The sequence below is a fragment of the Bos javanicus genome, chromosome 28, assembly GCF_032452875.1.
Source record: "Bos javanicus breed banteng chromosome 28, ARS-OSU_banteng_1.0, whole genome shotgun sequence".
In the NCBI taxonomy this organism is placed as follows: domain Eukaryota; kingdom Metazoa; phylum Chordata; class Mammalia; order Artiodactyla; family Bovidae; genus Bos; species Bos javanicus.
Window position 1 is genome coordinate 44,208,330 of NC_083895.1, and position 111,804 is coordinate 44,320,133.

Below are 111,804 nucleotides of genomic sequence, written 5' to 3' on the forward strand. Positions count from 1 at the left end.
ACCTCTCTTAGCAACACTTCTGCTTTGCAGGGGGGCTCAAAATCCTGCCACCTGAAGAAAATGACTCTTAACTCTATAGGGATGCCAGAAGCTCCTTCTTGCTAGCCAATAACACTACAAAAAGCCTTTCTAAATTTAGCTGGAAATGTGTAGAACTTTTGGCAGAAGTTGGGAATTCATAGGGGACTCCATACTAAAAGGTCATTTTCTGAATGCAAGCCAATCTAATATGAATTCCAGGTTTACATCTGAGGGGCAAGGCGGGGGGGGCCATGAAGGTGGTGATGGAGATGAAGGCTGAAATGGATGTAGAGACAGAGATGGAGATGGAGGTGGGGATGAAGACAGCAATAGAGATGGAGATGGAGATGCAAGGGCGATGTGTCCTCCCTAAAACTGTCAAGGAAGAGGGACCAGTAGTGAATGGCTCTCTTCTCTCTACCCCGGGACCTAAGATGAATTTTCTGCAGTACAAATGGCAAACTTCACTGGGCTGGAGGAAATGTAGGTGAAAGGATTTGTAAATGAGGCACAGAATCCTTGTTGAGACACCTGATGAAAAGTCTTCTTCCAGAATATGTGAAGTGAAGTTGCTCAGTCGTGTCTGACTCTTTGTGACCCCATGGACTGTAGCCTACCAGGCTCCTCGGTCCATGGGATTTTCCAGGCAAGAGTACTGGAGTGGGTTGCCATTTCCTTCTCCAGGGGATCTTCCCGACCCAGGGATCGAATCAGGGTCTCCCGCACTGCAGGCAGACGCTTTACCTTCTGAGCCACCAGGGAAGCTTCCTAAATATATATTTATTTAAAACAACAGTAAGGATTTTGTTTATTGTTACAGGACTTCAATGATATATTCTTTCCCTCCCACTCAATTCCCTTTTTTTCCCTCCAGAGGATAAATATTGAATACCTTCAAAGCTGGATGTGGATGGCAAGAGGGCAGTTTAGCACAGGTATGTCTAAGCTGTGGCAGGCAGGGGTAGAACTTTATCAAAGAGCCAATAATGAAACAATTCCTCAGCTCTTCTTTTACTGAGTCAGCTCTCAATAGGTTTACAAGAAACTACAGCCAGTTAACAAGGAAGAATGCCATGAGAAGGAAGAAGGAGGCCCAGAGCCATGTCTGGGTTACGGAAAGGATTTTGAATTTGCAGAATATCACAGATGATAACATTCGATCACAAAGAGTGAAATGCCTTCTGAAATCACATACATGCACATATACGAATATAAACATGCAGGATGTCTTTTTCTAGATGTAGATAAGTGGAAGCTGACAGTGGAAGGCTGAGGCTTAAACAGAAGCTCTTCCTGTGGAAAGAGAGGCTGTTAATAGCATTATAGAACTAGGTATGAAAACTGGGAGCTCTGTTCTGCAATACTCACTTCACAACTGCTCTGATTATTTTGTCTTTTGCTACCTCCAGGTGTTCAATCTTATCTGGTGGGGAGTAGGAGGTACCTGTCAATACTTCCGCCTGCCTGTCCAGTCTTATATCCTCCACCCTTTCCTTCACCCCGCTTTCCCAGGAAACTTAGACTCATGCTTTTTCCCTCTGTTCCACCTTTCCCTCCTAACAGTCTCCCTACCAGATGTAAATATGCTTGTGTCTTCCTTCACTTCCTGACTCATCATTACCCACCATTTTCATTTTCAATCTCCCATTCATTCCTTAGCCCACTTCAAACTACTTCTGGATCTAAGTACTCCAGGATTTTAAGCTTCCTCTTATACTTGATATTACTGATCACTCCTTCCTGAATCCTTCTCCCCTGGTTTTCCTTCTTCCTCTTGGCAGCTCTTTCTCAGGCTCATCTTTTTTGTATTAATTCAGTGCTGAAGTTCCTCAAGCCTGGCTCCAAGCCATGTTTTCTTCTCATTCAGTACCTTTTCTCACTCAGGCCTTGGCTAACTGATCCACCCCCAAGGCTTTAAGTCATCACTGTCTATCAATGATTCTTCTCTTATCCACCTGATCCCAGCTCTGAATACCACCTTCCAACCTGGCATCTCTTTGGGGCAGATCAAAACCTTCAAACTATTTGCTCTCACAATCTTTCCATGCAACCCCTGTTCTCTTCCAAGATTCCCATCTCAGTGAACCAGTACACACATCCCATCTTTGGCCACATGCAAAAAAACTTAACGACTTTTCCATAATAACTCCGTTTCCTTCACTGCCCACCTAAATCCATCACCAAGTTCCGTGTATTGGATCTCCCAGAGGGTCCTTTGACTGTTTCCATGACCACCACCCTAGAGCAAACCTCCACCATCTGCCATCTAGACTACTTCTGTGTCTACCTGGCCTCTTTTCAACAAGTAATCTTTTCAAGATGCCATTCTGACCATGCCACACACTTTGCTACAGCGTGCCAGGTGCTTCCCATTGCACTTGGGATGAAGACAAGCTTTTCAGCCTGTGTAGTATGGCTGTACTAGGCTTGGTTCCTTTATAATCTTTCAAACATCGTCTCATAGCTTCCTCTTCCTTGCTTTTCCAGCAGCACTGGTCTTTTCCTCGATTTATCAAACTCACCCTGCTCCCTGTCATCACATGACTCTTGCACACTAAATTACCTCTGTCTGGAACAAATATTTTTAGCCTGGTTGAATCTGTTCTCAGTTCAAGAGGCAGTTCCTCAAGGAAGACTTTCCTGGCTTTATTAATTTCATCAACTGGTTCCATAATAATATGTATCCATATCGTTTTGTATTATAATGCAGTGATCATTTTGCATTTGCTTACTGTTATTATTTCTATATTATAATGATTAAGTCTGTAAGCTCCATCCTATTTCCAGTGTTAGCAAAGTACTTGGCACAGAATGGGCATGCAATAAATATTTATTTGAGAAATAAAGCAAGGAAGGAAATAAAGAAGCCTGAGAGAGAGGGAGGAATTAGGAAGAGAATGAACAAATGAATTTATGTTTCATTTCAGAATCACTGGAAACAGGCCAGCCCAACATGACATGGAAGACTACCTGAATTCACTCCTTTATTCAATAAATATGTATTATTCATTACTAAAGTAATATACTTTTTTCTGATTATGAACACAATTTGGAAACCACGGGGAAATACTTAAAATATAAAAGAAAACCAATTCATAGTCCAATGATGAACTACTGTTAAAATCAATTCAGTTCAGTCACTCAGTCATGTCCGACTCTGTGATCCCATGGACTGCAGCATGCCAGGGTTCCCTGTCTATCACCAACTCCTGGAGCTTGCTCAAACTCATGTCCATCATGTTGGTGATGCCATCCAACCATTTCATCCTCTGTCATCCCCTTCTTCTCCTGCCTTCAATCTTTCCCAGCATCAGGGTCTTTTCAAATGAGTCAGTTCTTTGTATCAGGTGGCCAAAATATTGGAATTTCAGCTTCAGCACCAGTCCTTCCAGTGAATATTCAGGACTGATTTATTTTAGGATTGACTGGTTGGATCTCCTTGCAGTCCAAGGGACTCTCAAGAGTCTTCTCCAGGACCACAGTTCAAAAGCATCAAATCTTTGGCGCTCTGCTTTCTTTATGGTCCAACTCTCACATCCATACATGACTACTGGAAAAAACTATAGCTTTGACTAGACAGACTTTTGTCTGTAAAGTAATGTCTCTGCTTTTCAGTATGCTGTCTAGGTTGTTAAAATAATTTGCCACGTTTCTTTTTTTTTTTTCTGTGTACGTGTAGTATATAAGTAGGATCATTCTATCTATGTATAATAGATTTGCTTATTTCTCTTAATGAAGTATGATGAACATTTTCCTGTGTCGTTAAGAATCCCTCGAACACATGGTATTTAAACTTCTAAAATGTATTCTATTGCAAACATGTATGTAATTTAGACATCTTTCCACTTGCCGGATATTTAAGGGCTTGCCAATTTGTCGCTTCTCTAACTAACATATACATGCCTTGTGGGGCCCAGAGACAAATAGGATAATGCAGTGACTTCTGTAGGAAGTGGACTTAGGGAAAACAGGAGGCAGGTTTTTCCAAGTGGCTTAAGAGAATATTTGCTTGAGGGTTGCTGAGCCCGAAGCAGGTGTCCTCAGAGTGGAATGTATTGTCAGTCATGGTAAAGAGCTTTTTGTCTCTCAGGTGTGAGCCCTAGCCATAGTGCCAGATTCCCGGGCGGGTCTGGCTTAAGGCACCTGACCTTCAAACTCTGGGGCAAGGAGCCCCAGAGGCCTTGGCTAGGACTAGCGGACCGCCCCCACACAGCTGCGGGGCACTCAGGCCACACGCCGCCACGCGCCAGGAGCAAATCTCCGCCCCGTTCAGCATTCCGCCACACCCCTCACTGGAGACTCTCACACGCTCTTCTCGTAGCTCCGCCTCCAGGCGACCTCCGCAAGCCCGCCCACCCCCCTGCAGTAGCCCCGCCCCCGGATTGCGGACTCCGCCCCCGCAATCCGGGCCCCCGGGCTGCCCCGCCCCATGGGCCGCTCGCGAAGCGCGGAGGCGGGGTCCTGCGCGGTGACGTGAGCGGGCGTGCGCGGTGACGGCCCGCGTCCCTGTTACTCAGCGGAGCGGCGGAGGCCGGACGACGCGGCCCGGATCGCGGAGCCGCGAGCAGCGCTGGGTAACGGCTGCGGAGACCGCCGAGACGGCGCCGGTTCCCGCCGCCGGGCTTTCCTGTCGCCATTCGCTGCGCTGCCGGGTGAGTGCGGCAAGTGCCTCAGGGCCAGGGCGGCCGGCGGCCCCGCCGTGTTTATGTTATTGTGCCGCCGCCACCGCCTTTGCTCAGCCGTGACCCCCTCCCTGGAATGAGGACGGGAGCGCGCGGCGGGCGGGGGGCGCGCGGCCGGCGGGGGCGGCGCGGGAACAATAGCGGCCGAGGAGGCGGGGGCCGGCCGGGGGGCGTGGGGCTGCGGGACCCAGGCGCGTCCCGGCCGCCCCTCGGCCCCAGCTCCGCCCGTCGGTCCTCGCGCGCCCTCCTCGCGCGGGTCCAGCGCCCACGTCGGGAGAGGAAAATGGAGCGGGAGGTGGGTGGCAAGTTCTAAAACACTTCGGCGAAGGTCTGGACGAAGGCGCCTAGTCGGCCCGCTGCTCCCCGGCTACCTCTCCCGGCGGCAGGGACCCGCAAAGAGCGCTCCGGTGGCCGGGTCGCGACGCCTGCCCGGCGCCCACGGGGACAGTGTTTTGTGTCTCGGTGGTTTCTTTGTGCTGATGTTCTGAGCGAACGCAGGCAGCGGTGCCGAAAGAGGCTGGAGTGGCCTTCAGCTCCCGGATTCGAGGAAGCGCTGGGGCTCGAGGCTTGGGCAGGAGGTGTCCGTCCAGCTCAGCGCGAGCTTCAGTGGTCAGCGCGCCTTTCTCTTGAGGGTCACTCCGTGGCGACCTTTTGACTTTTTCACCCCAGCCTCCCTTCTCTTTGTCTTGCACTTGTGTTCCCTGTCCTTCGAGGGGAGCCAAGTCTGCTTTGAAGTACTGTGATGAGCACTTTTCGTTTTAATTTCTGAAAGTTTCCCATCATATGTTTACTGTGAACTAACGTAGTAACGTGTTGACTACACGGTGTCAGACAATGTGCAGTGGTTACTATTTTTGCCCCTGAAACTCACTGATCTTTCTAGTAGAATTCTGGTGTGTCAGTCCATTGTGTTTTAAGAAAAGCATCTAGCGAGTACCTCCTTGGTAATGAGAACATCTGTTTGTTTCATTCATTCATTCAGGAACTGTTCAGTATTGTACCCAGATGGAGTTTGAGGGCAGAGAGAAATACCCTCTGATGGAAGAAAATACTTACACTGAACTATAACAGATGTACCTTTAAATTAGACGATTGTATAAGTAATGTGTGTTAAAGAAGGTATAGTTATGCTTTGGGTTATTTTACTATTTTTAGTAGTATATCTGGAATTTCTAGTGTAACATTTTACTTATTAAGAAGTAGGGTTATATTTGGTCTAAACGTACAACAGCTTTTATATATTTCCTTGCAGTCATTTGTAATATTTACTTCTGAATCCCTTGCTGTGGGTTAAGCCTAGGAGGTCAGATGTGTGAGTGAACATGTTTAGTGTGTACCTGATGTAACAAGCAATCAAAACGTGACTTCCTTGAGGACAGGCCTGTCTTGCATCTGTGTCTCTAACACCTAGCTTGGAATATAGTAAGTGTTCGATGAAAATCAGATTGATGAAAAGCTCTTTAGAGCTGATAACATCAAGCCTTAACAAAAACATTTTAATGTTCTCTGTATAGTTTTGGAAGCCTAAAGCAAATTCACTTCCAGATGGCTAAATGATCAATTCATATATATATTATCTGTCATGAAAATAGGGGCTTTTGAATCACTTCAGTATTAATTTTTTTCCTATCACTTCTAACTCATTGACTATCTTAAAATTAAACCTTGTCTAAAATATTTTTTTAAATATGTGAGTGTGTCTGTGTGTGATAAGTGCACACAGACACACACACAGTGATATTTCAACAGGGTCTATATTGATTGTGAATATTACCTTTTGTGAATATTACTTGAAAAGTTTCTGAATACTCTTTTAGGCAGAAAAGTTAAAATAAACAAATTGCATAAAAATTTTTGTTAGAAATGTTTAATTCTAAATTCTTCATTGTACTAATACTATTGGTGAGGCATATGGGCCTAAAACTGAAAATAATAATAATTTGTCCACATTACATCTCTTTTCCACTTAGTATATTTTAGCATTTGCTTTGGATATAAAAGAATTTGAGGTGAACTTATTCTCTGATTTAGAGAACAAATAAATAAAATGATACTTTATTAACATAAAGGATGAAAATCTTGAGATACTAAGCTTTATTGCTTTACCTAGTTAATATGTCAGATTTCAGTGAGGGTTACTGATACGGATCCCCACAGTCATGCTATACATGCTATACTTGTCAAATCAGAGTTTTTTGCTTGGTTTTCTAAATTCTGTTGGCTTTAAAAAATAACTTTTTCAAGACAGCCCATACTCAATAGCAGTTACTCCTTATTCCACTCTACATTATCTTTAAAGGAAGAGAGAGCACTGATTCTGGTAATAAGTATATTCCATTAATGAATTTGAAAAGGGCTCCCTTTAATTGTACTGGAAGAGCAAAAAACTATATCCTTTATATCCCAGGAGAAAGGTCGCTTGGAAGGAAATTAGTTTAAGAGTAAATTCTATCAAAATTAATGAAGTTAGAATCTTAGCTGTTTGCCCAGTGCCTAATATTATGGAAATAACCTTGTGATGATTCTCAATGCTTAGTGAAACAACTTGAAGTAATTTATTAAGTGACTAGTCCCAAATTATCCTAGTTGCAATTAAAAGCTTGTTGAATAGAAGCCTGATTCTTAATGTCTTGACTTTGTCAGTGAGTTGAGTTTTGACATATTTGAGTCATCCAGATAATTGAGCTGCTTTGTTGCACGTGTGTAAAGTAATGTCTGATATTAAGATGCCAGCTCTCTAGAGATCTCTGCTCAAGTCAGTAGTATGGATAGTAGTCTTACTGATTCATGTAGTTCAAGGAAGTCATTATAGGCACATAGCTTTAGATAGAAGTCATTTGCCTATTTCTGTGAGCTATGATGCTAATTGTCTTAGTCATGGGTTCTTTACATCAATATTTAGTAGCTTTGTCTTCTTGCTCTAATGCAGATTAACTTGAACTTTGATTTCACAAATGAGTTCTGAGTCAACAAACTTTGCTGCTGAAAAGGTGACAGGAGCTTATTAAAGTAAGCTGCCCTTACTTCTGTCCATTAGGGCAATAGTAGAAATAGACATTTCCAGGAATCAGATCTAGATGACAGAACTTCTCAGTTCTTTGTTGTCAACAGGCCCTAGAGCTGTAGACAAGTGGCTTATCTTTTTGGTTAGAACTGTAAACTGAGGCTGTTGAAGCTTTTTTTTTTTTTTAAATAGAAAGGTTATTCCCCAGATAGTTGGTTCTTTAGAAAACCTTCTGGGACAAGAGAGTCTTTCTTGGGTGATACCAAAATCCTGTGTCAAGAACAACAATGAAACTTAGACTTTGTAATGTACAGAAGCAGAGAAAATTATTGAAACAATATTTTCTGTACTATCTATACTTACATATCAACTATAAAGCCTTACTGGGAGCCAGGAGTTCTTTTGTCCTCGTACTGTCATGTCCAGCTCTGTGCGACCCTATGAAGTGTAGCCCGCCAGGCTCCTCTGTCCGTGGAATTTTCCAGGCAAGAATACTGGAGTGGGTTGCCATTTCCTACTCCAGGGAATCTTCCCAACCCAGGGATCGAACCGGTGTCTGCTTTGGCAGGCAGATTCTTTATCACTGCACACCTGGAAAGCCCCAGGAATTCTTCGGTTGGTATATGTTATTCATTCCGTAGCACCGAGCTTACTAATGAGATTTTGTGCTTTCAGATACTTAGTGGAAAATGTAAAAAAGAAGAGTTTATTAGCCTCAAGAAGCTTATGATCATGAATAGAACTTAAGGCATATCTAAACAGTGAATTTATGTTCTCTTAAAAGATGATGAGGCTTCTCCCAAACGAACACATCTGGGAAGGCCAAATTTTATTGAAATCTAGTTTTTAAAATTATATGTGAGTGTGTATATGTATAAGGCCTTTTAGAGTATTTATTAACTGCCATTCTTTTTCAGGGTGGTGGGTTGTATAACAAATGCAGCACAAATATTGATATATGTCTCCATTCCATATACCTTTGTAGTGCATTGGATTTGGTTAAAATGTAATCATTTTTTAACAATGTTAAGGTGTTCAGACTTAGTTGTGGTTGCTAGCATGAACATTAGAGTCAGCCCTGAGTTCCAGTCCATACTCCAGATCTAACTAGCTATATGGTATAGGCTAGTTCAGTTTATGTAACAGTTCTGGATATGTAGCATTCAGTAAAGTTCAGTTCAGTCGCTCAGTCGTGTCCGACTCTTTGCGACCCCATGAACCGCAGCACACCAGGCCTCCCTGTCCATCACTAACTCCAGGAGTTCACCCAAACCCATGTCCATCGAGTCAGTGATGCCATCCAGCCATCTCATCCTCTGTCGTCCCCTTCTCCTCCTGCCCCCAATCCCTCCCAGCATCAGAGTCTTTTCCAATGAGTCAACTCTTTGCATGAGGTGGCCAAAGTACTGGAGTTTCAGCTTTAGCATCAGTCCTTCCAAAGAAATCCCAGGGCTGATCTCCTTTAGAATAGACTGGTTGGATCTCCTTGCAGTCCAAGGGACTCTCAAGAGTCTTCTCCCACACCACAGTTCAAAAGCATCAATTCTTTGGCGCTCAGCTTTCTTCACAGTCCAGCTCTCACATCCATACATGACCACAGGAAAAACCATAGCCTTGACTAGACGGACCTTTGTTGACAAAGTAATGTCCCTGCGTTTTAATATGCTGTCTAGGTTGGTCATAACTTTCCTTCCAAGAAGTAAGCGTCTTAGGTTTCATGGTTGCAATCACCATCTGCAGTGATTTTGGAGCCTAAAAAAATAGTCAGCCACTGTTTCCACTGTTTCCCCATCTTTTTGCTATGAAGTGATGGGACCAGATGCCATGATCTTAGTTTTCTGAATGTTGAGCTTTAAGCCAACTTTTTCACTCTCCTCTTTCACTTTCATCAAAAGGCTTTTGAGTTCCTCTTCACTTTCTGCCGTAAGGGTGGTGTCATGAGGTTATTGATATTTCTCCTGGCAATCTTGATTCCAGCTTGTGTTTCTTCCAGTCCAGTGTTTCTCATGATTACTCTGTATATAAGTTAAATAAACGGGGTGACAATATACAGCCTTGATGTACTCCTTTTCCTATTTGGAACCAGTGTGTTGTTCCATGTCCAGTTCTAACTGTTGCTTCCTGACCTGCATATATTATCTGTCAAGTGAGAATAGTAATAGCACATAATCTCATAGGTCTGTGAGATTTAAATAAGGTACTGCGTGTACAGTACCTAGAAGACTAGATGTAAGTATTAAGGACATTTTAGCTAGCTATTGTTATCACCAGTTATTAACTTGGAGCAAATTTAAAATGCCAAGTAAATTTAAAACCAATTTGATGTACAGTATCCAGTCAGATTCTCCAGAATACACCAGTTTTTTTTCCCCTTCTCCTCTGAGTCTCTGGGATTTTATTTAAAATTTTATCATGTCCTCTGTTTTTTTTTTTTTTTAAGTTTTGCTTTTTTATTGGAGGTTAATTGCTTTACAGTATTGTGTTGCTTTCTGCCGTGCGTCAGCATGAATCAGCCATAGGTGTACATACATCCCCTTCCTCTTGAACCTCCGCCCTGCCTCTCTAGGTTGTCGGGGAGCAGAGTTTGTCCCCCGCATCGCCCAGCAGGCCCCCGCTGGCCGTCTCTGTCCACATGGTAACGCGTGTGTTTGCAGGTTGCTCTCTGAATCCGCCCTCCCTCTCTTTCCCCTGCTGCGTCCACGAGTCTGTTCCGTGCGTCTCCAATTGCGGCCGTGCCAGTAGGCTCATCACTGCCAAGGGCACCTAATCTGAATTCTGAAATGATTTCACAATGGATCAGTAATCCTCTCTGCCTTAAAATTTGGAAATGTTCCCAAAGCAAATAATAAAGGAAAAGTTGCCACATTTACCTTTCCCGTGTAGAGAATTGCCAAAGCTTTCCTGGGTTTATTTTGACAGATATCTGAAGGAATGGGAATCCAGGAGCTGTGAATAACTTTATCGTGTACCCACATTTGAAGAAAATGGAGTACTGTCACGTCTTTTAAATTTAATCTTATTGAGATCTCTGATTCTGTGTGAAAAGTGCAAATTTGTTAGAGACTGGGTAACCACAGTAGTTCATTAGCCATTTTCTAGAGCTTGTTAGGTAGCATCTGGAAATACTGTTTTTCTTTTCTCTGTTTTGTTTGTGTGGTTATTTTGGTAGACCAAATTTCTTGTTCCTTCTTGCGGACAGCGACTATGACGTGATGCGTTTTGCACATGCAGTATCTATTGAGAAGGCACTCTGTACCAAATCAGGTATTAAGTGATTGTGGGGGCCACATGGAGTAGAAGTTAGTCTCTGCTTTCAGTGAGTGCAACTTAATGGAAGATACGAACAAACATAAGTGCGTTTAGGTCCTAATACCAATAATCAGGACCAAAACCAAGTGTTGTTATGCATTTCATTGGGAGTTTCTTTAAGCATCAGGCTTCAGAGCTGGCTGGATGTTGGGGCATTTGGGGCTTCTGAACCAAACATCTTCAGCCCTGCCTTTTAAAATATACTGACTAGATAAACCACAAAAAGCAAAACTTCTTCTCTCTTTTGCTACTGCTATTGCTAAGTCACTTCAGTCGTGTCCGACTCTGTGTGACCCCATAGACGGCAGCCCACCAGGCTTCCCCCGTCCCTGGGATTCTCCGAGCAAGAACACTGGAGTGGGTTGCTATTTCCTTCTCCAGTGCGTGAAAGTGAAAAGTGAAAGGGAAGTCACTCAGTCGTGTCGGACTCTTCGCGACCCCATGGACTACAGCCCACCAGGCTCCTCCATCCATGGGATTTTCCTGGCAAAAGTGCTGGAGTGGGGTGCTTCTCTCCTAATTTCTGGTTAAAGTTGAGAGTGTGGTACAGATCAGTTAACATCTAAATCAGAAGAAAAGGCATACCTTTATAGTCACTTGGAATCCAGTGTGGAACGTAACAGGACATCAAAATAAGCATATGAAAAGGTGCAAGTCAAATTGTGACCCGGAATCCTCCAACTACTGTATTGAAGCTCCGAATACGGAGGGTTAGATTGATGCTTGCAGCACTTTCTTGAGCCTTTTTCTGTTATTGATAAGTGTGGCTTTACTACTTGTTGTTGCTCAGTGGCCTAAGCCACATCATATTGATGAGAACATTAGAAAAGAAAAACTGTCAGACACACGTGCTTTGCTTGGCATGGAGCATGAAAGACAACAGGAGATCGCGGTTTCCTAAAAGCTGTTAATGGGATGGAAGCCCGCCATTCCCTGCCTTGCTTCTGCGAGGGTGGTCTCTCTAAAATGCCACTTGGGCCAACCAAAAGTGAGATAAAGGAAAGCTAGCCCTGTATAGATTTCCCTGTGACTAGGAGTCGCTTTTCAGTCAAAAAACCAAAGTGTCTGGCTTTGTTACTGTTGAGAATTTAAGTCTTAGTGATTTTATTTTATTTACATTTTATTTATCTTTTGCCGAAGCAGTATAATCATTTGATTCAGAATTCCAGCGATTAGATAAATATACAGCAGAAAGCTTCCTTTCCACGCCTTGCAGCCCAGCCGCTCCATTCCTTATTGTGGAGACGGTGTTGAGTTTCCCATGAATCCTTCCAAAGGTTGTTAATGTGTGTGCAGATAATACAGATACATAATTCCTTTCCAAAACCTTTGGTCTGGATGTATTTCAGAATTAAGGTTTGGTTTTTTTATGGGTGGGGAGGAAGGAAGGACTTGTGAAAAAGATAATGTAGTGCTTCTGGTATATTATCAAGAAGCGCGTGCAGGAGGTAGTGTGCCAGTCTGTGATGAGGCACGTTAGTATTGCTGTATTGAAAGCATAAATAGATAGTAGGGATAAATAAAGACTATAAGTAGTCTTGTGGAATTTTTGGTCAAATAGGTTTGATACCAAATAGATTTGTGCTGAACTTGAGAAACTTGTGTTTCTTGGAGCTTTATGGATTTCACAGTTGCCAGTGGGAGATTGTGTATCTTACGTATGTATGTCCTTTGCCTCCCCTATTTTTTTAAGTTGCAGACCGTGCACATACCCTTTACCTTTTGTTTTTAGCTTAACTGTCTAGCTTAGAGATGATTTCATATTAGTCTTATCAGTCCATAAACAGCAAGCTTATTCTTATTCCTTTTTTTTTTTTTAGTACCTTCATGGTATAGGACTTGTTTCAGCTTTGGCTGCTGTAACAAAATACCATAAACTAGGTGGCGTAAAAAACTAACGTTTATTTCTCACAGTTCTAGAGGCTGGGAAGTTCAAGGTCGAGGTGCCAAGAGATTTGGTTCCTAGTGAGAGCTGTTCCTGACTTTCAGATGTCACCTTCTAGCTGTGTCTTCATATGGAGAAAGAGTGCTCTGCTCTCTCTTCCTCTTTTTGTGACACTAATGCCATCATGGGGCCCCATTCTCATGACCTCTTGTAAATCTGATTGCCCTAGGGTATTATGCAGGGGTTGGCTAGGGCTTCAACACAAGACTTTGGGGAAGATTAAATAGTCCAGTGTTACACAGGCATAGCATGTATTTAAGTAGCCCCTTTCTGAGGCACATTCAAGTTGTTTCCAACACTTTGCTATCAGGAGCCATGGTGCAGTGGGTTACTTTATGCATACATAATTTCACACTTGTATCGAAATGTGTAGGAGACACTTCGAAAATGGAATTGCTTGGTCAGAGTGTGTGTGTGCATTTATAATTTTGATAGATACTGCTGCAGTGCCATCTGTAGAGTCTGTTTCACCACTACACATTTCACCAGCACTGTGTAAGGATGCCTGCTTCTTTCCTCATTGCCAGTATGAGTGAGATTAAACATCCTTCATTCTTTAAGGATTATTGTATGGAGGTGAGAGTTGGACCATAAAGAAGGCTGAGCTCCAAAGAAGCAATACTTTCGAATCGTTGTGCTGGAGAAGACTCTTGAGAGTCTCTTGGACAAGGAGATCAAACTGGTCAATCCTGAAGGAAACCAACCCTGAATATTCATTGGAAGGACTGATGCTGAAGCTCCAGTACTTTGGCCACCTGGCATGAAGAGCCAACTCATTAGAAAAGACCCTGGTGCTGGGAAGGACTGGGAAGGACTGAGCTGGAGGAAAAGGGGACGACAGAGGACAAAATGGTTGAGTGGCATTACCAAATCAATAGACACGAGTTTGAACAAACTCTGGGAGATAGTGAAGGACAGGGAATCCTGGCATGCTGCGGTCCATGGGGTTGTAAAGAGTCAGACACGCCTTAGCGACTGAACAGCAATTGGTATTTTTATTGTGAACTGTCCATAACCTTGCCTAAGTTTCTATTGCTTTGTTACTCATTTTCTTAGATTTGTAGGATTTATTTTTATAAGGAAATAGTTGAATGAAATTTCTTGGAAATATTTTTCCAGTTTACTGTTTGTCTTTTAAATTTGCTTATGATGGTTTTGTCATGCTGACTTTTTTTCTCTTTAAGCTTACTAGTCTTTACTGACCTCTAAATTATATGCCGTGGTTAGCAAGTCTTTCCCTAATTCCAGATTATATGAAAATTTGCAAATGCTGTTTCTCTAGTATGTCTATGAAATGGAACAGAGAAGTGAGTTGGTCAGAAAAATGTGGGGTTCAGTGGGTAAAGAGGAGAATGTACAGGGAAGGAGATGGCACAGGCAGAGAGACTGGCCTCTGCTGGACATTTCCTCCATAAGATAGGGAACGTAGAAAAGCTGTGTGTCCTTCTGAGGGAGTTTGGAGGCTGCAGGATGAAGGCACGTCCTTTTGGTTTTGTCTTCTCTCCTGGTTTCTGTTTTATCAGTGAGATTGGTATGGCCAGAGGCGGATGGGAGTGTTTAAAGCAGTTTGGTAAGAAGTATTGATGGTTCATTTGAGAGTTAGAAGTCATGAATTTAAAGTGGTATCAATCAGCCTGGTTTTGTGATTACTGCAGGCTCCCCCAGCAGTATTTTTCTGAATAGTTACAAGCACAGATAAGGCAGGTGGTTCAGTTCCTCTGGAGTGAGGTTTTGCCAGGTGTATCAGTCGGAGTTCTCCTGAGAAGCAAATCAGCAGGAAATACATTTGTATGTATGTGTACAGAAAGAAATTTCAAGGCACTTGGTTACACAGTTATGGGGACTGACAAGTTAGAAATCTGTAGGGCAGGCTGGCAAGAATCTCTTGGACAGAAGCTGATGATGCAGTCTTGAAGCAGAATTTTGTCTTCCTTAGGAAAATTTCAGTTGTGTTTTTAAGGCCTTTCAACTGGTTGAACGAGGCCCACCAGCTTTAATGAGGATAATCTTTATTCAGTTGTGGATGTTAAACGCATCTACAAACCTTCACAAGGACACTTAGATTACTGTTTGATTAAATAACAGAACTGTAGCCCAGCCAAGTTGACACATAAACTAGGTCAGTATAAAGGAATGAAATTCTGCCATTTGCACTTATATGTGGAACCTAAAACAGAAAATAGAGGAACGTCTATAGCAAAACAGAAAGAGGCTTGTAGACATAGAAAAGAAACTAGTGGTTCCCGTTGGAGGAGGAGGAGGAGGAAGGGCATGGCAGGTATGGAATTTAAGAGGCTGGCTGCTACGCGTTAAGTAGATAAGCAACAGGATATATTATGTATTACAGGGAATTATAACCACTATCTTATAATAACCTTTAATGAAATATAATATGTAAAAATAGTGAATCACTATGTGGTACACCTGAAAGCAATACAATTATAAAAAATTTTTAATTAAAAACTTTTTTAATGAAAGGAAGAGAGAAATGAGGGCATTTTAGAAGGAGCGTTTAGAGGAATGGTGATGAATCATGCAGTCTAGTGTGGACAAGCAAGGAGCTACAGTCAGGATGAATAGTAAGGAGGTGGTGGTATCTGGGTATTGGACAGTCTGGCTCGAGCTGTTGCTGGTGTGGTCACAGGAAGTAGGAGAACTGGGAGTTGGACTTGATGGTCAGAGTGAGACGCTTGCAGTAGTGGTTTGACAGATGTGATAGTTTCTGGCAGTGACAGTGTCCAGCGTGGCCTTGGGATGGGTTGCTGAGGTGGAGCAGATGGAAGAGGGGGCCGAAGAGTTAAAGGGGCTGCAGTGTTAAAGGGGTCAGTCAGTCTGCGTGAATGGTGAGAGGAGTGAAGGCACAGACTGAATCAGTTGCTGACATCTCTAATCAGCGGGCGAGAAATGGAGGGAAGGTAGTTAATGAGAAGGAATAGGAAAGGTAGTATACATTTTCTGTTGCTGGTCACGGTTAGAAATCTCAGAAGTTCTGGTAAAGGATTTGGGGGGTAGCAGATGAGAAATTGAGTGAAACGGAGGATACACAAGCAGTGTGGCAGTGACAGTTTGGGAAATCATAGAGGATCAGGAAGAGTGGGACTCAGGGATGTAAGGTGTGGTGAGATTAATCTTGCTAGTAGCTAGGAGAAGGTGGCCATCAGTTCAGCTGTTAGAGGACATAGAATGGCAGTGTTTTTGGCAAGACATAGGATTGCTAGCCTAGACCTCTTTGTGGATTGTAGAAGGAATTTGAGATATCATGACTAGTGTTGTATTTTTAAGTGAAATAGAACAGAAAATGTCAAGGTGTATCACAAGTAATAAGGGGCTAAGATAAGGATTTTTTAGCAGCTTTATTGAGATTTCATTCACGTATCATTACAGTTCACCTATTTGAAGTACACATACAAAGTCTTTCTCATATATTCATGAAGTATTGCAATCATCACAACTAATTTTAGAACATTTTTGTTACTCCTGAAAGAAACTCCATGCTTATTAGCTAGCAGTCGTTTCCTGTTCCTGCCTGTGCACATACCCAACCGCACCTCCTGCCCCAGCCCCAGCCCCAAGTGACTGCTTACCTTCTCCTCCTGTCTCTGTAATAAGTGTGCCTATTCTGGACAGTATGTAATGTGTCGTCTCTTGTGATGGCTGCTTATTTCACTTAGCATAATGTTTTCAAGGTTCGTTCATCTTGTAGTATGTGTCAGTATGTCGTTATTTTCTGTGGTCTAATAATATTCGTTTGTACAAATACACCACATGTTCTTTACCACTCTTCAGTCGATGGGCATTTGGCTGTAGTAAGTGATGCCGTCGTGAGCGTTCGTGCACAAGTTCCTATTTTTCTCTGTTGCTTGTGCTTTTGGTGTTTTTATCTTAGAAATCACCGCCTAATTCAAGGTCATGAAGATCACCCCTGTGTCTCTTCCAAAGAGTTCTATAGTTTTAGCTCTTACATTTAGCATTTAGCATTGTGGTTCTTTTTGAGTTACTTTGTGTGTGATGTGAGGAGGGGATCTGATTTCATTCTTTTCATATGGATATATAGTTGTCCCAGCACTGTTTGTTGAAAAACAGTTGACCCGTGAACGACATGGTTTGAACTGCACTGGTCCACTTTTATGCAGATTTTTTTCAATAGATACGTAACTGTAATGCTGCATACAAGATGCAGGGTTGAATGAATCCAAGGATGTGGATAAGAAGGGCCGACTGTAAAGTTATATGTAGATTTTCAACTGCATGGTGGGGGCTCAAGGGTCAACTACATTGTACTTTCTTGTTCAAATGTCTTACTGTTGTTGTCTTTAAAATCTTTTTTCCCAACTCACTTTTATTCCATTTATCCATATGTCTGTCCTTATGTCAGTCACCATGTCTTGCTTATTTTCTATAGTAAGAACTGTTTTATGAAATTGTGTTTCAATTGAGTGTTCTTACATACAGATACACACAGAGGTGTATATGTAACTGGCTGTGATGTAAAATGCTTGCAGACATCTGATTTGAGCTGTGGCTGCACCCTCTCTCTGCCCGCCTCGGGCACTGTACCAATAGGGCGTGTGAGAGGGCCTGACTGTGGGCACGTGAATATATTTTAGATTGGAAGGCTGACTTTATTTTTTTTTAATTTTAGTAGGTATCATGTTCTTTTTGGATATATGTGGACCAAAGTTTTAGAACAACTATGAATTTCTAAAGAATCAGTTAGATGAATTTAAGGATTAGGAAATGCATGATTTGATATTTCGATTGAGGTTAGTGGACTTTTGTACAGGGCCAGCTCACAGTTAAAAAAAATTTTTTTTGGTACACTAAGCATTTCTGTATCAGATAACTTTCTTATCTTGATCCTCTGTGTTTTCCTATAGGCCATTGTCAGTTTCTTTCTTTTTTTTTTTTTTAATCATGTTGTCTTACTCTCTTCCTTTTTATTAAGGTATTATATGTGAAAAATTATAGGCATAATTTAACAAGGATCATCTTAATCCATTTAGAGACAAAAATGTTTCCAAGCTGGGCAGTGCCATGGCTGGTCTATTTTATTTTTTCTTTAATCCTAGGATATTACCCTAGGGGGTCCCAAGATAAAACCAAGTGTTTTATTACCCCCTATTTCTCCAACCCCATACTTCGTTGGTTCCTTACCTCTAATATTTAACACCCGTTCTCCGCCAATCTTGTAAATCTGAAAAGTTCAGCTCAGCTTTCCAGCCACCTTTATGGAATTGGCAGATGCACCCTGAGAAAATGGCCCTCTCATGCCTGGCTTACCTCTGAAGATTTTCTTACTGTCCCAGATCTTTGCCTCCATACCGCTTTATTGCCTTTTTAGCAGTCTGATGCCTTTGAAGAAGTATTTATAATTTTTTTCTTTTTGCCTGTGAGATGTCCAGTTTTTCTCTTTGCTTTCAGTAAGAGTGAGTGAGTGAGTGAGTGAAGTCGCTCAGTCGTGTCTGACTCTTTGCGACCCCATGGACTGTAGCCTACCAGGCTTCTCCGTCCGTGGGATTCTCCAGGCAAGAATACTGGAGTGGGTTGCCATTTTCCTTCTCTAGGAAATCTTCCCAACCCAGGGATCGAACCCGGGTCTCCCACATTGCAGGCAGACGCTTTACCGTCTGAGCCACCAGGGAAGTTGAGTTAGTCTAAATTACCCACTTCTCTATTACAGTTGTTGTTGTTGAGTTGCTAAGTCGTGTCTGACTCTTTGTGATCCCATGGACCACAGCACACCAAATTTCTCTGACCTACATTATCTCTTGGAGTTTGTTCAGATTCATGTCCATTGAATCAGTGATGCCATCTAACCATGTCATCCTCTGTTGCTCCCTTCTCCTTTTGCCGTCAATCTTTCCCAGCATCAGGGTCTTTTCCAGTGAATTGGCTTTTCACGCCAGACAATGGTGACAGACTACTGAAAGGGTTTTTTTTTTTTTTTTTTGAAAATTTGGGGTGAAGGTATGGCAGAAAAAGATAAAGTCCCATTTACTAATGAAATCATAGCGTGACGAATCCAGGGACTGGCTAGTGATGCAGTTCAGTTCAGTTGCTCAGTCGTGTCTGATTCTTTGTGACTCCTGTGGACTGCAGCATGCCAGGCTTCCCTGTCCTTCACCAACTCCCGGAGCTTACTCAGATTCATGTCCATGAAGTCAGTGATGCCATCCGACCATCTCATCCTCTGTTATCCCCGTCTCCTCCTGCCTTCCATCTTTCTCATCATCAGGGTCTTTTTCCAGTGAGTCAGCTCTTCACATCAGGGTGGCCAATAGTATTGGAGCTTCAGTGTTAGCATCAGTCCTTCCAATGAATATTCAGGGTTGATTTCCTTTAGGATTGACTGGTTTGATCTCCTTGTAATCCAAGGGACTCTCCAGAGTCTTTAGCACCACAATTCCAAAGCATCAGTTCTTTGGTGCTCAGCCTTATTTATGGTCCAACTCTCATGGATTACTTGGCAGTTCACTATTATAAGGGAAAGCAACTTATTAGCTTAATGAAGGCTTATGTCATGAAATTCCTTATTTCAAATTCTATTGTATGTGATTTTAGGGTGAGAGTTTGAGTACCAGTATTCTTATATATGTGGTATATATTCATCATAGATCAGATCAGATCAGATCAGTCACCAGTCGCTCAGTTGTGTCCGACTCTTTGCGACCCCATGAATCGCAGCACGCAAGGCCGCCTTGTCCATCACCATCTCCCGGAGTTCACTCAGACTCACGTCCATCGAGTTGGTGATGCCATCCAGCCATCTCATCCTCTGTCGTCCCCTTCTCCTCCTGCCCCCAATCCCTCCCAGCATCAGAGTCTTTTCCAATGAGTCAACTCTTCACATGAGGTGGCCAAAGTACTGGACTTTCAGCTTCAGCATCATTCCTTCCAAAGAAATCCCAGGGCTGATCTCCTTCAGAATGGACTGGTTGGATCTCCTTGCAGTCCAAGGGACTCTCAAGAGTCTTCTCCAACACCACAGTTCAAAAGCATCAATTCTTCATCATATATACATTATACCAATTATTAGAGAAAGGAAAATAGGATTAAGATTAGAAAAGGGAAGAAATACTTGTCAGAAAATGATGTTTTTGCAAGGTTTGGGAGAGATGAAGATAAGGTAACATTTTCATGTGTGTCAGGAATTAAAAAGATCAGTCACATACAGAAGCAAAAGCACATACTTTTGACATGATATTGTCTTAGTTATAGGGCTGTAGAGTCCTAGGTAGTGTGGAGGAGGCAACGAGAAGTATCTGCATAGTTATGTTGAAGAAAATTTTAAAATTTGTTCTACAGAGAAACCCCAGGGTAGCCGTCTAAGTCATTAAATGGAGGGATTGACGTTTGGGCTGGAGTTCATGATTGTGCCTTATAGGATTATATACTAGCACAGCCACTAAGCCACTAATATAGTAAGGGATTGCAGGGAGAACTTAATTCTGTGAACCTTGTTAATACCAGTTACATGAAATGTTGCTGGTTTTGATCTGGTGTGCCATCTTCATATGTATTTATGTGTGTAAATTAACTTACGGTCTTCATGAATCCATTTATGCTGCTGACCCTTCAGGGCGGTCATACATTTCTGAAATTTCAGAATTACGAAAGTTTTTATCACTCATCAACCATTGCAGTTGAAAAGGGAAATAACGTCTTTTATAGTCTCTCTTTTTTTTCTTCTTCTGAAAAAATGAGAGATGTTGGAGGTGTTCAGTCTTAGGTCATTTTATCAGTAGAGTTTTGGTTGATACTTTAAACTTTAGAAGATAGGAATTCTTTCTTAAACTGATTCTGTGTCTTTCATGTTCTTGCTTTCCTAGTATCATGCAGTGTGTACGTCATAGGAGACTGACTGAAAACCTGTGCTTCTTTCTCACCCCTGCCCATGGAGCCTGCTGTTACTGTCTTCTGGTGGTTTACAAACGGCCATTTAATCAGCTTTTTTTTTAATGACTCTTCTTCCACCCCTACCCTTGCCCCAGCTTTCGTTAAGAGTGTTCAAGCGTACAGAGAGATTGGAAGAACAGGACAGTGAGCACCTGAATACTGCCACTTGGATGCAGTTGTTAGCATTTTGGTATATTTGTTGATTTCTCTCCTAATAGAGACTTTTTTATGGGGGCTGCATTTGACCCCTAAAGCATCTCCTAAAATTAAACACATTGTTTTATAAATGTCATATTTGGGAGAAGACAGCCTTAATATTTAGTCTGTATTCAAGTTGTGCATTTGTAGTGGGCTTTCTTGAGCCAGAATTTTAAGTTCATGCGTTACATTTGGTTTAGTCACTTTTAACTTGTTCCCACCTCCATTTTTCTCTCTGATACTGACTTCTTGAAGAGATCAGACCAATCATTTTATAGAATATTCTTGGCATTCTAGATTTGTCTGATTGTTTTCTTATGGTATTTGACTTTTATCTCTAACCTTTGGGTCTAAAGGCTGCATTATATTTAGATTTTTTGACTTAGGTGTTCCTGTGTACATTGTATTGATTCATAACATAAGACAGGTCATATCAGATTGTCTACCTGAAATGTGATCATTTGGTTAAGATGATATTGACTAAATCAGTTCATTATAAAGTTGACTTTCCTCCTTCCCTTTTGCAATTAGCAGTTGACCAGTGAGGTGATATTTTGATACCCTACAAATATTGTTTCCGAGAAGCATTTTACCTGATGTTTCTAGCATGTATTGATGAACCTTATCTAAACTAGTTATTTCATTTGGGCTTGCAGAGTGATGCAAGATCCTTCTGGATCTATTAGCCAGCTGTCCTCCGTTAAAAAGACCCTTCCTACATCAACTGAGATTGAAGTACAGTTCAAAAAGATGACGGATATGCTTATTTTCCTTTGATGTATCAACTCTAACTCTGAGAATTCTTTCAACTCTGAAACACAGAACTAGATTTCAACTCTGAAAATTGGTGACTAGTCTTCTCCAAAGGTGTCAAATAATTTTATTTCTCTCCTTTGGTTCGCAGAAATTTTTGGTTTGGAGGGATGGGGTTTGCAGTCGTTTAGTCACTGTTCCTTTTTTTCCTAGGCTTTATTTTTTAGGAATTTTAGATTTATAGAAAAAAGACAAGAGCATATTACGAGAGTTCCCATAAACCCTGCACCCAGTTTCTTCTGTTCTCTAGATCCTCCGTTATGATGGTACATTTCTCATAATGAGTGAATAATACTGATGTAGTAGTATTGGCTAAAGCCCGTTATTCATTCCGTTTTCCTTTGATCTGGTGTCCTTTTCTGCTTCAGGTGTGCCATCCAGGAGGCCACGGCACGTTTAGTTGTCACGTCTCCTCAGGATCTTCTTGGCTTTGAGTTTCTCAGACATTTCTTGAATGTTTTGATGACCTTGGTAGTTTTGAGATGTTTTGTAGGATATCCCTTTATTGGAATTTGGTGTTTTTCTTATTTTTAGACTAGAGTTATAGGTTTTAGCTTCCCTGTGGCTTAGACGATAAAGAATCCGCCTGCAATGAGGGAGACCTGGATTTGATCCCTGGGTTGGAAAGATCTCCTGGAGAAGGAAATGGCAGCCCACTCTGGTATTCTTGCCTGGAGAATCCCCATGGACAGAGGAGCCTGGCAGGCTACAGTGCATGTCGTAAAGAGTCAGACACGACTGAGCGACTAAGCCCAGCACACATGGGTTTTAGAGAGGAAGATCACAGAGATTAAGTGCCATTTTCATCCATAATATCAAGGGAGTATTCCATGAGCATGATTTACGACTGTTGATGGTGGCCTTGATGGCCGGGTTGAGGTAATGCTTGTCAGATCTCCCACTCACCCCTTTCCTGGTTGTGTATACTGTTGGGAAGGAGTCACTGTGTGCAGCCTTGAAGAATGCGGAGTTACACCCTTTCTCCTTGAGGGGAGGGTACAGTAGTTATTTAGCAGCCTTCTGCACAAGAGATGTGTCTCTTCTCCCAGTTGTTAATTTATTCAGTCATTAATATCAGTGTAGATTTGTAGGTATTTAAAGTGTTCTGTGTAGATTTTTCCAGCTTTGGTTATTGAGACCTGTTTCAGCTGGCTGCTGTGCCCTCCGACTTACCTCTGTCACAGTGGGCGATTTTGTTTTTGAGGCTGTCTTTACTTTTTGGCACTGCAAGATGCCCCCAGCTCGTCTTGTGTATTTTCTGTCCCAGACCTAGAATCAGCCATTTCTTCAGGGAGTCCTCTTTCAGTTTATTGGAGAATGGTGCTAATTCTCCAGTAAAGATGATAAGATCTGGGTACTAAATGTGCTCCAGTAAAGATAATAAAATCTTGGTGCTAAATGTGCTGGTTGCTTCTGGGATATGGTTTCTTTTAGGCACTCTGAGCAGACAGAGTAAAAAAAAAAATGAATGTGTATATATTAACACACGTGTATAAATGTGTCTATATACATGTCTATAAATATTTCTTTGTGTAACCATCTATGTCAGTAGTAAAGTTAATATGAGTTCTTACTGTCTTCCATTTTAATCCATTACCACATGAATCATTCTGGCATCCTGCCCTAATTGGTCATAAATTTCCTCCAACAGCGAGAAACCTGCCTCCTGCCATGTACCATCCATTTACTTGGCTGTTCAATTCCAGTATGTGTATGTGTATAGCAGTATCAAAGTTATTGATTTATACCCAAATAGAAACAACTGTATCAACTAGGAGGGTTTTTTTTTTTTTTTTTTTTGGTCCACTTGGTGGGAATTTATAAATCATCTCATTTGCAAACAAAAGCAGTTTTCTTCTTTTAACAATCTCTGTACTCTCTAATTTCTTTTGTTGTCTTACTGCAATAGCTAGAACTTCCAGTATGATATTGAATAGGAGTGGTAAGAAGACATGTTTATTACCTTGTCTTTGAACTTGGAAAGTATCCAGTTTTTTGGGCTTCCCTTGTAGCTTAGTTGGTAAAGAATCTGCCTCCAATACAGGAGATCCCAATTTGATTCCTGAGTTGGGGGGATCCCCTGGAGAAGGGAGTGCTCCAGTATTCATGGGCTTCCTTGGTGGCTCAGACAGTAAAGAATCCTCCATGGGGGAGACCTGGGTTCGGTCTCTGGGTTGGGAAGATCCCCTGGGGGAGGGCATGGCAACCCAATCCAGTATTCTTGCCTGGAGAATCCCCATGGACAGAGGAGCCTGGCGGGGTCCATGGGGTCTCAAAGAGTCCTACATGAATGAGCAATTAAATTAAAAAAAGAAATCCAGTTTTTTACCTTTAAGTATAATGTTAACCGTAGACTTTTTTTTTAAGGTGTTCTGTATCAGATTGAGGAATTCCTATTCTCAAATTCTATTTCTAGTTTTCTGAGTTTAAAAAATTTTTTAATCATGAATAGGTAATAGTGAAGTCGCTCAGTCGTATCCGACTGTTTGTGACCCCATGGACTGTAGCCTGCCAAGCTCCTCCATTCATGGGATTTTCCAGGAAAGAATACTGGAGTGGGTTGCCATTTCTTTCTCCAGGGGATCTTCCTGACCCAGGGATCGAACCTGGGTCTCCTGCACTGCAGGCAGACTCTTTACCATCTGAGCTACAAGGGAAGCTCATGAATAGGTATTAGATTTTGTCAAATGCTTTTTCTTCTGTTGGTATGATTATATGATTTTTCTTCTTTATTCTTTTGATGTGGTGGGTTACATTTATGAATTTTAGAACCAGCCTTGATTTCCTGGAATATACCCCTTCATTGTGGTATAGAATTCTTTTTATACATTGTTGAATTTAACTGCAGATATTTTGTTTAGAATTTTTGCATCTGTGTTCAAAAGAGATACTGTTCTGTAGTTTTCTTGTAATGTGTTTGGTTTTGGTATTAGGATAATGCAGCACTCACAAAATGAGTTTGGTAATATTTCCTCTGCTTTTGTTTTCTGGTAAGAGAGTATAGAGAATTTATCTTCATTTTTTTGTTCCTTGTATGTTTGGTGAAATTCACCAGTGAAACCATTTGGACTTGGCACTTTGAGCTGAAGGTTAGTAACTATTGATTCAGTTTCTTCAGTAGATACAGGCCTGTTCAGAGCATCTGTTTCTCTGTGTGAGTTTTGGTAGATTGTCGTTTCACAGATTTGATCTGTTTCATCTCCTTTATCATCTGTCCTTTTAACATATTTGCAGTCAGTAGTGATGGATCCCTCTTTTTGTTGGTAATTTGTGTCTTCACTCTCTCTTTTTTTCCCTTAACCTAGCTATACATTTATTAATTTTATCCATATTTTCAAAAAACAGCTTTGGTGTTTTTTTTCCCTCTATTTTCCTGTCTTCAGTTTTATTGATGTTTGCTTTAATTCTTTTTTTTTTTCCTGCTTGCTTTACGTGTCATTATTATTATTATTGATGTTCAAATTGTCTCAGACGGGGTCAGTGGGAATTTCTTAGGGTGACTCTTCTGTCATTTTGACCTAACCTGGTTGGTCACTGAGTGCTTCCTGCCAGTGGAAGATGTATGTCTGTATTTCAACGTGTACATCCTCTGCCTCAATCTGGAACACTTCATTTCTGTAGAAAATTAGTTTCAGTCTGAATTTTATGTAATTGTTCATTTCTTGCATTCACATTTTGAATAGATTTGCCACACAGGATCATCCTTTTTGCTTTCTTTGGTAGTCTACAGAACAATTGAGGTCTCTCCTGTCCATGCTAGTATTCAGTAGAATCTTACTTATTTCACATACAGAACCTTTTTTCTGTTCAGTGTATGTGGATATAAAGACTTTTTTTTTACATAAAGCCACATTTTTGTGAAGTCCCTCAAAGTGATTTGTACTTCAGCAGTTTGAACTCCTGCTGTATTAAGAGATAATTGAACAGCACATTACTATACCATTTTAAGAAGCTACAGTATTCTAAATGATCTGATTTGGCTTACTGCATTTCTACAATTATGTCATCATTTATTTTTTAAAGTGTTTGAACTTTAACTTCTGGGCTTTGTTACTTTTTCTTTTAAAAATATTTACTGTGCCAGCATCTTACAAATATTAACACTCATTTAATCCTTTTAACAACCTTGTAGATAGAGATTATTTATTATTCTGTGAAAATCACATGGACAGAGGAGCCTGGCGGGCTATAGTCCATGGGTCGCAAAGAGTCAGACATAATTGAGTGACTCATCACTCCTTCATTTTACAGATGGGGAAACTGAGGCAGATAAAATTAATTCCCCAGGATGGTGGGGCCAGAATCTGAATCCACACAGTCTGCCTTAAAGTCTGAGTTTTAATCACGGCTTCGTGCTGCTTCTCCTCTGCTGGTTAAGTAAAAGCTGTTTGTGATGCAACATCATGTTCTCCCTTCTCTTCATGTTAATTATGGCATAGTGGGTGCGGCAGTGCAAACCAGTTGTATAAGTAATGTAGTTTTGAGGTTTCTAACCAGAGGAAGTTAGAGCCTTGTATTTCATTGCTCTGAGTTATTGGCCCTTTACTGAAATTACTTTTGGCCAAGACACAGACATTGTACAGTGATAATCTTCAGAAAGACTGAGGTCTCTTTTTAAAAGATTTTATTAAATCTGTTTAGAGTATGAATTTAAATTTAAAGGAGACTAGAGAGTAAGTGAGAATACTTAATAAACTGCAGAGCTAAATATTTATAAGTTCATTGGTGTACATAGTTCTTGCTGACACTATATAAGATGTATTGTTTTATGAGAAGAACATATTTTACTGGAAATCCTAGGTTTTGGGATCAGAATTCTAGATTCTAGTTCTTTGATATGTTGATGTAGGGTACACTGCATCCTATTTCCTGGTGAAATTTTCTTCTTATTCTTTCCCTCCTTATAGTTACTAAGGCCTGCTGGTTTCCTAAGGTCAGGGCAAATTTTCTTTTTGAAAGAAAATTATCCAGTGCCAAAGCGAGGAAGAGAGTAGTGAGGAGCATTTTCCCATTTTTTAAAAAATCAAATGCAAATACATAGAAAATTGAGGGGAAAAGAAAGATAAAAAGATAAACTATCCATAATCTTGCTAATAATGTTTTGGTGTATTTATTTTCATATATTCCATGCATGTGTAAGAAATTACATATATTTATGTACATGGACTCACGTGTATGTGTTTATTATGAGAGATCTAAAAGTCATATTAGTTTATATTAATTGGGGACTAGAGTAGTGATAATTGCTTTGATTTGATTAGGGATTAAAGTCTAAAAAATACATTTTGCTTTAAAGAAATGTGTCCTAATAAAGTGAGGATTTTTATAAAAGAAGAGATTTACAACATTGGTTTCTATACCTTAGTTTACTAGTTTGCTAAGATTTATTATCATCTCTTTAACAGTAGAAAACATAGGAAGGAATTGCCAGAACTCCATGAAGTTCAGCAGTTTTCACAGTAATACTAAGATGCTATTTGCCTTTTTCATGCTTATTCTCAGGAGTTTTTTAGTGGCCATATGGCCTGACCTGTGATGTGGCAACAGAGTGAGTGCAGAACCACATAAGAGAATTCCAGCTGTCTGAAATTAAACCAGACAGGAAAAGGATTTGAAAAACTGTGACACAGTGGGACGCTTCTCACCAGCTTTCAAAAAATGGTTGTTTTCTATCCAAATGGTAGTTATATTAGCATGCAGTAAGTTTATTTTATTTTAAAATAAGTTTTAAAAATTTAAATGTTCAACTTTAATGTCTAATATGGTAAATATTGATAGGTACAATCCACATAAATACAAATTCTTTGGTATTTTCAATAATTTTAAAGGGCTTAAGGGATCCTGAAAGCAAAACCTTGAGCTGCCACATTCTATAAAATTAAAAAATCATTTGTTACTCTCACTACCTGTCTTTCCAGAAGAATCTTGGGAAGCTGCCAAGACTCCCAGGGACAGATACAAATTTTCCAAAATTTTAATTTTAAGTTGAAAGTTAGAGTTTTATCATTGGTAGTAAATACTGTCGTTTGTTTTCCTTGAAGTACTGAGCTGACTGCCATTTTTGAGAAAATGTCTTCTGGAGACTTTAGTCCAAGTGATAGTTTGTCCATTTCTTTCCAGTGTTTTATGAAAAAATGGCTCACAACTCAAAAAGTTGCATGGTGCTTTTTTTTTTTTTTCCCAGACAACAGTTATTTTCCAGTATACAAAAGAAGTGCTTGTGTGTACTTCTCGTTTCATCATACAGATAATTTAGATCTTCCTCTTTTTTATTGCGCCAAAATTTAACAATTTAATTGCAATGTGAAATCTAGAACCATATAAATAAAATTTTCTTGCTCTATTAAAACTCATTGGTCTGTCTTGAATTTAAATAAATCGTTTGCCTATGCATTGGTAATTTGGAAAATACTGGTTGAGTTAGATCTGCAAATCTTTTAAACCTTTATGTATTTGATCACACCACCATTGCCATCACCAAAACCCAAATGTTTCAAGTATTGGGAGAGCTGAAATTGATACAATTAATATTTTGAGGGGGAAATCAGTAAAATTGTTACCTTTAATCAAACTGATGATTATAAAAGAGAGAAGCCACAAATTATCAATATCTAGAGTGAAAGAAGGAAATGGCAACCCACTCCAGTGTTCTTGCCTGGAGAATCCCAGGGATGCCTGGTGGGCTGTCGTCTGTGGGGTTGCACAGAGTTGGACACGACTGAAGCAACTTAGCAGCAGCAGCAGCAGAGTAAAAGAAGGATGTCATAATATATCCTAGATTAAGGGAATACTGTAAACAATTTTCTGCTAATAAAAGTGGATGAAATGGACAGATTCTTTTCAAAGATAATGCATTACCTAGACTGAAAAAACAAAACTGTGTATTTATTAGAGAAATTGAATTTGTAATGAAAATCTTTCCCAGGAGCTCAGTGGCATCACAACAGAACACTAATTAGATGAATCCACCGTGCCTAAAGTGTGCATTTGTACTAAGTTTCTTCAGCCATGTCTGACCGTCTGTGAGCCAGTGGGCCATAAGCCTCCAGGCTCCTCTGTTCATGAAATTGTCCAAACAGGAATACTGGAGTGGGTTGCCATGCCCTCTTCCAGGGGATCTTCCTGACCCAGGAATCAAACCAGCATCTCTTATGTCTCCGCATTGACAGTTCAGTTCAGTTCAGTTGCTCAGTCGTCTCCGACTCTTTGCGACCCCAGGAACCACAGCACGCCAGGCCTCCCTGTCTATCACCAACTCCCGGAGTCCACCCAAACCCATGTCCATTGAGTTGGTGATGCCATCCAACCATCTCATTCCCTGTTGTCCCCTTCTCCTCCTGCCCTCAATCTTTCCCAGCATCAGGGTCTTTTCAAATGAGTCAGCTCTTCGCATCAGGTGGCCGAAGTATTGGAGTTTCAGCTTCAACATCAGTCCTTCCAGTGAACACCCAGGGCTGATCTCCTTTAGGATGGACTGGTTGGATCTCCTCGCAGTCCAGGGGACTCGCAAGAGTCTTCTCCAACACCATAGTTCAAAAGCATCAATTCTTTTGCACTCATCTTTATAGTCCAACTCTCACATCCATACATGACCACAGGAAAAACCATAGCCTTGACTAGACGAACCTTTGTTGACAAAGTAATGTCTTTGCTTTTTAATATGTTGTATAGATTGGTCATAACTTTCCTTCCAAGGAGTAAGCGTCTTTTAATTTCATGGCTGCAGTCACCATCTGTAGTGATTTTGGAGCCCAGAAAAATAAAGTCAGCCACTGTTTCCAGTGTTTCCTCATCTATTTGCCATGAAGTGATGGGATCAGATGCTATGATCTTAGTTTTCTGAATGTTGAGCTTTAAGCCAACTTTTTCACTCTCCTCTTTCACTTTCATCAAGAGGCTCTTTAGTTCTTCTTCACTTTCTGCCATAAGGGTGGTGTCATCTGCATATCTGAGGTTATTGATATTTCTCCCGGCAATCTTGATTCCAGCTTGTGCTTCTTCCAGCCCAGTGTTTCTCATGATGTACTCTGCATATAAGTTAAATAAGCAGGGTGACAATACACAGCCTTGACGAACTCCTTTTCCTATTTAGAACCAGTCTGTTGTTCCATGTCCAGTTCTAACTGTTGCTTCTTGACCTGAATGCAGGTTTCTCAAGGGGCAGGTCAAGTGGTCTGGTACTCCTATCTCTTTCAGAATTTTCCACAGTTTATTGTGCTCCACACAGTCAAAGGCTTTGGCATAGTCAATAAAGCAGAAATAGATGTTTTTCTGGAACTCTCTTGCTTTTTCGATGATCCAGCGGACGTTGCAAGTTGATCTCTGGTTCCGCCTAGACTGGCGGGTTCTTTATCACTAGTACCACCTGGGAAGCCCGTACCTGAAGTGGTCACTTTCAGACTTCATAGTCTCAGAACATCTACATGAAAATCATTGAGGCTGTCAAACAGGTTTTCTTTTTGTGGGCTATAGCAATCAAAATTTACCTATTAGTAATTAAAATTAAGAACTTCAAAACTTTAAAGAACTTAAAGAACTTTATCAGTTCATTTACAAAATAATAAACCAGTTGCAGGTTAATGTAAGTTAACTTTTTAATGAAAAATAAACTATTATACAAAAGCAAAAACAGTATAATCTGTTGTCGATTCTCAGATTTCTTAGACTCTGGAAAACTCTTGTACATCTGTGAGAGAATGAGAATGAAAAAGACGAATGATATACATTTCTGGATTTAACACTTTTATCTTTCAGCAGTTTAAAGTTATAGTCTCCTGTAGTTTCTGGCTTGCATAGTTTCAGGGGAAAAGGTGGTGGTAATTTTTGTCGTTTCTGAAAAAGTGTTGGAAACTGTACATCTATAGCTCCCTGGTAGTTGTCCTTTTCCAGCTTATGGAGTTTTGCCTTATGCATGTGTAAATTAGTATTTGGCTAAAGAAAGAAGAGAGGAATCCTATGCTGATTCCTGGAGCTCTTTTTCCTCTGAGTGGCTCTCTTGTCTCTATTCTGGCCTCAAGATTTCCAGTCACTTTTGCTTTCCTTATCTGGCTTCTCAGCTCTGTGAGGCTGCTGTGCTCCTTTCATTGTGGCTGTTCTGCACAGTGGTCTGGAAAGGGCCCCTAGGCAGAAGAGGAGGGAAATTGCAAGACAGCTTATTAGTTTCCCTTTTCTTCCCTCCAGGGGTTGAAGGCCTGATTTCTCTGTTACCTTGTGTCTGATAACAGTGTCCCATTTTCTCCTCTGCCTCCTTACTGAAAGAGGGTAAATCTGATCCTAGTACTCCACCATGCCAGAAGCAGAAGTCAGCTTTGTTAATTTTTATTTTTAGAGTTGCTTCAAGAACCATTGTTTTAAAGGAATTGAACTCCATTTAATGTATCCATGTAATGGGTAATATTGGACAATTGACATATTTTTTCTCTAGGTAATCTAACTGTGGATCTGAGTTAAAATGTAATAACAGCATTGGTAACAAAATATAAAGATAGTTCCAGGTCTCTCTGTGGATACCAACATCTGTGGATGCTCAAGTCCCTTATATAAAAAGGCATAGAACAGTCAGCCCTCTGTATCCAGAGGTTCTGTATTTGCAGATATGAAGAGCCGACACTAAGGGTAGAAAGCTTAGGTGGCAGTGGGGAGTAAGAAAGATACCTACCTTTACCACCATCTGAGAGAACAGCGGAAGAAGTAGTGCTTTGAAATACAAGATTTCATTTAAAGCAAGTGTGTTAGTCGCTCAATCGTGTCCGACCCTTTGCGATTCCATGGACAGAGAAGCCTACCAGGCTCCTCTGTCCATGGAATTCTCCAGGCAGGCATACTGGAGTGGGTTGCCATTCCCTTCTCCTATTTAAAGCAAAGAATCGAATAAATAAATAGATAAGGTTATAGGGGAATTTGTAGCTACAGTTATAGTGGCTCCGTACAATGGTGTGGGAGCATTGAGAATAGAGGTCTTGGTCAAGGTCAGAGAAGTATAGAACTCCTCTGGCGATGGTGATGAACATTTGGTTGGGCATTATTTTTTTTAATGAGGAGTGAGAACCATGATGAATTTTGTCTTACCCTTTTCTGTGAGATTGTGGGCACTTGGCCCAGTTCCCAAATTAATTAACCAACTTGACCTGAAGTGAAAGGTTCAGTTGACAGTAGTCTTAACTTGCCTGAAAGTTAAGGGAGCTCTGAAACTTGGATGATTTTTTTGTTCTACTATCTTCAAGAGAAGGCATTTGAGGATAGAAAGCCAGAGTGAAGGAGGCAGAGAAAAGAGGGTAGTACCATAGAGAAAAATACATGGAAAATTTGTGCTGTAAATGTATTAATTTAAAGACCTGAGTTATTTGATATGTGGATTTGTAGTAGTTAAATTCTATCTCGATGGATTACCCTTTGAACATAGCACATTTCTGATATATCCCCAGTCTTTGCCCCATTTAGGATGCATTTAAGGAATGCAAATTCAATATTTGCTAAAATAGAGCAATATCAGAATAAATAAAGATCACATGCTATTTTGACTCTATTAAATGGATTTCCTCAGTGACCATAGATAACTTGGAAACAGCTGTAGTTGGTCATCTCTTAAAATTATTGTAAGTAAATATGGTCCAGGTGAAGCCTAGTAAGTTTAGGGTAACAGATTTGCTTCTCTATATACATTTTTAAAGCTGCACAGATTTTGTGAGCTCCTTTTTTTGAGCTACTTTTGAGTTTACAGATTTTGGAACTATTTATAGCTCCCTGTTGTCTGTATTCCTAAAGAGCTGCCCCTGTTTAAGATTGTCGCCAGATTGGCCATCTGCTGTTGTCTCCCACTAGTCATTAGTTTTTCATCATGGCTTAAGCAAAGCAATTCTGCTCATTCCTGCTTTGGGAGGTTTCACATCAGGCCTCTCTACCGAAACTGATTGAATATCTTGTTGGTAGTCATTCTGAACGTACGTTTCTAAACTGGCAGACTGCTTACTAGGATTTCATTGTTGATATATTCTCTAGCCACACAATGCTTAGTGCAGAGATTAATCTTCCTGATTAATTCAAAATATATTTGTTGGATATCTTTTATAAGTACGGCAATGTATAAGTACTTTGGGAAGCTTTTCAAAAAGTAATAAAAGATTTTTACTATCCTCCCAGTGCCTATAGTTTATGGACAGATAATATATATATGTTTGCCAAAATCATGCCGTTACAATCGCTAAGACAAAGTGAAAACGCTGTAGGAGCTCAGGAAGTCCAGGTCAGGTTGTGGTGTGGTCGTGCATGTGTCTCATTCGTCTTTTCCTGCTGAGATCCAGAGAGAGGCAGAAAACGAAATCTGAATCGATACTTTCTAAAAGAAAATCATCTACAACAAAGTGATGCAGAAAGATTGAAAGTTAAAAAACAAATTCATGAACTTTAAAAAAAAGATTAGGAAATTGTAAAGGAAACCAAGTATAATGGTAATATATGATATGGTAGAATTCAAGGTGTGAAACAGTAAACAGAATAGAAAGGGTCTTTTTTTATTGATAAATCCCGTTGGGAGACTTTAACATACTTACCTCAGAGAGTAAAGTATGCAGAGAATAAATAAGGCCATAGGAAATGTTACAGATTTCCATAAGCTTGTCAGGAAACCGGTTTCATGGCTTAATCCAGTATTTTTGTGAATTCCCCACTTTATTTCTCTACGATCCATTCTCTCCTAACTGCTGTGAGTCAGCCAGTATACAAGCTTTGGGTTCTTTGTTAGTTTCTGTTAGAAAGCCAATCCTAAATATTTTGTGAATTTAGTAAAGTTAACTATTATTTGTCGAGAATAAAATGAAATAGGAACGCTTATTTTGAGTCTAAGATCTGATTTTTCACATATACACACCTATCTCCCTATCCAACCCTAACCCTGAAGAAAATATGAAAGTAAACTTAAAAGTGATGCAGTGTAGACTTCTTCCATAAAGGTAGAATACACGTTTCTCTATTCCTCCTGCTATGTGCAGGTAAAAACCATGGACATTATGAATAAAACAGATGTAAGACTCTGAAAAATGAAGAGGTAAAGGTAGGTGGGCCTAGGCCCTCAGAACCCAAATAATAGTATGACTGTGAAAGTACTGAGTTTGTTACCTCATGTGTTCTAGTGTGGGTATGGGGAAGCTGGCAACCCAGAAAGGTCTGGCACCAGAGGCCTCAAGAAAAGTCCATCTTCTTTAGTCAGGAATTAGGAATGGGATAGCCTAGTGAGACAGAAAACTTTTAGGCAGTAACCATTACACTCCAGCCAGATATACAGAAAAAAATCACCCTGATTAGCAGAAGCCAAGTGAGGACCTAGACTTTCATTCTTCTCAGTCATAACAAGGCAACCCCTCCCTCCGGTGGTGTCGGTAGAGACGATAGATGGGTCCGGGGGACAGTGGGGATGGAGTAATAATGTGCTCTTCCAGCCACGGCAGTATTACTGGTGATCCGGAATTGCCACCTTCACCCAGTATGACAAGTTTCCTTTCCCTTCCCCTCCCATCATCCGTCAGCAGAATCTGGGGAGGAACCTGTACTTCCACCCTTGCCAGGCAACAATGAGACCGTATCCTTCTTCCCCTACCAGAGCAGAGGCAGAAGGAGCCTACTATAACAAGATTTTAAATAAGATCCATAGTGTCATAACAGTACCCCAGATATGCAGGTTTCAATCGAAAGTATCGTATCAAGAACCAGGAATGTTTCAACTCAAGTTAGAAAAGAGAGTTAATACACACCAATGGCAAGATAACACAGGTGTCGGAATATCTGACAAGGATTTTCAAGCAGCCACGGAGAAAATTTTTCAACATACAATTATAAACACACTTGTAACAAATGAAAAAAATGTAAATTCTCAACAGCTTTGATAAAATGAACCAATTACTTGGAAAGTACAAGCTATCACAACTCACACATCATGGTATATAGGTAATTTTAAATAGCCCTAAACTATTGAGGAAATTAAATTTGAAATTTCAAAATGAAAACCAGACCTGATTGTTTTCATTAGAGCATTCTACCAAATTCTTAAAGAATTCACACTATTTCTGCACAGTGTATGTAAAATGAAGAAATCCTTATTAATTTCATTTTATGAAGCTAGTAATAACCTTGCTAACAAAGTCAGACAGAGACAATAACAGAAAAATAAAAAACTGCAGACCAATATCCCTCTTAAGTATAGATGCAAAAATTTCTTAAATTATAAGTAGAATATAATTCAGAAATATATTTTAAAAAATACACTATGACCAAGTGGACTTAATTCTAGGAATGCAAAGTTGGCTCTGTATTTGAAAATTAGTATAATCAACCATAATAACAGGATAGTGAAGAAAAAAATCACGATTGTATCAGTTATTGTAGAAAAGGTTTTGACAAAGTTGAACACCATTCATGACTAAAGCTCTCAGAAAACTAGAAAAAGAGGAGAATTTCCTCAATTTGATAAAGAAGATATGCAGAAAAGATACAGTTTAAGTTATACTTGATGAAAAGATGAATACTTTCCCCCCATGATTAGGAATAAGGTGGCAAGGATGTCCATTCTCACAGCTCATTCAAGATGAGGTTCTAGTCAGCACAGTAAGATGGGGAGACAAAGTGTACAGAATGGAAAGAGGAATTAAACTCTTCTGCTTGCCTATGCAATGGTCATGTGTGTAGAAAATCCCAAGAAAGCTGTAAAAAGACCTGTAGAACTAATAAGTGAGTTAAACAATATCACAGATACAAGACTGGCAAACAAAACTCTGTTTCTGTGGTAAATGCACATGTAGAAACCAAAATAAAGATCCACTGTCATTTACAGTTGCTCAAAAGAAGAAATACTTAGATATGAGTTTAATAAACCATTTGTGGAACTTGTATACTGAAAACTGTACAATGCTGCTGAAAGAAATGTACGAGCTAGGTGAATGCAGAGGTGTACTTTGTTTATAGGTTGGAAGACTCAGCAGAGAATAGAAATCTGTTTCCCCAAAATGGGTACACAAGTTTAAAAAGCTCCTGTCAAAATCTCAGGAAGATTTTTGTTTCCATTGGGAAGTTTATAAGTGTTTGATTTTTAAAATTTTTATTGTAAGTATATTTGATTTACAGTGTTTGACAGCATAACGTCTAGGTCCATCCGGGTTGCTGCAAATGGAATCATTTTATTCTTTTTTATGGCTGAGTAATATCCTGTTGTGTGTGTGTGTGTATTGCATCTTCTTTATCCATTTATCTGTTGATGGACATTCAGACTGCTTCCGTGTCTTGACTGTTGTACACAGTGCTGCTGTGAACGTTGGGGTACATGTGTCTTTTTGAGGTAGAGTATTCTCTGAATGTATGTCCAGGAATGGAATTGCTGATCATATGGTGATTCTATTTTTAGTTTTTTAAGGAATGTCCATGCTTTTCTTTGTAATAACTGCACCAACTTACATTGCCATCAACTGTGTGGGATGGGGAGGAAGATTTTTTTGGTTTAGCAAAATTATGCTAAAATTTATATGCAAAGCAAAAGAACTAGAGTGGCTACAACGCTTTTGAGAAAAGAAGAATAAAGTGGGCCATTTCACTCCACTCAATGTCAAGACTTATTAAACAGCTAGAATAATCAAGACAGTGCAGATTGGCACATAGATAGGCCTGTAGGTTAATGGAAGAGACTAGAGAGAAAACTAGAAACAGCTCCACACAAATAAGGCCACTTGATTTGATAGAGATGCAAAAGACAGTGGAGGCAGGATAGTCTATACAACAAATGATGGACACCCACACTTGGATATCCATAGACAACCACGTGAGCTTCAATCCAAACCTCACACCTTATATGAAAATTAACTCACAATGGATTCATAGATTGAAATGTAAATGCTGCAACCTTAAAACTTTTAAAAGAAGATACAGAGGAAAATCTCTGGGACCTAGAGCTTGATGTAGAGTTCTTGGACGTGATCCCCAAAGCACAATATAAGAAAAAAAAATGTTCTTCACCAAAATGAAACACACTTGCTCTGTGAAGGACCCTATCAAAAGAATGAAAAGACAAGCTACATACAAGGAGAAAATATTACCAAACCACCGATCTGACAAAGGACTCATAACTAAAATATGTAAAGAACTCTTAAAACTCATCATGAAAAAAGCAATCCAGTTAGAAAATGGGCTAGAGACCTAGAGACCCATCTTATTGAAGAGGATGGGCTTCCCTGGTGGCTCAGACAGTTAAGAAGCTTCCTGCAATGCAGGAGACCTGAGTTCGATCCCTGGGTTGGAAACATCCCTGAAGAAGGGACTGTTCCATAAACAGAGGAGGCTGGTAAGCTACAGTCCGTGGGGTCAAAAAGCGTCTGTCGCGACTGAGCAGTTAACACACACACACAGGATATGTGGATGGCAATAAGCGCATAAAAAGATACCAGCATCACTGACACTAGGAAATGCAAATTAAGATTACAATGAGATACTTCTACACACCTTTCAAGATGATTACATTTGAAAAATGACAGTACCAGGCTCCCCTCGTAGCTCAGTGGTAAAGAATCCACTGGCCAGTGCAGGAGACATGGGTTCAGTCCCTGGTTTGGGAAGATCCCATATGCTGCAGAGCGAGTAAGTCCATGTACCACAACTACTGAGCCTATGCTCTGGAGACCTTGGGCCACAGCTACTGAGTCCCGGACACCCTTGAGCTCATGCTCAGAGACGAGACAAGCCCTGCAAGGAGAAGTTGGAGCGCCACAACTAGAGTGGCCCCCACTTGCTGCAGCTAGTGAAAACCCCGTGCAGCAACGAAGATCCAGCACGGTCAATAAATAAATAGATAAAATTTTTGAAATGACAGTACCACATGCTAGCATGGATGAAGATACCTGAATCTCTTAAACATTGCTAGTAGGAATGTAATATGGTACAGCCACTCTGGAAAACAATTTGGCAGTCTCTTAAAAACTAAACGTACTCTTATCATATGACCTACTAGTGACACTCCTGGGCATCTATCTCAGAAAAAGGAAAAACTGTCTATGTGAAGACATGTACATGATTTTTCATAGCAACTTTATTTGTTACAACCAGAAATTGTTAACTAAAATGTCCTGCAATAGATGGATGGTTAAACTTATCTGTGGTGTGTCCATACTGTGGAATCTTAATCTACAAAAAGGAATGTAATATGTGCAACGACTTGGATAGACATTAAAGTCTACTCTGCTGAGTTAAAAAAACAGTGTCAAAAAATAGCTGTATGGTTCCATTTATATAAACATTCTTGAAATGACAGAATTATAGAGATGGAGAACAGATAACTAACTGGTTGGCTGTTGCCTGAGATGAGGGGTAGAGGGTGGAGAGGGAGGTGGATCGACCAAAGGGTAGTCTTTGTGATAATGGGATAGTTCTGTATGCTGATCATCGTGGTGATCGTTACACAGATCTACACGTGATAACGTGGTATAGAAATACACATATTGTACCAAAGTCAGTTTCCTAGTTTTGATTTTATATTTGTAGTTCAGTAAGATGTAATCTTTGGAAGAACTGGGTGTGGAGTATGTGGGACCTCTTTGTACTACTACCTTTGCAACTTCCTGTGAATTCAAAATTATTTCAAAATAAAAAGTTAAAAAGAAATCCTAGCTAAAACATCAGGTGAAAAATTCTCAGAGAAAATAAAAAACCTCAAGGTGCAGAATCTCTGAGAAGTTAATTGTGTGACACAGATTGGCTTTCATCCAGAGGGTGATTTTGAAACTTGGTAAACTTTAGTTTCCTTTCCTCAGCCTCAGGAAGCATTGAGAAACTTTGAGGAATAATAAGGTCTTTCTGAGATGATAAATTTAATAAGTCGTCCTCTTATCCTAAAAGCTCAGCCTCAGAGGATTGAACTGGAAACCCCCCCACCAATCCCACCATTCTTCAGTACTGCAAAGAAAATTGATTTTTCTCTATGCTTCTTGGTTTTAATATGCATTAGAATCACCTGCTGCTGCTGCTGCTGCTAAGTCGCTTTAGTCATGTCCGACCCTGTGCGGCAGCCCACCAGGCTCCCCCGTCCCTGGGATTCTCCAGGCAAGAATACTGGAGTGGGTTGCCATTTCCTTCTCCAATAGAATCACCTGGAGGGTTGCTGAAACACGGATTCGCAGTAGACATCTACAGGGCTTGTAGGCCATGGGTATGGGATAAGGCCTGAAAGTTTATAGTTCTAACAAGTTCCCTGGTCACAATGATTTTGCTGTTTGGAAACCACACTATGAAAATTATTAGTGTAGATATGTGGGGGCAAGATCATTGCTGAGAATTTTGAACAAACGGTGGTTACTCATGTGGTGTGCAATTTGATTTCAATACCCCCTTGGTGGTCTAATAAAATTTCCCTGAGATAATTTAATTTGGTACCCCTCTAATGGTAGTGATCATATATTTGCACTGAGTCTCAGTAGCTCTTGGTAGAAGCAAATATGGGTTCTCATAAGAGAAGCTCATCTTTATCCCAGGGCTGAAAGCTTTTCCAGATACAAAATTCCAGGCTAGTAGAGCAAGCGACAGCTGAAAGTTCCAGCGCAAGAAAACTGAGGACCATGAGCAGGAGTCAGCAGGAGACCAGCGAGTAAGTAAGAATAATCAGACAGAGAATATAAAATAACTGCTTAGTAAGTTTATAGACATGTTAAAATATATACCAAGTTTAAGAAACTATAAAACTAACCCAAAAGATTTTTTAAAGCAGCTAGAATTTAACAGAATTTAAAATTCTAATTGAATCTAACTAATTGAAACTTTTAGAAAATCCTCAGTAGTTGGATATAACCATACATGTAAATTTGAAGAAGAGTATAATGGATTGAAAGAAACAAGGAATTATCCTGCATGTTTCAGGAGAAACAGATGAAAACTATGAAAGAAAAGTCGAGAGCCATCCAACAATATCTAAATAATTACTTGAATGGCCTTCTGTAAAAGAGACTGGAAACAAACAACAGTTGAAAAGATAATGGTTAAGAATTTTGTACAACTTTTGGGCAATGCTGACCTGTGCATTCAAGAACCACTGGAGCCCAAACTGGGTAAATGAAATTCTCAGCTTTGTTTCAGTGGAACAGCAGAAGATCAAAGACAAAGAAAAGACCTTAAAATTATCTAGAGAGGGAAGAGAGGTTTACCTTCAATGGTGTTACACTCAGAAGTCATTGAAACATAAATAAAAAGAAAAAAATCTAGAATTCTACACCAAGGGAAAAGGGGAAATTCAGACACTTCAAATAGATGGCAATTCTTCACTAAAGGACATTTTGAAGAATGTACTCTAGGCAGGAGAAGTGATTCTCAGATGAAAGTCCTGAAATGTAAGAAGGAATGAAAGACACATGAGGTAGTAAGTGGCTTAATAAGTCTAAACAGGTAATGATTTGTAGAAAACAGTAGTCATGTCTCATGGGCTTTTAAAAATGGAATTAATATATACGCTAATAATAATATATAAACCAGAGAAGGGTGAATAGCATTACGCATTCTAAGGTGCTTGTTGGTAAGAGGAGTAAAGATATACAACTTTTCAGAGTCTAAATTACTCAGCATGCATGTTATATGAAGATTAGCAACTGAAAAAAACTGAAGGAATGACTTCTGAAATAGTATAGAAAATGGGATAAAGAAGAACTGAAATCCAGAAGAAGAAATGCAACAAGCAAAAACATAAATAGTTCACAGAATAAGTAGAAAATATAAAGTGGTGGATGTAAATCCAAACATACCGGTAACTACACTAAATATAAAATGTAGTAAGCCATTAATTTCAAATGTTGGGCTAAATTTGAAAAATTCAACTATGCAGTTTATCAACCCCCCCACTCCCCAGAAAGGAGAGAGTATCAGATCAAATCAGATCAGTCGCTCAGTCGTGTCCGACTCTTTGCGACCCCATGAATTGCAGCACACCAGGCCTCCCTGTCCATCACCAACTCCCAGAGTTCACTCAGACTCACGTCCATGGAGTCAGTGATGCCATCCAGCCATCTCATCCTCTGTCGTCCCCTTCTCCTCCTGCCTCCAATCCCCCCCAGCATCAGAGTCTTTTCCAGTGAGTCAACTCTTTGCATGAGGTGGCCAAAGTACTGGAGTTTCAGCTTTAGCATCATTCCTTCCAAAGAAATCCCAGGGCTGATCTCCTTCAGAATGGACTGGTTGGATCTCTTGCAGTCCAAGGGACTCTCAAGAGTCTTCTCCAACACCACAGTTCAAAAGCATTAATTCTTCGGGGCTCAGCCTTCTTCACAGTCCAACTCTCACATCCATACATGACCACAGGAAAGACCATAGCCTTGACTAGACGAACCTTTGTTGGCAAAGTAACGTCTCTGCTTTTGAATATGCTATCTAGGTTGGTCATAACTTTTCTTCCAAGGAGTAAGCGTCTTTTAATTTCATGGCTGCAGTCACCATCTGTAGTGATTTTGGAGCCCAGAAAAATAAAGTCTGACATTGTTTCCACTGTTTCCCCATCTATTTCCCATGAAGTGGTGGGACCGGATTCCATGATCTTCGTTTTCTGAATGTTGAGCTTTAAGCCAACTTTTTCACTCTCCACTTTCACTTTCATCAAGAGGCTTTTGAGTTCCTCTTCACTTTCTGCCATGAGGGTGGTGTCATCTGCATATCTGAGGTTATTGATATTTCTCCCGGCAATCTTGATTCCAGTTTGTGTTTCTTCCAGTCCAGCATTTCTCATGATGTACTCTGCATATAAGTTAAATAAGCAGGGTGACAATATACAGCCTTGACGAACTCCTTTTCCTATTTGGAACCAGTCTGTTGTTCCATGTCCAGTTCTAACTGTTGCTTCCTGACCTTCATACAGATTTCTCAAGAGGCAGATCAGGTGGTCTGGTATTCCCATCTCTTTCAGAATTTTCCACAGTTTATTGTGATCCACACAGTCCAAGGCTTTGGCATAGTCAATAAAGCAGAAATAGATGTTTTTCTGGAACTCTCTTGCTTTTTCCATGATCCAGCGGATGTTGGCAATTTGATCTCTGGTTCCTCTGCCTTTCCTAAAACCAGCTGAACATCAGGAAGTTCACGGTTCACATATTGCTGAAGCCTGGCTTGGAGAATTTTGAGCATTACTTTACTAGCGTGTGAGATGAGTGCAATTGTGCAGTAGTTTGAGCATTCTTTGGCATTAAGTTTTCAGCTTTCTCATTAACTGATAAACAAGTACACAAAACACTGACTTAAGACCTGTTTGTAGTATCCTTTGTATCTGTCCCATGTCTGTAGCATCTGCTGTCGCGGCAGTGTTTTCACCACTGATGTTGAGGGGGTTGTGCTTTCTTTCTTAAACTTTTGCTTAGTCTCACCAGAGGTTTATCACATTTGCTTGTCTTTTTTGGTCATTTTTCAAAAATTTAAAGTGCATATAACATGGAATTTAATATTGGTCACATTTAGTACATTCACAGTGTTGTGTAACCATCATCAGTATATTGTTCAGAACATTTGATCTCCCCCAAAGGAAGCCTTATGCCCATTAAGTAGTCGCTCCTCAGTCTCCCAACTCCAGCTCCTGGCACCCATTAATCTGCTTTTCCTCTGTATGGATTTGCCTATTGGATATTTCACATAAATGCAACCATTCAGTAACTTACTTTACTTTACATAAAAACGCCCTTTTATGACTGGCTTTGTTCACTTCCTGTGTGTTTTCAGTTCAGGTCATTCATGTGGTATCAGTAATATCAGTACATTGTTCTCTTTACGTCAGGACAATATTTCATTTTATATGTATATCATATAAACATTTTTGTTTATTCTTTAAGCAGTTGATGGACATCTGGATTCTTTCCAGCTTTGGCTACTGTGAGTTAGTGCTGCTATGGATGTGGGTGTATGAGATTTTGTTGAGTGCCTGTTTGCAGTCCTTTTGGATATATGCCCAGGACTGGAATTGCTAGGTCGTATGATTATTCTGTTTAATTTATTTAGGCAGTAGCCAGACTTTTCCACAGTAGTCGCACCATTGTATATTCCTTCCAGCAGTACACAGGTGTTGTGGTTTCTCCACATCCGTGCAGTGACCCCTTGTTGCTGTCTGTCTGGTTGATAAAGCTAGCCATCCTAGTGGGTCTCATCGCTTTGATTTGCATTTGCCTGATTGTTAATGATGTTTATGATCGTTAATGATGCTGAACATCTTTTCAAGTGCTTACTGGCCATTTGAGTGTCTTATTTGGAGAATGTTTTTGCCCATTTTTTGATTAGGTTGTTTATTTTTATGTTGTTGAGTTGTATGAGTTCTTTATACATTCTGAATCCTGGACCTTTGTCAGATATTAATTGCAAATATTTTCCCCTGTTTTATAAGTTGTCTTTTTAACTGTCTTGATATTATCCTTGGATGGTTTTAATTTTGGTGAATTTCAACTCATTCTTCCCCCTTTTGTTTCTTGTGGTTTTGGTGTCATATCTAAAAGCTCATCGCTAAGTCCAGAGTCAAGAAGACAAAATTTAAAATATCTGCATGCAACAGTAGTTATAAACAAAAACTACTAAAAGTGATATGTGTAATTAATGAAAAAAGATATTAAAACTTGTGGGATAAAGTTATACAGTATATTGATGGAAAGCTATAGCCTTAAAATGCACTTTCTTAACAGAATTAACATTACTTTTTCTTTTATCCACTAGATGGCTTAAGTGCACTACTTTGGCAACTCATACAGACATTTGTGTGTTTGGCCTGTGATTTCTGCTTTCTGATTCAGTTCAGTTCAGTTGCTCAGTTGTGTCCGACTCTTTGCGACCCCGTGGAGTGCAGCATGCCAGGCTTCCCTGTCCATTGCCAGCTCCCAGAGCTTGCTCAAACTCATGTCCATCAAGTCAGTGTTGCCATCCAACCATCTCGTTCTCTGTCCTCTATCATCCCCTTCTCCTCCTGCTTTCAGTCTTTCCCAGCATCAGGGTTTTTTTCAGTGAGTCAGTTCTTCTCATCAGGTGGCCGAAGTATTGAAGCTTCAGCATCAGTCCTTCCGATGAAAATTCAGGACTGATTTCCTTTAGGACTAACTGGTTTGATCTTGCAGTCCAAGGGACTCTGAAGAGTCTTCTCCAGCACCACAGTTCAAAAGCATCAATTCTTCGACACTCAACTTTCTTTATGGTCCAACTGTCACATCCATACATGACTACTGGAAAAGTAGCTTTGACTAGATGGACCTTTGTTAGCAAAATAATGTCTCTGCTTTTTAATATGCTGTCTAGGTTTGTCATACTTTTCTTCCAAGGATCAAGTGTCTTTTAATTTCATGGCTGCAGTCACCATCTGCGGTAATTTTGTGAAAGTCACTCAGTTGTGTCTGGCTCCTTGAGACCCCGTGGACTATATATAGGCCCTGGAATTCTCCAGGCCATAATACTGGGGTGGGTGGCCATTCCCTTCTCCAGGGGATCTTCCTAACCCAGGGATCAAACCCAGGTCTCCCACATTGCAGGTGGATGGATCCTTTACCATCTGAGCCACCAGGGAAGCCCAAGGATACTGGAGTGGATAGCCTATCCCTCCTCCTGCTAATCTTCCCAAGCCAGGAATCGACCTGGGGTATCCTGCATTGCAGGCAGATTCTTTACGAGCTGAGCTATCAGGGAAGCCCCTACAGTAATTTTGGAGCCCAAGAAAATAAAGTCTATCACTGTTTCCATTGTTTCCCCGTCTATTTGCCATGGAGTAATGGGACCGGATGCCATGGTCTTTGTGTTTTGAATGTTGAGTTTTGAGCCAGTTTTTTCACGCTCCTCTTTCACTTTCATCAAGAGGCTCTTCAGTTCCTCTTTGCTTTCTGCCATAAAGGTGGTGTCATCTGCATATCTGAGTTATTGATAGTTCTTCCTGCAGTCTTAATTCCAGCTTGTCCTTCATCCAGCCGGGCATTTCACATTATGCACTCTGCATATAAGTTAAATAAGCACGGTGACAATATACAGCTTTGACGTACTCCTAGAGTTTGAATACTCATTGAATATCCGTACTGATACGATTAAGAGGCAGTTGAAAATACAGGAGGGAGGTCAGGGCTGAAAACAGAATTGAGAATCATAGCTAAAGCTATGAATTTACCAAGGAAGGGTAATATATAGGGTGATATGGTTGTCTTTGGTACTGTGTATGTTTAAGAAGTGGGAATTAGGAGCAGAGAAACGGTACTTGCAACATTTGAGCAATCTGCAGAGACACTTAGGTTAAAAAGGAGTTAATGAAGGGGCCAGTGGATTTGGGAAGTCTTGAGTGGCTCTCCAGAGGGGCCAAGAGATAGTGGAACGTGAAAGGAGGTTGTAAAGATGTGAGGGTTAACTATGACTTTTTGGCAGCCATGGCATCTGTGACTTACTGCCAATGAATGATGCATACTATATGCGATTTTTAAAATCTCTCCAGTATAATGACATTTAAAAAACATGACTTTGCTTTAAAGTTTTTTATTAGCCGGGTTCTGGCTTTCTGAAATGGAGTACACGAAGTATTTACTTTTCTAAGGCCTCAGAGTGTCATAATTAGTGATTGGTACACGTCACTACTGTACCTGGGCCTTTTGAGCACTGTTAGGACTTGTTCTTAAAACTGAGTGCTTGCAATGTGCCTTGTGTTTTGAGGCCTTCTTCTCTAGGTCATTTGACATAATTACTCAAGGATTTTTTTCCTTCAAAGTACTTCACTGTGTTATAGTTTAAAACTGTTAAGAGAGCTGTTTAGGAACAAATAAATATACTTAAAGTAGTTAACACTGTTAACATTTATGAATCAGAAAATTCCAAACCCCAAAAAGCAAATTATTTTATCACTCGGCTATTTGGTGTGTTGGACAACACATGTTATGTTTAAATTGTCTTCAAAGTGACTTAATGAGATTTTTCTGTATGTAAATTATTGTACTACTCCAGAAAGTCATGTATCTCTTTAGGGAATTTGAGGGGGAATATTAGAGGAGAAACATTTGATATCTACTGTAGATTTATGTGGGGAAAAACATTTGTTGTTAGTCTCTGGCTTTTGTTGCTGTTACTGTGTTAGTGAGAAAAGGAGATTTTTATGGCCTAAGCTGTAGGTCTTATCCAGTGAAGAGCAACTTGAAAATGAGATAGAACTTAAACCTTGAATGTTTCTGAGTGACTGATTATAGTTTTGTAGCTGAACAGTTAAACCTTTTTACCAAGGTTGCATAACTTCAACTTAGAACTGTCATACCTGGTTAATACGATCAAATGGAAGTGCTGTTTTTCTCCCCATCTGAAACATGGTGTAATTTACTCTGAAATTCAGGGTTTGGTTTTGTTTTGTCATGCTGGGAACATGCATATTTAATTACTAAAAGCTGTTTGTCATGGGATCCTTTTCTTCTAACACCTACCTAGCACTTAAAAAAAAATCTGATTATAGCTGGCAAGATAAACCTCGTGGTAATTATATGTGGAATTAACTAACATGAATAAAATTCCCTGTAAGATGCTTCTGGGATACTTCTCGTTTGCTGTTCCCAATTTGTGGTTTTAGAAAGTACCTCTGGTGGTGGTTGAATGTGGTCAACATTTTCTTCTCTTGTGAACCTGAGAATCTTATTACTAAAAGACCTGACAAAAGTTATTAGAAAATGTCAGGCATTTGACTCTTTCTCAAGGAGTATTCTGTGTGCTCAGTTTTTGGATAGTGGAAGAATTTGCCCAGGTGCTGCATTGTGCATAGGTGCCCTTACAACTGGGTACTCTTTTTTGTATAAGAGCTCATAAAAATGTTATAAGAATCTACATGTATGAATTTTTTAACATTAAAATGAAAATACCTTTTGAAAACCTTGGGAAATAGTATATCCTTACAAGTTAGGTTACCTATTTTTATTTAATTGAATGTCATTGACAATATTGGTTGCATTTTAGCCACTAACATTAATAATCTAGATACAGTTGAGAACTCCAGAACCAGTTTCCTAATATTCTGAGGTTTTTGCCATTTTGCAAACAAAGTGATTTTAAAATTTTGGATACCATCGAACTGAAATGTTGATAACCATTTCATAACCATATTGGATTCCATTACATAAAATTACCATCATTTGTTTAAAAAGTAACCAGATGCATATTACTTTATTGATGAGGACAGTGCTATAAAGTCTTTCTTAAAAAATTATTTATTTTTAATTGGAGGATAATTGCTTTACAATATTGTGTTGGTTTCTGTCATTTATCAACATGCTATAGTGTCTTGAGGTCTTTAAGAAGTTACTTGAAGGTGTAAAATCTTGGAAACTAATTATGAGGTTTCCATATAGCTGCCTCTGTTTAGCTAGTCTTCCTCAAAATATAAACATTGTGGAGGGACACCTGTCTTAGCATTATTTGGAATGAAATAAACCTACTCAAGTAAACTCATCTAAGATGTGTGTATACAGTGAAATATCACTCAGCCATTAAGAAGAATGAGATAATGCCATCTGCAGCAACATGATGGACCTAGAGATTATCATATTAAGTGAAGTGAGCCAGAGAAAGACAAGTATCACATGGTATCATTTATATATGCAATCTAAAAAAGTAAAAGATACAAATTGAAGTAATTTACAAAACAGAAATAGACTGAATATATCTGAATCACTTTGCTGTACACCTGAAACTTATACAACATTGTAAATCAACTATACTTCAATTTTTAAAAATTACACATACAAAAAAGAATTAAATCTATTTTATGGGATAGGTCTTAGAAAATCCAATTGCAAAAGTACAAGCTGTGGAGGGTGTAAGGGAGTGTCAAGAGGGAGGGGATATATGTATACTGATTCACACTGCTCTACAGCAGGAACCAACATAACATTGTAAAACAATTATCCTGGATTTAAAAACAAATTAAAAAAAATGTACAAACCAGGCCTCTTTGTGGGTAGGGGTCAGATTCTCCTAATAGAAGGAATTGGTAGTGGCCTGGTCACAAAAGTTATCTCTTGGCTGGAATGATTTCTTTCTGCGATCGAGGGTAGCTTAAAGAATGATAACTATACTGATGATTAAACAATTTACTCTCTACTTTTTTACAAAGGATCTCTGAGAGTAGATCCTAACCTCTTCTTTGTAAGAAAGCAGTGCCTACAGAGAACAAAGGAAAAGTAAGAGACTCAAATTTAGAGGCGCATTATTTCAGCCCTCACTTAGGCTCTTACTTTAATAAAGTCTGAGTCAGATGAATTAGTTTTATGATTCTAACTTCTTCATGGAAGCTTTATTATTTTAATGCTTATGGTAGTGACATTTCATCATACATGAATTTAGTTTTAACTTTGGAATATCCAACTAGGCATATCTTGCAGATACATGACAATTTAAATTGTACAAACAATTAATATTTAAACAATTGAAATTCTGTCCATCTCAGTGAACTTACTAGGCTCTTGGATTCCGGGGTCCAGCCCCGGTGGATCCAGGGAATTTGAAGTGGGGACGGCGTCGGCGAGGATCAGGGAACAATTGCTTAATTAAACGTTAATTAAGGATATAAAGAGTGATTTAATAAGGATAGCTCAGTGAGGAAATTCAGTGGAGAAAAGAGGCTGAATAATTCAGCCAGAAGGTGAGAGAAAGAACGACATGGAGAGACCAAGCTTCGGTGAACAAGGCCCGCACTTTATTTTCCAAAGTAGTTTTTATACCTTAAGTTACACATAGAGGATAGTGGGGGAAAGGGTAGAGTCATGCAGTAAGCCAGGCTTTCTTCCTGCAAACTTATCATATGCAAAAGTTTAGGTGATTTGCATCATCTTCTGGCCCGGAGGCCTGTTAACTTTTTGAGACCCTTTCTTCAGAAAACTTATTTTTCTCTAAAGGTGATTAGTCAGGCGCCACCCTCCAAAAGCATTAGATAAAGTTGCATTCCTACAGAGCGAAGGTGTGGTGGGCTATAACAAGAAAAAGAATTAACTCAAGGGTCCAAGGTTACAAACATTAAAGCTACTACTTACACCAATTATATTAATCAATACACTGCCAGGGACACAGCAGGTAAGGGATATGGAAACTTAGCAGCAAACATTGACCCTACAAGTGAAAAACCCTTCACCAATACAATTTCTAATCAATCTTTTAACTGCTCAAAGGAATCTGTATTTAGACAGTTTAGAACATCTCATGCCTTTCACAGTTAGGAGGCTCTGAGCAATCACATGTGGCCGGAAAAACCTATTCAGGCAGGCTAGAGGACTTCCAAAGGAGTTTGTAGGTTGAAACACTATCACACCCAGGAATTATTAACTGGAGCTGTAAGCTAACTCTTTTTTCAGAGAGAGGTAGTGGGGGACAGCCCCCTGTAAAGTCAGAGGTGTAGGTGAGAGCACAAAGCAGAAAGTAGGCAGACTCTGGTTTTGGGGGTAGATGCTCGAGAATTTCCAGGGGGACTCCTGAGGCTCGATCCTGCCTTTGCGTATGCCGAGCCTCCTTCCTCATGACCTTTGCCACGGGCGGAGCTCCTCATGCTGGCTCCCGGCACTGGGAGGCAGGTATCTACTGTTCTGTTTTAGTAGATCCTTTATGTCTCCCATAGGGTGAGCATCTTGTGTTTAGTGTGGCCTTAAATGTATGTCATTGTTCTAAAAGTTATCATTATGTTAAGATTTAAGGAATTTTCTGAAAGAGATGTCTTGTCTTTCCCATTGTATTGTTTTCCTCTGTTTCTTTGCATTGTTCACTTAGGAAGGCGTTCTAACCTCTTCTTGCTGTTCTTTGAAACTCTGCATTCAGGTGGGTATATCTTTCCTTTTCTCCTTTGCCTTTCACTTCTCTTCTTTTCACAGCTATTTGTAAGTCCTCCTCAGATAACCATTTTACCTTTTTGCATTTTTTTCTCTTGGGTATGGTTTTCATCACCTCCTCCTGTACAGTGTTAACCTCTGTCGATAGTTGTTCAGGCATTCTATCAGATCTAATCCCTTGAATCTATTTGTCACTTCGACTGTGTAATCATAAGGTATTTGATTTAGGTCATACTGAATGGCCTAGTAGTTTTCCCTACTTTCTTCAATTAAAGTCTGAATTTTGCAGTAAGGAGTTCATGATCTGAGCCAGAATCAGCTCCCAGTCTTGTTTTTGCTGACTGTATAGAGCTTCTCCATCTTTGGCTGCAAAGAATATAATCAGTCTGATTTCAGTATTGATCATTTGGTGATGTCCATGTGTAGAGTCGTCTCTTGTGTTGTTGGAAGAGGGTGTTTGCTATGACCAGTGCATTCTCTGGCAAAACTCTTGTTGGCCTTTGCCCTGCTTCATTTTGTACCCCAAGGCCAAACTTGCCTGTTACTCCAGGTATCTCTTGACTTCCTACTTTTGCATTCCAGTCCCCTATGATGAAAAGGACATCTTTTTTTGATGTTAGTTCTTAAAGGTCTTGTAGGTCTTCATAGAACCATTCAACTTCAGCTTCTTCAGCGTTAGTGGTTGGGGCATAGACTTGGATTACTGTGATATTGAAGGACCCCAGGCAAGGAAGCCATCTAAGTGCCTGAATGGGCAGAGCTATGGAGAAAAACTGGCCAAGGAGGCCTTCTGATCACCAGCTACAAGAGGCTTGAAAAAAGACTCTGATAGGGCCATAACTCCTGGGGTGGAGGCAGTCCATTTCCCTGCACACTTGGGGCTGCCAGGGTCCCTGCAAGCCAAGCAGCTGAGCCACCTTCACACTCAAGTCTCACTGAGTAGAGTGAGAGTTGTTCTGGTAGACATAATTTTTGGTTTCCTTTGTTTGCCGGGTCAATTTTTCTCACTGGGCAGAGCTTCCACAAGCAAAAAATGTTTTATGCCTGTGCATGTAGGGTTGCTCCAGGAGTGTCTGACTCTTTGCGACCCTGTAGACTGTGGCCTGCCAGGCTTCTCTGTTAGGGAAGGGGTTCTCCAGGCAGGAATACTGGAGCGTATTGGCCAATACTGGTTGCCATACCCTTCGGGAGCACTATATTTCCAGCTGCCCTAGCCTCCAACCCCCTTGAGTACCTGGTGCTGCCAGAACCCCTGTGACCCAAGCAGCTGCACCACCTCCACACCTGACCCTCACAGGGGCAAACCCAAGTCCTACAGGGCAGCCTCAGGAGCAAACCCCAGTGAACAACCCACATGCAGAGGTGGAAATAAAACCACAGTTGAAACCCAGGGGCAGTGTGACTAAGGAAGAAGACTCAAAACCCTCCCACCAGCTGTACAAGCTGCAGATTAAATCCACACGATCAACTAGGCAGACTCTGTGTCCATGCAATATATAAAAGGTCATTGAGAGCTCCCACAAAGAAAACGCACTAGTTCTGATAGCTGTGGACATTGGCGGCAAGAACACAGAGGCATAGGACCAGATTAGAATCTGAGCTGCCCCCCCAGCAGGTCCAGAGATCAGCACAGTGTTAGAGGGCATCTTAGGGAGGTGAGGGGGACTGTGACTCTCAGTGAGGGAAAGGACTCTGACAGCAGTGACTCAAGAAAAACACTTATTATTTTTGGATTTTCTTTCTTTTTTTCCCCCCTCTGTTGTAGTTGTCAATTTTATTGTCACTATGAAATCTAATTAAGATTCTGAGCTTTTTTTCCTCAGTCACATTTTTTATTGTTGCTATAAACATCTGCCTCTGTGTTGCGCTTTTGTAGTTCTGGGCAGTTTTGTTTTGCTTTTTCTTTTCTCTTTAAAAATTTTTTTAAACCTATTATTATTTTTTCTACATTTATTCTTTTGTTTGCTTTTCCTACTGTTTTTTCCCCTTACAGTTAATCTTTAATATGTGTGAATCTTCTTTATCTACTTCTATTTAACTTTGAATATCTATTCTTTCTTTCTTTTCTTTAGTCTCAACATATTTGTTAGTTTTATTTTCATTGCTTTATTCCCCAATTAACACCTTGGTGTAGCTTTGTTTTCCAGTCTGTGCTTTGGTTCGTTTTGTTCTGGTAGACATAATTTTTGGTTTCCTTTGTTCACCGGGTCAGTCTTTCTTTGCTTTCCTCTCAACATACTTGTTAGTTTCATTTTCATTGCTTTATTACCCAGTTGGCACCTTGCTTTAATTCTGTTTTCCAGTTTGTGCTTTAGCTAGTTCTGTTATGGTAGATATAAGTTTTGGTTTCCTTTGTTCGCTGGGTCAATCTATTGTACTTTATTTTTGTTGGACTTTTGTTTTGATTTTGTTTATGGGTGTATATGTATATTCAGCCACACTTTTTATTGTTATAAACCTCTGCATCTACATTGGGCTTTTGCAGTTCTGTGGAGTTTTCATTTTTTTCCCTTTTTTCTTTCTTCTTCCTTTATTTTTTTCTTTTTTATAATTTTAACTTTAAATTTTTTTAAACCTATTATATTTTTTCTATATTGATTCCTTTCTTTGCCTTTTCTACTATATTTTACCCTTGCAGTTAATCTTTAATATATACAAATCTTCATCTACCTCTATTTAACTTTGCATATCTATTCTTTCTTTCTTTTCTTTCTTTCCTTTCCTCTCAACATATTTGTTAGTTTTGTTCTCATTGCTTTATTCTGCACCTGGCACCTTGCTGTAGTTTTGTTTTCTAGTTTGTGCTTTAGTTAGTTTTGTTCTTCACTAGTAAATGTAATTTTTGATTTCCTTTGTTTGCTGGGTCAATTTGTTGTACTTTATTTTTGTTGGACTGTTTTGACTGTGCTCATGGGTCTATATTTATATGTGTATATCCCATTATTTTAATTATTATTGGCCTGATTTTGTAACTGCCATTTGTCTGGGGTTCATCTTTGATTTCTTGTTTTGGGGTATCTCACTTAATGCCATAACAAACCATTTGTGGAATCTTTGTTCCTAATCAGAGATCAAGCCCTGAGCCTTTGGAGTGGGAGCACTGACTCCAAGACCCTAGACTACAAGAGAACTAACCCTAGGGAATAGCAGATAGTGAGAACTCACACAAAGGAAACCACTGGAATACAAGACCCAGCATCACCCAGCCACCAATAGCACCCTGTGCAGGACAAGTCATCTAAACAACAAACAAAACAAAAATACAAACACAGTCATCAGCAGAGAGGATTACCACCTCACTCAGCCTTGCCCATCAGAGGAAAAACAAACAAAAACTCAGCACAATCTCACTCTATAAGAAGCTTACACAAACCACTGGACCAACCTTAGAGGGCAGAAACCAAAAGAAAGAAAGAAATTCAACCTGGAAGCCTGGGAAAAAGAGACCTCAAACACAGTAAGTTTAAAAAAAAAAAAAAAAGGTGGATAAATACTACACAAATGAAGGAACAAACTAGAAACACAGAAGTACAAATAAATGAAGAGGAAATAGGCAATGAAAAAGAGTTCAGAATAATGGTAGTAAAGATGATCAAAAACCTTGAAAACAAAATGGAGAAAATGCAAGAATCAGTTAACAAAGACCTATAAGAATTAAAGAATAAACATGCAGAGACAAACAACACAATTACTGAAATTAAAAATACTCTAGAAGGAATCAAGAGCAGAATATCTGAAGCAGAAGAATGAATCTGTGAGCTGGAAGATAAAATGGTGGAAATAACTTCTGAAGAGCAGAATAAAGTAAAAAGAATGAAAAGAACTGAGGATAGCCTCAGAGACCTCTGGGACAATATCAAATGCACTAAAATTTGAATTATAGGGGTCCCAGAAGAAGAAGAGAAAAAGAAAGCGTATGAGAAAATATTTGAAGAGATTATAGTTGAAAATTTCCCCAACATGAAAAAGGATACAGTCAATCAAGTCCAAAAGGCACAGAGTCCCATAACAGGATAAACCCAAGGAGAAACACGCCAAGACACATACTAATCAAACTAACAAAGACTAAACACAAATAAAGAATATTAAAAGCAGCAAGGGAGAAGCAATAAATAACATATAAGGGAAACTCCATACGTTTAACAGCTGATCTTTCAGCAGAAACTCTGCAGGCCAGAAGGGAATGGCAGGACATATTTAAAGTACTGAAAGGGGGAGATCTATAACCAAGCTTACTGTACCCAGCAAGGATCTCATTCAGAATTGATGGAGAAGTCAAAAGCTTTTCAGAAAGCAAAAGTTAAAAGAATTCGATACTACCAAACCAGATTTACAACAAATGTTAAAAGGACTTATATAGTCAAGAAATACAAGAGAAGAAAAAAGATCTACAAAATCAACCCCAAACAATTAAGAAAATGGCAATAGGAACATATATATCAATAATTACTTTAAATGTAAATGGAATAAATGTCCCAACCAAAAGACACAGACTGGCTGAATGGATACAAAAACAAGACACACACATATATATACTGTCTACAAGAAACCCACTTGAGACCTAAAGACACATAGATTGAAAGTGAGAGGATAGAAAAATATATTCCATGCAAATGGTAAGCAAAAGAAAGCTGGAGTACCAATCCTCATATCCGAAAAATAGACTTTAAATAAAGACGATTACAAGAGATAAGGAAGAATACTACATAATGATCAAGGGATCAATCCAAGAGGAAGACCTAACAGTTGTAAATATCTGTGTACCCAACATAGGAGAACCTCAATACATAAGACAAACACTAACAGACATGAAAGGAGAAATTGACAGTAAAACAAAAATAGTAGGAGACTTTAACACTCCCACTCATGCCAATGGACAGATCATCAAAACAAAATTAATAAGGAAATACAAGTCTTAAATGATACATTAGATGAGATGGATTTCATTGATATCTTCAGGACATTCCATCCAAATGTAGAAAAATACACCTTCTTCTCAAGTGCACATGGAACATTCTCCAGGATAGACCACATCTTGGGTCACAAATCAAACCTCAGTAAATTTAAGAAAATGGAAATTGTTCAAGCATCTTTTCAACCACAATGCTATGAGACTAGATAGCAATTACAAGAAAAAAACTGTAAGAAACACAAACACATGGAAATTAAACACACATTTCTAAATAACCAACAGGTTACTGAAGAAATCAAAAGGGAAATAAAAAAATTTTTAGAAACGAATGGCAATGAAGACACAACTCAAAACCTATGGGATGCAGCAAAAGCAGTCCTAAGAGGAAAGTTTATAGCAATACAATCCTACCTCAAGAAATAAGAAAAACATCGGATAGACAACCTAACTTTATACCTAAACAACTGGAAAAAGAAGAACAAAAAACCCCAAATTAGTAGAAGGAAGTAAATCATAAAGATCCGAGCAGAAAGAAATGAAAGAAATAATAGTAAAGATTAATAAAACTAAAAGTTGGTTCTTTGAGAAGATAAACAAAATTGACAAACCCTTAGCCAGACTCATCAAGAAAAAAAGAGAGAAGAATCAAATCAACAAAATTAGAAATGAAAAAGGAGAGGTTACAACAGACTGTAGAAATACAAAGGATTATAAGAGACTTCTGAAAAATTATATGGCAATGTGGCTAACCTGGAAGAAATGGACAGGTTTTTAGAAAAGTTCAATCTTCTATGACTGAACTAGGAAGAAATAGAAATTATGAATGACCCAATTACAAGCACTGAAATTGAAGCTGTGATCAAAAATCTCCCCAAATACAAAAGCCCAGGACCAGATGACTTCACAGGACAGTTCTAGCAAACATTTAGAGAAGAGCTAGTGCCTATCCTTCTAAAACCCTTTCAAAAAATTGCAGAGGAAAGAACACTTCCAAACGTATTTTATGAGGCCACCATCACCCTGATACCAAAACCAGACAAAGACAACACACAAAAAAGAAAACTACAGGCTAACATCACTGATGAACATAGATGCAAACGTCCTCAACAGAATTTTTGCAGACAGAATTCAGCAACACATCAAAAAGCTCATACACCATGATCAAGTTGGGTTTATCCAGGAATGCAATATATTCAAATATGCCAATATATGCAAATCAATCAATGTCATACACCATATTAACTAATTGAAAGATAAAAACCGTATGATCATCTCAATGGATGCAGAAAAAGCCTTTGGCAAAATTCAGCATCCATTTATGACTAAAACTCTTCAAAAAATGGGCATAGAAGGAACCTCCTTCAACATAGTAAAGGCCATGTATGATAAGCCTACAGCAAACATTGTTCTCAGTGGTGAAAAACTGAAAGCATTCCCCCTAAGATAGTAACAAGACAAGGACATCCACTTTCACCACTGTTAATTCAACATAGTTTGGGAAATCCTAATTACAGCAATCAGAGAAGGAAAAGAAAGAAAAGGAATCCAGATCAGAAAGAAGTAAAGCTCTCATTCTTTGCACATGACATGATACTGTACATAGAAAACCCTAAAGATCATATGAGAAAATTACTAGAACTAATCAGTGAATTTAGCAAAGTTGCAGGATACAAAATCAATACACAGAAATCACTTGCATTTCTATATACTAACTAAGATGAACTGGAATGGGTGAATTTAACTCAGATGACCATTATATCTACTACTGTGGGCGGGAATCCCTTAGAGGAAATGGAGTAGCCATCATAGTCAACAAAAGAGTCTGAAATTGCAGTACTTGGATGCAATCTCAAAAACAACAGAATGATATCTGTTCGTTTCGAAGGCAAACCATTCAGTATCACGGTAATCCAAGTCTGTGCCCTGACCATAATACTGAAGAAACTCAAGTTGAACAGTTCTATGAAGACCTACAAGACCTTCTAGATCTAACACTGAAAAAAGATGTCCTTTTCATTACAGGGGACTGGAATGCAAAAGTAGGAAGTCAAGAAACACCTGGAGTAACAGGCAAATTTGACCTTAGAGTACAGAATGAAGCAGGGCAAAGGCTAATAGACTTCTGCCAAGATAATGCACTGGTCATAGCAAACACCCTCTTCCAACAACACAACAGAAGATTCTACACATGGACATCACCAGATGGTCGACACCAAAATCAGATTGATTATATTCTTTGCAGCCAGAGATGAAGAAGCTCAATACAGTCAGCAAAAACAAGACCGGGAGCTGACTGTGGCTCGGATCATGAACTTCCTTATTGCCAAATTCAGACTGAAATTGAAGAAAGTGGAGAAAACCACTAGACCATTCAGGTGTGACCTAAATCAAATCCCTTATGACTATACAGTGGAAGTGAGAAATAGACTTAAGGGACTAGATTTGATAGGCAGAGTGCCTGATGAACTATGGATAGAGGTTTGTGACACTGAACAAGAGACAGAAATCAAGACCATGCCCAAGAAAAAGAAATGCAAAAAAGCAAAATGGCTGTCTGAGAAGGCCTTACAAATAGCTGTGAGAAGAAGGGAAGCAAAAAGCAAAGGAGAAAAGGAAAGATATACCCATTTGAATGCAGAGTTCTGAAGAATAACAAGGAGAGATAAGAAAGCCTTCCTCAGCAATCGGTGCAAAGAAATAGAGGAAAACAATAGAATGGGAAAGACTAGAGATCTTCTCAAGAAAATTAGCGATACAAGGGAACATTTCATGCAGAGATGGGCACAATAAAGGACAGAAACGATATGGACCTAACAGAAGCAGAAGATATTAAGAAGAGGTGGCAAGAATACACAGAAGAACTGTACAAAAAAGATCCTCATGAGCCAGATAATCACAATGGTGTGATCACTCACACTCACCTAGAGCCAGACATCCTGGAATGTGAAGTCAAGTGGGCCTTAGAAAGCATCACTACGAACAAAGCTAGTGGAGGTGATGGAATTCCACTTGAGCTATTTAAAATCCTGAAAAATGACACTGTGAGAGTGCTGCACTCAATATGCCAGCAAATTTGGAAAAGTCAGCAGTGGCCACAGGACTGGAAAAAGTCAGTTTTCATTCTAATCCCAAAGAAAGGCAATGCCAAAGAATGCTCAAACTACCACACAATTGCACTCATCTCACTCGCTAGTAAAGTAATGCTCAAAATTCTCCAAGCCAGGCTTCAGTAATACGTGAACCGTGAACTTCCTGATGTTCAAGCTGGTTTTAGAAAAGGCAGAGGAACCAGAGATCAAATTGCCAACATGTGCTGGATCATGGAAAAAGCAAGAGAGTTCCAGAAAAAACATCTATTTCTGCTTTATTGACTATGCCAAAGCCTTTGACTATGTGGATCACAATAAACTGTGGAAAATTCTGAAAGAGATGGGAATACCAGACCACCTGACCTGCCTCTTGAGAAACTTGCATTCAGGTCAGGAAGCAACAGTTAGAACTGGACATGGAACAGCAGACTATTTGGAAAAGGAGTACGTCAAGGCTGTATATTGTCACCCTGCTTATTTAACTTCTATGCAGAGTACATTGTGAGAAACGCTGGGCTCTGGAGGAAGCACAAGCTGGAGTCAAGACTGCCAGGAGAAATATCAGTAACCTCAGATATGCAGATGACACCACCCTTATGGCAGAAAGTGAAGAAGAACTAAAGAGCCTCTTAATGAAAGTGAAAGTGGAGAGTGCAAAAGTTGGCTTAAAGCTCAACATTCAGAAAACTAAGATCATGGCATCCAGTCCCATCAATACATGGGAAATAGATGGGGAAACAGTGGAAATAGTGTCAGACTTTAATTTTTTGTGCTCCAAAATCACTGCAGATGGTGACTGCAGCCGTGAAATTAAAAGACTCTTACTCCTTGGAAGGAAAGTTATGTCCAACCTAGGTAGCATATTCAAAAGCAGAGACGTTACTTTTCCAACAAAGGTCCGGCTAGTCAAGGCTATTGTTTTTCCAGTGGTCATGTATGGATGTGAGAGTTGGACTGTAAAGAAAGCTGAGCATCGAAGAATTGATGCTTTTGAACTGTGGTGTTGGAGAAGACTCTTGAGGGTCCTTTGGACTGCAAGGAGATCCAACCAGTCCATCCTAGAGGAGATCAGTCCTGGGTGTTCATTGGAAGGACTGATGTTGAAGCTGAAACTCCAATACTTCGGCCACCTGGTGCGAAGAGCTGACTCATATGAAAAGACCCTGATGCTGGGAAAGATTGAGGGCAGGAGGAGAAGGGGATGACAGATGATGAGATGGTTGGATGGCATCACTGACTCGATGGACATGGGTTTGGGTGGACTCCGGGAGTTGGTGATGGACAGCGAGGCCTGGCATGCTGTGGTTTTTCAGGTTGCAAAGAGTTGGACATGACTGAGCAACTGAACTGAACTGAACAATGAAAAATCAAGAGAGAGAAAGTAAGGAATCAATCCCATTCACCATTGCAACAAAAATAATTAAATATCTAGGATTAAGCTTACCTAAGGTGACAAAAGAACTGTACACAGAAAATTATAAGACACTGATGAAAGAAATCAAAGACGACATAAACAGATGTAGAGATATTCCATGTTCCCGGGTAGGAAGAATCAATATTGTTAAAATGACTATACTACCAAATGCAATATGCAGATGCAATGTGATCCCTATCAAATTACCAATGGCATTTTCACAGAACTAGAAGAAAAATTTCACAATTTATATGGAAATACAAAAGACCCCAAATAGCCAAAGCATTCTTGAAAAAGAATGAAGCTGGAGGAATCCACCTTCCTGACTTCAGATTATATTATAAAGCTATAGTCATTAAGACAGTATGGTACTGGCACAAAGACAGAACTATAGACCAATGGAACCTGATAGAAAGCCCAGAAGTAAACCCATGCACTTGTGGATACCTTATTTTTTACAAAGGAGCCAAGAATATACAATGGGGTAAAGACAGCGTCATCGTAAATGTTGCTGGGAAAATTGGACAGCTACATGTAAAAGAATGAAATTAGAACGCTTCCTAGCATCATACACAAAGATAAACTCAAAATGGATTAAAGACCTAAATGTAAAACCAGAAACTATAAAACTCTTAGAGGAAACCATAGGCAGAACACTCGATGATGTAAATCAAAGCAAGATCCTCTGTGACCCACCTCCTAGAGTAATGGAAGTAAAAACAAAACTAAACAAGTGGGACCTGATTAAACTTAAAAGCTTTTGCACAGCAAAGGAAACGATAAGCCTGGTGAAAAGACAACCCTCAGAATGGGAGAAAATAATAGCAAATGAAACTGACGAAGGATTTCCAAAATATACAAGCAGCTCATACAACTCAGTGCTAGAAAAACAACCCAATCAAAAAGTGGGAAAAAGACCTAAAGAGACATTTCTCCAAAGAAGACATACAGATGGCTAACAAACATGAAAAGATGCTCAGCAAGTCTACAAACAATAAATGCTGGAGAGGGTGTGAAGAAAAGGGAACACTCTTACACTGTTGGTGGGAATGTAAATGGATATAGCCACTATGGAAGACAGTATGCTGCTGCTGCTGCTGCTGCTGCTAAGTCGCGTTAGTCGTGTCTGACTCTGTGTGACCCCATAGACGGCAGCCCACCAGGCTCCCCCGGCCCTGGGATTCTCCAGGCAAGAACACTGGAGTGGGTTGCCATTTCCCTCTCCAATGCATGAAAGTGAAAAGTGAAAGTGAAGTCGCTCAGTCGTGTCCGACTCTTAGCGATCCCATGGACTGCAGCCTACCAGGCTCCTCCGTCCATGGGATTTTCCAGGCAAGAGTACCAGAGTGGGTTGCCATTGCCTTCTCCGGAAGACAGTATGGAGGTTCCTTAAAAAACTAGGAATAAAACCACCATACAACCAGCAATCCCACTCCTAGACATATACCCTGAAGAAACCAAAATTGAAAAAGACGCATTTATCCCATTGTTCATTGCAGCACCATTTACAATAGCTAGAACATGGAAGCCACCTAGATGTTCATTGATAGATGAATGGATAAAGAAGTTGTGGTACATATACACAATGGAATATCAGTCAGCCATAAAAAGGAAGGCATTTGAGTCAGTTCTGATGAGGTGGGTGAACCTAGAACCTATTCTACAGAGTAAAGTGAGTCCGAAAGAAAAAGATAAATATTATAACACACATATACGGAATCTAGAAAAATGGTACTGAAGAATTTATTTACAGGACAGCAGTGGAGAAACAGAATAGACTTATGGACATGGGGAAAGGGCAGGAGAGGGTGAGATGCATGGAGAGAGTAACATGGAAACTTATATTACCATATGTAAAGTAGATAGCCAACCAGAATTTGCTGTGTGGCTCAGGAAACTCAGGCAGTGGCTCTGTATCAACATAGAGAGGTGGGATGGGGAGGGAGACAGGAGGGAGGTTCAAAAGGAACCAGAGATATGTATACCTGTGGCTGATTCATATTGAGTTCTGACAAAACAACAAAATTCTGCAAAGCTATTATCCTTCAATAAAAAAAAAGTTTTTTAAGTGATATAAAATGTAAGTTTATTAAATTTAATAGGATTTTTGAAACATTGGCTTCAGTGTTAGGCCAGGAAATCTCTTATTATACTCTGAAAGTAGTCAGACTTCATTAGTTAGACCTGATATCACAGAGACTAACATGCATAGGGCTGTCGTATAAAAGGCTATTATCTACTTGCTGAGAAAGCAGGGCTAAGCAATTCCTTAGCATAGATGGATACTGTAGATTGTGGTTCTGCCACCTTGGCCATAACTGATAAGCCCAGGGCAGACCTTTGACCTAAGGCTAGTGGTCTGTCAAATAGCCTGGTATGAAAACTGCACAAAAAGCAATAATGGGGATTCAACTAGTCAATCACATACCTCTTTTTTCCCTGGAAGCTACTCCTTGAGAGGAAGAGAATGAGGGCAGTTTGTAATGGGAACTTACACAGTTACAGTTTGTTCGTTTGTCGTTCATTCACCTATTTGAATGACCAGTATTTGCCAGTTACTATTCTAGGCTCTAATGATTTAATCATAAACAGACCAACGTTTATGCTTTCTTGAAAGTCATGTTTGAGGGGACAGATAATTAGCATCTAATAGATGTCAGTAGTGGTAAGTGCTTTGAAGAACAATGAAACAGGCTGAGGAAGAGGGTATGATTAGAAGGTGCTAGTTTAGATAGGCTAATCATGTAAGACAGGGCTTCCCAGGTGATGCTTGTGGCAAAGAGCCCACCTGCCTGTGCAGAAGATGTGAGAGATGTGGGTTCAGTCCCTGGGTTGGGAAGGTCCCCTGGAGTAGGAATTGGCAACCCATTCCAGTACTCTTGTTTGGAAAATTCCATGGACAGAGGAGCCTTGTGGGCTACAGTCCATGGGACCACAAAGAGTCAGACACGACTGAGTGACTGAGCACACACACACAGTCATGTAAGGCATTTCTGAGAAGCTGATGTTTGAGCAGAGTCAGATGAAGAGAGAAAAGGCAGCATGCAGCCACCATGAGAAGCCAGGAGTTACACAGAAGAAACCTTCAGAGTAGAATGAGATGTTATGTTAGTTAAGGTTCTCCAGAGAAACAGAACCTAGATGTTGGGTGAGTGGCTGGATAGATGGATAGGAAGGGAGGGAGAGAGAGACTATGAATGGATGCTGACAAGTTCCAGGATCTGAGTTGGCGTGCTGGAGACCCAGGAAAGCTGATGTAACACAAGTGTAAAGGCCTAACACCCAGAAAAGCTGATGATGTAAGTTCTAGCCTGAAGGCCAGCAGGCTCGAGACTCAGAAATAATCACTATTTCAGTTCTGGGCTGAAAGCATGAAAAAAACGATATCCCATCCTGAAGACAGTCAAGCAGGAGGAATTCCCTTCTACTTGCAGTATAATAACTTTTTTGTTTTTATTCAGGCCTTCAGCAGACTGGATGTGGCCTGCCAACTTTAAGGAGAGCAGTTTGCTGTACTCAGTGAGTTGACTTAGATGTTAAAGTCATCCAAACACCCTCGCAGAATCACCTCGAGTAATGTTTCACAAGTATCTGTGTACCTGTGGCCTAGTCAGAGTTAACATGACTTTGACATGCAGAGTTAACCATCACCGTTGGTAGCCATAAAAACAAAATGAGTAAAGATGGATAAGCTCCACTTCAACCCCAGAGACTTCTTATTAAGATTATGTGATGATTAAAGCTGTCTTGAATTCTGAACTTCATTGCATTGCCTGAATTATTTCCCTTTGTCTGTGAGGCCTGGCTTTATGGCTCTATTGAACTCACTCTTTTTTCCCTAAGTACTTTTTATAAAACTACTGAGTTTAATTTGTTTGTCTCTACATTCAGGCTCACCAGACCAACCATTGCATGGATGACCGGCCTGATAGCAGTTGAGTCTTGTTTGTTTGTATAGACATTACAGAAGTAAACCTTCGGTCATAAAAACCTAATTCAGTCTTTTTTTTTTCCCCTACTTATGAAGGAAAACAGTGGTAAAGATAAACAGAACACTTTAATTTGTTACTTTAAAAAGGTTCATGTTCTTGGTTAACGTTTTTAGCAGTTATTAAATTTTACCTCTTTTGAAGAGCTGACGTGTTTTGTAAATCTGAAGGTGTAGGAGACACAGTCCTTACCCTCAGAAAGACCACACAGTCTGGTAGTAAAATATGCATATCCAAGTATACAGCAAGGTAGTTTTGATGAGAAATTAGATTCAAGCTGGAAAAGGCCTCATTAATATTATTTTTAAACTAGTCTTTGGTAGATAGAAGGCTTCCCTGGTGGCTCAGATGGTAAAACGTCTGCCTGCAATGCGGGAGACCTGGGTTCAGTCCCTGGGTCGTGAAGATCCGCTGGAGAAGGAAATGGCAACCCATTCCAGTACTGTTGCCTGGAAAACCCCATGGATGAAGGAGCCTGGTAGGCTACAGTGCATGGGGTCACAAAGAGCTGGACATGAATGAGCGACTTTCTCTCTCTCTCTCTCTCTCTTTCTCTCTCTCTCTCTCTCTCTCTCTGTAGATATAATTTACATAGATACAAAAAAAAGAGGTGAAAAATATTTCCCCAAAAAAGAAAGGGAAATTAGTAAATCAGAGCATGGGAGTTTGGGAGTGCTAGTTTAGCCACGTTGACATGAGTGTAGTGTTCTTGCAGAGGAATATTTTGAAAGCTAAAGCTGAAATTCATCATGTCTACAACATTCTGTTGCATGTTAATCACTTTTAGCCTAAGTTACGGAGAAGGCAGTGGCACCCCACTCCAGTACTCTTGCCTGGAAAATCCCATGAGCGGAGGAGCCTGGTAGGCTGCAGTCCATGGGGTCTCGAAGAGTCGGACACAACTGAGCGACTTCACTTTCACTTTTCACTTTCATGCATTGGAGAAGGAAGTGGCAACCCACTCCAGTGTTCTTGCCTGGAGAATCCCAGGGACGGGGGAGCCTGGTGGGCTGCCGCCTATGGGGTCGCACAGAGTGGGACACGACTGAAGTGACTTAGCAGCAGCCTAAGTTACTCATCTATTAAGTGGCATAATAAATGCCTGTTTTTTCTCTGTTTCCTATGAGCCACGTAAGCAGTCACATCTAAATTCTCTACTTATACTTTTGTTGTTTTTAATCCACAAAGAGGCCTTTTTGAGTAGGGGAATGAGTTATCAGACTCAGTATCATTGCCTCCTCACACTCTTCCTGCTTCCGCTTCATCATGGAGCGAATAGTATGCCAAATGCACCCTCTCTAAGTCTCCCCGGTATCCTTAATGCAAGGGTGCCTTGGAAATTGTCCCTTCTGCCTTAGTCTTCTGAAGGCATTTTCTGGTGGCACTGCTACTTTCGTATCTTTGTCTGTATGGCCACACATGCTGTGGATCCCATTTCTTTCCATGTTTTCAGAGAGATTATTCTAACTGAAACCTTAGTTTTCTTTTTCATTCTCCTCGTCTCACCCTTCCCACCTTTTGCAGTCCTTTCTGTTAACAGATAAATATGCTCAGGTTGTCTTTGTATTATATATGTTATGCATGCTATGCTGTAGAATGTTATATATTGTATCTAATCTGGTCATCCTTTCTTGACCATATATCATTCTCCATCAATTTCCTCTCATCTTCTTTGCTAAAGTTCTCTAAAGACATAGTTACACCCACTTTGTAATTCTCACCTACGCTCATTCCAGTCTAGTTTCTACTCCCATCACTCCGCTTAGTTGACATTTCTATAGCATTCAGTACTTTTGGCCACTCTGTTCTTTAAAACACTCTTCCTTTGGCTTCTTCAGTGTATTCTCCCCATTTTCTATCTGTCTCTGGCTACATCTTTACTGACTTCTTTGTTGGCTTATCTTTCTCTAATTGCTCATTAAATTGTGGGTATCCACAAAGCTGACTCAAGGTTTTCTTGCTACAACATCCTCTTGAGTAATACCATTCTTTCTCATTGCTTTAATAACAATGCCAACTCTTAAATTTGTATCTTTCACCCAGACATCTCCTTGAGGTTCAGTTGTGTATCTAGCTAACAAATTGATAGTTCCGTTTGGATGTCTCAGGGATCTATCTCAACATGCTTAACATGTGTAACGTGTTTATAACTTCTCCTCTTCCTTTATATCTTCTTCAGCACCAAGACTGGTTTATTTTGGACTCAGTATATATAGTGCATGGATGAAGGACTCAAAACAAAACAAACAACACACAAAAACCCCTCACTTTACTCCTTACTAACTTTGTAATCATTAAGACTCAGTTTTATCACCTGTAAAATGAAAAAAACAATAGGTCCTTTCTTAATGTAATGCAACATCAGACAGAAGCAGTGTGTGGGGCTTCCAATAAGATGCGGTAGCAGGGACTGAATTTACTCTCTAGCCATAAGCAGTTATTAATAGAAAACCCTCATAGGACTGTTGTGAGGGTAAAAGAGTATTTATTAAACACTTGAAATAGGACATAGCATAAAGTAAGCTCTATATAAACTTTTACTTTTTTATAATTAAATATAGATACGGTAAAAAATTGTAGAATGAAGCTATAAAGTGCTGCTTTAAGGGTAAAGTAATAGTATTAAGTGTGCATATTATAAAAAGCAGTTCTCAAATCATTACTCTTAAGCTTCTGTTTAAAGAAACTAAAGAATAAGAGTAATGCCAAAACAAAAGGAGGAGTAAAGGCAAAAGCAGAAACCAAAGAAATACAAAAGTACAAAATAAAGAAAATCAGAAATTAAAACCTGGCTTTTTAAAAAGGTTGATAGTAGTGATAAAATGCTAGCCAGTTCAGTCACTCAGTTATGTCCGACTCTTTGCCACCCCACAGACTGCAGTGCACCAGGCGTCCCTGTTCATCATCAACTCCTGGGGTTTACCCAAACTCATGTCCATTGAGTCAATAATGCCATCCAACCATCTCATCCTCTGTCATCCCCTTTGCCTCCTGCCTTCAATCTTTCCCAATATCAGGGTCCTTCTTTTCAAATGAGTCACCTCTTCGCATCAGGTGGCTGAAGTATTGGAGTTTCAGCATCAGTCCTTCCAATGAACACCCAGGACTGATCTCCTTTAGGAAGGACTGGTTGAATCTCCTTGCAGTCCAAGGGACTTTCAAGAGTCTTCTCCAACACCACAGTTCAAAAGCATCAATTCTTTGGTGCTCAGCTTTCTTTATAGTCCACCTCTCACAGCCATACATGACCACTGGAAAAACCATAGCTTTGACTAGATGGACCTTTGTTGGCAAAGTAATGTCTCTGCTTTTTAATATGCTGTCTAGGTTGGTCATAGCTTTCCTTCCAAGAAATGAGTGTCTTTTAATTTCATGGCTGCAATCACCATCTGCAGTGATTTTGGAGCCCCCAAAAATAAAGTCAGCCACTGTTTCCACTGTTTCCCCATCTATTTGCCGTGAAGTAATGGGACCAAATGCCATGATCTTCATTGTCTGAATGTTGAGCTTTAAGCCAACTTTTTCACTCTCCTCTTTCACCTTCATCAAAAGGCTTTTTAGTTCCTCTTCACTTTCTGCCATAAGGGTGGTGTCATCTGCATATCTGAGGTTATTGATATTTCTCCCGGCAGTCTTGATTCCAGCTTGTGCTTCTTCCAGCCAAGTGTTTCTCATGATGTACTTTGCATAGAAGTTAAATAAGCAGGGTGACAATATACAGCCTTGACGTACTCCTTTTCGTATTTGGAACCAGTCTGTTGTTCCATGTCCAGTTCTAACTGTTGCTTCCTGACCTGCATGCTGGTTTCTCAAGAGGCAGAAAAGGTGTTCTGGTATTCCCATCTCTTTCAAAATTTTGTAGTTTATTGTGCTCGACACAGTCAAAGGCTTTGGCATAGTCAGTAAAGCAGAAATAGATGTTTTTCTGGAACTCTCTTGCTTTTTCCATGATCCAGCACATGTTGGTAATTTGATCTCTGGTTCCTCTGCCTTTTCTAAAACCAGCTTGAACATCTGGAAGTTCACAGTTCATGTATTGCTGAAGCCTGGCTTGGAGAATTTTGAGCATTACTTCACTAGTGTGTGAGATGAGTGCAATTGTGTGGTAGTTTGAGCATTCTTTGGCATTGCCTTTCTTTGGGATTGGAATGAAAACTGACCTTTTCCAGTCCTGTGGCCACTGCTAAGTTTAGCAAGCATCTGTTAATTTCTGGTTGCAGTCACCATTTGCAGTGATTTTGGAGCCCAAGAAATTAAAGTCTATCAGTGTTTTTCCATTGTTTCTCCATCTATTTGCCATGATGTGATGGGACTGAATCAGTAGTTATTAAAAACAAAAAAAGGATAACACTTTGACCAAGTAAGATTTGTTACAGGAATATAAGTTTGGTTTAAGTTTTGAAAATCAGTTAGTGTAATTCACTATATGAACCTACTAAGTAAGAAGGAAAAACTGTGATTACTGGAATAGATTCAGGAAAATCATTTGACAAAATTAAATGTTCTATAGTGATAGAAACTCAGTCAACTAGGGCTTGGAGGGGGACTTTCTTAGCCTGTTAAAGGCATCTAGTAAAGTCCAATAATTTGTATCACACTTTACATCACATTCAGTGGTATAAGACTGAATGCTTTCCCCCTGATAGGGAATGGGGACTGATGTTTGGTCATACCACTTCTTTTCAGGATTATAGTCATTGTAGTGAGGAAAGCAAAGGAAGTCAAAGCCATCCCAACTGGAAATGAAGAAGGAACTGCTTGCGTATGTAGAACAAAAAAAGTCTACTAAGTAAGTAACAAGTGAGCTTAGTATGAAGTTATTATACAACTTGTATTTCTTTGTACTAGCAATGAACAACTGAAATTTAAGTGAAAATAAAAACATCCACAATAGCATGTAAAAGTTGTTAATACTATGGAGAAGCTGAACAGAATTTTGCAAGATCTGTATATTGGAACCTATAAAATGTTGCTGAGGGAGCTTAAAGAAGAACCAAGTGAATGAATGAATATCATGAATATGGATCAGAAAACTGAAATGAGTATCAGAAAACTCAAAATTGTTATAGTATCATTTCTCCCCAAATTGATGTTTGTTACTCAGTACAGTTCCAATCAGTATATCCACAGGCTTTTTTGTAGAAATTGACAAATCTAGGGTCTTTCAACCTAGGCAAAGTTAATGAGACTTTTGGTTTCAGACAGTATTCTCTGGAGTATTACATGACTAGTTCAGTTATTGATTTTGGAGATGTTCCTCTGGGCTTTTCTTTTGTCTAATTAGTTTCTTTACCTTCTCAATTGCTTTCAATTAATTTATTTCTCCTTTAAAGCCTATACTGTTTGTACTTTTTGTTTAACTTTTATTTTTAACTCCACATATCTAAAACTTATTCATTTTATTTCTTTCATTTGTATTCAGTAGCTCACTAGTTTTCTTCTTCCAGCTCTTGCTCCCTCTCCTCTAATAGTGTAACCTCCAAGTAGCAGCTGGTCAAGGCACTCTCTTATTCTGTACTTTAACTTTCTGGTGGTTTCTATCCTACTCTTACGAATTCAGCTCTTAGTAACCGGTTCTTGAAGCGCCACATGATGTGGCCCCAGGGTACATCGTAGTGCCTGACACACAGTAAGCATTTAGCACACTTCAGATTAAATCTTTGCGTTAGAAGTCTCAGCAGTGCTCGGGCGTTTGTTGTTTCTCTTGTTAGCATTGTCTGAAGACCATACGCATGAGAAGTCCTTTAGATCTCATTGGCTTCTCAGCTTATCCTGGGATACGGAACTGTATGGCATGCATTTTAAGACTCATTTAATTTTGTTTTATCTTTTGGCTGTAGTTCATGCCATGTAGGGTCCTAGTTCCCTGTGGCCAGGGATCAAACCTGTACCCCTGCACTGAAAGCACAGAGCCTCAACCTTGGACCACCAGGGACGTCGTTTGCGTGCCTTTAACAATAGGCTGGTTTTGTCTAGTAAGGATAGGTGATGAGGTTTGTCAGTAACCAGTACTCAGATGGGTAGAAAAAGACTGCTTTGGCTTTAATCAGACAAATGGTTAAAAAAAAAGACTGTGGTCAGAACTTAGGTTATGCTTTAGGTGACCCAAGCAGTTTAAAGCAGTACCGTTTTGTTTCCTATCTCAGGATACTAAGTGCGTCTCTCACTTGTATTTTCTTATTTTTAAAGTAATTTTACCTTATCTCTTTTTTTAATCTTGTATTTTCTATCCTATTCTCATTTTTCAGCCATGACAGCCTCAGCACAGACAGCACACCCAGATGTTGCTGCTGGGCGTCAGGAGCTGCCGCAGCGGCAGCAGGTGCTCTGCTTGTTTGGCAGGAGGATAGGAGACGACTGGCCTGCCAGTTTGCTGTTCCTTCCACATGCACTTAATCAGATGGGGGACTGTTTTTGAATGAAAGTTTATCAGTTACAAAAATTAAGATTTTAACACTATAATCAACACATGAAAAGGACTAGTTTAAATTTTTAAACTGTAAGTGATCTTAAAAACATGTTTAGTTATAATATTTGCCTTTTTTGTTTTTGTCTTTTTTAAACTATCAGTTATTTCTAAGTGTAACAGATGCTAACTAGGCTCTGTGGTATTTTTTCTTTCTAACTGTGATTTGTAATGAAGCAGCTCTTTTAACATGATCTAGCAATCTGTGAACAGAGTAATGACTTGGATTTTAAGATTAAGCAAATTCATTTTGTTAACATCACATTTTGTTCCATTTTGCAGCTTTGTGGTGAATTTTTGGATGAAGCCATTAAATTAATTGCTTGCCACCATGAGCAGAAGCAAGCGTGACAGCAATTTTTATAGTGTAGAGATTGGAGATTCTACATTCACAGTCCTGAAACGGTATCAGAATTTAAAACCTATAGGTTCAGGAGCCCAAGGAATAGTATGGTAAGTTTTTACTTCCAAAGTTAGGCAAAAAAATCATTAACTGCTTTGTTTTCTCCTCTCATAAATTCCATGGTAAATGTTTAGCTTGCCTCAAAAAATTAAATTAAAACTATAAGATTAAAGCTGTAATAATAAGTTGTTTTCTTCTGACATTAAGGTTTTTTATTATTATTCAGAAAACATAACTTTATAAATCAGCTCTGTCATCCCTAAGTGTAAATTATGATTAAATACTTGGTCTTAAGCCACATAAAGACAAGTATCTATATCAGGAATGAATAAGTGGCATGCTTATTAATTCTATGTCTATTCCCATAACTAACTGTTCAGTAAGACGCTTCACTTAATCATCACTTTTACACTGTAATGAAATTCTGGAATTTCATAAATCTTATTTTACACTGGGGAATAAAGTCAGCTAACGTCTCATCGTATGTATTTCAAAACTATATGTATCTTTAAAATTGACTTACAAGCTAATTTCTACAAAAGACCTAGGCTTTATAGATCATTATGATTCCTTATAAACTGAAAATCAAAACACTCTTTGGGACAGTTCTGTTAATGATAAGTTAGCATAATAAGCTAGTGTTGGGGAGTCTAAGCCTCACTCAAGCATAATTATATCTGTATTACCTCTTCTTGGACCAGATTTGTTTTTGAATCTATTAAAAATCCTAAGTGTTTACAATCCTGCAGTTCTTCCAGGTTCAAGAAAAACTCTTGCACACAGCTCTTGCGTATGTCCAGAAAGAGACATATCTAGCACGGTCCTTTGCAATGCCATTTACAATAGCAAAGTTGGGAATAGTATCGAATCTGTCAGTAGGAGAAGAGAAGCACAGTGGAATGCTGTGTACCATTTAAAATGAACGAGCTATATGTATCAACAAGGATAATCAGAAAGGTAATGTTGAGTTTAAAAGCAAGATGTAGAATATACATATATATGTAGTTTAGAATATATAAAGCAATATTGTGTATAATTTATGAACGCAAAGATGTAAAAACATTCATAAACACCAAACTCAGAGTAGTACTTACCTCTGAGAATAAGGGAAAAGGAAAGGGCTTTACCAATAATAATATATTTCTTTTAAAAAACTTCAGTAGAATAATGGTGAAATATTAGAATCAGTAAATTTGTGTAATGGGAACAGTAACACCACCAACTTTTAACAGGCATGAATTTGAGTAAATTCCGGGGGATAGGGGAGGATAGAGGAGCCTGGTATACTGCAGTCCATGGGTCCACGAAGAGTCAGACATGATCTAGTGACGGAACAGCAACAACAAAAATATCTATTCTCTTTTCTGTATTCTTAATTTATGGGCTGTAGTTTATACTGTCACAAATTACAGAAGCTGGGTCATTTTACAAAGCATTATTGGCTGACTGGTTATCATTTTAACTAATCACATTTAACCACAAGTTAAATTTGAATAAAATAATGTGGTAATTATCAATGTTGTAAGAATTTTGAAAGCAAACTCTTGATTCAGATTCTAGCTCTTTGATTTATTAACTTTGTGACGCATGGCAAATTTACTCTTCTGTAGCCTATTTCCCCACCTAATATATGCATGGTTGTTGTGAGGAATATATTATTTATAAAATGGTTAATGGTATTTGAAAAATGTAGTTTCTGTACTGTTGAGTTGTGCCCCAAGGCCACAGAAGCAGGACCTAGGACCAGGGTCATCTCCAAAGCTAATTGAGCCCCTTGTAACTGTCGCCAGGAGCCCCCGATCATCGCCAACAAGCTTCCTGACTCCAAATTAGGCAACGATGCCCACTCCAGTAAACACCTGTAGCACCCCAGCCAGTCACCTAGGAATTTCCTTTATGTTGAGGCTGTAAAAATGGGCTGTGAGCTCACGAAAACTGTAGACTCTCCCCAGTCCACCGCGCTTGCAGTGCCCGTATGATCTCTGCTCTATGTGCTTAATAAACTCACTCCCTTCTGAAATACTCTGTGTCTGGAAATTCTTTTCCAACCTGCACTTGGACTGCCTCAACAGGTACCTTCACTTAATCCTCAGGTAAGTGCTTTTTGAAATTTATGTACCAGAATTTTTTTTTTAATTGCTTTGGAAAGTAACACCAGTCCTAAGGAATAAATGCCTTCACATTTTTGATTATTCCTTCCAAAACATGACTATGAAATAGACAAATAATAACTTTTTTAAAGGCACTGTTGTCTTATTGTCAGAATCAACTGGAGAACTTAATTTTTTTTAAAAGACATTATTTTGGGCCCCAGTTTTAGATAGTAAGATTCATTGAGTCTGGATTGGGGCCTCTGAATACCCAGGTGTTTCTAATTTGTGCAAGATTCATTGGGTCTGGATTGGGGCCTCTGAATACCCAGGTGTTTCTAATTTGTGCACGTTTAAGAATCAATAATTAGAAATCTAACTTCCTTGGATACAAAATAGTTCAATGAGATACTTGTATTTTTCAATTTTAGACTTTGAAAGATTACTTTGATACAGTAGATAAAAAATTAATAGGAATGAAGTTAATGGTTAAAAATATAACATGCTTTATCTGAAACAATCAAAACTTCTAAACATTTGCATGACCTCTGGTTTTTTTTGTTTTGCCTTTTTTTTTTTAATTTGGGAAAAACATATCTGTAAATAATGGCATTTTCTAATAAAAATAATATGTTTTGGTATGTGTATGTATATATATATGTATATAGGCAATAGTTATGGTATATAGAATGTACAGATGTATCCTTTTATGCAGTGCCAATTTCTTAATACATAATTTCTTCGCTATATTTAATACAGTAAGATAACCACCAAAAAAACTCAAGTTTCCAATTAGTCCAGTCCCTCAGTCGTGTCTGACTCTTTGCAAACGCATGAACCACAGCACACCAGGCCTCCCTGTCCATCACCAACTCCCGGAGTTTGCCCAAATTCATGTCCATTGAGTCGGTGATGCCATCCAACCATCTCATCCTCTGTTGTCCCCTTCTCCTCCTGCCCTCAATCTTTCCCAGCATCAGGGTCTTTTCAAATCAGTCAGCTCTTCGCATGAGTTGGCCAGAGTATTGGAGTTTGAGCTTCAACATCAGTCCTTCCAATGAATACCCAGGAGTGATCTCCTTTATGTTGAACTGGATGGATCTCCTTGCAGTCCAAGGGACTTTCAAGAGTCTTCTCCAACACCACACTTCAAAAGCATCAATTCTTCAGTGCTCAGCTTTCTTTACAGTCCAACTCACATCCATACATGACCACTGGAAAAACCATAGCCTTGACTAGACGGACCTTTGTTGACAAAGTAATGTCCCTGCGTTGTAATATGCTGTCTAGGTTGGTCATAACTTTCCTTCCAAGAAGTAAGCGTCTTAGGTTTCATGGTTGCAATCACCATCTGTAGTGATTTTGGAGCCTAAAAAAATAGTCAGCCACTGTTTCCACTGTTTCCCCATCTTTTTGCTATGAAGTGATGGGACCAGATGCCATGATCTTAGTTTTCTGAATGTTGAGCTTTAAGCCAACTTTTTCACTCTCCTCTCTCACTTCCATCAAGAGGCTCTTTAGTTCTTTACTCTCTGCCATAAGGGTGGTGTCATCTGCATATCTGAGGTTATGGATATTTCTCTCGGCAATCTTGATTCCAACTTGTGCTTCTTCCAGCCCAGCGTTTCTCATGATGTACTCTGCATATAAGTTAAATAAGCAGGGTGACAATATACAGCCTTGACGTACTCCTTTTCCTCTCTGGAACCAGTCTGTTGTTCCATGTCCAGTTCTAAGTGTTGCTTCCTGACCTGCCTGAAAGTTTCTCAAGAGGCAGGAGAGGTGGTCTGGTATTCCCATCTCTTTCAGAATTTTCCACAGTTTATTGTGATCCACACAGTCAAGCTGTGAGGGCTTCCCTCATAGCTCAGTTGGTAAAGAATCTGCCTGCCATGCCAGAGACCCTGGTTTGATTCCTGGGTCAGGAAGATCCCCTGGAGAAGGGAAAGGCTACCCACTCCAGTATTCTGGCCTGGAGAATTCCATGGACTGTATAATCCATGGGGTCGCAAAGAGTCGGGCACGACTGAGCGACTTTCCCTTTCACACAAAGGCTTTGGCATAGTCAGTAAAGCAGAAATAGATGTTTTTCTGGAATTCTTTTGCTTTTTCAATGATCCAGTGGATGTTGGCAATTGGATCTCTGGTTCCTCTGCCTTTTCTAAAACCAGCTTGAACATCTGGAAGTTCACGGTTCACATACTGCTGAAGCCTGGCTTGGAGAATTTTGAGTATTACTTCACTAGCGTGTGAGATGAGTGCAGTTGTGCGGTAGTTTGAGCATTCTTTGGCGTTGCCTTTCTTTGGGATTGGAATGAAAACTGACCTTTTCCAGTCCTGTGGCCAGTGCTGAGTTTTCCAAATTTGCTCACATATTGAGTGCAGCACTTTCACAGCATCATCTTTCAGGATTTGAAATAGCTCAACTGGAATTCCATCACCTCCACTAGCTTTGTTCGTAGTGATACTTCCTAAGGCCCACTCGACTTCACATTCCAGGATGTCTGGCTCTAGGTGAGTGATCACACCATGCTGATTATCTGGGTTGTGAAAGTCTTTTTTGTACAGTTCTTCTGTGTATTCTTGCCACCTCTTCTTAATATCTTCTGCTTCTGTTAAGTCCATACCATTTCTGTCCTTTATTGAGCCCATCTTTGCATAAAATGTTCCCTGGGCATTTCTAATTTTCTTGAAGAGATCTCTATTTTCCCATTCTATTGTTTTCCTCTATTAGGAATAGGTTAGAGAATAATTTAGGTTGGAGAATAGGTTCCAATAAGGTTAGAGAACAATTTTAATCAGTATTATGCTACCTTTGGGCTTCCCTGGTGGCTCAGTGGTAAAGAATCCCCTTGCTGGTATAGGAGATGTGAGTTCTATCCCTGAATCAGAAAGATCACCTGGAGAAGAAAATGGCAACGCACTCCAGTATTCTTGTCTGGGAAATCCCATGGACAGAGGAGCATGGCGGGCTACCGTCCATAGGGCTGCAAAGAGTTGGATACAACTTAGCAACTAAACAACAACAAATGCTGATTTTCCAAGTATTACATAAAGAGAAATCATCTTTTATAATGGTCCAGGATGAAAAGCCGGAGAAGGCAATGGCACCCCACTCTAGTACTCTTGCCTGGAAAATCCCATGCACAGAGGAGCCTGGTGGGCTGCAGTCCATGGAGTCTCGAAGAGTCGGACACGACTGAGTGACTTCACTTTCACTTTTCACTTTCATACATTGGAAAAGGAAATGGCAACCCACTCCAGTGTTCTTGCCTAGAGAATCCCAGGGACGGGGAGCCTGCTGGGCTGCCATCTATGGGATCGCACAGAGTCGGACACGACTGAAGTGACTTAGCAGCAGCAGCAGGAAAAGCATGACCTTATGTCTCAGTCTTCTAGACTCAGCTTTGCCTTCAACCTTCTGGCTGACTTTGAACAAATTAGTTAGCCTCTCTGGCCCTATGTCAGGCAGTGATTAATCCAAATGATTTTTTAAATCTCTTCAGTCATACTATTCTATAACTTGTAGGCACTTTACCTTACTTGTGCTTTACTTTCTTTGACCTGCCATTTGTGAAATGTACCATTTATCAGTGTCATATGGTAGAGAGATGAAGAGTTAATGAATATAGTGTTATATTTCCCAGAATTATAGGTGTTTCATTAATAGTTATGAGGTGGCTTCTGGTGTCCTGAAATCTAGCATTTATAAATACCTTGATTTTTAATTGCACCTCCAAAACAAATTTTGTGTTTACTTTTATAAAATAGTCTTTCATATGGATGCCTTTATATGTACTTTGCTCTTTCTGTGTTCATTTTGTTGTGTCTGAAGAGGAGAAGGTGATGTAGGATTCTTCAACAGGTGTTTTGAGTAGAATTTATGAGCACATGTATTTTTATCCTGTCTTGTCTTAATGTCGATTTGGGTGAGGCCTTCGTGTAGGCTCTCGGGTGTGTCTGTTGGACTTGAGTGCTCGTTACAGCTTTGTGCATCATGTGCCCATTGTGTGCCAGGTGGGTCTGGGGTGACCCCCAGTGAACACAGCCTCTTTCTTCACAGTTCATTTTTGCTTTTAATCCATTAATATTTTAAGAAACGTGTTGAGTACTAAGGGCTGGAAATTGATTGAGTTGCATTTATCTTTGGAGAAAGTGAGAAATCTACACGAATGTTTCATAATTAAGTTTGCAGATTTTTGATTAAATTTTTGTTGTTTTGAAATTTTTTATTACAGTGCAGCTTATGATGCCATTCTTGAAAGAAACGTTGCAATCAAGAAGTTAAGTCGGCCATTTCAGAATCAAACTCATGCTAAGCGTGCTTACAGAGAGCTAGTTCTCATGAAATGTGTAAATCACAAAAATGTAAGTGAACATTCAGAACATTTCTTAAGTGGAAAATCAAGACCTCTTCATGAATACCTGAATATCAAAATCTTGTAAAATAGTAGGTGTTTTAAGTTGTTCTTTTGGGTTGAAACATTGCTTAAAAGTGTATCTGCATTGTGAAATTTTTCTCAACTTTATTAAATATTAGATGAAAAATACTTTATGAAATGAAGATTGTGTAATTTTCTGACATCTACTTTTCAAGAGGAATTTTAAACAGGTAGATGTTTTAGAACTCTATGTAGGGTTTATCTCATCTGCTTTTTGTTTTCTGTTAAGCTGACATTTCAGAAAACTGGAACCTTTGCACATAGATGAATTAGTTCCCATTATTCTTTGACATTGGAACTTTATTTAATAATATTGGATAAAGCAGTTTAGCAGAAACTTTAAAAAATATTTAAATGAAATTAGTAAAACATTCCCAGTTCTATTTTCTAGTGGTTATAAAAACTTAGGCATATGACTTTCACCCTTTTATATTTTTTCATTCAAAAATGCCTTTCTGAAATCCATATATTATATGTCTGGTGGCATTTCTCCAATCTGTTGCTGTTCTTTGTTATCATTGCTGTCGTTGTTTCTGTTCACAGAAGTGAAGTTTCTCAGTGAATTTGTACATGTTTCTAGTAATGTTTACTTCTTTCAAAGTGGTCCTGTGCCACCCATTTAATCAGCCCTTGACTTCTGTTTGTCCAGTGCACAACTGATGCAATTTTCTTCATTTCTCTTTTGGAAAAGAAGACAGCTATCCATTTTAATCTTTTTTATGTAACAGCTTTATTATGATACAATTCACATACAACTAATCCATTTAATTCATTGGTTTTCAGTTAATTCACTGATATATGTGACTATCACCATAGTAGGTTCTATAGCGTCTTCATCACCTTACAAAGAAACCCTCTTCCTTTGGCTCACATTCCCCCATCTCCCTCGTTCTCAGTTCTGAGAAACCACTGATATCCTTTGATACCAGGCTTCTACTCTGGGATTGACTAGATATTAATGAGAATGGTTTTACTATTTCTCCAAGTCTCCAAGTGTGTAGTTCATCTGGTTAGACATGTTAGGAGGCATTCATTTAGAACAGTTGGATACTTATTCCTCTGTCTTAAACAAATCTGTTTTACCCTCTCCTATCTGAAAATTATTTTTCAGAATTTTAACACTGAACATGTACTGAACATGTATTTGGATGTCTTCTGTGAGCAAAGCCTCATGCTTAAATGACTCACACGGGCTCTGCTGCATGAAGTTTATGTCTAGAAAAACATTCTAAGTATAATTGTCAACACATTTCAAAAATATGTGTCAGGTATTTTCTTATATGTCAGAATTGCGAAAAGGAGTAAGAGGCAGTTGTGAAAGCACACCAGTGTATTAAATGCCATAATAACATCGATGTTGTGGGGCCAAAGTAGACTACTCCACTCTGTCAAGAACCAGGCATTGTCAGACCCTACGAAAAAAGCCTATCTTGAAGATTTGGTAGCATTTAGTAAGAAAGTGACAAACATAGGGAATAGAATGTTTAAAGGCCTTGGCAGTTTTTGAGAAACAGCCTTCTTGCTCAAGTATCAAGTTTAATAGAAGGCTTAGCAAGAGATGAAGTGGGTTGCTGTCCTGTCATGGAGGGCTTTGAATGTACTGCAGGGGAGTTTTAGAAATTTTTTTGGTGGCTTTAGATTTCTGAAAAGGTGAGTAATACTATCTTTTTATTACCATATATCATAGACAGTAAAATGGTAGTTGGATTTGCAGAAAACCATTGTTAGGGAACCAAGTGTTAGAAGTTATTACAGCATGAACAGTCTAGATGAGATGTTAGACACCTCAACATATGTAACAGCACAGGGGGTGAAAAGAGGTTGAAATTTACCCTGATAATAGTGAATAGATAGCATTCTTTTATTTATTATGGTGCAAATGGGGTCCATGGGGTCACAGAGAGTTGGACACAACTGAGAGACTGCACTTTCACTTTTCAGATATTGAGAAAAAGAGTAAAAAATCACTCTGTGCTTTCTGTTGTAAAAAAGAAGATACTCTGGAAAAGTAAGAGGTTTGGGTTGGAAGGATAATGAATTCAATTTTATATTATTTTGAGAGACCTCATGTGAAGTAGCAATGAGAATCTGAGACTCATAAACCTGAAGAACCTTTAATGAGTATTTGGAATTATCCATATAGATTTGGAGGAAAAAACATACATAGTATCACCCAGGAAAAGGGTACAAATAGAGAAGGGAGGAGGATTGGAAAAAGAATAGTGGAAAAGATTGCATGCCTATGGATAAACTGGTGAACTAGATGGGAAATGAGGAAATCTGGGAAAGTGCAGTTTTATGAAGAACCAGGAGTCAAAAGGGCTGAGGTTATATAAAAGTACTGAGTTGTATAAAAGCTGGCAGAAAGTACTTAAGATTTGCTTACAGATTATGTAGAGGACTGTATAATATAGGTCCATAATAATTGAATGTGCATAAATGGAATGGATTTTCTGGAGCTCTTCTGTTGGTATAGTTTGTGTGTGTGTGTGTAAGACTGTGTTTTAGAGCAGTTTTAGGTTCACAGCAAATCTGAAGAAAAGTACAGAGATGTCCCATATATCCCCTGCCTGCATACATGCATAGCTTCCTGCATTATTAACATCCCCCACCAGAATGGTACATTTTTTTATAATCAGTGAACCTACATTGACATATACTTATCACCCAGAGTCCAGAGTTTGCCTTAGGGTTCACTCTTGGTGGTGTACATTCTGTGGGTTTGGACGACTGTGTAATGATGCATATATCTACCATTATAGTCTCATTCAGAGTCTTGTCTCTGCCCTTAATATCCTCTGTGCTCTGCTTCTCTCCCTGCCCCCAGCCCTGGCCATGAAGGTTTAATATATAAGATAAGGCAATTACTTAAGCTTAGAACATTAGACTTGAAAAACTTCATACAGAGAGTGGCTTTTTTTTAATCCATGTATTTGCAGTTTCCAAATGAAAAATTTTCTATTTCTCTGCTTTTGCCACAGATAATTGGCCTTTTGAATGTTTTTACACCACAGAAATCCCTAGAAGAATTTCAAGATGTGTAAGTGTAATAATTAAAATTTTGTTGATACATATTATTCTTTGATTGTTACTGCATACTTTAGCTGTTATCTTTTTTCGCCCATAAAGTTACATAGTCATGGAGCTCATGGATGCAAATCTTTGTCAAGTGATTCAGATGGAGCTAGATCATGAAAGAATGTCCTACCTGCTCTATCAGATGCTGTGTGGGATCAAGCACCTTCACTCTGCTGGAATTATTCACCGGGTTAGTAGAAAAAATGGTCATATCTTTTTTTAATCATTGAGGTTAAATTGATGTAACATAGAATTCACGGTATTTCAGAGTGTGCAGTTCAGTGATATTTAGTGCACTCACAGCATTGTGCAACCACTACCGATAGCAAATTTCAAAATAGTTTCATTGCTCCAAAAGGAAACTACCTAGCCCTGGTGGTCATCCCATCCCTTCTCTCCCCAACCCTGACATATACCCGTCTCCTCTCGGTGTCCATGGATCTACCTCTCTGGATGTTTCATATAAGTAGAGTCATACAGTAGATGAGCTTTTTGTCTGGCTGCTTTAACTTGGCATAATGTTTTCAGTTCCACCTGTATTAAGGTGTGTATCAGTAGTCCGTTCCTTTTTATGACTGGTGAATATTCTCTTGTATATATTTACCACATTTTATCTGTTCATCCATTAATGGACATCTGGGTTATTTCCACCTGTTAGCTTTTAGTGCTGTTAAAAACATTAAGGTAGAAGTATTTGAGTTCCTGTTTTTAGTTCTTTTGGGTATCTACCTAGGAGTTTTATTGCTGGGTCTTTTTTTTTTTTTTTGTGATAGTCTGGTGTTTATTTTGTTACGGCAGGTACACTTGAGTTTCAAAAATTTAAAACATATAAAAAGTGGTTAGGGACTAACATTTGTATCAACAGTTGATAAATGTCTAAGATTGTTTATTATACAGCAGGGTACAATGGTAGTGCTAACGCCAACAGGGCACTGTGGAAATTAGTCTAAAAATTATTATTAGGCTTTATACAAGCAGCATCATTTGCTGCTGTTTTAGAATTTGGGGACACAGTCTGCTTCTAATGCTAAGCAGTCCATGAACACTTTTAATGTTATACAGTGTTATAGTAATTAGTTTGGCAAATGTTTCAAAATAAAGTAGAAATGTATTCATAACATCACAGAAATGCACATACAGTTTTGTTTTCAATAAGAACCATAATAGGTACAGGTCAGAACTCTTCCCTATATGAAATAATTTACACACGATGAATGCTATAATATCACTATCTAAAATAATCACTAAATACAATTATTTTTCAGAAATAAACAAGCAAAGGTTTTTTTTTCATTATCAAATATCAAAAACATAGAGAATGTATTATTTAACTTTCTGAAGAACCAGCAAATTGTTCCCCACAGTGGGTACACCATTTTACATTTCCAGCAATGGTACACAAAAATTCCAATTTCCCCAAATCTTTGCTGATTCCTAATGACTTTTTCATTCTAGCCATCCTAGTGAGTATGAAGTGGTATCTCATTGTGGTTTTAATTTGCATTTCTCTAATGACATTAAGCATCTTTTCACGATTGTTTTGTATTTGTATATCTTCTTGGAAGAAATATCTATTTAAGCCCTTTGCCCATTTTTTAATTGAGTTGTTTGTCTTTTTGTTGTTATCAGGATTCTTTATATATTCTGAATACTGAATCCTTATCAGATGAGTAATTTGTAAATATTTTCTCCTATTTTGTATGTTGTCTTTTCACTTTCTTGATCTCTCTTGATATGCAAACATTTTAATTTTCATTAAAATCAGTTTATGTTTTCTTTGGTTGTTTGTACTTTTAGTGTCTTACGTGAGAATCCATTGTCGAATTCAAGATCATAAAGATTTACTCTTAGTCTTTCACTGATCGTTTTAGCTCTTACGTTTGGGTCGTTGACCCATTTTGAGTTAATTTTCATGTATGATCTGAGATAAGGTGCTAATAACTTCATTCTTTTGCTTGTGGAAATCCAGCTGTCCTAGCACCATTTATTAAGAGAGACCGTTGTTTCCTCACTGAATGATTTTGGCATCCTTACTGAAATTCAGTTGGCTGTAGACATAGGGTTTTATTTCTGGACTCTCTGTTCCCACCTCCATTGGTCTTTGTGTCTGTGCTTTTATCAGTACCGCTTTATTTTGAACACTGCAGCTGAGTAGTGAATTTTGAAATGGAGTAGTACGAGTCCATCACCTTCACTCTTTCTCAATATCATTTTGACTTTTGAGGTCTCCTTGTGATTCCATAGGAATTTTGAGTATCAGCTTTTCCATTTCCACTGAAAAGGCCATTGGAATTGTAATAATAATAAGGATTTCATTGACTCTGTAGGTTGCTTGGGTAGTTTTGCTGTCTTAACTATATTTAGTATTCCAATTCACAAATACAGGTTGTCTTTCCACTTAGGTTGTATTAGTCTGTTTTGTGTACCATAACAAAACAGCACAGACTAGGTGGCCTAAACAAGAGAAATTTATTTTCTCACAGTTTTTGGACGTTAGAAGTCCAGGACCAACATGCAAGTAAATTGCGTTTCTAGTGAGATCTCTCTTCCTGATGTGGAGGTAGCCGCCTTCTTGCCGTGTCCTCATATGCCCTTCCTTCCATGCTTGTAAAAAGAGAGACAAACTCTGGTGTCTGTGTTTCTTTTCTTATAAGGACACCAGTTCTTGTGCATTGAGCCCAACCCTTATGGCTTCATTTAACCTTAATTGCCTCTATAAGGGTCCTGTCTCCAGGTATAGTCACATTAAGGGTAGGACTTCAATGTTTGCACTTGATGGGGGGGCGGCGGGGAATGCAATGTAGTCTGTGACAAGTCTTCTATGTTTTACAGTTTTCAGTGTGCAAGTCTTTTCAGGACCTTAGTTAAAATTTTTTCCTAGGTATCTTATTCTTTTGGAAACTATTATAAATGGAGTTATTTTCTTAATTTCTCTTTCAGATTGTCCACTGCTAGTGTATAAGAAACTGGCCCTTCTATTCTTAGTTCCCACTCACATCCCATTGACTAGAATTAATCACAGGCTGGAAAAATGTGGTAGAGAGGATGGAATATTAAGTTAGTCCACTGCTCCTGTCACACATTCATACGAGTTCAGCCCTTCAGAGATAGAGAGAGCAGTGCTGCTCAGCGCCTGTGGGAGGGTGCACGCTGGTGTGTGTGTCCTCAGGTGCTGAGTCGCGTCCGGCTCCTCCCCACCTCAGGACTGCAGCCCGCCAGGCTCCTCTATCCATGGGATTTTCCAGGCAAGGATACTGAAGTAGATTGCCATTGCCTTCTCCGGGGGATCTTCCTGACCCGGGGATTGAACCTGCATCTCCTGCATTGGCAGGCATGTTCTTTACTACCGTGCCACTAGGAAGCCCATACATACTGATATACAAGGATGAATTTCAGATTATATTCTTTTTTGAAAGTTTCTTTCCCTTAACAAAAAATGATTATTTAAAAATTTTTTTATTTTGTTCTTCTTCCAGAGTAAAGTGTTTAAGGTTGAAATCTTATTCCTAGACTAGAATGCAGTACTACAATGAGCCATTAAATCATTAACCAACATGATAGACATTGAAATAGTATCAAAGCTCATATTTATTTTTGAATATGCAGTGTTTCTTTGCTGAGGTATTGCATTTTGGAAATAATGACCACATATTTATAGGATAGCAATGATAAAAATGTGCATCTTCTGTTCCATAAGCCTGTTGATACTTATTTTTAATTTGATAAAACCGATCGATGACATGACAGACCGAGACAGCGTATTAAAAAGCAGAGACATTACTTTGCTGACAAAGGTCCATCTGGTCAAAGCTGTGGTTTTTCCCGTAGTCATGTGCAGATGTGACAGTCGGTCCATAAAGAAGGCTGAGCCCTGGACTGCAGGGAGATCAGACCAGTCAGTCATAAAGGAGATCAGCCCTGAATATTTATTGAAGGGACTGTTGCTGAAGCTGTGACTCCAATACTTTGGCCATCTGATGCAAAGAGCCAGCTCATTGGAAAAGACCCTGGTGCTGGGAAAGATTGAAGGCAAAGGAGATGGGAGCAGCAGAGGATGAGATAGATAGCATCACCAACTCAATAGACATCAATTTGAGCAAACTCTGGGAGATAGTGGAGGAAAGAGGAACCTGGCATGCCATCCGTAGTCCATAGGGTTGCAAAGAGTCAGACACAACTTAGCAGCTGAGCAGCAACGACAAATAGGTGACATATCTTCTAACTCCATCTATGATTGCCTATCAAAATAGGCTGAAGACAGTATACATATTTTGCTGGATATAGACATTGCAAGAGTAATTAATCATTATTTTTCAGGCCAGTTTTCTGTATTGTTAATCATTGATATTCAATATATGTGAATTATAGGCCTGCTTTTTTTGGTCTCTCCGTTCATAATAGGATTCATGGTAGCTAAAAGGCAAGATGGGTTGAACTTGAAGCCTTGAGTATTTATGCTGCTGCCTTTTTATGCTTGTAACATAGAATTCCTTGAGGTTGGGTTCACGTGGGTAGCTTTTCACGGACGTTACTTTGCAGCATCAGCAGCAGGTGATTTTATGGGTTAGTGGCACCAGGACAGTGGTGTCCTGCCTCTGTAGGAAAAAATTGTATGAACAAATTTGTATGATTTTCGGTGAGAGATCAGTGATGGGAAAACTGATGATGATTACTTTGGTCCTTCAGAGTGGAACATCTGCCTGTTTGAAAAGTCAAATGCCATGTGGTTGGGTTGACATAGAATGGCCTGTTGTTGGTATATAATATCTATATAAAGCTTACTGTGATTTTAAAATGAGAATTTTAAAAGCTAGTAATTTAGTGTACAAGTGAATATAAATGCTAACTTATGATTCTCTCTCTTTATTTAACCATGAAAGTTCTTACATGAGCTCTGAGATGCCATTCCAAATCGCTATTACACCCCTTGATTGAAACTGTCTAGTTAATCATATTTTCTAGCAAATAAAACATTACTAACTTCTAATAACTACTGTATGTATTTGTAAATTAAAAATGCCATCAAGCTAATTTCTCAGATTTGCCTATTTATGATGAATCTTTGCAGTGGTAACAATTACAGTTTGAGAAAAATGAACAATTAGCATGAATTGTTTTATAAGAGATCTCATTCATAACGAGTATACTGCAAAATATTTGTTTATATCATAGCAGTCATTTTTTGTATTTTTATTTTTGAAGGACTTAAAGCCCAGTAATATAGTAGTAAAATCAGACTGCACTTTGAAGATTCTTGACTTTGGACTGGCCAGGACTGCAGGAACTAGTTTTATGATGACACCTTACGTAGTGACTCGCTACTACAGAGCACCTGAGGTCATCCTAGGCATGGGCTACAAAGAAAACGGTCAGCAAACACTCTTTACTTGAAATTCTGTTCAGATTTATTTGCTTTTGTTTATCAGATTTCTTATGTAAATACTTAAATTGAAATGCATAAAGAAAATTATCACTGTTTGAGATGTTTATCAAGACTTTGGAAGTAACTACAAATTTTGTCATAAAAGTTTGGAAAAACTTGGGGCCCCTGTTTATTTAAATACAAATACATAATCATCAGTACAACCATCGAATAAAGAATTTGTTACCATGGCCCCCGTAACAGAATACGTATATAGAATACATACCATCTTCTTGCCTGTAGCGTGAAGATGAGCACTCTGACATGGGCGCAGGAAGTGTATAGTGGGCCCGCAGCTTTAGGGGTGATCTGAGTTTGCATTAATGGTATTTGCACACATTTCCTGTCCCATGACATTAAAGTTAATAGCAGTAGCACCTAGTGCAGACTTTAAGAGCTACAGTAAGGCTGTTGTGCAAAGCTGATGGATAATTAATTGAAGGTGACCTTTCAGAGGAAATGGTGTTTCATCAAAGCCCTTGTGTCCAGCCTTAAAGAAATGGCATTATTATGTGCGAATATAGCCAGTTACATAAATTAACACTAGAATTAGGTTGAAGAAAATGATCAGGCATGTAGTTCATGAATTTTAAAAAAATGTATACATACACATATTTCTACCTAAGAAAGTTTGCTGAATCTCAGTCATTTGGAAGATGAATAAGTCTACACATGATTTTATTGACTTTAACTTTTAAAATGTGATAATTGAAAATACTTTATAAAGTAGGACATAGACATTTTTTCTAGCAAAAGACTCTGAAACAGCAGTTTACTCTGAATCAGGAAACTGTATCAAATCAGTTTTGAGGATTCTTTTTTTCTAAAAAAGATAACTTTGAAGTGAGGATTTTAGCTTAATATTCTTATCTGAGCTAGTTAAAAACACTTTAAACATTTATTATCAGTATTATTCTTTTGTTCTTAAATAAACATGCTGTTCTCTTGTCTTACTCTTGACCTAAAATTGTCTTACACCCTGTAAAATCCAGTGAGTTAGATTTAGTATTAGACTCTCTCTTTTTTTTTTTTTTGGAGAATTGCTATTTCAAGTGACAACATGATCATCGTCTTTGTATTTGCTGTAAAACCATTGACTGTCATGAATAATGTGCGGTGTGTCACTTCATCTTGGCATTGTGATCTTAGGCGCTCCCTAGTAGAAATCAGCACATGACAGAAAAACTGTCATGTAAAGAGTTGACATACTTTCCTTTCTTAGATAAGAATTATATAGATTCACTTTATTGCGTTCTTTCTTTTGTCTCCAGGAAACTGAGTCAAATATAATGCTTAATATTGATAACTACATTAGCCAGCAAGGTCAAATATAAGAACTTCCACCTTTTAGTGGCACCTCTCACCCATCCTACACCTGTTTTTATCAACTTTGTTTATATATATGTCTTTTATTGCAAGCTACCCTCAAAGCTTTTTGGAAAGTGAGATAACGGGGTATATTTAAACTGCCAAATAGACTAAGCAGTTAGACCTGTAAAGCTCTTTTTATGTTTGAATCAGGCTTGTCATATTCTGAGGAAAGCCTTCATTAGCCCAGACAATGCTTGCAATAGCCTCTCATGCTTGTAGCTTTTGAAATGTTTTAAAATATGTTTTTCTCAAGATTATGTACATAAATTGTGTCCTAGATATTTAACTAAAGCTTGGTGTTCTCTATAAAATCCACAAGGAAAAATTGTAATAGATTTTTGCCAGAAATGAAAACCCTGGAAAAAAATTTTCTCTGAACTGATAGGTGAATATAACTTTCCCTCTAAAATTTTATCCTTGGAAGTTGAATTATGCCATAGATAAAAAAGATTTGTATGTATTCTAATGTGAAATTTTAGAGAAACTTTAGTTCCACAGGATTTCCAAAATTTATTCCTAAATATAGCTCCTAAAATTCTGTAATGAGCTAATAGTCTCCTTATGAGTGTATTAGAAAGTACAGATTTTAAGTTCCCAAGTCATCCTGCATGGTTAAAGGTACATCTCTAACATCTATTCCTGCTCTTTTATTCTTTTGCTATTAAAAGATTTGAAGTCTTCAGACTTCAAAAACAAATGCATATTACTAAAACTTTCCCTTCAAATTGCTTATTCTTCCCCTTCTGGTATTAAACTGTAAGCACCTTCTCTTTTTATCTGCTTTCAAACCCAAAGATATAAAGTGTCAGGGTATGTGGTTAGTTTTAATGAAATAGGTGGAGATCCTCAAATTGCTCATTTCTGTGTTCGGCGCATTCTTTTCAACATTGGTTGGAACTCTCATTTAAAACTAACAAGCGTCACAGGATTTCCCCTGTGGTCCAGTGGTTAAGACTCGTACTTCTACCACAGGGGATGCAGGTTCAATCCCTGCTCATCCCGTGTGGCCAAAATAAAAAATAAAGTCGGCAAGGGTCAGTAAGTCTAGTGGGAGACTCTGTAGATAATAAATTTGCGGGAGCTTTCATGCTGTGTTCAGCCGAAACCAGCTTCTTACACCAAAAGTGGTTTAGTTCTACAGGCTTAAAACACTTTAGGTGGAAAACATGAAATATACTTTCTTGGCTGTGTTTTCTTGACTGTTTGTTCATTCTCTATGTACTTGTTCCCTTTGGGGTAGTAGAGTAAATGCAACATGGTGTTGCCAAGAAAACAAATGATTTTCTATTCAGAGTAAACATAGCACTTCTCAAAACAAATTTATGAACTCCAGCTTGAAAGTTTCTGAAGACCTTTAGGTTAACTTTTTAACTGTAATTATTCATAGAAACATTATTTCTGTTCAATGTTTTAATACGCTAGACTGTTTCTGCTCATGCTTTTTTCTGTTATTTTACTTAAAGAGAGAGTATAATGCACAGTTGACCCTCCAAATAGTATCAAGATTTTATTTTTTAAATTTTGGTACCTCCTGTACATTTTCAGCCTTATTTATAAATTTGTGTTGGTTCCTTTTCATATTTTATCAGTAAATTTTCAGGGGCAAACTATAGGTTTTACAATCATGTGATTTCTGTGCATAGCTCTCCCTTTAAATTAGATATGTAGCTAAAAGGCTACACTTCACATTTGCTTTTGTGAATCAAAGCCTTTTGAAAAATATTTTATGTTTTAAATTATTCCATTAGCTAAAATTAAAGTCACTTTTTTCTTTCTGTGATGTTTTGCAATGTTTATATAATGCAGTCATATTATGCTTCTTTGATTTTAACGACCTTTTGCTTTGCTTTTCCTTCTTTTGTGCTGCAAACATATAGTGGATTTATGGTCTGTGGGGTGCATTATGGGAGAAATGGTTTGCCACAAAATCCTCTTTCCAGGAAGGGACTGTATCCTTGTGCTGCTGCAGCAGTTTGATTAGTTAGGTGATGAACTCCCTTATGTTCTCTAATGAAGATGAATATAGTGTACATTCATACACGTGGGGTTTTTTAAACAGACGTAAAGTTTGTGGCTGTTATAGTTCAAAAATTTCGGTAATGTTTGTAGGCTGCATTTGGCAGTAGGACATACAGTCTCTGCTGGTAGTCAGAGCACATTCACTGTCACCCATTTTTATTTTATACTGCTTTCTTTAATTTTGAAGTATACATGGTGTGCGTGATTTTTTTTAATGTTTATATATTTTTTTATTTTAACCAAAATCTTTATGTTAATGTCATTGCATTTTGTTTTCAGTTGACATTTGGTCAGTTGGGTGCATCATGGGAGAAATGATCAAAGGTGGTGTTTTGTTCCCAGGTACAGATCGTATCCTTATCTTTGGCCTAAAGTGTAGTTTCTAAAGGTCAAAATGTATGACAGCACTTCAGCTTGATCAGGTATAATGTATTTTGTCTCTCCCTAATAAAGTATTGTTAAATTACTCTTTCAAAATACCACCTGCTATTTGACATAGACTTTCCTTTCCCTCATTGGTTGTCTCATTTGTTAATTCTGAAAACTACTCAAGTTAATTATCCACAATTACTTGTTGGCTTTGAGTTGACTTATTTAACCTAAATCAAAAATCATGGCTTGCATTAAATTTTTCTAATAATTATACACTTGAGTAAGTCTAGAAGTACTTAGGACATACTATGAATTTTGAAATTGTCGTTTCTGGTCATCCTTTTGTTTTGCCCACCCCCCCCCCACCTTCTTTTTTGTTAATGTTCTGTGTGTTCTGTGTCTTTCCGTTGTTGTCTCGTTTCTCAACATAACATACTGATCTTTCCATCTGAGAGTTTCAGCAGTAATAGTTGAATATGGTGATGAATAGGTTGGGTTCGCGATTTTTGTTCATCTGACTACTTCTGGTATTTATAGTAGCAGTGGTCTTTTAGGTGTTTCTCAGCGAGTGACACTTAGTTTGAAGAAGACGAATGGGAGAAACCGTATTCACTGGGTTACAGTAAGAAAGTTTTAGGTCTTAATCCACGGGGAGCACTTGAAGTATAAAGACTAAAGACTAGAAGGAAAGAAACCAGGGAATTCTAGCCTTATTCCTTAACCAAAATAGTGAGTCATTTTCTCAGATTTCAGAGCTTTAAACTTAATTTTAGTTAACATAAGCTAAACAAATGGCAAAAAGAAATGCCGTCATTTTTATTGCTACTGGTTATTTTCTGTTAGTTTAGAAAACTTGGAAAAGCAGGACAGATAATAAATATTTCTTATCTTCTCAAAAATGCAGTCACATTTTCTGATAAGCTAGAAGAAAAGGCAAATTCTATGTTCAAAATTGTGTCATTTATATTTAGAGTCTGTATGGGTAGTAATTACCATTTTTCTTTGAGCCACTCATTATTTGTATTTGGAATTTGTGAGTTTAAGCTTCCATTTTAATGATAAAATCAGTATTAGTAGACACACACATACACATAATAAATAAGGTTAACAAAAGCTTGTTATTGATTCTTTTTGTCCACCTACAGTCATTGCCTTTTGCAAGGTGGCTATAAGATTTATAACTGCCACATTCTTTCTTAGAATTTTAAATTGCTATTTTCATGTTATTTTAATATGGATATGACTGATATGTTGAACATGAGATGCACAGTATTTTTCTTAGCTACTTGATACTAGATATTGATCAGTGGAATAAAGTTATTGAACAGCTTGGAACACCATGTCCTGAATTCATGAAGAAACTACAACCAACAGTAAGGACTTATGTTGAAAACAGACCTAAATATGCCGGATATAGCTTTGAGAAACTCTTCCCTGATGTACTTTTCCCAGCTGACTCGGAACACAACAAACTTAAAGGTACTTTTTAAAATATTACCTTTAATTCCATTGTGGGTAGGTGGCTATTTGTGGAGGAGGTTTTTATGGGGGTGTATTTATATTGTTATGGGACGTAACTCAGCATTATTTCTGAGTAATGGAACACTGTGAGGTTTTAGTTACTTTTAGTTATATTTTTAATCATATGTATGATCTAATTTTATAGTAAATCTATTCTTTTTAAAGCATTTTTTAGTAAATGATAATTTCAGGTTTCTGAAATTGATTGATAATTTTAAAACCTTATGAGATACGTGTACATAAACATCTCATTACTTTTGCAGCCAGTCAGGCAAGGGATTTGTTATCCAGAATGCTGGTAATCGACGCATCTAAAAGGATTTCTGTAGACGAAGCTCTCCAGCACCCGTATATCAATGTCTGGTATGACCCTTCTGAAGCAGAAGCTGTAAGTTCTTTTCTGAATGTTTGAAGAATATATTGTACTCTTAGAGTTGAAGTTAGGTTTGGAGTATATTTTTTTAATTTTAAATAAAAATATAAATAAATGATGATGGTGCTTTCTGTTTTTGCATTAAAAATTCCTTTAGAGAATGAACATATCCAAGTACCTCCTACACAAAATAAACTTCCCTCCCATTGTTTCTTGCCTTTTTGCCTTATTACCTTGTAAGTTGAGCTCTTTGAGAAAACATCTTAACTTTGTTGTAAACAAATTACTGTGCCCAAAGCATAGCACAATTCTGTGATGTAAATAAAATATACTAGCTGCAAAAACAAGAAAAAAAAGACTGTTAAGCATCTTTTTTCCTGTCATGGAGTCTTCCCAAATTAGTCTGTCTACACAAAATCAGCATTGATCATTGATCAGTCTTGGTATAATGATGTGTTTTTCCAAGGCTTCTGCATGATTAATATTTCAAGTAATTATAAGGAATTTATATACTTTGAATAAACTGACTCAATTTTTGTTACCTTGTTTTTCAGCCACCACCAAAGATACCTGACAAGCAGTTAGATGAAAGGGAACACACAATAGAAGAGTGGAAAGGTAACATTCACCAGATTTCTTAAGATGGAGCTGAGAGCGCTCTGGCTTTCTATGCTGTTTATTCATCATTTTAGGGAGATGAAAGATATTTTCTGTTATTCATAGCTGATATTTGATAATATGATTTAAAATATTTTGCAGAAGTAGAAACTAAACCTCCTTCCTTCACTAACTTAATGCCTTATGTTCCCCACCCCAGACAGAAGCACATTTGTACTTTCAGGAACTTTAATATTCTTTCATACTCTGCGAATACACAAACCTGTGTGTGTGCTGTCTCCCCCTTCTCCTCTCCCACCCTGTTTTAATCACATACAGTTGTATGCAACTCACAATTGCTTTGTTGATATTATCGTATATTTTAGAGATTATTCCCTCTTGCTCCATATACCCAGCTCCTCTGCTTTAATAGCTGGGTAGTGATCTGCTGTGCGGCTGTGTCACAGGGTCGCTCTGACAGCCATTTGAAGAGCTTAAGCTGGGTCTAGTCTGTTATTGCAGTCAGCTCTGTAGTATTGTGCACATCTGAGAATATGCCTGTGAGAAAGATCTTAAAAGGAGATTTGCTGGGCCAAAGGATATTTTCAGCTGTTTCTAATTACTCTCTGAAGAAATTATAGCAGTTTACACTCACATCAGCATTGTATAGGAATATCTAACAGAGTAGTTTGTTTTTTTTTTTTTTTTTACTTTGGTTGAATATTAATAATGCTTTGAAAGTCTTGGAAATGTTAAAGTATTTCTTTCTTTAAAAGATTCCCTGGGACATTTGAGCCAAGTTACCTTTAGATCTCATTTGCTTCTGTTTATATTGTTGTCATGTAATATTTTGACCAATTTTGTATCTGCACGACTTTGGAGAAGTCACTTAAAATCAGGTGGACAGAAGATATGTTATTAAGAGCTAAGAACCTAAATACTTGGAAGGCAAAAGGGACTGGGGAGGTATAAACCAAAGCAGGTAGTCCATTTACAGGTTTATTTGGGAGGAATTAAGTTGATTCTTTCTTCGGAATAATCAGAAATTAGTTTTCCCTCAGTTGACTTGGGAGACATATAGTATTAATAAGGTTCTGTAGAGCCCACCAAGACGACAGAATGAGGTGGAACCTAGTACATCTGACGGTGTAACATGTCGTATACAAGAGTATAGAAACTGTGGATCAGAGTGGGTGTTAAAATGTCTAACCTGATACTTTATATATCATTACATTTACAGGAAACATATATGATATTTTGTGGAATTTTAATAGGCCCCCAGTTGTAAAACACACTATTATATACCACCAAGAAAGAGAAACACAATGCCAGCTGTACTGCACCATTAAGCTAACTGAAAAAAGTACGTCTAAAAATCAGTGAAACATAGTATTTTCATTTGTATATTTCTAGGATTTTTGATTACTTTAAACATACTTATTTTTGTTCTGTATCTTTTTCTCCTACCCAAATGCAGTTTAATAGCTACCTACAAACTCCCTTTTTAGCATCATAACAGAAAAAATTCAGTGCCAAAGCCATTAACTACAGATTAATTTGTCTAGTTAGTATCCTGGGTTAGTTTGGTTCTTCTGCCTTCAGTTCAGTTCAGTCGCTCAGTCGTGTCCGACTCTTTGCGACCCCATGAATCGCAGAACGCCAGGCCTCCCTGTCCATCACCAACTCCTGGAGTTTATTCAAACTCATGTCCATCGAGTCAGTAATGCCATCCAGCCATCTCATCCTCTGTTGTCCCCTTCTCCTTTTGCCCCCAGTCCCTCCCAGCATCAGCGTCTTTTCCAATGAGTCAACTCTTTGCATGAGGTGGCCAAAGTATTGGAGTTTCAGCTTCAGCATCATTGCTTCCACTGAACACCCAGGACTGATCTCCTTTAGGATGGACTGGTTGGATCTCCTTACAGTCCAAGGGACTCGCAAGAGTCTTCTCCAACACCACAGTTCAAAAGCATCAATTCTTTGGCGCTCAGCTTTCTTCACAGTCCAACTCTCACATCCATACATGACCACTGGAAAAACCATAGCCTTAACTAGACGGACCTTTGTTGGCAAAGTGCTATCTAGGTTGCTTTTTACAAAGAGATATTGTTTTATCTCTCTCTCTTTTTAATCCTCCTATCTGGAATGCTTATCATTCCTTTTTGTTTCTTAAAGACATCTCCCGTTCTTGCCTCTATCAAAAGACTTCCTATTTCTCTTCTTCCTAGCTCAAGTAGGTTACCATCACAAGCAGACTTCGGTGTCTCCAGCTCTTGTTCATCCCAACATATCCACTTATTTTACCTTATGATCAACGTGAATATTGCCATACCCTGTGGTCAGAAATCATTTATCAAATGTTTAATGAATTACAGACTCCTTGAAATTCTGTGCAGCGTTTTTTGTGTATACATTTTTCTCAGAAGAGCATTCATTGCTTTTATGCAGTCCTCAAAGAACTTTATGACCTGAGAAGAATAATGGCAATGTTAGCATACTCCAGAAAGGTCTTAAGTTGACAGGCAGACTCGGTTGGAGTGGCCCTGCCAGCCGTATACCCACCATCCAGAAGCCTAGCTAAGGAACGAGATGCTCGTGAAGAAATCTGTATAGTAATAATAGGCCATGCTTCAACTCAGAAGATGTTGAAGGATAGCTACCTGATTCTTTTCCTTTAATGAAGATGTATTTGTATTCTTTTCTGATTAAAGAAGGTTCCATATACTCTTGCATTTATATCTTTTAACAGGTATCTGGGTAAGTACCTACAGTGTACCATGCTGTATGCCAGGCTTTATGCTCTATTGGGAAATAGAAGTTAGTAAGACAAATTTGATTCAAGCTCTCATTGAGAGAATTAAATGAGTATTTGTAGTATAGAATGATATAGTATAAAGTCCTGGTGGAGTATAGAAGATGAAACTTCTAACCTCAGATCTATCTTAATCTAACTTTTGGAATATTACAACAGAGATTTTTTTTCTTTCAATATAATTCATGGTTGAGGATTGATAAATTGTTATTAACACCTTTGAACCTTTAGTTGACACTTTTCAACCTTCTACCATTGCAAGGACACCATTCGAAGTATTTAATGTGTGTGAATATTTTTTACTTAACATATACATATCTTGGGAGATTGTCTCTCAGACTTTGAAAAGTTTTTATTTACCTCTTTTTCAGAATTGATATACAAAGAAGTTATGGACTTGGAGGAGAGAACCAAGAATGGAGTTATACGGGGGCAGCCCTCTCCTTTAGGTTGGTTACAATATAAGCTCAGTTATGATTGCAGTTTACTTCTGGTGTCGTAATCTTCAGTGGCCTGAAACTTTCTGTTCTTTCTGTATTTACTACCATTCGTATCCAGGTTTAGTAAATATAAGGAATACTGTTTCTGTGGTTAAATTTGAAAGCACTGGCACACCGTTCTATCAGTACATTGTACTAATATATCAGTAACTGACTTCATAAAATGCGCATCTTTTTCTGTGATACTGACATCCCATTGAAGAACTGAAATTTAAAACCTTTTTTATTGTTGGCATTGTTGTGTTAAAACTGCTGTCAGAAGGTATTCTATCTCTTAAGAATGTTAGCTTTGTATGAGTTAAACATTCTCTTTTATCATAAGCTCATGTTAACTTTGAGTGCTTGTAAAGCATGAAGACTTGAAGGGAAGAGTCAGATGACAGCATATACGTAGTAAGCACATACCACAGGGTAGACACAGGTGGGTTCTGTACTGCATTTCATTCAGCCCTGGAAAACCCCAAGGAAGGGATTTGTATGCACATTTTACAGATGAGGAACCAGTTTAGAAAAGTTAAATGATATAAGACTACAAATCTTTTATGTAGAAAAGTGAATACTTGAAGCCATGTTTATCAGTAACTTCAAGAAGGCATGGTTTTTCCAGCATCCAATTTGGTCTCTGGCTGGCAGCAGAGACTTGTGGCTACAAAGATTAGGGAGAGATTAAATTTGAGCTGAGTCTTGAAGAATACTGTTTACACTGATAGGTCTTGAATTAGAGTAAAACTGTGTCATTTTAATCATCCTTCTAAAACTCATATACAATAATTCTAAGAAAAAAAATGGGATATCATATCTAGCATCTTGTTTATGAAGTAATATTTATAACTGCAGTTTCAGGTGCCCAGTTTTTTATACTGTAAACATATATTTAAATAATTTTTGTAGCTTTCTATGACATTTTTGCTTATATTTTAATTCTTTGTTTTTTAAATCCTTGATCAGAAATGCAGTCTTCCAAATTATAATATAGATTCTCTTGAAAATATAAATTGGTTTCAACAGCTTATACCTACAATTAGTTGTAACGAAGGGTCTGTTATAAATGCTTTAATAACTGAGTTTTTTTGGTGGCTCCCTGGTGGCTCAGATGGTAAAGCGTCTGCCTGCAATGCGGGAGACCCGGGTTCAATCCCTGGGTTGGGAAGATCCCCTGGAGAAGGAAATGGCACCTCACTCCAGTACTCTTGCCTGGAAAATTCCACGGACTGAGGAGCCTAGTAGGCTACAGTCCATGGAGTCACAAAGAGTCGGACACGATTAAGTGACTTCACATAATAACTGAGTTAATTAATTGGCTTTGTAATTGATATGCAGTAGTCATGTAAGTGAATTGTTCATGATGGAGGCTCAAATTGAATTTGAAAAATCCATTATTTAGAAGACTTTTATACTTTAGCATAATATCCTAGTCAGTGGCACATCATGTCAAATGTTTGAGTAAACTTAATCATCTCATGAAAGATACAGCAGTTGTATTTGTTCTTAATTTATAAGTGAAAAATTTTAATCCTAGACAACCTTTAATTTTAGTGACAAAGTAAGTCAGTGAAAGGACAGGACTAGAAGTTTCTAGACATTTTCTAGATTCTCAGTTACAGCTTGCAAAGAAGAGTGTTAGTAAATTAATGCTGTAAAAATATTCAGTTCTTGATTATATGCAAAAACAGAAGAAACAATATTTAATTACTCAAAATATCAGGAATTCATAATACCATTTTGTCTTGATTTTAAAAAGTAACTATATAATTTAGCCCCCTGGATTTCCTCTTGTCTTTATTTTGGTTTATGTAATATTAAAATGAGTTTGCATGCCTTTGAGTATGTAGAGAGTAACGGAGAGGGAAATGATAGATACCTGAAATAAAAGATATCAGATCCAGAAATTAAAGACTTTCAGATCCAGATAAATTAAAGATTTTTCCATATTGTTGCCATTCAGAGACTTTACTGAGAATTTACTATATTGCTTGAAAGGTCAGAGTAAACAAGTTTTTTTTCCTTAGGTATTTGATTTTCAGATTAAAAAGTTAACTAATTTATGATGCATTTAAATTTTAATTTTTATTAAATTAAGAAATTTGGATAAAATAAAATTTGGATTAAAAATAGAGGCATGAGAAAGTATATGTGATAAAACACTCTTATGATTTGAATGTTTCAGTACAGGTCTTTGAAGCCATCGGTGGGATTGTATGCTGTAGTCAGAAAAGGTGCATCCTGTAGTGCTGTACGAACTGAACTTTTTTTTTTCTGAAGTGATTTTAATCTGTAGATGACAGACTCTAAATGATACTCAGAATTGAACTTCTAAGAGTTTAGTGTCATCATTGCACTGTGACTGGGCGCTTAGAAGGTTCTTGGGTCTAGAATTCTAGGTTATCACACCCCTCCTTCTCCTCTCTCCTGTCAGCCCTGAGGCATCCCGCGCACCTCCTTTGCCAGTGCACCTCCCATCCCCTGCTCCGTCCCTTGAGGTTTCATTCTTCTCTGTCTCCCAGTCCCTGCCAGCGCCCTAAAGATTTGCCTATTCCAAGTCCCCTAGTTAATTCATTGTTGGACTTGAAGACAAGCTCTCAGAGGCCCGTTCATATTTAAATGTTTTATTTCTTGTCATTGGACAGAAAGGAGGGATAATTTCAAACACTGAGGTACTGGGTTCTGGAGCAGTGGTTTTCAACTCGCTAAGTTTTAACATCATTGGGTCCCTGAAACTCAACCCTAAAAATTTTTATTACTCAGTTTGAAAACTGTTGCTTTTTATTCCATAAATCTGTTCTTAAGAACGTCTGTATAACATGCATTATTTAATATACTCAAATTTGGAATGATTCTTATTCAGTGATTCTTATTTAGTAGTTCAAAAGCTGTTATCTATTGAATGAGTCATATTCCCCGCCCCATAATGTCGTTTCTTCTTCCTGACCCAGTTGCACTGTGAGAATTTTTCTGTAGGTTAAGCATTCCTGTTACTTTTTAAAATCTAGGAAATGCTTGTTTGGCTATACTTTTGGTAAAGGAAAAGAGTCTCCCCTACGTTTATCTCTTTATTAAGCCCATATGTACATTTATCAAGTACTTATTAGAACTGAAATAACAAGACCCGAGTTTACCCATCTAGAGCACTTGTGTGGCTCTGGCAAGTCATGTAACCAAATGGGGCAGTTGGACCAAGGATCCTTTGAATTAAAATGATTTTAATCTTTGTCCTGGCTTTTGCTTTAAAACAGGATATATCAGAAGGATGGTTTGTACTTTACAGTGAGAAGATGTCATGAAGCATTTTTTATTAGGGCAGTAGTTTTATTTTTAAAAATTTATTTTATTGAAGTATAATTGGTTTACAATGCTGTGTTTCTGGAGTACAGGGAAGTGCTTCAGTTATCCATATACACAGTAGCACAGTAGTACAGATTTGCTTTTGCTCATCTCACACTCCCAGCCCAGCCACCCTCACCCCTCCTGTTAGGCCAGCCACCAGCCTGTTCTCTATGTGTCTTTTTCTGTTTCATAGATAAATTCATTTGTCGTATTTTAGAGTCCACATGTAAGTGATATCATATGGTAGTTGTTTTTCTGACTTAGAATGATAATTTCTAGGCCATCCATATTGCTGCAGATAACTTTATTTTGTTATTTTTTATGGCTGAGTAGTATTCCAAGGTGTGTGTGTGTGTGTGTGTGTGTGTGTGCAGCACATCTTCTTTATCCATTGACCTGTTATATTGTACATACAGGCTGCTTCTGTGTCTTGGCTGTTGTGAATAGTGCTGCAGTGAGTGCTGGTGTGCGTGTATCTTTTCAGATTATAGTCTTGTCTGGAGATATGCCTAGGAGTGGGGTTGATGGATCATATGGCAGTTTTCTTTTTAGTTTTTTGAAGAAACTCAAAACTTTGCATGCAAAGATGGGCACAATAAAGGACAGAAATGGTATGGACCTAACAGAAGCAGAAGATAATAAGTAGAGGTGGCAAGAATACACAGAAGAACTGCACAAAAAAGATCTTCACGACCCAGATAATCACGATGGTGTGATCACTCACCTAGAGCCAGACATCCTGGAATGTGAAGTCAAGTGGGCCCTAGGAAGCATCACTACGAACAAAGCTAGTGGAGGTGATGGAATTCCAGTTGAGCTATTTCAAATCCTGTAAGATGATGCTGTGAAAGTGCTGCACTCAATTTGCCAGCAAATTTGGAAAAGTTATCAGTAGCCACAGGACTGGAAAAGGTCAGTTTTCATTCCAATTCCAAAGAAAGGCAATGCCAAAGAATGCTCCACCTACCACACAATTGCACTCATCTCACACGCTAGCAAAGTAATGCTCAAAATTCTCCAAGCCAGACTTCCACAGTATGTGAACCATTGGATTTTAAAAAGGCAGAGGAACCAGAGATCAAATGGCCGATATCCGTTGGATCATTGAAAAAGCAAGAGAGTTCCAGAAAAACATCTACTTCTGCTTTATTGACTATCCCAAAGCATTTGACTGTGTGGACCACAGCAAACTGGGAATTCTGAAAGAGATGGGAATACCAGACCACCTGACCTGCCTCCTGAGAAATCTGTATACAGGTCAGGAAACAACAGTTAGAACTGGACGTGAAACAGCAGACTTGTTGCAAATAGGAAAAGGAGTACATCAAGGCTGTGTATTGTCACCCTGCTTATTTAACTTATATGCAGAGTACATTACATCATGAGAAATGCTGGGCTAGATGAAGCAAAGCTGGAATCAAGATTGCTGGGAGAAATATCAATAATCTCAGATATGCAGATGACACCACCCTTAAGCAGAAAGTGAAGAAGAACTCAAGAGCCCCTTGATGAAAGTGAAAGAGGAGAATGAAAAAGTGGCTTAAAACTCAACATTCAGAAAACAAAGATCATGGCATCTGGTCCCATCACTTCATGACGAATAGATGGGGAAACAATGACGGACTTTTTTTCCTGGGCTCCAAAATCACCGCACATGGTGACTGCAGCCATGAAATTAAAAGACGCTTACTCCTTGGAAGGAAAGTTATGGCTCCAAAATCACCGCACATGGTAACTGCAGCCATGAAATTAAAAGACGCTGACTCCTTGGAAGGAAAGTTATGGCCAACCTAGACAGCTAATTAAAAAGCAGGGACATTACTTTGCCAACAAAGGTCCATCTAGTCAAAGCTATGGTTTTTCCAGTAGTCATGTATGGATGTGAGAGTTGAACTATAAAGAAAGCTGAGTAGTGAAGAATTGATGCTTTTGAACTGTGGTGTTGGAGAAGACTTCTTGAGATTCCCATGGACTGCAAGGAGCTCCAACCAGTCCATCTGAAAGGAAATCAGTCCTGAATATTCACTGGAAGAACTGATGCTGAAGCTGAAACTCCCAATACTTTGGCCACCTCATGTGAAGAACTGACTCATTGGAAAAGACCCTGATGCTGGGAAAGATTGAAGGTGGGAGGAGAAGGGGACGACAGAGGATGAGATGGTTGGATGGCATCACCAACTCAATGGACATGAGTTTGAGTAAACTCCGGGAGTTGGTGATGGACAGGGAAGCCTGGCATGCTGCAGTCCATGGGGTCACAAAGAGTCTGACAGGACTGAGCAACTGAACTGAACTGAGTGGCAGTTCTCTTTTTGATTTTTGAGGAACCTTCCTACTCTTTTCCATAGTCACTGCACTACTTTACATTTATTAGGGCTGTAGTTTTTTAACTGTTTGAGTCATACATCCCTTGAGATCCTCTTTACAACAAAAGGCAATACAGACAGTTTTGCATGTATTATCAGTATTATTCACACACAATCTGAAGCCAGTTCATGAATCTTGCTATAGGACTATTTCTAAATATTGCTTGGCATTGACAGTTCTTGTCTGAAATTGAAAAATTAGTAGAAAGGGCAGGGACTCCAGGTTTCCAGACGTTTTCCAAATTCTCACCGTGTAGCTTGCAGTGACGTGTTTGTAAGTTAGTGCTGTGTTGCGTGTCACTTGTGATTATTTTTAATGAGCCTTTTAAACTGAAAGAACAATTATTGACCACTGGAAGTAGTCAGTACAGTACCAGTAGCTCGATCTGCGACTCTGTCTGCAACTGATTTGCTGTTTTGTTTCTCATAGCACAGGTGCAGCAGTGATCAATGGCTCTCAGCATCCATCGTCATCGTCGTCTGTCAATGATGTGTCCTCAATGTCAACAGATCCGACTTTGGCCTCGGATACAGACAGCAGTCTAGAAGCGTCAGCTGGGCCTCTGGGCTGCTGTAGATGACTACTTGGGCCTCGGGGGGTGGGAGGGATGGGCAGTTGTTTAGTCATTGATAGAACTACTTTGAAAACAATTCAGTGGTCTTATTTTTGAGTGATTTTTCAAAAATGTAGAATTCATTTTGTAGTAAAGTAGTTTATTTTTTTTAATTTCAAGTGATGTAATTTAAAACTTAAGTTGTGTTTTAAAACAGCAACAGAACTGTGTATTTTTGCTGTAATTAACTGTATAATGTAAACGTAATTATTTTATCATGGTTTAAAATTTTTGCATATTTGCTTTATCTTATGCTGCTGATTTTTTTTTTTTTACTGAATTTGTAAGATTTTGTTTATCAAAGCAACTATTAAGTGGTGACTTGCCTATATCATGAATTATTTAAGATTTTATAGTTTTTTTTATTAGAATTTATTTCAAATGTTTTGTTCATGATGCTATCCTTTAGGGTTATGTGCTTATCAATGAAATAACCCCAGAGGAGTGAGGGAAAATAACCTGTAGCCAGTTATATTCAGGAATAACTACTGTAAATGATGAACGTGTTTTAAAAAAGAAAAAAAACCTCCAATATTTGCTACTTGCCAATTCTAATTTAGTTACATACAATTGATAGGTAATCCTATGTGAATTTTGGCAAAAGCCCCGTCATCTAAACGGCAGAATAACTCAGAGCATGTCTTTGAAAGTGTTGGGCATCCACCACCACCTTCCTATCCCCATATCCCACCCACCAACAGTACAGTAAGAGAATATGGTGTTTTCTGCACATCTGTGGCATGCTCAAAGCTTATGATCACTAAAGTCAAGAGGATACTTCATGAATAATGCATTTCAATGCAAATAAACAGATGGTTCACCTTTACTAGCTATGAGCCTGTTTTTGTATACACTGAGTTGATCTACTCAGGCTGTAGGTCCTAGCAATGACCTAGAGTCTGGTCTTTCTCTTTCCTACAGCCTCGGGCCCTTGGGCCTATTCAGTTTCCTGTTAGAGTGTCAGTCAGTCGAGCACCAGTTCTCAGGGTGTTTCTGGCCATTTGATTCTACCTGTGGCATAATCATATTTATACTAGCTGTTGGGAGGTTCCAAAGCCTACTTAGATTTCTGTAGGTGATGTATAAAATGAGCAATATACCGTTCATCTGAAAATAGTAGCGCACAGCCATATATAGGATATCATTTTCTAAGGACTGTTTCTTCATATTGAGCAGAGCAGGCATAAGTGGTAGTTACTTAGTCCGAGTCTTTCATTTGTTTTAATACCTGATTTTCAATAAACACACACGATGTGGATGTTGAATAGTGTAAGAATGGTGCTGCTCCTGACGGTTGTATGTTAATTGTTTACATTTTATATCTGCAAAATTATTTCTCTATAACAGAATTTTTCTTAAGTAAAATGTCATTGAAGTCTCATCTCTGAAATATGTTGTCTGTAATGCCCCAGGCACTTTTTATTATTTTTGGAACAAGAGGGATTTCTTGTAATGAACTGGGAAATGCATACTTAAATAAGCAAAAAGTTCTAGGCAGAAAGCCCAATGGAATTAATGACCAGCAGGAGTAGGAACTGGTGCAATTCAGCGTGTGGCATATGAAAGTCCACTTGGCATGGTGTTCGTGTATTCAGTGAAAAATTCCTTTTGAATAAGGTATTTTAGGTCATTGTTAATGTGCAATATTTAGTATCAAAATACATTAACAGCCATTTTATATGCTTTGAAATAGTAAGATTGTTTTTGATTGTTTAAGCCATGATTTCCAGCCTCTCTTGAAGTGGCAGTCTTTTTATTAATTCCTTTTCTACTTGTATGACAGGGTGCATTAATTTTATTAGGCAAAATAAAGTTTTGAGACTATAACACCTCTTGAATTGTAGAAATAGGATTGGATTTGCAGTTTCAGGAGAATTTGAGCACGAATGTGTTAAGTTTGTATTAGCTTGACAGTTAACTAGCTTTATTTCTATAGAGTAGATTATTTCACTATTGCACTTTAACAACTGCCACGCTCCCAGAAGACTCCTTTCGTTTTCTGTTTCCTTGCTGATAAGCCATCTCGTGGTACAGGTGTTGGTTCAGCAAGGAAAACCAGGTGTTTCAACAGTATCATTTGTTGTAAATGCCAGCTCCACTTGCCAACCAGCATGTTTCAGTTGATTCAGAGAAAACAAAACTCTTAATAGTCATGTACACTTAAGATACATCCTGAAAACAAAGTCTGTTTAAGTGTTGTGTGCTCTGGGTTTTTAAAATGCAGTATCTCAATACAACTTTCCCTCTTCTCTAACTGTGTTAAATAAACTAAAGATGGGCTAGTTCTTTTTATTTTTAGAAGTTTTTGAACCTTTAAAACATCTTAAACACTTTTTAAAGAAATGGAAATAAGATTTCTGTCAAGCAGTACTTATGTAAAACCACCTTGCTTGTCTTATAACTTTGGATTTTCGACTTTAAATACTTAATATACCCATGGTCTTACTGTCAGAAAATTATTTAGACCAAGATTTAGTATTCAACGTTATAGGTTAGGAAAGTAATTCTTTCTGTGTATTTCTTCCTGGTTACTATTCTGTTACCCTCTAATATAAACTGACCATTTGTTAAATGATTGTATTGTTGGGATTGCTTAATTATAATAGACATAAACAGAGCATCTCAACGCTTTCATACTGTTTGCTGGACAGTTCTCATTTTGTTATACAGCCTCAGCCGCTGATTGTTCCTGGTATGCACGCCCTATGTTGGTAAAGGCACAGTGTCGTCACACCAGACTTCCTCAGAGAAACACCAGCCTCCTAAGTGAGAAGGCTGTCACACAACCCCCTTAGCAATAGCAAGACGCTTGATTGCATGTAAAATGGCAGACGTTCCCATAAGCGCTTTTTGTTATTTTTTTCCATGCTGATACTATTGTGTTGTCTAAAAAGGTGAAGAGGCTGTGGATATCTGATGGTGCAATCAGCAGCAGGCGAATGAAGCCCTTTGAGGTAACAGATAAGACTTGGTACACACTATTGGCCAGTATGTGCTACACTATGAAGATGTAACTACTCATTGTTGCCTAGACATAAGCCTGTACAACATTTTGAGGTAAAAACATAGTCTTTTTTCAAAAATCCTGTTGTAGTGTGTTTGTGAGTGTTGTTCACTAGTCACACATTAGCTGTAGAGTGAGTGCATGACGCCCCGTGACCCCAGGAAGCTCGCCAGTAGGAAAAGCAGACGCCACTGTTCTCTCGTTAGCAGCCCTCTCGAGTGTTGCCTCTGGATCCTGTGCATTTCGGTATGCATTGTGTTTCTACTGATCTCTCTTAGGTTTTTCCTCAATGAGAGGAAACTAGTTTTTCCTGAGTAGCATGAAAGATGGAGGGGTAAAGGGCATTGAAGCAGAAATGTATAGTTTGGGGTATGATTAAAAACTGGTAAGGAAAAAATGTCCTAATTAGTTTCAAACTAACTTGCTCTTAGTTAAGTGCTCTTAAGGAGAGTCTAGTAAGAGTAACACTTCCTGGCCGTTTCTGATTTAGATTCTCTTCATTACTGAAACTTCTGAGAAATATTACCTGTGGATTACTTTTGCACAATGTTTATTCTCACAGTAACTTACAAATTAAACTAGGTTTTTATTGAACTACCTCACACTAATTTTCTATGCTTTCCCAAGTAAGCAGTTGCCCTTACTGTTAGATCTTCACTGAGTGTGAATTATGTGTGTTAAGTACTTTATAGCCAATGTCAACACTATACCAATAAGTATGTAAAATATATACCTTGCATCAGTAAGAGAGACTCACCTGTAAAATCTTTCACTATGTATCTTCGAAAATTGTGTTAGATGTGCTCGTTGGACATTATTACTGTCTGTTTTTGTAAGTAGAAACCTGCTCGTGATATCAGTCCATTCTTTACATTTTACAAAAGGAATAAATCTTAGTAAATTTTACGAAGAAATAAATTACTTTTGTAGGCCCAATATTTGGTATATTTTTGAGAAGCTCTTAATCTTTTAGCCGAATGATGAAGTTAAAACTGAACTAGCTGTCTACCTGGACTGTGACATCTATTTTCTCATAGTTTATCCTGTTCAACAGGTTTTGAAACCTGAAACCTAAGTATGATAATTGACATTTGCTTTTCTCCCTGTGTGATGCCATTCCTTCTTCATTCCTCTCCCTTCCCTGTGTTCCATTCCCTCTCCTCTCCCCTCCTCTAGACAAAACAAAATGGGGCACTTTGTAGGGAATGCTGAGATAATTATTGTGGTTTTTAATCATTCATGCCCTAGTCATTAAACATGCACCACTGGAATGTAAACAATGTTATCTTAGTATGTTAATTGGTTATAATATTTTAAATAAAAAAGAAAAAAGTGATATGAAAATTACGAAATTAAGAGTTTTTCATTGAAAACAAGATACAAATTTTTGGTAAAAAGTTTTTCTGGGCAGGTATCAGATTTCCTATGGATTTGGGATTAAAGGGATACTAGGGCAAGTCTCTTAGATTTGGATTTTATATAAATTGTGAAAAGGCTAAACTATCACCCTGGTTTTCTGACTTATCTACACTTTTCTGGTGTTTGAACTTGCTAGAGAAACATTATCTTAAGAAAGGAATTTGCTTCAATGCCCTTAACCTAGTTCTTAGTAACTGTGTGAGACAGCAGTCACATGGACAGCAGACCACTTGGCAAGAAGTATTTTAAAAGGATCTGTTTCAAAGCCACCCAGGGATTTCAGCTCAGCGCATTTCCAGCTTCGCCATGCAGGTGTTCTCTTTGCCTGTACTGGGCAGGCTAGCAGGCTCGTTCATTGCATATGTCCAGTCTGTTGACTCTCCTCTGTCTTGCTCGACTCTTGCTCCAGATAACCCTCATATCGGGAGCTCACACCCCTCCTCACCTGCACTCACACTCGCCTGGTTCTGAGGAAAGGACGGGCAAGGCCAGGTATCCACCTGACTCTTACTGCTCCATTAGCAGACGTGGTTACCAGCCTCATCACAGTCATTGGAGAGACCTCGTGATAGACTGGATGGCAAGAGCCGCCAACCTTGTTGAGTAAATTTCCACTCAATCATAATACCCTAGTGACACCAAATAAATTGAAGCAATTCATGTTAATTGAGGCATTACATTTATTTTAGTACTGCTCCTTAAAAGATCCATTGACTATGTTATTGAAAATTCATTTGTACTGATTTTGTGGATTGAGATCCATTGACTATGTTATTGAAAATTGATTTGTACTGATTTTGTGGATTGAGTTTTTTTTTTTTTTTTTTCTTAGCTTTTATAGCAGTATGTCTTTGGACTTCATTTGAAACTAAAAGATAACTTCAACTATGTTCTGTGAAGTTAGACTTCTGTCTGACATCATTTACCGTATCCTGTTGTCTCTCTCTGCTTTCATGATTGGTGACGTGTTTCATTTAATTCCGTCAGTGTGTGCATATGTGTCTGAGACCCTGAGTTAGAAGCTGGACATGAGAGATCTGAAAGTGATGACGCTCGAGTCTAGTAAGCCCGATCGAAATAAGTTTTGTGTGGAGGAGCAAAGACCATGCTGAAGGAACACAGGGAAGGACTGATGAGAGGAAATGAGGGTTTTTGCAGAAGCATTTTTTAAGGAAGATTTGGAGAAAAGGGCATTCCCACGTAAAGGGAATGAGAAGTGAAGAATGGCCTAGCGGGGTATAACTGTAAAGAGAGAGTGTGATGGGAAGTAAGACTGAAAAGTTGAAGATCAGAAGTGAAACATTTTGAAGAACTTGTCATCATTTTAAAGGCAGTAGGAATGGAGTTACTATGAACAGACTTAGAATACCTGACGGTGGATGCAGGTCTGATAAGAGTGGACGCGTGGAAATTGGGAAGCCAGAGATACTCGGTTGGGAGAACTGAGGTCCTCTGCACATATTGAGAATGGAAAATGGGGATTTAGATTGCCGTCACATGAGTGACGTTGCCAGGATTAGCATTTGGGGCTGACTGGTCAGCACACGAGGCTGTTCAGGGAGAGCACACTGGATGTATTTTACAGTTTGTACATCACAGCTCATGACGGAACACACTTGGGGTACGGCATCAGCTTGCCATTTAGTGTTCCGGGAGTGGAAGGAAAGGAGCGATCGCTGCCTAATAGCTGTCGGCCTCTGTCCTCACAGTCTGCTCCCTAGTGAAGTCTGCGTCGCTGGCTTGTGTGGCCTGCGCACCGTTTTCACTAGCATCATTTTGTAGACAGAGGGAAAAGATGGGGATTCCTGCTGGATGTAACATAAATAAGACTTGGAGTTACCCGAACAGGTAGGAACATAGTCTGATTGCTGAGGATTGAGTGAGTGGTAAAGCGGCCGTAAAAAGTACTTTCAAAAAGTTGGCAGGAAATACAAAGAATTATGACAATGTCTTGAGACACAAAAGGTAGACTGAGGGGTCAGAACAAGTTAAAACGGGGAATTCAAAAGCACATGTGCCTTGATGAAACATGGTCCTGGAGAGGGTGGGATCTACTGAGTCTTAGGGATCCAGACTAGCCTGAGCTCCAGATGGAGAGTTTGGTAATCTTGGACAAATCTCAGCTTTGCCGAGCCTGGGGCTGCTTCATCTGTCACACGATGGGAGATAAGTCTTTCGCAGGGCTGCGGAAATGATCGACTGTGTGTACTTCTATCAGGATAATCCATGTAAAGCAAATATAATTGTTGACTTTAGCCATGGAAAGGAATAGAAATGGTTTAAGGTAATGGGGAAATATTGAAACGAAAGGGAGGAATTTTGTGTGGCCTCCCATTTGAGAACTTAAATACGTGCTGATCCCCAAGTCATCCTGTTCATCCCCAGCAGTCTCAATCTTCATGTGGTTGGTAAGAATAATTCTCACTTGAGAGAAATGCTTCCACATCAGTATTGACTGAGGATTTTTTTTTTTTTTACTTTCTGAGAAATAGGACAGTTAAACATTGTTTTCATTCTTTTGCTATTTTTGTGTATCATTCCTGCCATTCAGTTCATTCCAACTGAAGCTCCTCCGTGACATACACTTCACATCTTTGTGTGCATTGCTTCCGCCACTTGTTCATTTGAAATCTTCACGGCTGAAGGCCCGGTCTGATCGTTCCTCCTCTGATAAAGCTTCTCTGCGAGGACTTTTTCTTTCTCGTCCCTGTTGCTTGTTTCCTTGCTCTGTTCATCTGTTCACGCGCTCACCGTTCTGTTCTGGGAGACAGCAGTGTGGTTTATGTCTCTCCTGTTCTGTGAGGGCATCCTGCATGCATATCTTCTACCGTGCTTCCCCCGGAATCCCCTGGATGGAAGAGCCTGTTCACAATGATTGGGAAGTAGGCATTCAGTGAATGTTGGTCTGGATAAGTGATTGACAGAGGACCTGTCTTCCATACTGTTGCTAGCCTCTGAAATTCAGTATTCACTGCTTTCGAGATCCGGCATAAGGACACTGCATACAGCACTATGAAATCGCTGTAGTAATGTGAGCCTGTGCTCTGACAGCAGACACCTGAAGTTGAATCCGGGCTTCACGCTGGTTGCCTCACCTACAGCAAATTGTGTAAACTCTTTATGGCTCTGTTTTCTCAGAAGGAGTCAGAGAGAGAAGGTGGTTCTGATATGGTCCCTCCCTTCAAAATCAGCTGCCTTGAAGAACTAAGTACCAAATCCTCCACCAGGAGCAGTAACGAATGGGATACAGGGTGCAGCAAAGAATGAGGTAGGTCATGGTCCAGGGTGTTACTAAGAAGGGAACTGGGAAGATACCAGGAGAACACTGAAGGAGGCCAGAAAGGGATGGGGAAGGGAGGAGGGGCAGACCAGGCCGCTGAAGTGGTTACCATGCCCCCTCGCTGCCGGAAATCCTGCCAGGACTCAATCGAGGCTAGGTATAGTGGCGATTCCCAAAGATAGTCGCACGGAACACTAGTGTTGAGTTAGTAGCAGTATTCGTGGAGAGCTTACTCTATGCCGGGCATTAAATGCTGTGACTGTATGAGCTCAGAGTTTTTATAACAACTTTATGAGGTAAGAACTGTTACTCTCCCCTCTTAGGTGATCACACTGAGGCACAGGGCTGCTGAGCAAGCTGCTCAGAGCTACACAACCATGTGGTGGGGCCAGGATCTGAATGTGGATAGTCTTGTCTCCCGTTTTCACTCTGACCGCTGTGCGCTACTGCCTAAGAAGTTTTATGTGAATAAAGGGTTTCGTGTTCAGATAAATTTGGGGGCTGCTAGTTAAAGGTAAGCACGCTTGTCATTTTTCGAGACTTCTCAGACTCCGGTATGCATCCCCATAAACCTGCCTCAACCATGGCCCTGTCTTCCTGCCTCTTCTCTCTGAACCCAGCCCTCCCACTTTTCCTGGTCTTGTTTCTTTTTTTCAGAATCGCCTCTCCTCGTTATGACATGCTGTTTATTCCTCACCAGTCTTTCCCTCTGCTGGATCACTCTTGGCAGCACACAAGTGTGCTCTAGTAATCGCCTGTAAAAGCTCTCCTTTGCCCCCTCCACTTCGCCACCCCGTCTCTGCTTCTCGTCACATCTGCGCTTCTGGAAAGACTGGCCAGGGCACAGGGTCTTCTCTGCACCTCATGCAGTCTGCCGTCGGTTCCTGCTGGCTTCTGGCCTGACGCTGTCTCCACTTGGCCTGGACCCACCAATAGTTCCCTGACTAGTTTCCCTGCTGCTCCCCCTCTGTGGGTAAATTGAGCCACTGTCCACCAGGGGCCAAAATAGCCTGCCTTGTTGAATGCAAGCTATTTCATGTCCGTTTATTTAAAGCCCTTAAATGCTTTCCAGTATCCCTTCAAACAAAAGTAGCTCTACTGTAAGCGACAGGATCTACAGGATCTGGTCCCTGCCTGGCCCTGGCCCGTCAGCCTCCCCCGTGCCAGCAAGGGCCCTGGCACTCACGCGGACTTCTGCCTGGATCTGCCTAATTGAATCGCTGCCCCTTCCTGTCCTTCAGTCTTGGTTCCCTCACACAGTCAGGGTCTCGTGTGCCCGAGCTCCCAGCTAAGTAGACACGGCGGCTGTCTCACACCGCTGCTGCTGCCCCTCTCGAGGGCCCTTCATGATGGGCCTAGGTAAGGGTCCTGGGAGGACTCTCCAGGGGGTGGGGCCCTGCTCAGGACCAAGGGGATATTGGTACTGACTCCATTTATCACCCACAGATTGGAGCCTGGTTACCTGGACTCTATTCTAGTGGGGCATGAACACAGTTCACACCTGGTCCATTATTCCACCAGCCAGGTTAAACTCTTCCTCTGTTTTTGTCTTTGCCTCTGTCTCTTATACACACATTCTTAAAATTGTATTCTAATATGGGGCATTTACCAGTCTTTTTAAAAGTAAGCCAACTCATTTTTTTTCAGTGTAAAACTTAAAATTTCCAGTTTTTTCTTTAGAGTCAAACACAAATTTTAAAACAATTAAAAAAATTTTAGAAGTAGTTTGAGAGCAGAATCCTAGATTTTTTTATACCAATTTTCCACTATTATATGTTTGATTGATAATTTGGCAATTTTTTCTTAGTAAGTTGTGGTTACTGAATTTTTCTAAAGCATTCATGTAGGTTTTCAAAAAATTGATTCCCTATCTTTTCACATTTATAATTCATTGCTTTACATAATATTATTATTTTCAAATTTAAGAGTTTACTATTAATCCCTTAATCTCTAAACTTTGATTACAGAGTTTAGTGGCAGGCTTCAAGAGGTCTTGGAAAGCTAAATTTTTTGTATATGCGGTTATTTTTCTTCTTCATTGGGTCTATAGCTTTCATCAGATTCTCAAATTTGTTTGTTTAATTGAAGTATATAGTTGACTTACAGTGTTGTGTTAATTGCTGCTGTACAGCAGAGTGGTTCTGTATTCTTTTTCATTATGGCTTCTCATAGGATATTGAATATAGTTCTCTGTGTTACACACTGGAACATTGTTGTTTATCTGTGTTATATGTAAAAGCTCACATCTGCTAATGCAACCTCTTGCTGCATTGCTCCCCCAATCCCCTCCCTCCTCAACTACCAGTCTGTTCTGTGATTCTGTGTTTCATAGATGAGAGGTTCATTTGTCATGTTAGATCCCACCAAGTGGGTGTCACTAAGTGGTATCATATGGTACTTGTCTTTGTCTTTCTGACTTCACTTAGTGTGATAATCTCTAGTTGCATCAGTGTATTTAATATTAAATGATGTCATTACAATAATAGGAATAACTGGAATCCCCAGGTTCGGGAACGGGTTCTGTGAAACTAGGGAGAGCGTGGTGGATGGGTGGGCCAGAGCCCCTTAGTCTCAGTGTGATTTGCAGGCAGGGGTCAGTCTGTTTTATAAACAAAATGGAAAGTGCTAAGTAAATGGAAATTGGAGGATGGAATATCTACTGAGTACTGCCTAATTTTCAGAGAAAAATTGAATTTGCAGGTCTCAAGCCAGCAGGTGGCAGTGCGGCTCACAAGCTGGTTTGGGGCAAGCACTTGACCAAAAGCTGAGCCTTTGCCACGACTAACGGCTGAGCAGACAGACAGCGTCCCTGTCAGCACGTGGACCCCATTTGGTCATTTCTGCTCCTTTCATAGCCTGGCAGCATTTCTACTCTAGGTCAAAGTTAGCAGAACTGAGGACCGTAAAATACACTGGCGTTCTCAGCTCTCCCTTCCTGGCCTCAGTTTCCCCACTGAATAGGGAGCATGTGGTTAATCCTATGCTAGAGTTGTTGCGAGCAGTCAGTCACTTCATACTACTTTCTTTCTCCTTGAACCGGAGGAGGAGGGCAGTGCTTTACCCCGGGGGACGCTGGTCACCCACACCTCTAGGATAGCGATGGGCCTGGGAGCGGGTGCAGGTACTGCTGTCCACTGACCCCACCCCTCAGAGCTCCCCAAGAGAATCCTGGCCGCTGCTGCTGCTGGGGGCCCTTGGCAGGCACCTCTCCTCTTGGCTGGCGAGGCCACCAGTGACCTGGCTGAGGGCCAGTCATCAGCCTCCTCACTACGCTGGAGTT

The 111,804-nt window shown here is 39.1% G+C and overlaps 1 protein-coding gene across 11 annotated transcripts; it reads left to right on the forward strand.

Moving 5' to 3' along the window:
- Window positions 1–4,491: 4,491 nt before the first annotated feature.
- MAPK8 (mitogen-activated protein kinase 8) lies at window positions 4,492–102,202 on the forward strand. 11 transcript variants are annotated; one of them, XM_061405631.1, is made up of 15 exons: window positions 4,515–4,673; window positions 67,741–67,843; window positions 69,303–69,553; window positions 69,803–69,973; window positions 76,252–76,381; window positions 79,437–79,495; window positions 79,585–79,723; window positions 84,736–84,901; window positions 88,625–88,696; window positions 90,014–90,196; window positions 90,502–90,626; window positions 91,166–91,229; window positions 92,449–92,571; window positions 94,389–94,466; window positions 100,643–102,202. In XM_061405631.1, exons 4-15 carry the CDS (start codon window positions 69,852–69,854, stop codon window positions 100,786–100,788), a joined length of 1,407 nt encoding a protein of 468 aa, XP_061261615.1. In that variant the 5' UTR covers window positions 4,515–4,673; window positions 67,741–67,843; window positions 69,303–69,553; window positions 69,803–69,851; the 3' UTR covers window positions 100,789–102,202. The 11 variants fall into 11 exon arrangements, with proteins under 11 accessions (XP_061261621.1, XP_061261613.1, XP_061261620.1 ...); XM_061405630.1 differs by lacking the exon at window positions 69,303–69,553; XM_061405629.1 differs by lacking the exons at window positions 67,741–67,843; window positions 69,303–69,553; window positions 88,625–88,696 and adding an exon at window positions 88,204–88,275 and having other exon boundaries at window positions 4,513–4,673.
- Window positions 102,203–111,804: the final 9,602 nt, after the last annotated feature.

Bases quoted from the DNA above. Each gene is read 5' to 3' on its own strand.
- MAPK8 (XM_061405629.1), top strand. From the start codon at position 69,852: ATGAGCAGAAGCAAGCGTGACAGCAATTTTTATAGTGTAGAGATTGGA. The intron at 79,724-84,735 runs GTTAGTAGAAAA...TTATTTTTGAAG, and splicing joins CTGCTGGAATTATTCACCGG to GACTTAAAGCCCAGTAATAT. The intron at 90,197-90,501 runs GTACTTTTTAAA...TTACTTTTGCAG, and splicing joins GGAACACAACAAACTTAAAG to CCAGTCAGGCAAGGGATTTG.